Source organism: Elgaria multicarinata, chromosome 10 (assembly GCF_023053635.1).
Source record: "Elgaria multicarinata webbii isolate HBS135686 ecotype San Diego chromosome 10, rElgMul1.1.pri, whole genome shotgun sequence".
Lineage (NCBI taxonomy): Eukaryota > Metazoa > Chordata > Lepidosauria > Squamata > Anguidae > Elgaria > Elgaria multicarinata.
Genome location: NC_086180.1, coordinates 19,890,319 through 20,034,497, shown reverse-complemented (window position 1 = coordinate 20,034,497; position 144,179 = coordinate 19,890,319). Strand labels below are relative to the sequence as shown.

The window sequence follows — 144,179 nt, the reverse complement described above, 5'->3', positions numbered from 1 at the left end:
ATCTTGTGGTAGGCCAGGGATGGGCAACATTTTTTGGCCCTTGGGGACACTTGGCACTTTGAGAAATTGTCCTAGGTACCGCTACAAAATGTCTACCATGGAAGGCATGGCTAGTCATAAAAAAACAAGTACCTTGCCTCAAAGACTGACTAACCTGTACACTATAGTTGACATCTGGGGGCTTCCTCTGAGGGCAGTTTGAAGGGTGGCAATAAGGGAGAAAACCTTTTTGGTGGCACCCCAACTAGATTATGGAACTCTCCCCCCTGCCCATGTGAGATCTGCCAAAATCTTCATTTTGGTGCCAGGTAAAGTTATTCCTCTACTTCCAGGCATTTGGCAGCGTACAACATGGAATTTTGGTTTCTTATCAGGTCCATGTTGTATTATTGTCAATAGTTTTTAACTTATTTCAAATTATGAATCTTAAAAGCTTTGTCTTGTGCCTTATCATGCTGTAAACCACCCAGAGAGCCTTGGCTATTGGACAGTTTAGAAATGTAATAAATGAAATTAAAGTCCTTTGAACCCATGATTTTCAGTGTCCACAGAAACTGTTTTTACAGAAGGTAATCTCTTTTTCCTTCTCTCTCTCTGACCCTTTCTACACCTAAGGATTATCCCAGGAAAATGGAGGCATCGTCCCTGCCTGCTCCCAGGATCCCCTGTGTGTTATTTGGATGCACAGGGATGGTCCCATGACAATCCCAGGAAAAACGGTAGGTGTAGAAACGGCCTCTGACTCCCCAGAGGATTGAGCCTGGGAGCTTCTGCCTGCAAAACATGAGGCATTTCCATTGATTTGTGGTCCCTTTCTAATATTTCTTTCAGTATTTCAGCAAGTGAAGGAACTATGTCTGATTCATACATTGTCTAGGTGATATGACGTACTTCCATATCCTGGATCTCCTTGGCCTGCAGTGCTACCTAAGCAATTAGGGTGACCAACATAATTTGCTTTCAGATACCTTACCCCTGGAAGTTGGAGCCAGAGAATATGAAGGTTTTGTGGCTGGCATATTAACAAGTGAACAAATTAAAAGATAAGATTTAATCTATCTATCTATCTATCTATCTATCTATCTATCTATCCACCTATCTTCAGAAATGCACCATTGTGCTCAACTGGCTTACTCCCTGGTAAGTGGGTGCAGGATCGCAACCTCAGCGAGAGGATTATTTGGACCCCATTTGTATTTTAAAAAAAACCTTCTTATGTAGCAACTCCATCGAGCTTGGGAGAGTAATGTAACTGGGTGGGGAAGATGACTTCTGGCAAATTTCAAACGGATGTAATCTCACCATTCAAGAACAAGAATCTGAGTTAAAAGAAATCCTTTCATGGGGAAAACATGTTCAGATGATATCTTTATTTGGCTATGATGAAGCTTAGAGAAAATCTAACTTCAGCGAGTGCATTGGGTATTGATGAACAGCTCATCTGGAGCATCATATTTGCTCTTCCTTACAAAGAAAGTGAAAAGTTACTGTTCCTTTCACACTATGAGTTCAGGAACAAAAGGTGTCTGTGTGTGTGTGTGTGTGTGTGTGTGTGTGTGTGTGTGTGTGAGAGAGAGAGAGAGAGAGAGAGAGAGAGAGAGAGAGAGAGAGAAAGTTGGGATTTGTAGCCCTGCAGGATCTTGACTGACATAGGCTGCTGTTCTTCTCTGACCTGAAAGCACAGTGTCAAGAAACATTCTGTGGAGAAAAATGTTGCGATTCTAAGATGTGAAGAAGAACTGACCCGCAGGTCTCTGCTTTGCATTTCCTACCTGTACTGAGGCATTTCCCCCCTCAAGGCAATTTTATAAACAAAAGAGATTATTCTATTGAAATTTATTTCCCATGCTGTCTCCCCGGGATAATGGTAAGCCTTGCAAGAGCATGGCACACCCACTTGAAAAAAAATAGACTGTAGCAAAGTGCGAATCGACCTCTTCAAAATCCCATTAATGCTCAGTCCTGCAGCTCCACTCCCAGTTTCAGCGGGGAATGGGGGTTGACGTCTGGACTGTAGCATGGTGGAATATGGTTAAAAAAAACAAAAAACACCTTTCCCTGCCTGATGTGGTTCTGATTCAGACAACCTCTCCCCCCTACACTGCCGCCTTTGGTGGCTACCATGTAACAAGAACATAAAAAGGGGGGACCAAATATGTTAAATGTGATCACACATTTAATGTAATATATTGACCCAGTTCAGACAACATGCTAAGCCACGGTGGTTAAGCATTTTTGAGATAACATTATGGCTTAGCGTGTCATGTGAACCATGACTTAATGGGTTGTGTGAACCAGTCCTAACCATAGTTAGCAGCCAAACCATGGCTTAGCATGTTGTCTGAACAGGACCATACTTTGGCTCTAAATACCATCTGGAAATAAAGGCTTTTGTAGCAGCCTTAAGGTATTCCCAGGATTCAGGCCCTTAGGAGAGGGAGAGACAGCCCAAAGTCCAAAGATACCTTCTGCACTAAATAAAATTAAAATGTATTAAAAGCCAGTTCCTGGATCCTGAAACAATGTCTCCCCAATGTCTCAGATCTTTCTCTGTCTTGCTACCCAGGATCACCTAGCTCAGGGAGTGAGCTAGATGAGCTACAACTCCCATCATCCTTCACCATTGGCTATACTAGCCAAGGCTAATGGAAGCTGTAGGCCAAAATATCTGGAAGGCCACAAGTTGTCGAACTATGATCTAGCTACTTAGGGTGGCCAGATCTATATGAAGGTCTCTCAACTAGATGAAAGGCTGTTCACTCCAAAACTGCTTCACTGTAAGCAGTTAGCACCTGGATCACAGACTGAAGAGGCACACAGAAGTCATCTGGCCATTGTCTAGGTGAGATTATGGCCCTTTTCAGACAACATGCGAAAGGTGAAGCATTTTGAGCTAACTGTTTTGGCTGAGTGTGTCTTATGAATGGTGTTTTTCCTAACCATGGTGGCTACATAACCATGGTTTAACCATGCTCACCAACCACTTGCTGCAAAAAGATTTCCTAACCATGGCTTACCGTGTTGTCTGAACAGCGCCACCCTATATTTCTATTGAAATTATAGCAACCATGTCTAAACTTGCACTGATATATAAAAAGGAGCACATCACATTTTATGCAAATCGATATTCTCTTCTTTTGGGGGTGATATGTTAAATGGCCATGCTATTTAGTACGGAGATTCCAGGGATGAATGTAAAACATGGGCTTTACCACTCGGCCTTCTGGGTTGTTTCGTACAGCTGCTTGGGGTGGGGTGGAGGAGATGAATCTCCAGAAGCTAAAAACTTGTATGGAGAATGGTTCCTTCACCTTCATCAAATCGTCTTGCCTAAAGAATACAAACACAGCCAAGGCTTTATTATTATTATTATTATTATTATTATTATTATTATTATTATTATTTCCTTACTTCAACCTTTTTGCTACTTCTCTTTCTGTGCAGGTTTTTCAAAGCTGGGAAAAACAAAACAAATCAAAACATCACCCAAGCTAAAGAATCCAATGCTTTCCCTCCTGACACGTAATGCATTTATTGATCTCTACAGGAATCCTGATGGGAAGCAAATGAAATATGCAAATAGAGCCACCCAGAGCATAATAGTGCAAGGCATTTTCAGGGGAGGGGAGGCCATTGGGTCATCAGTACTTGGTTTTACCTTTTCGAGCTAGCTGTCTCCATTCAGCAGGGGGCTTCTGGCTATAATTGTTTCATGAATTATCCTCGGCTTTAATAACTTTGCTTTTTAAGCAGCTTTTCTCTAAAAAATTTCATTCCACCCATGTTCAAGCAAGGATGAGTGAGAAATTGGTTTTAGTTCATTTTTGACCAGAATTTACCCAGTTTGCACCCTCTGGACCCAAACGCACACCCAAATGCAATCTGAGGTTGAGGTCCGTACATGTCTGCCCTCGCGAGGCACTTCGCGAACCAAAAGAAAGTCTTCAGAATAACGTGTATGTTTGAAAAACGTATCCAAACCCACTTTGCTCAATGGGAGAAAAATGCATGCGTTTCAATAATGCATGCAATTAATGTGTACATTTGGAAAAGGCACATGAAAATACACACACATTTTCGTGCAAAATGGGGGATAGCAAATCTGATTCAGACATGACTCGGAGTGAACTGCCAAACGAAATTCGGAGAACGTCAGCAAGCTTGAGTTTTGGTGATTCACGAATCCCCATGTTCAAGCCATTCCTCCTCTTGGCATTAGCATCTATGTTTTGTTTTTTATTTGTAGAATATCCTCCTGTTTTGAGATAGCATGCCATTGACAAACAATAACATCAAAAGGTAACATGGTTTTCCAGTTAAGGATATAAGAACATAAGAAGTGCCCGGATGCTGGATCAGACCAAGGCACTCTGTTCATATAGTGGCCAAACAGCTGTTGACCCACAAGCAGGATATGAGTGCATCAGCACCCTCCTGCCCATGTACCCCAGCAACTGGTGTATACAGGCTTGCTGCCTCAGATACAGGAGGTAGCACATAACCATCAGGATTATTAGCCATTGCTCACCTTCTCCTCCAGGAATTTATCCACCCACCCCCCTTTTAAAGCCATCCAAATTGGTGGCCATCACTACATCTTGTGGTAGACCTTCATTCTTCACACTCAACTGATTTCCAAGCTTAGCAGAGTGGGAAGAATATGTGGATCCTTCGGGATGGCTTTGTGTGCCTTCTCCATGGAGGGAGCCTTCTGTGATGGGTCATGATATATGCTGGGGTGATGTGATCATTTGAGTTTGGCAAACTTCATAATCAAGCTGGTCAGTCTGGTTTGGGCTCCCAAATGTCAATGCATGCACAAGCTAATTTTACATAAGGTGGACCTTCCAGTGACAAAGAAGAAGGTTAGTTAGGGGCTGGAAAAGAAGGACAGGGACAATCCAATCCAATCAGCTTCAAATAATGCCTCCCTGGTCCACATCCTGTCAATCATATGCACACTGCCCGCTGGAATTTTGACACATGTACTGAACAATATTTAGTATACCCAATAGGAGTTTAGATCATCTGGAATTTTGCAGTTCTGCTTAGGATGGCTATTGATACTGGCTTTAGGGGGACATGCCATTTATGCTCCAGGACACAGCACATTTTATTTCACACACACACACACACACACATACACACACACACACACACCCCTCCCGAGGAAAGAGAAGGACCCAAACCGTAATAAGGTCATATTGTGTTGTAATTGTTCCACTCCCTTTGGTTTGCCATAATGCTCTGCAGCTTTTGTTTCTAAGTTTGTCCCTTTGACTACTTTTGTAGACGCAAGAGCACTTTGATCAGTTCTGTTGGATTAGCTTAAAGGCGCCTGCCATGTGCGTCTCTCCAAATGTGTGCTCGTGAACACTTCCCATAGACAGGCACAAGATGCATCCTCCTCCCCGTCAGAGTATTCTTTCCTTTTCATCATCAAGGGCCATCCGTCGGAGCTGTGTTTAGATGTTTAGAGCGTCTGGTGCTTGAATGGCTTTCTGTTTTAATGAGGATGCCTTGGCTGACTCTTTATCCAAATCTGAAACACTGCTGTGAATGGCCAATTAGCTGAGGTTGTCGAGGTCAACAGCTCCTCTCGTGCCATCGCAGCAATCCAGTTGTCGTAGTAGGGCGCCAAAATGCTGTTGAATGCTTCAGCATCAAATGTATTGCCAGGCAAGACGAGCGTAATTTAGTGCTGTTTATAGAGGCTGCATTTATGATCAAAGTAAGCAGGAACATTGGCCATTCCATTTTTCCTCTTTAACACACATATTCTTTACACTGACACACATATTTGACATATACACAAGAACAATTTCCTTGTTGCATCAATATCCTCATTTCCCGTTCCAATCTAGTGTGTGCTCTCTTATGCAGAGAAGGCGTATGTAATTAGTAGTCATGTAATTGTTTTAAGGCTGAGGCTCTTTCTGTGTGACAACACATTATCTCTGGGTAAACATCGATGACCACTTCCCACTATAGATGACCCCAACCTTTTTTGCACTTGTGGGCACATTGGGGAATTTCAGAAACTGCTGTGGACATCAGCGCAAAATGGCACCTATGGAGTATGTGGCTAATCGCATAATGGCTGCCTTTGGGACAAGGCTAGTCAAAACAGGTGGTGGTGAGGAGAGAAATAGTGAGGTTAGAGGCTTGTGGGGGGGAGGGGAGAAACATTGAGGCAAAGGGGGGAGACAAGAAGGCTAAAGGTTGGAAATGGAGAGAAACAGCAAGAAAAAAGGGTGAGTGGGAGAGGAAGAGGCTATGTAGGGAGAGAAAGAAGAAGGCTAGGGATGGAAGTGAGAGAAATAGGAAAGGGTGGAGAGTGTGGAGAGAAATAGCAAGGCTAGAGGCTTGGAGGAGAGAGAGAGAGAGAGAGAGAGAGAGAGAGAGAGAGAGAGAGAGAGAGAGAGAGAGAGAGAGAGAGAGATCAAAGAAGAAAGGTCTGTGTAGACAGAAGAAGATTGGGGGGGCGGGGCAAGGAAGCAACTTTTTCCTTCTCTTCCTGCCTGCTGAACAGCTGATATTGATGCTCAAATAAGCATGAATACACTCTTTGTGATATTGATGCTCAAATAAGCATGAATACACCCTTTGTGATATTGATGCTCAAGTAAGCATTAATACACATGGAAGCAGGGGGCAATCTTGATGTAATGTATGATTGCATCAAACATCTTTAAGTGCTTTACTGGTTTGTTCTCAGACATTGGTAAAGCACCTTGCAGAAAGCTTGCAGGTGGGGGAAAATAAAGAGACAGGACAAGTATGTATGGTATCAAATTTGGGCCACATTTAATGAAGGTCTGCAAAGGGAAACTGGGTGGACCCTAAACTACACCAGAAACTAGCTAGGTGTTATTTTGGCTGAAACATTCTCTGCCTACTGAATTGCATCTGTAAAATCACCACCCCCAGGCCTAAACTTTTTGGGTGAGGTGAGTCGGCCTCATAGGTTACCCTTGTCCCCTCACTGGGGCTGCAAAACCCTCAGTGGAAGGCCTCAGGCATCACCTGTCACCAAACAACAGTGCCACAGAATGACCACCATCCCTTTCCTCTAAGTGTGCCCGCCCCTACCAGCCTGAGCCAAATGTGACCAAATTAACCTGAATCAAAATATATTACAATTCTGGAGACACTCTCTCTCCAGTTACAGTGTGAAGTAGGCAAAAAAACACCCATCTGTCCAGGCCCACCCACTTCTCCCGATGCACATTTTGAACCGCCGTCACAGGGCACACGTTCTCCCGCAGCTGCTCTCCTTTACTCGTGGGAAACGTACGTCGTGTGTGCCCTGTGAGTGACACTCGTGGAAGTGGGAAACCTTGCAATTATCCCTCCTCCATTGTGAAAGGGCTGTAGGTGTAGATTAGGCCTATGTGCACTTAGAATCATAGAATCATAGAACAGTAGAGTTGGAAGGGGCCTAAAAGGCCATTGAGTCCAACCCCCTGCTCAATGCAGGAATCCACCCTACAGCATACTTGACAGATGGTTGTCCAGCTGCCTCTTGAAGGCCTCTAGTGTGGGAGCGCCCACAACCTCCCAAGGTAACTGGTTCCATTGTCATACTGCTCTAACTGTCAGGAAGTTTTTCCTGACATCCAGCCGGAATCTGACTTCCTTTAACTTGAGCCCATTATTCCGTGTCCTGCACTCTGGGATGATCAAGAAGAGATCCTGGCCCTCCTCTGTATGACAACCTTTTAAGTATTTGAAGAGTGCTATCATGTCTCCCCTCAATCTTCTCTTCTCCAGGCTAAACATGCCCAGTCCTTTCAGTCTCTCCTCATAGGGTTTTGTTTCCAGACCCCTGATCATCCTGGTTGCCCTCCTCTGAACACCCTCCAGCTTGTCTGCGTCCTTCTTGAAGTGTCGTGCCCAGAACTGGAGACAATACTCTAGATGAGGCCTAACCAGGGCCGAATAAAGAGGAACCAGTACATCACATGATTTGGAAGCTAAACTTCTATTAATGCAGCCCAAAATAGCATTTGCCTTTCTTGCAGCCATATCGCACAGTTGGCTCATATTCAGCTTGTGATCTACAACAATTCCAAGATCCTTCTCGTCTGTAGCACTGCTGGGCCAAGCATCCCCCATCTTGTAACTGCATTTGGTATACTTCTCAGTATTCCATACAATATGCAGGCCTTCCTTCACCCCTAACACCTCATCCAACATTTTGGCAGACACCATGCTCCGTTTCTAAATAAAAATGGCTGAACAGTGTTTTCTAGAAGTCTGTAGTCTTAGATTTTAACTCAGGGGGGCTTCCTTCAGTTGATAACCAAGACCATCCTGCTATATCCATTGCAGGTTTTGTAAAATATCCCTAAAGAAAAATAGGAGTATTTCTTTACCATTGATCTTTGCAGAGAGCATGGCAGCTGTGTTTTTCTTCTTTCCGATGAAACAGCATTTTCAAAATGAAAATGGTTCTGCCAGGATAACTTTTACAGAAGCAATTTCAGTGGGTGGCCCACAGTGGTAAATTTCTTTATTTCTCAAAAAATGCCTGAAGCTTCACCTTAGACCTCTTTTTGTAGTCTTAGAAGACATTTATAGTGGCTTTTAATAGTGTCTTATCTGGCTTTTGATAGTGTCATATCTCAGTTAATCTAATTCTTGTTTTATTTGTTGGTGCTCACTTGTGACCTTGGAAAAGATACAAGGTGGTAGGGATGTATAGATTTTGTATGTTTTGTAGATTGTTAGGTGCCCCTCATTCCATCATCTGCTCATTGACAGAATCAGATTTTGTCCAATTTACTGAATTTGCACAAATTTGCATTTGTGCAAATTCACACGTGCACAAATTCCCCCCCCATGCACAAATCCTCCCCATCTGCATTTTCATGCTTAAGCCTATGAAGGAAATGTCTATTTTTTGGCCAGTGTTTTTTTTATAGTACTTTTTTTTCCATGAGTACATTTGCAGAATACTCTAAAAAGTGTTTTTTTTAAGGTCTGCAATTCTGCAGAATTTGTGCAACTTGGGAATAGCCAGTCTGCTACAGGAACTGTGGGATTGGAGCCATAGACATCCGAACTCATTTGTTTCTCTGACATCCCTACAGGGAGGTTAGAAAGGGGAGGTGTCCCTGGGCAGGGACAGGGCAGAGGAAAGGATGTGGACCTGCTGGATCCATTAGCCTCTCTGCTGCTACCCTCACCCCCCACCTGGGTAAGCTACATGGGCTCGGAGACCCATCTAGCTCTAAATAACAAAACAGAATAATTTGGGGCTATAAAGGCCTCCGTTGCTTTTCCTACACCACCTGACTCTTGCCAACAGGGTTGTGGGTAGACCGGGTACCCAAGATCGGAGCCCTCTCGTCTATTGAGCATGAATCAACTTAATTTAAACTTTAACTTTGATGTTTTAAATTTGTATTTAAAATATGTATTAATTTCTGTATTGCTGCTCCATTTTATCCTGCTTGTGATTTTATATTGCATTTTATACTATGCATTTATACTGTTTGTTTTATATTTTGAATGGTTTTTTATGGTTTTCATTTTTGTAAACCACCCAATGAGCTTCGGCTATTGGGTGGTATAAAAATGCAATAAATTAATAAATAAATTTACTCTAAATAAATGGATTTTTAAAAAGATGCTTCTGCTTACTGGAGATCACTACTTCATAAGACAACATTATTTGCAATAAGGGATCCTCAGTGCTATATGTTCAGTTTAGGATGCATCAGAATGGTTCATCAGTATCTTGTGTCTAATGTATGGTGTGACAGGCTAGGATGTAAGTGGCTCTTTGCTGTTCATTGACATGATGAATTGCAGATAGACATTTTGCACAGTGCACTTATTTAGTAACCTTGAAGTCAGGCATTACATTCATCACTTGGGTGAACGCTGGCTAGACCTCCGCACCAGATTGTCTTTAGTACCTGTCATTATTCCAGCTGATATGAGAGTTTTCTCCTCTTTGATGGGCCAGTTCACCTCTTACTGTTTTCTTCTTTCTTCTTTTCTTCAAAATATTAGGATTACTGTTATTAAATGTAGCTGGACAGCCATCTGTCACATATGCTTTAAGGTGGATTCCTGCATTGAGCAGGGGGTTGGACTCGATAGCCTTATAGGCCCCTTCCAACTCTACTATTCCTTCATTCTATGATTCCATGGGCATGACTAGACAAGGGGAGTTGAGGGGGATGATCTCACAATTTTATGATCGTGAGATCGTCTCCCTCGTCTACATGTGGCTGCGCCAGCATGGCCGCCATTTTGGATTTTTGTTTTTAAAGAAAAAGGAGTGCATGAGTGCTTGAACAGAACCATGATTTTTTTAAAAAAAAAACAAACCTCATGCTCCCCCCACCCCACCCCCAATGGTTACTCGCGAGGAGCCGGGAGGAAATTGTGATGGCAGGCCACACATCCCACCATCTTGGGAGCATCTGAGAAAAAAGCAGGATGGAAGGGTAGGGCAATATCCCGGGGAAAGGGAGGAATCATCTTTCCCTGCTCCTGGGATGCCCTGTGCATCATGTGGATGCACAGGGACGATCCCAGGGCGATCCCCAGAATATCGGCCTATCTAGCCATGCCCCATGATTCTTGATTTGCTATCAAATTTTCACCTAATTTTGAGGAGAATCTAGACTGTCCTGTTCAAGCAAAACATCCATAAAAAAACATGGATGAGAATTCAGACTTTTGAAAGGATTGGCATCCTTCCTTGGTGAATGTTTGCACATCGGGGCAGTTTCCAACAGGGTCATTCCACAAACTCAGTGGACCTCTAATTAATCTTCTAGTTCCACAAGCACTTGCACATTGTGTTAGAGGAATGTGTGCTAACAAAGCATATGGCCCATATCTGAAATTAGTTGGGCAAGCAGAACTTTTGTTGGCTTCTCCTCTTGCCCATAGTTTGGAACCTAGTTTCTGCTAGTGCAAAGCCATTTGCACTAGTGGAATGACATGATTAGACACTGCCCCTAGAGTTTCATGAAGCTTCTGCCCATTAAACATGAAAAGTTGGCAACTCATCACATTTAAGTAGAAAATTGATATGAATATCAAGGGAAGTTGAAAGAATTTCAATAAGGTTAGTGAAATCACAGGGTGAAAAAGATCATATATCTAAATAATATCAGGCCAGACTTCAGGTCAAGGAATTAATCTGAGATGAATAGATGATACCAGGGAGCCATGAACACCAAGAGGACATCCAGTTGGAAGAAGACAATTTTGATGTCCAAAATCTGGGATAAAGGCCATCTTCTCAAAAGACAATTTAGGTTGATCTGAGCATTGTCTACGAGTGTACAACCCTGTGGAACCATGTGTTTTTGGTTGGATAGAATCAGCTGCTTCAGTATGCATGTTTACCTACTAGTTTCTCTCCAAATGGGTTTTATTGTCCCATTCTCCAAGAGAGCACATACTTTGCAAGCAGGAGGTCCCAGGTTCAACCTCAGGTTCATTGACTGGCAGTTCATCCTACGCCAGTCAATGTAGACAATTTTGAACAAGATGGGCTAATGGTCTGATACGGTAGAAGGCAGTTTTCTATGTTCCTAGTAGGGTGGCTGGGTGTCCTACTTTACAGAGGATAGTCCTCTATTTTGGAGAGATGGCAGAGGACAGTCCTCTATTTGAAGGTGTCTTCTAAAGTCTAAGAACCATAAAGAGGGAGAGCAGTATGGCCTTATTTATTTATTTATTTAAAACATTTATATCCTGCCCTGTATCATTAAGATCTCAGAGCAGTGTACAAATAAAAACATACAGTATAAAACAAAAATATGCGGAATTAAAAACAAATTAAACCATGAAATTAAACAAATACATAATTTAAAAGCAATAAAAGCAATTAAAACAGTTAACACAATGTGCCAGTGAGTTTAACCATCAAAGGCTTTGTTTAGAAGCCATGGTACAAAGAAGTATGGGATATAGCTATTAATGATAAATTGACTTGTAATATTAAGTGGAGAAGAGGTATAGCTAAAACAAATGATTTTGAAGGAATTTGGAAACAGTTCCTAATATTTGTGTTTTCTAAGGGAAGTGGGAAACCGCCAGCAGAAGAAAATATGAGATTTTGGAATCAGGAATGAGATCCCGAGGTGGGGGGTGCACTTATATGTTAAGTTTGATTATGTTAATATATGATATTCTGTAATCAACATTTATTCAACATGTATGTAGTATGTTGTTGTTGTTGTTGTTTTATTGTAATGATGTATGTTTAAGTAATGTGGAAAAGCAATAAAAAAAAATTTTAAAAAATAGAAGCCATGTTTTTACTTGGCGTCGAAATGAAATCAATGTTGGTGCCAATTGGGCCGCCAAGGGGAGGGCATTCCACAGTCAGGGTGCCACCACAGAGAAAGCCCACTCCCTTGGAGTTAGCACCCAGACAGCAGACTGAGCAGGCACACAGGTCATAGAATCATAGAATAGCAGAGTTGGAAGGGGCCTACAATGACATCGAGTCCAACCCCCTGCTCAATGCAGGAATCCACCCTAAAGCATCCTTGACAGATGGTTATCCAGCTACCTCTTGAAGGCCTCTAGTGTGGGAGAGCCCACAACCTCCCTAGGTAACTGATTCCATTGTCATACTGCTCTAACAGTCAGGAAGTTTTTCCTGATGTCCAGCTGGAATCTGGCTTCCTGTAACTTGAGCCCGTTATTCCGTGTCCTGCACTCTGGGAGGATCGAGAAGGGCAGGATCTCCACTACTGCTTTAAAATGGTTTATAACAGTAGTGACAACTGTTGGGGCCCCGGACACACTCCATAGACATATTGTATTTCTATTTTAATTACAGTTACTGGGTCTGTTCAGACAACATGCTAAGCCATGGTTAGGCTGCTAACCCTTTTGCAGCAAATAGTTAGTGAGTGTGTTTAAACCGTGGTTATGTAGCCACCATGGTTAGGAATGCTTCACACAACACACTAAGCTGTGGTCCACATGACACACTAAGCCATAATGTTGATCTCAAAATGCTTAATTACCGGGACTTAGTATGTCTTCTGAACAGGGTCATTATTTCTACCTATACATGTAAGTTTACAAATGTAAATGTTGTGAAAATTGGTGGAAAAAAATTTTCTCTCTCCCTTTTTTGGTGATGCACAGGTGACCAACCTAATTCCTAGCTACCTATAGCACTTCACATAGCAAATCTGTGTAAATTGACTGTACATGGGGGAGGGGGAGCAAGATCACAGCAGCTGCCACCAAACACCCCTGCATTCAGTCTAATGTATGAACAGAACTTCAGCTCGCATAAGTTGAATATACTACTATTAACAGCGTCACATGTTGTACTACCAATAGTGTCACAATGTCTTCAGGTTAAGACTAGTAAACAAAATGTATTATTTGTAATATAATAAATACACAAGAGGAGTCCTGTTGGATCAGACCAAAGGCCTATCTATTCCAACTTCCCTGTTTCCCACGGTGGCCATCCGGATGCTTCTGAGAAGCCCCCAAAGAGGACATGAGGACAATATCACCTTCCCATGCATGTTCCCCAGCATCTGGCATTGAGAGGCATACTGGCTGCCTCTGATACTGGAGGTAACAGTGGCCATTGACAGCCTTATCCAGATTTCCCCACTAAAGTTAATGTAACATTAGGGTATTGAAAGTGCAAGCCATCCCCACCCAATGAGTCAGACACCCCACATTGTTCTTCAGTGTCATTGTCCCAAGTATCGCTAATCTGCCTGGTTTGCTCCTAACTGGCTTCCTGATGCATGCATCCAGACTGAAATAGATATACTTGAGTGGCGGCGAAAGCTTTTCCGTTTTACACACATCCCCGTCCTATGTATTAATCTCCATGTTGGAGGAAGTAACGATGTGAGGCGGCCCTTCATTTCCTATTACGGGTGATCTCCTAAGCCTCCCATCCCTTTCAAAGGCTCCGCTTTCTAATGAATACGTTCTACATTCAAAATGATGAATGGTTTCAATTAAAAACAATCTTTGAGAAAATGTTGCTGTTGTATAGCAAACGAACATACAGTGTTATTCATTTATTCTCGCAGGCCATTGGAGCTAATGTGTCAGTTTTGTAAATTAAATGTTTGTGTGAATTGTGGGAGGGGGTGAAGGGGGGAAGAGAGAGAGAGAGAGAGAGAGAGAGAGAGAGAGAGAGAGAGAGAGAGAGGAACCTTATAAGCCTGGGAGCCATGAAGCCTAAAGGAAAGCAAGCTGCACATTCTCTTTCTGCTAACAATTAAACAGAACTCAGAAGCTCAGGGAAGCAACAGAATGAAAGGCCGTCTCTTCTCACGTGCCTGAGAGAAAATTGCATTGATATTTATAGAAGAAAAGATCTACCTGAGCTTAAGGCTTTATAATTGTTGGAGGTGTCATTTATAAAAGCCAGTCAGTCCCATAAATGCTGCGATGTCGAGGGAGCTGCGTGATCTCAAAAACTGCGAAAGGAAAACCCCACTGTTTCTCTCTCTCTCCTGCGAAGTTGTGAAGCCTTGGAAAAGAGGGCAGCTGTCACTGGCTGGAGCCTCTAATTGGAAATTTCACTCCTTTCTCCCTCATCTGAGGTGATTTTCCCACTGTGGACTTGCTGCCGCTGAACCACATGCACATACCATCAGCCCCGTATGTTGCCGGTTGCAAACAGAGAGCTTAATGCACAGGCTGGAGTACATTTGCCAAGGCCGTGGCAACTTGTCAGCTCTTTGGGGCAATGTGCATGATCCCACTTTCTCCCTGGATTGCAGTATTGAATGTTTCCCCAGCCGGTAATGCTTCCAGTCACATTTTGGTTTTAAATTCACCCGTCCCAGAAAAAGTGAATAGTCCGTCTTTCTGTATTTGCCCCATGTCATGTTTTAATGTTCTTTCGCATTGATCCGGCCTCTAATATGCTTTCTCAAGATCATCATATGCTGAATGTCAACAATGGATATCAAATGTCAATTCCAAAGTAGCAAGTGCAGGCTGTCAAATGTCAAGTATTGGCTAGGTCAAATATTGGATGCCAAATGTCAGATATCAAATATTGAAAATTCAAATGTTTGGCAAACAGACCGCGCTGGAATCTACAATAACAACCTCTAGCGAAGAGCGAGGCTAATTTGTTTCAGTGTTATAGAAATTGCACGAAAAGTTTATGGGGAGTGGAAATTGGTCACAGACACAGACTCTGAAAGTGCTTTTACACAGTTACATTCCCATATGATGTGCTGTACCAACTGGAGACATGTAAAAGCCATTAATGCATACTAGCCCTTGCACCAATATAACAACATCAAATCAATGGGACTATAGTCATTTAAATGGTCACAAAATTGCCCTATATGTGGCATTTCCCCCTTTATGGCTTTGCCTTTATGGCTTTGTCAGACAACCCTTTCTCCAGCTGAACATGTCAATACGGCCTGATGGATGGGCCAGCGATATTTTTCTTTCTTCCTTGTGTGAAAGAAGTCCAAGTAAATTTACGAATATGTTTACACCCGACTTGATGTTTAACTCCTAATTTCATTCCCATGGTAACTTCAGAAATGTTAATGTGCTTCTGCAGTCTCGCTGCACACACAGTTCAATTAGGGACTGAACAACACCTCTTTTCCCTGGTTTACCACGATGCATCCTGTACACTGACAACACACACACGCACACACACACATGCAGAAAACAACACGATTTTGGTTAACTCATGATTCTTTGCATTATTTTTATTTCATGCACTGAAGTGTTCCTGTCTGCACCTAAAATCAACACCTGGCATTACATGTTTAGGCTTTTTTGTTGTTGTTATTTAAATTTTTTATTGCTTTTCCACATAATTAAACATACATCATTACAGAAAACAACAGCAACAACAACATACTACATACATGTTGAGTAAATGTTGAATACATATATATTGAGTAAATATTAACTATAGCATATCATATCATAACAAATCATAATCATTCTTAACATATAAGTGCACCCCCCACCCGGGATCTATTCCTGCTTCCAAAATCTCAGACTTTCTTCTGCTGGCGGTTTCCCACTTCCCTTCGAAAACACAAATATTAGGAACTGTTTCCAAATTCCTTCAAACTCATTTATTTTAGTTATACCTCTCCCCCATTTAATATTACAAGTCAACTTATCATTAATAGCTATATCCCATACTTCTTTGTACCATTCTTCAATAGAATACTCCCCTTGAATCTTCCAGTTCCTAGCTACCATCAATCGTGCTGCAGTCATCAAACTCGATATCAATTCTTTAATTTCTTTTCCACATTCTAAATCTTCAAATAGTGACAGTAATGCAATTTTTGGTGTTTGTTCTATTTTCATTCCCACTATTTCTTCAATTTCCAAAAACACCATCTTCCATAATCTTTGTACATATTTGCATTCCCACCACACATGTTTAGGCTTTTAACAGCTATACCATGCTCATATCTTTTCACAAGATAACATCTTTCCACTTCCATGCTTGAATAACCTGCATCCTCAAAATTGCTAATGCTAATGAGTTCTGCCAGTTTTGTGTTTTTTGTGGGGGGTTTTAAATGTATTTCAGCAAGGGGGGACCCCTTATTGCTCTCCATTCGCTAGAACCAATAGTCCTGGGGTCTCCATGGATCCTTCTCTTGGCTATTGCCTGGACCAAAGCTAGAAGTATCTGAACAAGTCTCAGAGAAACTGATAGCTTGCTGAGGGATAAGGGGTATCATACTAGGCCCTGGGAGAGCAATTCTGCCCCTTCTTGCTTCACACTTTGCCTGGCTCTTTTCACAAAGAGGACCAGCACACAGACTTAGCACACCCAGGGCTCTTCTACATGTCATACTGAGGGCGCTTCTATGCGCCCCCAGTGCGACCCCAAAGCGATCGTGTACTTGCCTGTTCGAAGAGACGAGGAAGAGGCGTCCTTGCCGCTGCCGCCGCCGCCACCCACCTCCCTCCTCGCCGGCCTGGTCGGAGAGCTCGGTGGAAGAAGGCGGGGTGGAGAGCGCTCTCCACCCCACCTTCTTCGTCCGAGCTCTCCGACCCCGGCCGGTGAGGAGGGAGGTGGGTGGCGGCGGCGGCAAGGATGCCTCTTCCTCGTCTCTTCGAACAGGCAAGTACACGATCGCTTTGGGGTCGCACTGGGGGCGCATAGAAGCACCCTCAGTACGACGTGTGGAAGAGCCCCCACTTACACATCACCAAAAAAGAGGACAAAAGAAGACACCAGTTTGCATGAGATCTGCCTATGTAAAATCATGCGTAGAGGTGCAAATGTAGAAACAAGAAATACAATTTAAAATGAAAGACAATACATCTCACCATAGTGGAGAAGACTTTCTTGGGGACCTGTGAGCCTGCTCAGTCTGCTGTCCAGCTCATGCTAACTGTTGAGAGCAACTTCAAGGCCATCCTGCTCTCCCTCCTTATGGTTCTTAGTCTTTAAACCAGACCTGGGGCATGGCTAGATGGGGCAATATCCAGGAAATCACCCCAGCATCGCCCCTGTGCATCCACATGATGCACAGGGGATCCTGGGAACAGGGCGGGATGATCCCTCTCTTGCCCCGGGATATTGCCCTACCCTTTAGTTGCATTTAGACGTGTGGCCCGCCGTCGCGGTTTTGTCCCAGCTCCTGGTGAGTAACCATGAAGAGCCAGGACTTGGGCACGTGGCATGGAGCTCTTCAGGAGCTCCGTGCCCATCGGATGGGTGGGGTGGGGGGAGCAGGAGTTTTTGTTTTTGTTTTTTTAAAAAAAACCTCACTTGTTTTATGGAGCAGTCCTGCGCTCTTTCTCAATTAAAAAAATCAACAAAACGGTGGGTGCAACCTCCTCCGTCCTCTTGGGACATCATGTGCCGTGTGTAGATGGAGGGGGTGGATCTTGTGAGCATAATACCATGAGACCCTCCCCCCTCCCTCCTGGAAAGCCAGGAGGTCCACACATGCCCTTGGACTGGGCAGCCCTTCAAACAGTGAATACCTTTAAGTAGAGGTATGCCAGCAATCCAAAGCAGAGGACTGCACTCTACAAAGTTGGATACCTGACCACCCTACACAGACTCCTGGTAGAAATCCTGGGCAGTTCTGACAGCTGTTAACTGAGCTGGGATGTGGAAAAGGCATATGTTGGAATCCACCTGAAATGTTGTCTTGCCTTTTTGGAACTTCAGTTACCATTGGGCTTCATTTGGGTGTGACAGGAATAGGTTTGCTATTTGGATGGTGGCTGGGAAGTCATTCATAGGTTGTGTGTGTGTGACTGCTTTACTCACTCAGCTACATGCTGGGTAAAATGCCAGCAGATGGGAGGACACTGAAGACAGGAACAATAAGATTGAACCCAGAAGTGCCCCAGCAGCAAGAGAAAAGCTGTAAAATACTAGCAATCTAGGGAGCCATACTTCATGTTGATATTAATTCTGGTCACTGTGGGTCCCAAGTATTTTAATGTCAGCCAGTACTTTAGGGTTAATATTAAGCCTGGGGAGAGAGAGAGAGAGAGAGAGAGAGAGAGAGAGAGAGAGAGAGAGAGAGAGAGAGAGAGAGAGAGAGAGAGAGAGAGAGAGAGATGAAAACCAGTGGGGACAGTGAGTAGGAAACAGAGTCATTTGCATAAACTGACTCTGGAGATTGATTGGTCTTTAATTCATAGATAATAGGGAAGTCTTTAACCTGTAGAAATATATCCATGAATCATGTAGTAGCTGCTACATACAGACTGCCAAGGGTAGGTATTTAGGTGACAGGCTTTGCAACTGGGAACATATTTTAGAGTTGGGTGAGACACTGCTCCGGAAAGCATTGGTCATCATATTAGAATTCTTTGAGTGTCCATCAAAATTCCTGCAAACATTTTTATCACCTCAGACTCCACCTACTCACCCCTGGGAATTTTTTTCTAAAGAATGAAAACTACCCCGGTGAATAAGAGCAGCAAATTCAGGCATCTGGCTCCTACTCTTGATATAATTCCTGGCAGGATTCCATAGCTTTTGGGTGGGCTTGGAAGCCAAGCCACAGTTTGTGGCTAGCTGGACCTGCCCCTCTAATTTTCTCTAGACCCAGCCCATCTCCTGTCACTGACATTCTCACAAGTCATACACACACATCTTGGCTCTATATCCAGACACACTGATAATGGGCCATATGTGAGTGCCTAAGTATACAGAAAAGTCTCCATGTGAGAGGGGATCTTGGACAAATGAGGAGCTTTACGTTCATACACCTCTCTGAATATAGCCCCCTTCAGATAGCCATGGAATAAACTGGTGTTGGGGCTGGCAACCTGACTACACAACGCCTTCATATGTTCTTTCAACATGTGAGGGGGTTTGGATGAACTCCCCTCATGTCAAGAATAATTTTTGGTCCCTCATTCATGGCAATAGAAATAAATGATGTATGGTTATTGAGACACCAATGATTAAGAGATGTGAGCCATTGATCTTGTTGTGGATCTGCCACAAAAGGTTGGTGGCACAGTCCTCAATGTGCTCAAAATGATTACTGAAGAAAGTGGCTTTTTTGCCATCACCCACAAGCAAAACCTGTCTTGTCTTATAACTTCAAGCCCCAGGCAATTAAGCATGTTGCATAAAAGGCAATTAGGAATCCAAAGACTGAAATAAATAATAAAGTAACTGGTACCAGGAGGGAAAATATGGTGTGAGTTCACAATGAATGTTAGATAATCATCAAAATGTAATTGGCAAAACACTTTGGATAATATCCAAAGAGAAAATGCTGAATTATAACTCATCACTAAACATAAAAACGATCATGTGAGAAACAGAAAGACATCAAATTGTATTGTTCAGGGTCAGAGTGAACTTAATGTTTTCGCTTATCAATTAATGAACAAAACTATTGTGTAAGGCATAAACATTAAGTCTGGTATATAGATGTCTAGAAAAATATATGCACTTAGGCTTAATTAGTAAACTTTGAGTAAGAAATTGCTTTGCCAAAGGCATATATCAAAATTAATTGTATCTAACTTGAAAAATGTATGGTTATGTTTTTGTACGTTATCATGAAGGATTCTTTCAGAAGTCAAGATTGTGGACCTGGATTTATTAAATGGCAATTAGTATCGACATATTGGCAGTGAAGCAATATTTTTAGAAACTAAATGTGGTCTGATTTGAGGGTCAGATAGCTGCTTTGACATTGAAGCTTCTTGCCTGTGATACTGCTAGACTCCATAGAGATGGACTCAGCAGTGCTGTCTTTTGCTTAGTTGCTTTTAAATACTTAGTTGCTTTTAAATACTCTACTACTTGTATTTTAATTGAGGATTTATATTTATATTTATAGTCAATAAAAGAAATAAATGGATTCAAAGATTCTTATAATGTAATATATTAGCATAGGTTAGTAATAAAGCTGTAGTGATGTACGGATTTCATAAAATCTGTTCTGTCTGCATTTTGTGGATTGTCAGGTGCCTTTCATTCTATCGTCCACTCATTGGTGGAATCAGGTTTCTTCCCATTTCCCAAATTTGTGCAAATTTCCACTTCTAAAAATGTGCAGAACGCCCCCAAAAGCGCAGATCGCCTCCCCAAATGTGCAGTGTCATGCTTTAGCCTATTGGGGAAATGTGCATTTTGGACTGTTTTTTCATTATTATTTCTGTATTTTTTCTATGACTAAATTTGCGTAAAATTCAGGAAAGTTAAAAAAAAACAACCACTAGTGCGCAACTTCACGGTATCTGTGTGTCTCAAGGAAAGCTAGTCTGCTGCAGAATCCGCAGTCTGGATTCTTAGAAATCCAAACTCATTTGATTCCATTGCAGATTCCATTGCAACGCACCAAACAATCTTAGCTGTTCACGTTGTTTAGCAATGTTCTTCTTATCTGGCTTATGGAGTAAGCAGGCAGCCAAAGGCTGCCAGAGAATTGTACTCTAAGCAGATAACTCAAACAAGGTAAAGCCATAAGAATATTCAGGGTTTTTTTGAACAATAAAGGATATACAAGATGGCTCAATGAAGACCAAATATATAGTAGAACACAGACATACACACTCATGCACGCAATCACAAAATACAAAGCAACAACAGCTAGCAAAACCAGCATAAAACATCAGCAACAATGCTCAGCTTAATATTGTTACAATCCTTTGATTTACCCCCAAAGCCTCAAACTCAGCAATGAGGATCCCAAATGAACCTCCCTGAGAACCAAATTTCACAGTTCCACTTGCCTGCCTTTGTGTGTCTTGACTTTTTAGTTGGTTAGCCGGAGGGCAAGGCCTGCCTCTCTGATGATGATGATGATGATGATGGTTATGGGAGACAGTATTTGTCTGAAAAATGGGATAAAAATATAGTCGAGTGAATGAATAAACAAATGAATGCACACTCTGCTTCAAGCATCACTTTGGAACTAGCAAGCCGGAAGCAGAGGAGTGTGGCGTTCCGGGACATTTGCTGTCTGCCATTCCCAGACACAATAATGACACTGAAGTAGACCCTGCTTATTTTGCCTGTTGTTCCATTTCAGAGGCATTCTAACGGTTTGCTCAGTCACCCATTCATAGTTAACCAAGCAAGGAATGAGAGGGAAATCACAAAACATTAATATAGGTATTGCATTTACTTTTTGGTACTGCTATTTTGATTTGAGGACCAGAGTTCAGTGGAAGAGTGCACACCTTCAATGCAGAAGGTCCTACATTCTATCCCAGGTATTGACACTTAAAATGGTCTCATGTTGCAGATCTGAGATCCTGGATAGCTAGACCTAGTCATACTGGGCTAAGTGGACCCATCGAATAATGCTAAAAGGAAAATGCTAAGGTCCATCTTAGTATAATACCTTTATTAAGCCCAGTTTTCACTGCATGCATTTAGAGCATTCTCCTATGCATGTTTAGAGAGAGAAAAGTCCTACAACTCACATCAATCCCCACCCATCCATCAAAATGCTGGGAGTTGTAGGTCTCTTTTCTCACTAAATATGCTTTATGCTTGGGTTTGTTCCCTTAATAACTTAAGCTGTCTTCAGCTGCAAAAATGCCCAGGGATGGGCAAACTCCCCCACATCCTGTTCTTACTCTGCTCGCTGGACTCCTGCCATTTGACCCGGGGCATACATGCAACGGGTGCTGCCAGGAGGTCTGCAGGCACCCGGCAAGACCTCATGTTCTTTCTTTCTTTTTTCTTTTCTTTTTTCCCCACAAAATCGCAGCTGGGAATACATACAGAAATCAGGATCTGCATAAATTTGCAGCCATAAATAATGCAATTTGTGAAAAAATTGCTGGCAAAAAGGACCATTTATGCCTACAATTTCCCACAAGCCATGCTATTTACAGCTGTGATTTTGCATAAATCTGAATTCTGTAAATATCCCCAGCTGCAATTTTGCACAAATCTCGATTTCCGTAAATATTCCCAGCCATGATTTTGCGCAAATTCCAATTTGCTCAAATAATTAAAAAAAGGTAAACCATGAACTTGCCTGACTCGGTGCACATCGAACCGAGCCAACTCAGGAATCCACAAGCTGACATCCAGGGGGAAGAGGTGGCTCCACCCCCAAACTGGATTTCTTCAACATCCCTAGCTGTACTATCAGTACATACAAAACTTAGGTTCCAAGGTTCTGATGCACTCTGCTAACACACCATGAAATGAACCAAGGATAGGAATGTGCTGATGAAAAAGTGGCCAGTTCTCAATGGCTGCCCCGGAGTTCCCTGGGGACAAAATAGTCAATCCGACATGAGGGTGGACAAAACCCACCTCTCACATTGTGGTCATTGGGAATGGAATAGGTTTAGGTTGACCTGCTGACTGGGGCATGCTGGGAATTGAAGACTTTTTTCCCTGTCTAAACATGCATAGGATTGCAACTGTAGACACCCGGTTAAGACCTTCCTCTTCCAACAGGCTTTTAATTTTTAATTGGTTGCTCTGATTATTAACTAGACAGCTGGTTCTTTAATGATTTAAAACATGTTTAATGCTCTAACATTTTAATCTTTTCGTTATCTTATTGTTCTTTATGATTGTAAATGGCCCCAGGGGCATTTGTCAGTTGGGAGGTATATAAATTTAATAAGCAAACAAACTCAATGATCACAAAACAATGTGCAACCTTTTAAGAGAGCTTTGGCTATTGGGCGGTATATAAATGTAATAAATAAATAAATTCTGCAGAAATCAGGGCAGATAGTAAACAAAGCAAAAGAACAGGAAGAAAAAGTGGCTGATGTTCAAGCCATGAGGTCTTGAGGAATCTGGAGACATTCAAATTAGGCTCCACAAGATGCTGAGACAATATTACCTAGCGGATGGAGGGAATGTATCCTCAAAGAATACAGCCCTAGCTTCAGTTGTTATAAGATCATTTTCTGACAATGTAGGACCCTGCTGTTGAATAGCTAAACATGGTATATTCCAGGTCACACAAAAAGCAAAAAAGTAGCTGTGTAATGGATAAAGGAGTCTCATATGTAAGTATATTTCATCTTATATGTTGAGAGGCGAGAGAAGATCATTAAACAAAACAAAAAAAACCACACTGATTTACTTATATTTGGCTTGCCAACTATTTTCACTTGCCAACTTTAGAATAGTGGGGCAATGGGAAATCTCAGGTATTCTGGCTTTAAATCTGTGGACAGCTGTCATCTAAATTCAGGATGCAGCTTTTGCCACACTGTTGCAAAACTTTTCTTTTGAGACACATGCATAAGTGTGCCAAAAGTGGAGTATTGAGCCAAGCAGTTATTCGCATAACTGGCTGCCCAAATGCCTATGGTTGGGAACACTATGAAACAAACAAATAAAATAAAAATAAACATTTAAAGGAGCCTTTTTGATACATAAAATTTTATATTAAAAATACAGAATACAGCTGGAGGCATTCATTATATTTATCACAGCTTTGCACAAATAATGCCCAATTTCATCAATAAAGTCCAACTTTCAGTAAACATAGCAGCATTACAACGTCTAGTATTGTTTAGCTTAGAAAAAAGATGAGTAAGGGGAAACATGATTGAGGAGTACAGAATTATACATGGTGTGGAAAAGTGGAATCTGGGGGTCATCCCATGAACCTCATTGGTGGGAGATTCCGGACAGATAAAAGGAAATACTTCCACATACAGCGCATAGTTAAACTATGAAATTCCCTTCTACAATATGTGGTGATGGCCACTGTGGTGTTACCCACATTTCTATTCCCTTAGGTTTTTGGACTGAGTGGGTGTGGCTGGTGATGCTGTGGAAAGTGGGGAGGAGTATATATATGCCAGAGAAGTCCGCCTGGCGCCTACTCTGTACTCCTTTTGTCGCCAGCTGAAGACCTTTTTATTCACTCAGTATTTTAACACTTAATTTTAACTTAAATTTAAATTTTACTGTTTTAGCTCTGTATTTTAACCTTATATCAATTTTGCTGCATGGTTTTATCCTGGTTGTGCTTTTGTATTTGTGTTTTTAACCTGTTGGTTGTTTTATGATGGTTTTAATTTTTGTGAACCGCCCAGAGAGCTTCGGCTATTGGGCGGTATAAAAAAAATGTAATAATAAATAAATAAATATGGGGAAACTGAGTGGTCTGTGGTGTGTTTGGTTGGTGATTGGGTTTGGAGGGTAGATGTGTTTAGCTGAGTGATTTCTTGTCAGGAGTAGTGTGAGGAGTGAGTGAAAATAAGATCATAGGGACTAAGGATTGTTATTATTAGATTTGTTACTACCAGTATTCTTAAGAATAGGCAGGAGTTGAATAGAATTTGAAGGAACTAAGAACTGTAAACAACAATAAACATTTTCTTTATTTTGCAACCATAAAACCACGTGTCAGTTTGGCTGTGTCTCCTGCTCTATTAGTTCTTAAATAAACACATTACATTAAACCTTCAGCCTGCTATATTCACAGAAAAGCCTTTTTCCAAATCTCCTTACCTTTTCCCTCTGCTATAAGGGAAAGGTTCTTCTTACCCCTTCCTCAGGTATTTAAGTGGTGGTGCTTAGCCTGAGGGAGGTGTGCGTGTCAAAGCCTTGTATGTGAGGTGGTGGCATCACAGCCACCAATTTGGATGGCTTTAAAAGGATGGACGAATTCATGGAGGATAAGGCTATAGATTAGATGGCTACTAGTCCTGATGGCTCTATGCTAACTGTAGTATCAGAGGCAGTATGCCTATGTACACAGATGCTCAGAACACGACCTAGTGGGTGTGACTGCATTCATGTCCTACTTGTGGGCTTTTCACAGGCAGCCTGTTAGCCACTGTGTGTACAAAATGCTGGACTAGATAGACCCTTGGTCTCATCCAGCATGGTTCTTCTTATGTTCTAATTTCATATCCCTCTGTAATTCCATAAAGCTGCTAACAACTACAGCATCATCCCAATTTGCCTTTATATCAAGTTTGTGGGATTTCCCAGAGGTATCAAGCTGGCTACTTGGAAGCATTACGTTTGGTTGGATCCAGCAGGGTTTCTGGAAATATTCTTCTGGCTGGATTATACTGAATTTTCTTGTCATGAGATTGTGCAGTTTTCAACTTGATGTTTTATGCCATGCATTTATTTATTTATTTAGAATTTATTTCTCTGCCTTTCTTGTAGCCTGCCCATCAACCTTTCCGCAGTTGGCTCTGTAGCTCTTCTACATTTGGATGCCCACTAATGACTGGAAGTGTCCCTTTTGCTCTGCTGAAAGGCAAGTATTTTGTCCCAAATTACCTTCTGCTGGATCAAACCTCTATAGGTCATTGCCAGCCACAAAGGCCCCATCCCTGTGTCTTACTCCTGCTGCAAGGTTAAAAGAGAGGATGTGTATAGTGACTTCCCATTATGACCCACAGTGTGATACCATTAAATGGCCTCCTTGCTGTATAGGCTTAATTGGCCAATATATGACTATTTCTATTGACTCATTGTATTATAAGAATAGACCACACAGTATTTGAAATGCATATAAAGTATTAAATCCAAGCAATTTTCATCTGCTGCTATTGTTCATCCCTTGCCTTTCCCACTCTACCTCAAATTATTATTCCATGTGAATTTCCTACATAATTAAGTGGTTTGGTTGTGGTTTCAAAGCACTGTAAAAATGACAAAGGACACACCCCAAAAAAACCATCCTAAAATTGGGTTACATTCAGCATTGTTTGCTTAGCCATTAGCTGAGGCCAGCAGATGTCAGCCTAAATTGAAAAATTGAGAAAAGGGGGGAGGAGAGAGAGAGAGAGAGAGAGACGGAGGGAGAGACAGATTCTGTATCCTAATGTGAGCATCTCAAGAGCCAGATGGGAGTTCTATACAGAGTGGGAGAGGTAGCCAAGAATGGTTAAAATTCAGTGTCGGAACTCACTTGGTGACACTGTATATGCTGATCACATTTTGGGGTGTGCGGGAGAGGGAGGGGATTACAGGACTTAATTGTATCATAGATCAATGATACTTTAATTTATGAGGATTGATTTTGTTAATTCAAGCAGTTCAAAAGGCACTGTTAAAGCTTCAGTTCGTTTAATTGACGCTGGCTTCTGCTTCGCTCAGGCTACTGGAAGACAAATGACTGTACGCAGAGAACACCTTTCAATTTTTCCTCTGTTTGTTTTAACACATGTCTCTTACTGTGATTCATATTCAGATGAAAAGTGTTGATGGTAGGGGAAGCATATTACACCTGTGCTTCAGCATCAGTACTGGTCCCCTATGTCTCCTGGGCATAATTCCAGGTACTTATTTGAACCTATCGAGTTCTGAATAGCTTTGGTTCTGCTTACCTTAGGCTATGTCCAGATGGCATCTTCTCTCAGTGGTGGTAGCACTAAAACAGAAATGACAGGAAGGTATCTCTACAATTACAATAGCAGGCTAACATCATTGATTTGGACTGTCCTCTTCATCCAGCACCAATCCTTGTGTGGCTTGTAGGTGTGTTGATTCAGTACAACTGGTAGATCCAGCCCCTCCATCTTGAAGCACTGTTCAGGACTGTCTCCTCCTGTAGGTCCTCCTGCAGTTGCCCAGAACTGCTCATGGCACCCTGAAAGTGGAGTGGTACGTTTTGAGGGGCAGACGCTCATCATGGCAGTTCCCATGGCCACATCCCTAAGAAGAGTCCAACAATGCAGGCAGCTGCGTAGATCCATATCAACAATCCAGTTTTAGCAGTTTTCATTCCCACCAGAAGCTGGTCTTTTGTAAAGCTATTGGGTCTTAATTGTCCATCCAAGACCAAGGCACCCAAAATACTTTTCATTGCAACAGCAATAGTTCAAAACAATATATTGTTGCTGTGAAAAACCATCTATGTCTGCTGTTTTAGAATGGGTCTATTGGGAAAAACACTGTTTATTTAAATTGTTTTTAGCTGTTTACGTTGCTTTAATTTTTCTATGTTAAAAATTTAAGACTAGTTTTATTATGTTGTCGTTTGTATCTTTATGAATTGTTGTAAATTGCCCAGAGGGCTTTGGCTATGGGATGGTATAGAATGAGATGATGATGATGATATGAGGATTTTAGCTGAACCCAGATGGAAGCTCCACTGTGGTACCCTTTTAATACTTCCCTTTATTTATTTGTTTATATTACATTTATATCCCGCCTTTTTTCCTCCAAGGAACCCAAGGCAGCGTACATAATCCTCCTCCTCTCCATTTTATCCTCACAACAACAACAACAACAACCCTGTGAGGTCAGTTTGGCTGAGAGTCTGTGATTGGCCCAACGTCACCCAGTGGGTTTCCATGGCCGAGTGGGGACTAGAACCCGGATCTCCCGACTCCCAGTCCAACACCTTAGCCACTACACCACATGCTTCAAGGCCATATGAAAGAGTCCAGAGTAGGAATGTCAGAGAAATCCATTCTGGGGATAGAGTTCGACAAGTCTTTCTAGCTTTGCCTCCACCCACCCCCGGACTACTTTCTGGTTCCCACTGCAGTTCCCAACTTGGTCTACAGCAATTTGGGCCAGACTGTAGATTTTTCCAGGCGTTTTACACACCCAGCCACACACCCTCACCCCTGCAGGTTCTTCAATTTGCTCAAATCTCTGAAAAATTTGCTCAAATTCAGCCATCATTTACACAAACTGATCAGAAATTTGCACAAATTGAAGAACCCACAGGGGAAAACAATGTCTCCACAAAAGTTCCAGGAGTTTGGGGAAAAGCCTGCAGCTTGGCTCGCCAACACAATGTGAATTGCACAGGCCCCCACTGGATTCTAGTATTATGAGAGAAAACTGTCTCCACATTCTCCACACCATGCATAATTTTGTATACCTCTGTCATGTCTCCTCTTAGTCTCCTTTTTTCCAAGCTACACAATCCCAGCTGTTGCAACCTTCCCTTATAGGTGAGATGCTCCAGCCCCTTGATCATTATATTTAGGGGATAATGAAGTGCTGATTATCTGTTCTGGGCTTTTATATTGGGGCAAGATAGGAATCTGAACATAGAATTTTATTTATTAATTTAAAGGATTTTTGCAGCTCTTTTTAGGGCTATGCCCTCCTGAAATGCTGTACATTGCATTTACATTTCTGAGTTTGCCTTCACAAGGGACCCTTAAATTTTCTTTTGTGTCTTTTGCATTTGCATGATGAAGCCACATCTGTTTAACACTATGCAAACATATTCAAATGTTACTGTTTGGGAGCTCTTAAAGATACCATCCTCCCACTTTCTGGTTTGCTAGAGGCCTGACCTGAAGAGGAAAGCCTAGCTTTGGTGGTATTCTATAGCAAATGTGCCAACCCTTGATCAATAATTACATATAAAGAGAAACATGTGCTTATACACCAGATTGAAGTAATCCATTTTGAGGAAATAATAATGTGGCTGCTTTTTTGGCACCATGTGCCACAAGTTGACATTTTCACAAATACAATTTCAAGAGTACTTAAGCAAACTTACAGCACAATCCTATTCATGCCTACTAAAAAGTAGGTCCTTAGCTAGATGAGGGATTATCCTGGGCTGATACCTGGGATCTCCCCTATGCATCCAGATGATGCACAGGGGAACTTGGGCTCAGGCAGGGATCAACCCTCCCTTGCCCCGGGATAATGGGCACCACTTTTGGCCTGATTTTTCCCACGGTCTCACACTTAGCCGGGAGAAGCCGCGCACGGGGCACAAGGTGGGGCATCGGGGGCAGGGTGGGAGGATGGGGGCAGGGTGGGGGAGCGAGGAGAATGATTTTTTTAAAAAAATACTTACCTGAGCGCACTAGTGTTCATGCGCATCTGGCCCCTTTAAAAAAAATTTAAAATGGCAGACGCAATGGGTCTTTCCTTTAGCCCTTTGCGCCTCGTGTGTAGACAAGGGCGAGATCCTGCGATACTTGCATCATGGGCTCTCCCCTTGTCAGGCACAGATTTTAAGGTAGGTATAGCTAAGGCCTAGGTCTCATTGAATTCAGTGGAACTTACTCCCAGGTAAGTTTGTATAGGTTAGCAGCCTTAGGGAGCAATCCTATGCTTCCCCCATGAGTCAACTTCTGGGGGGACATAGGATTGTTCAGTTTCTGGGCTCCAAGGTCAGGAACTGAGCTCCAACCTCAGATCCCAGAAATCACGCTTCCTGGCCCTTCCCCTTCTCCTTCCACCTCGTGACCAGCATGGTTCTGGTTATGACTCTGTGCTCAGAAAAGGAGCATGGAGATGGAGAAGGGGGGAATTTTTGGAGATGGTGACGGGAGGAGACCAGGGCAGTGGCCATCTGACATTTCCTATGGCTGCCCCAGCCTCCTTCCTTCCTCTTTGAACCAGTGCTGCTATAGGGGCAAATTCACCCATCTAGCAAAAATACAGAGCAGCTGGAGAGTGAAGGCAAAGATCACCTCCACATTCCATCCGCCCTACACTGAACATTTGGCAGCCTCCGAGTTTGGAGACTGCTGGCTATCTTCATAAGGTTGTGCCTTTAAAGGTCTCTAGGTTGCATCCTTGACATACATGTATCTAACATCTCCAAGATGTAAAAGACATTGCTAACCAGGTGGACAATGCCTATTTACATCCAAGCCTGCTTAGAATTTATTTATTTATTATTTATTTATTACATTTCTATACCACCCAATAGCCGGAGCTCTCTGGGTGGTTCACAAAAATTGAATTGAGTATGGAATTGAGTATGGTATTCAGTTACTCCTTTATATTGATGACTTTACACTTCTTTATATAATATCTTCAATGTACATGTTCTGGCACAGCCTGGAGGCTGCTATGAAAACAGCATTCTCTGCCCTATTTGCAGATGACAAAGCTGGAAGGAGAATTTCTTCAAATGTTCTCGAGGGTGTAGGGAGTTCTCCAACAGTTTGGGGTGGAGTAAGGAAATTCTCAGTTAACCATCTTCTGGAAAATTTCAGCTCAGCAGGATTGATGGAATAATGTTGTAGAAATGGACTATCTGTTTTTAAAAAAAACCATGTAAAAATGCAAGTAAAACAAAAACACATTTAAAAAGAAAAAAGAAAGAAAGGCTGTGTGCCAATCAATGTAACCCAGCTTAGCACATCGTCAGATAAATTTACCAACACCTTCATACTTTAGAATTCCATAAGCCTACGATTGTTGGAAATTCAGTGTTAACAATTGAAAATGTACTGGAAACACTCATTGGCTCACAAAGTTATACATCTGAAATGAGACAGAGACAGGATATTAGGGCAGGATCTACACTATTGCTTTAAAGTGCTTTATAACCGTTTTGACAACAGTTGGGGCCCAGATAACAGTAAATGGAGTGTGTCCTGGACCCCAACAGTTGTAAAAAAAACCTGTTATAAGGCACTTTAAAGCAGTAGTGTAGATCCAGCCTAGGAGAAAAGGACTATTGGATTCATTCACTGAGGCATACAATATACACATCAGGTTCAGCTGTAGTCTTTTAGGAAGTTTTTAGAGGGTGCTAAGTCGTTGCCAGTTAAGAAGCCAGCTTTCTTTATGTTTCCTGTTTTCCTGCTGCATTCCATATTCTTCTCCCATTTCTCATCTGGTTTGAGACGAACTGCCAAATAAATGCTTTTCCTCTGTCACTTCCTGTTTTTCATGTGCAATTCCGTTGACTTTGCAATACTCAGCAGAGCACAGTGCATTTCCTTCTCATTTGTTGGCACTCTCCTCCTACATCTGTTTTCCGCTCTTTCTTTCTTGTTTGGTGTAGACTTTTTGTTAGTAATGTGTTGGCACCCCGAAAATGAGAAACATAAAACAGGTAAGGAAGTATCTTATATAAAATGTATTGCATCAATTTCCACCTCCTTCTTTTTTTAAAAAAAAGTATGTGTACAATAAAAGTTATTGTCTATCTGTAGTGTGTCTCTGATGAACTATTTGAACTGTGACCGCTTCTGCACAGAAATTCGTATGTATTTTTGTGTATATTTTTTTCGAATGTACACATTTTTGTATGCATCCACCCATTGACTAAGTCATGTTTGTGTACATTTTAGAAATGCACGCAGGTGGATTTTTTTTCTTTGCAGTTTTAAAATGTGTGCATGTTTCAAATGTGTGCACATTTTCAAATGCGTGCTCATATTCTTTTTTCCTTGTTTCATGGAACCCAGGCCTTAGTTAGACCTAAGGATTATCCCAGGCAAATGGAGGGGTTGTCCCAGCCTGCTCCCAGTATCCCCTGTGTGTCATTTGGATGTACAGGGATGATCCTGGGATATAGGCCTGGTCTAGTCATGGCCTCAATTGCAAGATTACCAGCCACCAATTGACTTTGGGTCTGCATCCAGTTCTGGGAAGTAACTAAGAAAGCCTGACATTAGACCTTGAAACTACCAAAAGCCTCCTTGAAACCTGAGGTTGAAGAGTGGGAAGAATTCTACACAATCCATTGCCAGGAATCAAGCCCTACATCTCAGGTGATTAGATGGAACAGGAAGTAGAGTCAAAGTGAGGATGTGAGCTCAACCAGTAGCCAGAAACTTGAATTTGTTAACAAGCAACCAGTGCTGGACTGATTGAGGGAGGGATGTACAGACACTGAAAAGCACTGAATGGCCCAATGCATTAAAACAGTGTGCTGTATTCAACTTAGCAGTTGATCCATGGGATTTCCCACATCCCTTGAATTAACTTACAAAGGCCTGCCAACATATTTGCTGTGTGGGTTCCAGCAAGTGTTCCAGGAGGTGCAATCATTTTCCTTCCTTTTACAGCTACTGTATGTTCAAATGGCTTCTTGAAATTATTCACCCTATTTGTAGACAGAAAAATGAAAAATTCACTAAATTTTCCCAGGAGGAGGACAAATTCTCCAACAGTTTCTTATCACTAGCTGTGGCAACAACAGCACTTCATCCTATTGTCTTGAGTTGCTGTTGATGATGGTGTTTCTAGATGAGGCATATACCATACCATCACCTTTCTTCATTCACAAGTGTTGTCTTCAACTTGTAAACCTCCTGTCTGACAGTTCCTCCATCTTCCTCCCCCCTTCCACTTTTTACTGCAGAAAACCCATTAAGGAGAAAAAGATGGAATAACTGCACAATATATTCTGATTGCTAGCCATAGGAACCCTCTATTTGGAAGCATCCTGAGATGGCAGCCTGCCCACCATCTTGCATCCTCCACAATGCCCTGGAATGATCATATTTTGGGGCCATTATGGGAGTGGGAGCGGAAATGGTGGCCAACACAAAATAATAGTAATAATGGTGGTGAATATTTTGAGAAGCTTCTACAAAGTAATCTTCTTTTGCTGGGGCAGGAAGGATGAGAAGATAGAAAAATCTCAGGAAAGTGTCTTCTGAGAAATTTCGACGTTGAGTTTCCCCCAAAATGTCAATTGCTGTCATCGAAATAATATGGGCAACGCTGCTCCCATTCATTTCAATGAGAGTTACAAAGAAGACATCCTGATCGATAAAGAGCAGGAGATGGCAGAACAGCCCATGCCAAAGGCATGTATGGGGCAGGAAATACATTTATGAAGGTTTTTCAAGGAATACTCAATATGTTATTTTACCCATCCATATGTTGATGGCGTTATTGTTGTTGTTTTTATCAGCTTAGGTTGATATACCAACTACGCCCTTATCTGGACAGAGATAGCCTAGCTACAGTTACCCATGCTCTGATAACCTCTCATTTGGATTACTGCAATGCGTTTATACGTGGGGCTGCCTTTGAAAACGGTCCGGAAGCTTCAGCTGGTACAAAACAGAGCAGCCCATTTACTAACAGGGACTGGCTGGCAAGATCACATTATGCCAGTCCTTTTACGACTTCATTGGCTGCCAGTCCAGGTCCGGGCCTGATTCAAAGTGCTGGTATTGACATTTAAAGCCCTAAACGGTTTGGGGCCAGGTTATTTGAAGGAACGCCTCCTCCCATATGTATCTGCCCGGACCTTAAGATCATCTACAGGGGCCCTTCTCCGTGAGCCCCTGCCAAAGGAAGTGAGGCAGGTGGCTAGTAGGAGGAGGGCCTTCTCTGCTGTGGCACCCCGGCTATGGAATGAGCTACCCAGAGTGGTCTGCCTGGCACCTACACTGTACTCTTTTCATCGCCAGCTGAAGACCTTTTTATTTACTCAGTATTTTAAAACTTAATTTTAACTTAAATTTAAATTTCACTGTTTTAACTCTGTATTTTAATCTTATATCAATTTTGCTGCGTGGTTTTATCCTGGTTGTGCTTTTTATACTGTATTTTGTATTTGTGCTTTTAACCTGTTGGTTGTTTTATTATGGTTTTAATTTTTGTGAACCGCCCAGAGAGCTTCGGCTATTGGGCGGTATAAAAATGTAATAAATAAATAAATAAAAAAGGTCTATTCTTTTTCAGTTTTTTCTCCTTCACACCCACACACACCACCCACTGCCCTCCCCCATAGCTGTAATGTTTCAGTTTACATCCTTTGGCTTTGATGGTGCTGTGCATCCGCCTGTTATAAAGCACAGTTCATGAATCTCTGGGGAAGAGTCTGTCAGTTTCGTCTAGTTGGTGATCATTTACAATGGTTGGCAGGCAGCATGTAACTGATCACACTGCAAACAGAAAGCAGAGAGCTGGTGTAGTGCAGTCGAGGGGGCTCAAAGCATGAGCCAGAAAGCCCTTGGTTCCAATTTCACCTCGACTGTGAACCCACGGAATTCAGGTGTCCAGGTGTCCTACTTTACAGAGGACAGTCCTCTATTTTGGAAAGCTGGCAGGTATCCTCTAGTTAATTGGTTGACCAGTCGAAGTCTAGTTGAAAGGCAAAGAACCCTTATCTATGCCAGCTCTGGCACTGGCAAATTAATTCCTTCCCATTGAAACCAATGGGAAGGCATTAGGTGATCCCCACCTGCCTTCGCATCTCCTCTCTGCACCAGGTAGAGTGATCCATCTGCCTTCAAATCTACCACTCTGCTCTGTGAGCCACTTAAATGCAAGGAAGTCTGCTCAGATAAATCTGGTAGTTAGTTGATGAAAGGAGGAGAGTTTATGTGAGAACTGGTAGAGAGGCATGAATGGATTGGGCAGCCACACCTTCAGACAGAAATGATGCATCCAATGGAATCATATACACATCTACTCTGAGGAAAGTCCCACTAAGTTCTATAGGGCTTGTTCTCATGTAAATGTATACAGGATTGCAAGCTGGGAATTATAGGACCTTTTCTGTCTAAACATGCATACGATTGCCACTTCAGTCTCTTATTGCATATCTAAACTTTATTGTTTGAGGCTGTTGTTTATTGAGTTATTTTATTATTTATTTATTTATTTATTTATTACACTTATATACTGCCCCCATAGCCAGGGCTCTCTGGACGGTTTACAGAAATTCTAAAATTAAGATAAAAATGAGTATACAAAATTTAAAATTCTAAAACACAGAACATACACACATAAAGCATTAAAAACAGTTAAAAAAACCTAAACATGTGGGTAATTAAGATGTGCTGCCATATGCCTGGGCAAAGAGGAAAGTCTTAACCTGGCGCCAGAAAGATAGCAGCGTTGGTGCCAGGCGAGCCTCGTCAGGGAGATCGTTCCATAGTCTGGGGGCCACCACCGAAAAGGCCCTGTCCCTTGTTGCCACACTCCGAGCCTCTCTTGGAGTAAGCACCTGGAGGAGTGTATTGAAGAATACAACCTCTGTCAGACTGGAGTGGCAAACTATTGTGATAGTTGTGTTTCTGAAACGGATGTATAGTTTTTGTAAAATTCATTCCATCTGTGTTTCATGGATTGTCAGTTGCTTTTTCATTTTGTTGTCTGATAGTTCACAGAATCAGATTTTTTCCAGTTTCCAGAATTTGTGCAAATGCACGTGGAGGTTCTAGAAATTGCATATGTCCCAGAACCTCCATGTAACTACACAGTATTCTGTGGTAGCTTAGCCTTGAATAGACAAGACCCATTCACTTTACATAGGACCTGTTCTTCATGGAGATAAATCTGTCAGAACTGGTTTGTTAATACAGATCAATACAGCTACCTACATTTTGGACTCTGGAGATGTGATTATCAGGACTGTCATGATGAGTGCCTGCATTTCAAAATTTGCAGCTGCATCACTGGATTTGCTCCAATCGACCCTTGATTTCATAAAAGGGAGAGAAAGACACCAAATGATCTCCCTGACACCCTTGGCTTGAACAGCACAAAGGGCCTTAGTCTAGGTGTCTATAAGTGCTGCAGAAAATAATGGATTTTCTACAGTACTTTTAGTGCAATATCAAGGCCTATGGAAGACACTGCTCTTGCAATCAATACTGTCACCGTCAGTAGACAGGCCCAACAATGTCGAGGCTGGCTGCATGCTGTTATCAGCATACATGAGCTCATGATAGGAATGCAAGTCTGCAAAAGGGCAGCCATCACGCTGGGGGGAGATCAAAACCCAGACAGAAAATTTCTCATTAAGGTTGTTAGTTGAGAAGCAGCTTTATATCTGGGCTGTCATTGTCAGCACTTCCCCCCCCTCCCCAATGATCTTAACTGGAAGAGCAGCAAATTAGGTGTCTTTTCCATTCTCTCTCTTCCCCCCCCCCCACGTGATTTTTCTGATTTTGTGGGGGGGGGCATTGATTTACTCCAAGTCATCAGCATCTTCCACCCTGGTAGCTTTGTACTTTTTGTGTGTATCTGCATCTGCCCATATTTTATAGGTTAGGTAATAATGAGGTACAATTTCATGTATTTCTAAATGGGTCAGGTAACATCTAAAGCATTAAGGCAAAAAAACCATGTTCCTATTAATGGGGAATGCTATTTAACCTTGTTGTAGTGCAATTTGCATATTCATAATCTATTATTTCTTCTTACATTGTTGCGCTCATGTAGAAACACAAGAAAAACAAGGGAACAGGGTGAATTAATACTCTGAAAGACAGAATGGAACAACTATAAGGTGGATCCACAGTTGGCTACGGAATCAGAATCAAAGAATGCTTATCAATGGTATCTTCTCAAACTGGGGAGAGGGAATGAGCAGGGCACTGCAGGGCTTAGTCCTGGGCCCAGTGTTCTTCAACATTTTTATTAATGATTTGGATGAGGAGGTGCAGGGAATGCTGATCAAATTTGCAGACAACACAAAATTGGGTGGGATAGCTAATACCTTGGAAGACAGGAAAAAATGCTAAAAGTGATCTTGATAGGCTGGAGCACTGGGCTGAAAACAACAGAATGAAATTTAATAGGGATAAATGCCAAGTTCTACACCTAGGAAAACGAAACCAAATGTACAGTTACTTGGCTCAGCAATACTATAAGTGAGAGGGATCTTGGAATTGTTGTAGATCGCAAGCTGAATATCATCCACAGTGTGATGTGGCTGCAAAAAAAGCAAATGCTATTTTCCACTGCAATGATAGAAGTGTAGCTTCCAACTTGTGCAAGGTACTGGTTTCCTTCTATTCAGCACTGGTTAGGCCTCATCTTGAGTACAAGGATGATCAGGGGTCTGGAAACAAAGCCTTATGAGGAGAGACTGAAAGAACTGGGCATGTTTAGCCTGGAGAAGAGAAGATTGAGGGGAGACATGATAGCACTCTTCAAGTACTTGAAAAGTTGTCAGGAGGGCCAGGATTTCTTCTCGATCATCCCAAAATGCAGGACATGGAATAATGGGCTCAAGTTACAGGAAGCCAGTTTCCGGCTGGACATCACAAACAATGTCCTGTCCCTTAGAGCAGTACGGCAATGCAGCCAATTACCATCTGTCAGGTATGCTTGCTTGCTTATTTATTTATTTATTTATTTATTTATTTATTTATTACATTTCTATACCGCCCAATAGCCAGAGCTCTCTGGGCGGTTCACAAAAATTATGCTTTAGGGTGGATTCCTACATTGAACTGGGGTTGGACTTGATAGCCTTATAGACCCCTTCCAACTCTAGTATTCTATGATTCTACTATTCCATAATTAAGGCAGGCCTATGCAACCCATGATCCAAGAAGCCAAACATGTATTGCATCTAGTCAGTTGTTTGACACACACATCTGGTATCAATCTACTCCCTTGGTTTCCCCAGATGGTCACACCCACTTCCCTTGGCCCCACCCCTTTCTCCCAACTGCCAATCATTCTGAGGTTTCCTGGCATTTGTGCTCCCCCCATTCTAAAGGTTTTTAGATATGACTTGTGGGCCTTATAATCAACACCCCTGCTATAAAGCAATGGAAATCAGATTGCTCAAAGTAATGAGGTTTACAACTGTGCCTGGCTTGCCTGGACATGGTGAGGCGATTGCGGGGGAGGGGAGAGAGATGAGCGGAGGCTCACTATATGCTGCCTTCGTTTGGTGCCACAGATGTGGGGAGGGGACTGCAGACCTTACTTAAGAAGCATTTCCACTCCCCAGCCCTCTCTTCATCCTTTGTAGATCCCCCCCTTGCAGACAGTGTGGGTTCGCCATTTGCCCCTAGGATGGCCAAGTAGGAATTTTTTGCTCTCAATCATTTTTTGGGGGAGGGTTTTTTTTTTGCCTACTTCACACTGTAAGACAGCAGGGGAGTATTAACTAGGCTAATTGGTTGAATTTTGTCATATTTTGACTGGGGCAGGCATGTAAGCATCAGGAGCAAGGATAAGGTTGGTGAGCATTCTTAGGCACCAATGTGTTGATTAGTAATACCTGAGGCCCTGAGATGGGAGTCCTGCAGCACCAGATGACAGGATAAGGGTTACCTCTTAGGCCAACCTTACTCACTCACTCAAAGTTTTGCAACCTGAGGAGGAGTGACATTGGAAGACAGAAAGGGCAATAGATACATATCAACGGTCAGGATATGAATGGATCGCCCGATCCCAATTATGGTAAAGACATTGGCCAAGATAGGATGCCCACCTAGGCCTCCATCTTCCTTTGCAGGTATTCATAAATAAATGTGGCCCTATTTTAAATCCAACTTCTTGTCTCATCTCATTATTTCACCTTCCATCCGCAAATTACTAATAGGGCTGTGCTCCGCTTCGCTTCAGAGCGTAGAAGCAATATTGAGGCGGCCTGATTCGCCTCCAACAAAGGCAGAGATGAAGTGGGTTGGGGGGGCTGTGGATTGAGGTGAAGCAGCTCGAGACCAAGTGGATCCTTTACCTCGATCCAGAGCTCCGAGAAAAAGGTAAGTGGGGGCTTACCTGGCGCTGCTGCAATCCATGTGGTGACAGCGGCAGAGCCAGTTAAGGGGGCAGGGGGGAAGGGTGTTACCTGAGTCTATCACGTTACAGCAGAGGATTCACCTGAGCCCAAGGACTCAAACCGGAATACCAGGCTGCAACCGCAGCCTGCCCTTCTGCTTTGAGCCTTGGCCTCAGGTGAAGCCGCTGCCGCAATGCGACGGACGCAGTTAAGGGGGAGGAGGGAGGGGGCCTTACCTGGCAGCAGTGGTGCCACCGCAGTCTGTGCGGTGGAGCCAAGTAAGGGGGCAGGGGGGAAGGGTCTTACCTGAGTCCGTCGCATTCCGGCAGCAACTTCAACTGAGCCCGAGGACTCAAACCAGGCCTGGTCTTCCAGTTTGAATCCTCAGGCTCAGTTGAAGTAGCCACTGGACCACGACGGACACAGGTAACGGGGGAGGAGGGAGGGGGCCTTACCTGCCACTGTGGAGCTCCAATTCGGATCCGGAGCTCCGCAGCAGAGTGGACCATAGGCAGATCAATGCGGGGCAGAGCAGACCCTATCCGCAATTTGCAGATCGGGTGCAGAGCGGATCGGGGGTCCATGCACAGCCCTAATTACTAACAGTTAAGTGGTCTGGTAATATATAAAAATACTGCATTTGCTTTGGGATGCTTTGTTCCTAAGCCAATATTTCTGGCAGAAATTTGTTCAGTTCACATTTTAGTGCAGACTTATCCAATTCACAATTCCTGAATTAAAATGTGAAACAAAATGTGGTTCTACTTCAATATTCATGCTTTTCAGAATTTTGTGATGCAGATCTCTGGGCAAAAATGCATATATTAGTAAAAGGTGCACATCAAAATGCATTCTCTTAGGGAGAATTGTTTGCAAAAAATGTGTGTACATTAGGCAAAATTTCATACAGAAATGTATATAATAGGAGCAAGGCTTTAAAAAAATGTGAACTAATGCAGTAATGAACTCAAGGTTGGAAAACTGAGAAACTGACAGATTCGTCCATCCCTGTACTTATGTTCAGAAATTCAACTGGTGGAGTTTTGCATATCAGGGCTTCTCCCTGCAATCACTGGCTAAATTCCAGACCTGTCATATAGCCCTGCCAGTAGAAAAGGTTACATCCTTAATTTTAAGAAAGATAGAATGACAGAAATGTGAACTCCAAAAAATACATTTCGACCAACCAATTAATTACAAAGCCAATTACCTTTGTTCAATAAGCAGAAAAATAGAGAAGTGATGCTTTACCCACAGTGCATTGGGATTTTCTCTCAACAAATGTATATCCAGCAACAGGAAACGATATTTTTCTTGCTTGTGCTAAAGCATAGGGTGTCAAAAATGCTTGTTTCTTTTTCTACAAAGGAAGTTAACATTTTATCCCTTTATATCTTCTTTTTCCCTGATAAAAGCATTGCATGTCTCTTCAGCCATCCATGTCTTGTCAGGGGGTGGAGGGGATTGGGAATCCAGTTTTTAAAAGAAATGTGGAGGTGATGCATTCAAGGAAAATTTCCTTTACTATTTCAGCGTTTTTATTCAATGCTCAGCACAAGGATATATTTTTTTCACTTGTTTATCTATTCTTTTCTTTCTGTTCCTCTTAGCTTCTCATGTTGACATCCTAATGCCACCTTTTGCTTTATTCATGTCATCTCTATTATGTTATTATTATATACCTTTTAATCTTAAAGATGTAATATCATAAAAACTGTTCTGTAAGAATGGGCACAATCTGGATTTGGAAGAAGACCTATAAGGCATTTGCTTTTAAACGTTGTTTTGATTTGGGTAAGTACACCTAGAGGGGCTCTACACTAGTATATGAAACATTGTTTTTACAGTCATTGAACATTTTGTTTTTGAACGAAAATGTTGCAGCTTTAAAAAATATATATTTACTTTTCTCTTTCCATGGGAATGCATTCCTTTGGGCCACACTAAGAAAAGAAATCTGTTTGTTCTTTTTCCCCGTCTGCCAATTTCCCCTCCCACTTCCTCTTCTCTCCAAGAATTCTCCACTTACAAACGATCCAGCCAGCCGCCTCCCAAAAGTGAAACTAAAAGTGTCTGCAAAAAAGAGGCTTGAAAGAAAAAAAAACGGCTCCAATTTTGGGCGCGGAAATTACATAAACATGCCCCCCCAGGAATGTGATTGGCTAATTAAGAACTACAGGAAACCCATTTAATACGATGAAATGGGCCACATCATACTAAATAGAACGATTTTTTTCAGAGAAGTTCAAAATAAAAACCGGAGAACGACCAACAATAAAACATCACAAACTGAACGTCATGTGGTGAAATACTACCAAACGCACACTTAAAAACGGTAAGACACGTTCTAACTTGACTAGTGTAGATCCCCTCCTAGACAGCATTGTAAAACATATTATAAAACATTCCAAAGTCCAAACAAGTGTCAGTAAAGAGACCCCCCAATATGGGTGTTCTTTCAGAAATGACATATGATACAGTGGGGTCAGATTTTTCCCTCTTCTTTGGATGTAAATGATGTCCTGGTTCACATGAGCATATTCATCACTTTTCAATATCAAGTGATGAGTTCTATGCATCTATCAGTCATCACACATTAGGCTACTTCCAGGTGAGCTTCTTGGAGACATCTTCCTGGCCTCTTATTAAAAATGAGGTATTGGACAAGATGCCCCCTTATTATCCAGCAGAGCTGTTCTTATGTCCTTCCTTAACATCATAGATAAAGTTTATGTATCAGCGGATATAACCTCAGACACAATGACTTTCAGTGGAAGCCATTCGCACCATCAGTTGGCTTGAGTGAGCCAACCCTGTTGCATAACATAAATAAACAGGTGTCCACAGAGAGAAGGCAGAAAGGATCAGCTGTACACAGGAAATTTGCAAAAGAAAGACAACTTCACATGCCTATATTTGTAGGTGAAAAGATAAATGATTTAAAAAATCCATATGGAATACAGATGGAGGAAAAAGAGCCAGTTTGTGGGAACAACAACACATAAACACATGCTAAGTCTCCAAGAGCTTTGTCAGCCCTGGCTGCTACTGAAGAAGACATCCAAGTTCACAGGTGGAGGAGGAAACACTTCTTGACTTCTGGAGATCACAGCTTAATAATAAAATATCCTTAATAAGTGCTCCATGTTCAGAAAGTTAAGGATACAGCCAGCTTGATGCGGTCCCACAATCAGAAAAATGATTTCAAAAGTTAATCAAAGTCCAGAACTGAACACTTTGGACAATGTTCACAAGGCATTCATACTGGAATGAGGCTAGCTGGGGAATGCTGGGAGTTATAGGATTTATTTCTGTCTAAACATACATAGAATTGCACCCTAAGTTGTTTAACTCGAATTTAACAGGGTGCGTTGCATTTGTTTTCTAAATGTATTGTTGGCTCCCCTTACACTTTCAGAAGGGTAAGGCTCTGTATGATATCTGCATGTTTTCTTAGGATAATAGACTTGTGTTATCCCTTTTGGATAACCTGGATTAATTTGAACGTCATTTTCTTTGGTGGAGGAGGAGGCCAATCAGAGATAATCAGGATCTGCAGCAGTTAATGGGCCTCTGATTTTCAATGTGAAATGTGTAACTGTATGTTGCGAAGGTGTATGAGGCCTTGTCTACACATGCGGCAGAATGAGATTGTAGAGTCCTGAGATTGTGGAGTGAATGTCAGGCGACAGGTTGGGATGCTTGAATGTGATTCTACTTAAAACAGCAACAACCCCCACACCCTGAAAGCAGAAAATTAGCACAGCATGGAAAAGCGAGTGTGCTAGTTTTCTAATGGCAGGGAGTTTGTTTGTTTGTTTTTACATGGAGAAGCTTTCGCAAAAGGTATTTTCCACCCGTGAGGTACAGTCCATTCCACCACCTTGGTATTCTACAGCCTCATTCTGCTGCAGGTGTACGCCATGCATGATTTTGGGGAGTTCTTGAAATGACTCTACTGAATGCCTTCTCTGCAGTTTTGTGAAGGTAGATTTCATGTAATTGCCTCAGTCTCCACAGCCTTTTTTTTTTTTACAGAGCAATAACTTCACCACCACGCATATCCTGAGGGATGACTCCTTCCCTCCGACAACAAAATAGGCCATTGAGGAGGTGTACTAATAACCATCTGGCCATGCTTAAGCACCTCAGCTATAATACCATCATTTCCAAGTAACTGCCACTTGCCAAGGAACCTCTGTCTTGGCTAATCTCTTGCACGGTAGCTCCTTATTGAGCTTCTCCGTGACAGGCAGTTCTGGCAGTGCATCGGATGCTAAAATAGAATTGTGAGGTGATCAGTTACTACGGAAATGGCTGCCAATCAAGTGGCTACAATGTGTTTCAAAGGTACATCATGTTAATTGGAGTTAATTTGTCCTAGTTGCATATTCCTTATTATGCACACCGAATGTTCTTAATTCCAGCAAAATAAACCCAGTTGCGTGCCATATTGGACACGAATTTAGCCCTCTATCCTGAGGCTTAATAGGTGTTGTTGCTTTGGGGTGGTAGATAAGCAGGCAATAACATTCTCCCTAGCAGTAATAATCATAAACAACCTTCCCTCACATTCATGTCCTTCTACATGATAAAAAAAAAGAGATAAGAACTACAGTAATGGGTCACTGAACTCTTTTTTCCCCCCCCTTGCAAGGCAATTTGCAGAGGTCAGATTGTTTAGATACTGCAGAGAGTGATTCTCTCTCTCTCTAGCCGTCTATCAATTTTGTCATGGGAGTTTTTAATTGCTCTCTCTCTCTCTCTCCTGGCTTTTCCTCCCGATAACAAGCTGGAAGGCGGTGGCCCGACAAAGGTTTCTCCTCCATCCTGTTGGGGTTTCTACTGGAGACAAATTGTGCCTTCACTATGGCTAACCTTTTCTGGGGGAAAAATGCTCCATGTCTGACAGGATGCTGAGGGTTCCTGGACCAGCGTTGCCCCTTTGACTTCAAAATAGAGAAGTCTACACCTCATGTGTGCTTACTTAGGTCAACTGAACATTAACCCTGGTCCTTCTCAGGCCCATCTTCACATAAACAGTTCTTGCAGCTTAACAGCTCTTTAATGTGTATTAATTCCATTCTCACTGAAGGTGGACATACAAGGCCATGCACTGAAGTGGATAGGTGTGGGACAAATCCTGAGTTTGTGATAGCCTGTAATCAGTCCAATTTATCTCCTTAACAAGATGGAAAAGAGGTTGAGAGCTGCTAGAAAAAGAAGTACAGGCCCTAGCTCAGCTGTGGATTCTTCTGAAGAGTAGCTTCTTTGTCTCCAGTTTTAGCTTTCTCTGCACTATGAGAGTAGCATGTAGAATAGCTCATATTAAATCATGATCATGTGCAATTTCATCAGAAAAAAATCTCTCTCAGCTTTAGTTAACCAGCTAGAAAAAGAGAATAATAGTGATACATGATCATGTGATTGTCCTGAAGACCATTAAGAGGAAGGGTCCAATCCATCTTCCATTACCAGGCCCAATTCAATTGCTTCCTCCCATGTCACATGAAACATCGTCTTTTGTCAGTACTTCTAGGGATGTATGAGAAATTTGTTTCAATTTATTTTTGATTAGGATTTACCCAGTTCAAAGTTTCCGGATCAAACACACACTCAGATGCAACCTGTGATCAGAGTCCATACGTTTCCAAATTTGCAATGTGATTTGCGGACGGACACACACACACACACACACACACACACACACCCAAAATGTGTTTAACTGCATGTGTACATTTGAAAAATGTGCATGAAAAAATGCATACTTTAAAAAAATACACACAAATACACTTAATCAATGGGAAAAGAATGTGTACTTTTCAGTTATGCATGGAAATATGCATGGATTTCCATGTGGGGGGGGGGGGAATCAAGTTTGCAACCTGATACGGACTTGAAATGGAACAAACTTGAGAGATGGAATTTGGAGAACTTCAGCAAGGTGAGTTTTTGCTGATTTGCCCATCCCTACTTTTGACATCAACACCCTCCATATATTGTTGCATGGAGTGCCCACATGGTCCATGGGACCAACTTAAGGTGGAACTTCAGGCTAGAGCTGTGTGCAAATTGTGTCTTGAAATTCTCCATTGTATTTGTTGGCAGAAAAATTGGGAGGAACATTTCACCAAATTTCTGCAGGGGGAGGAGATATTTTCCCAATAGTCTATGAAGGGTGGTGCTCACCATTAGCAGTGGCAGTGGTGCAGCGTCTTTCTATAGTTTTGTGGTTGCTCTTTGCTGCTGCTGTGTTAGCCGCCTGGCTGCCATTTTGAATTCTCCACAATGCACTCGACCAAGCACCATTGTAGAGTATTTGTTGGGGGATTTTGTTGTCTGCCACAAAAAAAATGGTGGGGAATATTCAGAGAAAATTCCATAAAGTGGCCTTTTCTCCTAGGGGTTGAAAAGAAGAACAAATCATAGAAATTTTCTTAGGGAAATGTCTTTTGAGAAATGTTTCCTCAGTTCTACTTCAACCATTACTGAAGCAAAGGGTCTATGTATGTGTTGCAAAATTAAGGTTTAATCCAAGCTCCAGTTAGTTGCTTCTAAACATTTTAAAGCTTACTAAATTCCCATAAAATGATAGAGATGTCTTTGTACAATTTAAAAAAGAAGAAGCAAAGTTGCTTTATATTCACCTGCTTTTATCAATAGCAAGGATGTTAATGTTACACACTGATTAACAGTCAGGGATAGTTCCTGTTAACAATCGGCCGAAGACAGGGAAAGCATGGAACTGACATAACTAAGATAAGGTAATATCACTGGAGAATTCACTCTCCTAAGTGTTGTACACCCTTAAAAAGGGGTTAATCAGGCCTCAGAAGTTGCTAGGTAACTGGGTGATACATTTATAGTATGATCAGTCAATGAGAGTTTGATTTTTACATTACAAGCTCATCAGGCCAGGAACCGCATCTTTATCTTTGTCTTGTAAAATGCAAAGTACCCTGTCAGCACATAATTAACAATGCTAATATAACTTGCTTCTTTATTTCCCTGTTAGAGCTTTGTGGTGTATGAAAAGATCCAAAGCTTGAGGAAATGGTAGCGTTCCTAGATCTATATTTAGATCATGTTTTCTTTTGCAATGTTTCCTTGAAAGCATGCAGAACTGAGTTTCTCACAGCAATCCAGCAATTCAAAGGTCTGTTCACATGGTCACCTTTTACTACATTTGTCTTTGGGGTATACACTCACGTGAGAATAGGTGAACCAGCATTCTTTGGATACAACCAGCAACAATGCCAATCATTGAACTATCTGGAAATGATCTGCCAGCTGAATTCAATGGGTTTACATTAAGTAGGACTAACATTGGATGAAACCCTCTGAATATAGCAACGGATTAACAATTTATGCACGACAGATCCGAGAATAGCCATGCCTTGCTTCCCTAGATATTACATAACGATCATGGGCTATTGTTATCCTATGATTTTATGTTGTAAACTGGTAATTTTGTAAGTATTAAAAGGCAGTATAGAAACCCCAAAGAAACAAATAAATCTTCTCAAATTGCCTTCACACTACACAATAGCAAACCAGTCACTGCTTTGAATGCAAATCTGATAAGCCTTTTAACAGGTCAGTCAGAGCTTATGGGGAATAAGATGAGCTATATAGCAAGGTTTCATATATCCCTATTTCTTATACCAGCATTCCCCAACCTGATGCCAGATATTTTGGACTACAATCCCCACCATTATTGACCACTGGCTATCTCAAGCTGTGGCTCATGGGACTTGAAATTCAAAACATCCAGAGGCACTGAATTGAGGAAGGGTGACATTGGCAAGGTGTGGTGAAATGTTGAGAAATGGTGGAAATGACTAAAAGGGAAGAAGACAAGTTTAGTGAGCAGCCAATGTAGATTGAACCAATGGAGAAAGCCCGAGCAATGATCTCCATGTTCAAATCAATACTGAAATTGACTGGTTATCAAACTTTGCTGGACGTTCCAAGTGCCTGCAATTACTTTCCAAGACAAAGAACATCCCATATAGCATGGGATGACCCCAGAAAGGTCTGGAATTACTTTCTCCAAAACCCCAAGAAATGCACCCATCATAGGCCAGATCAACCCCCCACCCATAGTAGGCCTGGGGCCAGGTTTTGCAACACTTCCCCAATGCAAACTTGCACTTCTCCTTCATTTCTTTTCAGGAATTTTTTTTAGCCTTTGCAAAGCCAACAGCACATTCCAATCAGAATACCTTTTCCCCAAATTCTGGCTGACCACTTCCCGTCTCCTCGCTTTGGAAAGCAGGCTGAACTAAAGGGTATAGCTAGAATATAGCTAGAGTGACCAGATACAAAAGAGGGCAGAGCTCCTGCAGCTATAACTGTTGTGACGAAGAGGGAATTTCACTAGGTGCTGCATGCAAACAAATGATACCTGCTTAAATTTCCCTTTCAATACAACTGTTAAGAGATACAGGAGCCCTGTCCTCTTTTCCATATGGTCACCCTAAGGTTACACCGATTGGATGGAACATGTTGTGCTCCACCAAGCCAAAGAGAACTATCCACCATGGGTGTTCTATCAGGTACATGATAGAACATTTCTCTAGTCCTAAGAAAGGAGGGCATGGGGTGGGGATAGAAGGTTTATCAAGCTGTCTCCAGCTTGGTAGATCACATGAATGATGCAGGGCTGGATCTTAGAAAGAGAGAGGGAGCTGGCCGGGGACAGTGGGGGGCTTCAGTGGAAGCCTCTTCTGCTTGCAGACATAGAAGGGAAGCCAGGTGCTGCCTGCAACCATTGCCCTCACCTAGGCCAATCATTTCCACCATTGTCTTGGAACTGTGGAACTCTGCCTGGAGACCACAGAGAATGAACACTCTTTACAGGCACATAGTATTGGTGGGTGTATCCTTATGCCTAATTCCATTTACACTGGAGAACACAAAAACACTCCTCGGTTAGGATGCTTCCATGATCCTAGTGCTATCATTCAGAAGGCATTGTGCATCAATTCCGTCTTCTTCTTTTTTCTTCATGGCTTTTCAGCAGCAAAGGAAAAGATGGAAGAAGCCATGGGAAAACGATTGAAAGGTAACAACATTTGGACCCCCTATTCAAATCCTGTGAATGAGGCAATGTGATGGCGCTATAAAAGCCTTGTCTGGAAGCACTCGTACCCTTGCTTCCCCATTTCCCCCTCTACCCCTCTAGTGGCTGGCTGTTGAAATTCAGATTGTAAACTTGTCAGGGCAGAGACTTGATTTGTAGAGGCACACAGCACTGACAGTGCTATCTAATCAAGCAATTAACCTTCTCCACAGAACTGGGCTATAAAATGGATCGTATGAATCATTTTTAAGCATTGGGCTCTTTGCTATGCACTATGATCAACGTAACCTCAAAGAAGCGTCCAATGAATGTTGTAGACATAGGCGAAATAACAACAAAAATGAACCATAAGAAGGGATGCTTGGTGAATTTGCACAGCGCTGAATTATTCTGTATGGAATGACCAGCAGATTGCACTTTTTCCACATGTTTATGTGCCACTTTGAATCCTCAATTTTCTGATCTCCACAGTCAAATTGTATTCGCCGCTAACAATGAAGCAACAATAAATGCAATTATTTGTGCATATGTATATGTTCATGGGCTAGATATGAAAAGGAAGTATGTTTAAAGGGCTTAGGTTGGACCAGCAGCAATTGGGTTATAACCATGCAGAAAGCAGGCACCCTCGCTGGCCAGCTGGGAAGGAAGAACAATGGGAAATGGGTGAAGAAAATTATTCAAGGAGTTAAAAACTGATACTAAAAAAGGAGGTCAGAGGGGGAAAGTTACGGAAGCAAAGGGTAACTCACACTGGGTGAAGGGAACAGACCAGGATGCATGACAGGTGAAAATATGCACATATCAAGATGTGTTAATTAGGGATGTCAGAGAAACCTGCAATGGAATCAAATGAATCTGATCCACAGTTTCTACAGCAGACCAGTTTTTACTAAGTCACCCAGATTCTGTGGACTTGCAGACTGCTCCCCCCCAGCTTTCCAGAATTTTATGCAAATGTAGTCATGCAAAAATCATAAAATAAAAACAAAACAAAAACCAGCCAAAAATGTCAATTTCCCTAATAGGCCAAAGCATGAAAATGTGCATTTTTCGGTGGGGGGGATTTGTGCATTTTCGCAAATGCAAATTTGTGAAAATACAGGAAATTGTGGGGTGAATTCTGATTCTGTCCATGAGTAGACAATGGAACAAAAGGCACCTGACAATCCGCGAAATACAAGTGGAATGGATTTTACAAAATACGAACATTCCTAGTGTTAATTATGGTACATGGTTTGCATAAATCCTGTATAATTAATTACCCTATTTCTTCGATTCTAAGATGCACTTTTTTCCCCATATAAACATCTCTAAAAATGGGGTGTGTCTTAGAATCGCAGGTGTGTCTTAGGGTTTTGTTTTTTTCTGTTTGTGGTACTGAAATTAGTGTGCGTCTTACAATCGATGGCATCTCACAATCGAAGAAATACGGTATATGCAATATAATGTGGATTGTTACAAACTTGCCATTTATCAGGTTTCTAAGTTTGTAACAATCCACATTATAGAAGCGGAAGATAATTTAACTTGTAAACTGTGGAAGACAAGAGAGAATGGAAAAACAGAGATCCATCTGCCCTTACCCATAAGGAACTTGTTATTTTCATATTTATTTATTTATTTATTTATTTATTACATTTTTATACCGCCCAATAGCCGAAGCTCTCTGGGCAGTTCACAAAGATTAAAACCATAATAAAACAACCAACAGGTTGTATACATTCCATCCAAGACTCCAAATCTCCAGTAACTTCGCTTTTGTATTGTGAATGGTTCTACTTATTGCAAGTAGTTCCACTCATTTCACAAAAGCAAAGTTAAGAAACGGTGAATGGTGTAAATCATTGAGTGGTCAGGGTCAGCCATTCCTTTTTTAAAAATTGCACTATCAGGGACTTGTCAATACGGTGTGCAACTGGTACTGTTTAGCTAGCAAGAAGGGAGGCCCTGCAGCTTTGCAAGTTCGTGTGTTAAAAGGCGAAGTGCTGGTGAGCGCATTCAAGGATGGCTTGCTTCGCATAACTGAGGAAATAATAGTGCAAAGCGCCACAATAAATTGGAAAGGCTTGTCAAAGCCAACGCAGATAAAAATGTTGCCATGGTAATTGGACTTTCCAAATATACAGGGGAGGCCGCTTGCTCTATGCCAGGCATGGGACTTGGATACCTTTTTGAGCTTTGGGTAGAGATAAGCGCTCTAACGTGGATTATCGGGGAAAGCATAAAATGAAATGTGCCGCAGGAGATGCTATTTGCACTTATTCTTAAAGAAGCTAGCAATGGAGGGGGGGGAGGAGAGAAAAGATCCATGGGAACCCAGCATGATTGATTTCACTCTCTTCTGCATAATGGTTAGCCTTACTGATTTTATCGATCTGCAGTCAGTTTCAGTGGCAAATGCTTCCTTAGATTAAGCAGCCGATAGCCGAACGGCCCCTTCCCACACCCACCTTAATGCAAATGAAAGGTGTTGGTTTGTGTGTATCTATGGACTGCCGCATCACAACTTGTGGGATTTAGACTTGTAGCCTAGAGACCATCTAGCTTAAATACTGGAAGACCTGATCCAGGGGTGGCCCAAGACCTGAGGTGAAGGACAAGATGGTGGCCCTTCCCATTCCACGTGCAAAAGCCAGTTGAATCTTAGTTCAACAGGAACAATGTGACAGCATCTTCCACTGCAGCTGAAGGTGGCAGGCTCACTTTGCGGGCGAGGGCAGGCTGCACCACACAGGTCTCCTCCAGTCCCTTGTTGCTGTCTCCCCAAACCTGCCGCCTGAGGTGACTGATTCACTTTGCCTAATGGTAGAGCCAGCCCTGATCAGGTCATTACTTCTCTGGTTCATTCCACCTGGCCTGGGAGGGTGGGGCTCTGCTTGACCAATTGACTAACTGCAGCTACAAAGGTTGTTGCCTCTGCTGTTAACTTTACTGCTGTTTTCTCTACTTTCTCTGTTTGACCTTAGTATGAATTATTATTTGATTGTTTAATTTTACTATATATTTATTCAGGTCAGTTTTTGTTTATATTTGACTATTACAATCTTATTACAACTTGTAACTGTTAAATAACTATTTGGAAATGTTGCTTATTTTTATTGTGTAGATTCCCCCATCCACAACATGGATAACAGTTACTCTGGATATCTATAGCTGTTTCGTTTCTTCATCAGATCACTCGTAACATATTGATATTACACCACTGAGTTCTTCCCATTTTAAGGAAGTTTGTCACCCAGTGGATGTTCAAGACCAGCTGCCTACAATTAAAGAGTTAAGAGTGATCTGATGAAGAAATGAAACTGCTATAAATATCTGGAGTAACTGTTACCTTACACTGTTGTGTACATCACTTGGACTGTTTGGTATTCATTATTGTACCTATATGTTTACAGTAATTATTCTGTGTGTCATAAACAGTTGTCATTTAGCACAATAGTTTTTTCATGGATCATTGGTACCTTTTCATTCTTTTGTTTTGATTGTGACCTCTCCCTTTTCTATATTGAGTGGAAATCTTCTCTTTTTTCTCGGTTTTTGATTCCCCCATTCACACGATGTTGCTGTAAGCGGCTTTGAGCATGATTTTAACATGGGAACATGGCATACAATGAAACTGATGATGGTGGCGGCGCTGATGATGATAATGACCAGAGGGTGGTGCACTGGCACAGTAGTTTGAACTGATGACACAGTTTTAAGACACAACTCCATGGTTGGATACATGACCATAAGGAAATCTGAAAACACGTAGAGGGTGTGTTTAGCAGGGGCAGACTGAGAAGAGAACTGGAGACTGCTGCTAAAGGTCTTCTAGTCTCCACAGAGATAGGATTCCCTATGAACTTCATCTAGTGCAACAGTCCATTTTAATGGGATTGAAAATTATAAGTGACCCAGCAGGATGGATTTGCCTCACGGTTAGGAATATAGAATGTTCAATTAGTTCCTTCTGATGTTTGGGCAAGGGATTATGAGAGGAGAAAAGAAGTTACTCCTTCCAGCACCTCTTCTGTATGATGAACGGAATGTATATCAAAAGAAAATTCCAATTGAGATAAGTTTCGGATACATGAAAATAACAACACAAATGTCACATATCTATTAAAGAACACCCAGACATTGTCCTGGTTATTTTCCTCCTACTTTTTATTAGTGACATTTTGCCTTGTAACAGAATCACTCTCAGCTGGTAGGAACCATTTCAAACCATACCGAACAATAGCCTTCCTCGGGCATTAGGGCTCTGAGTAGAAACCGCATGCAAGTAGGGAACAGAGCTGTGGCAGCTAACCCTGATCCAAACCACCACATCTCATGTTGTCCCCATCCACTGACATGACACAGCTATCTGCAAAAGGGGAGCAGGACATGTTCCATATGGTCAGGAATCCTGATCATGTGGCTCTAGACCATGCAGCCTTGTCCCCTGCTCATGCATTCTTTCCATCTGTAACCCAAATGCCTGAATAGGGCTACTGCAGTTAGAAAAAACTATAACTGTTGATTATAATAGGGTGAAGACAGGCGTAATACTCCAAGAGAGGGCACAGCAATCTCCTTACCTGCTGTATGAACCAAGACGTTAAGAAAATAATAATAGTGATAATAATAATCGCAAACATGTTGAAAATGGTTGCAAAGGTACACTTGGGATGAAGACTAGGTCTGTTGGTCACATCGTGGGCCCTTGCCATAAGGCATCCATCACACTGAGCTTTTCTTCGGTTGCAGCTGGACCATACTGAAAAGCTGCATTCACTGCTATGAAAAAGTGCACATGTGTTTTGAGGCCAGCTCTTAAGACATCACTTTGGCTTAACCCATACAATATCATATCTATAAAGACGCATCCGTTCCATGATTAAACTTAACCAACAAGCCTCAAGGGAATGATAACAGGGGAAATTTGCATATGTGTGCATTAATTTTTTAAAAAAGCAAATTGGGTGCACCCTTGGTATGTATATCTTACTCTAGATTTGCTCCACATCCCCCACGCCCACCTGGTAGGTCAGAGGTCTGCTCTGGAGAAATGATTTTTTTTTAATTAATTTTTTGTAACAGGACAAAATACAACAAGAGAGCCTATCAGAATCCGAGTCGTTTAGAAGAAAACAATTAGCACCTCTGCAGATAGAAACCTGGCTTGAAGGATTTAGTAGGAAGGGCAGGAAGGGCAAAGAAAGTCATATTTAAAGAGAGAGATGCAGTCTCCAGTGGGTCATTTGAATTTCAGCTGCAGAGCAATTTCCACGCCATTTAGCCCTATCCATTGCAGGCATAAAGAGGACTAAACAGGTTATTAAACTGACAAAGTCATACAAGGGGTGGGAAGGGATTTAGCCATGTGGGCAAGACGTTTGATAAAATTCAATGATACGCTAGGATAGGTTAGTGACAAATCGGGGATTTTAAGTATCTACAGAAAGATACGGTACACCAGTGGAGGAAGGAGCTGGAATATATACATTCAGGGATTATAATGTGCTGAAGATTAGTTTTATAAACAGAAGACAGGATTTTTTAAAGATGGAGTGAGTTGAACTTAGTCTCAGTGGTGCTGGGGGTGTACAATACTGCCCCTGCCCCCACCTTTTTGGTTGACATTTTAGGCATCACAGATTCCATATCAGACAACAATGAATGTGGTCCTTCAGGAAGTGAAGGGGATGAAAGCATTAATGCCTTAACTGGTGCTATTAATTGTCGAATTTGCTAACCACAGATTAAATGTATGGATTTTAAATCAAAGCTCTCCCCCGTGAATGGTGAGCTGGGCTGATGACAAGCAGCTCTTATACTTCTCTTGATTTAAGCAATGCATTAAAGATAATTTTGTCTCAACAATTAATGTTTTTTAAAAGCAAGAGAAATTCCCATCCTTCAGTATCCTCAAAGTGTTGCCCTTGCTTTAGCAGTTCGATTAATTTATTAATCTGTTAAATGCACGCCGGCCAATTTATTAAACAGCTCTAGGAAATGCACCATTATGGAGAAGTTTCACCTCCTGGAATTGCAATGTTTAAATGGAGACCTTTCATAGTTGTTGTTTTTAAAGTACACTTTACATACCTGATTAATTGCAAAGTGGAGTAAGTGCAAATAAGAATTCAGGGTTTTAATATATGGTACTGAATGTAAGCCAATCAAGTGTGCACATATATATCTTGTATAAAGAAGGACTTTGCACATAGCTTCAGCTAAGGACTGAATTTAACCCAATTTGGCAAATAAAGAACCAAATTTAATAAAATGTGGCCAATTTGGGTATAGGATCCAAACCTTCCAAGGTCCCAAAAAGCTGGGAGAAATCCCATGCTGCTGAAGAGCATATGTGAATATTCCAGTCACAAAGGTCAGGTTTATCACATGTGTCTTTCCCACTCCTGTGGCACCTTTTGTCCCAGCAACTGCCTCCAAAGTAGCATACAGTTAGATGACTGTCAGGGGTTGGTAGAAGGTAAAATTGACTGATAGATCTCTGAGTGGTTTGCAGTAGAATGACATGTGCTTCTGACTGCCAAATGTTATCAGTCGCAGGTGGAGCAAAAATCACAACAAAGTTTTCAACCCCCTAAATTAAGCTGCTGAGAATGTGGAGAGAGACCTTTTTCTACCTCTCTCATAATAGTAGAACCCAGGGCCACCCCATGAAGCTGATTGGTGGGAGATTCAGGACAGATAAAAAGAAGTACTTCTTCACACAGCACATAGTTAAACTGTGGAATTCACTACCGCAAAATGTAGTGATGGCCACCAATTTCGATGGCTTTAAAAGGGGGTTAGACTAATACCTGGAGAAGAAGGCCATCAATATTCCTCATAGCTATCTGCTCCTTCTAGTATCGGAGGCAGTATGCCTATGTACACCAGTTGCTGGGGAACATGGGTAAGAGAGGGCTGTTACACTCATGTCCTATTTCTGGGTTTCCCATGGGCAGCTGGTTAACCACTGTGTGAACAGAATGACAAACTAGATGGACCCTTGGTCTGATCCAGCAGGGCACTTTTTATGCTCTTAAATGAAGAAATAGCTGGATAAGACTGTGAACATACTAAAAACATTCATATAATGAGGTGCCTGATAAAAGCGGGAGAGCTTTTACAAAGTCTTCCATTGAGCCAATACAAGCTAAGATGGGATCGTTGGCACTCTTGGAAATTTGAAATCCAGAGAATGATCTAATGGGATTAGAGTTGCCACCTATTTCCTGGTAGGGCTCCTCTGTTTTTAACTACATGACAAGCAGAAATGCAACCATTAAGTTTTCTGCAGCATAGACATACAGGGATGGGAAACGTTTTTCTAGTTTAATTTCTGTCTCTCATGTTGCTGTAAAAAGCACAGGAGTCCTACCCAAAATAAAAGTGGTGACCCTAATTGAGATTCACTTTATTGGGTAGAATAAGTGTCAAAGCAAAGGGAAAGAACAACTGTGCTTCCTTTGCCCTTTATAGCTTTGTGTGCAACTGATTTATGTACGGTATAATATGTAGCCAGTAAATGTAGTTACGGGTGGATATTTGGCTGGGATGGAGCCTGTTGCCAGCCTGAGCCAAACTTCTTGTCCATAGTTCAATTCCAGTAAGGCATCTCCCTTAACCATTCGCTCCACATATTTGTTCTCACTGGCATTTTCAGACCGGAAAGCTAGCTTGTCTATTCCATCGACCACTAGGTAGCCTGAGATGATCGGGCTGTTTGATTCAATGGTGTATTCAAAGACGTAAACACCAAGATAAGGCACACGGAACCTTCCATTCGCTGGGACATAGGAGGATCCATAGTTGACATCAAGATTGTTAAATCGAATAGGACCAGGAGAATTCATCCCGTAAGTGTGTGAAGCAAAAAAGGCCACCATTGGTGCATACCTGTAAGACCCTTTTGAAAAATCTGCAAAGGGGAAAAAAAAACATTGTAAGGATACATATATTTGCTAAACACCCTTTGGGGAGAACTAGATATCATGGCAGACATGGCTCTGCTAGTGAAAATGGCAGGCAGTGGTCTCTAATTCCTTAATTCTTCCCTGTAACAACCAATAATGCTTGAAAACAAAGAGATAGTAGACTTCAAAGTTGTACAGAGGTTGATTAGTTAGCCCAACATGTATCAAAGTCTTAAGAATCTTCCTCAGGGCCAAATTTAGATGTGATGCAGTTCATGCAATTAGCAATTCCATGAATCACATCGTAGGCATGTGCAAACCAGCAAAATTCAAGCTCACCAAAATCTCTGGATTCTATCTTGAAGCTCATTCCGACTCAAATCTGTATCAGATTGCGAGCTTTATTATTTTTTTCACATGAAAAATCCATGTGTATTTTCCCAGATATACGCAGCTATTATGTGCTCCTTTGAAATGTATGCATTCTCCTCCCATTGATGAAAGCATACTTGTGCACATTTTTTCAAAAGAAAGCATTTTTCAAAAGTAATTGCGAACTGAGTAAATCTCTGATCAAAACAAAGAAACAAACACACCTGAAACCAATTCCTCATGCATTCCTAGCCTAATCCACACTGGAACCTTGCCAGTGGGGAGAATCATAGAATCATAGAATAGCAGAGTTGGAAGGGGCCTACAAGGCCATCGAGTCCAACCCCCTGCTCAATGCAAGGGACTTTAGCTCTTTGCTGTAATGTGGATCAGCCCTCCCTCCCACAACGGCTATTTACATTGAAAGGAAAGCTCCCATTTGCACCAATGGAAGCTTTCCTTCTCATGTAACTAGCAAGTATGGGAGCTGCTAATCTGGATTGGGACTGTAGTAAGGAGCAAAGGGTTTAAACCTGCCTACTCCCCTGCCAAGGTGCATAAGTGTGTGCAGCAGATTTCATTAGGGTGCACACTCAGGGAATTTTTTAAAAAGCTGAACATTTATTGAATAAGTCATAAAGAACATTATTTTTATTCATTTATTTATTAAACACTGTAGGCACTGATGCCCTACTCAGTGTTTGGCTTACTTGACCACAGGAGGGCCCAGCATTGGTGGGGCTTTATGGTGACACTGGCTGGAGAGGGGGCTTACCAGGCAATATTAGCCTTTGGGGTCCCTCCTCCTGGACTCTTTGAAGTATGGCTTCTGGCAGAGAGGCTCCCAGCAGGGTGATTTCTTTTTGCTCCTACTGCCAGGGGGAGGGGTTTGTCAGCGGAGCACTTACTGCATCTCAATCCTCCTCTGAATCCCTACTCAATGCCCCCCTCAATTTGGTGCTTACTGCTCGAGATATTAGGGTGTGCTGGGCACACCTGGCACACCCATTGTGCACGCCTATGCCAGGGTTCCCGTCCATATTGCCCCTATGCTACCTCCTTTCCCTCCACCCCAAAACACCCCAAACCTGTGATGTAATTGCTAATTTCCCAAATGGCATCATATCTAGCTTGGGCCACAAGTAAAGACTCTTAGGACACAAACATATGCATGTTTAGACAGAGAAAACTCCTTTAACTCCCAGCATTCCCCATCTAGCATGCTAAACATGTCTAAACATTTGTGGGATTGCACCTTTAAGAATACTTACCTGACATCTTCATTAAATCTTTCTTGAGTTTTGACAAACTTTGTGTGAAATATTTCATAAGGAGGACAAATGAGAGTTCAGGAGAAACTTAAGACAGTTCAGGAGAAATTCTGTGAGCTAGACACACAAACGATAGAGGCCTCTGAGATTGTGTGTGTGTGTGTGTCCATCCATGCTACACCCTGCCAGATGCTTACCGGCAGGGCAGGAGGGAGCAATGGAGGCCATTCCATCCTCCTTTAAAGCAATTTTGTTAGACAAGCCTCCGATCCCATCTAATGTGCCCTGACTGCCAGGAATAGAGATGGGGACCATGAGAGACCGTTCTCTCCCACTCCAAGGTTGGAGTCCCAACCTTGGGAAGGGAACCATTGCAGAGCTGTCCACAGGTGGAGAGATCCACAGTCAGATCTTCTTCTCCAGGGTCAGAGCTCTGCCTCTGGCCGTGGAGGCAGACACCCACTGCATTCTATGGTCCTTCATAGACAAGGGGGTAGGATTGCTCTCTTTTGCTGTTTTACCCTTGAGGAAGAGTTGTAAGATTTGAAGTTCAAATGCATCAGGCTAAGAAATCATTCTCTCCTTCCATTTTTTTCCATTTTTAATCTGGTGGCCTCCGATCATTCTTTCCCCGTGTTGTGATCTTGTGCTGAGTTCTCCCCTGTCTGCCCATCCCCACAAGCCAACAATGCAAAGCAAGCGTGGAGAAATTTGCATAATGCTGCCATGTCACAGAGAGAGTTTAACAAGAGGAGAGTAGGAAGAGCTATACATAGGGCTGCTATTTTCGGCATTCACCCCATGTCTGCCATAACACCCAGATCTCCCTTTTGTCGTCTTCTCCTCATGCGGAATTGCCGACATAAATGGGATCAACTCTGTATAGCAGACACAAGGGTAGTTGTAAACTCTCCCCCCAGGCCTCCTGTCAAATTTTCAAGAAGCTAAAGAAGAAAAGCAGAATGAATTCTTAAGTACTGTATAGAAAGCAATTTTCTCCACAATTAGCGTCAAATGTACCAACAAGGAGGGGGGGGGGACTTCTTTTTTTTTTAAAAAAAAAAAATCAGGATCAGAAAAGAAATTTCAGTCCCAACTGCGCTGCATGATTAGGAAGAAAAGCTTTCATAACTCCCTCCAATGTCTGTGTCGTACATTTCTACAAATGTAACATATTTGCATGTGTTGTGCAGCCTAAAATTTGCTTGCAAGTTCCCAGCAAATATTGAAGAGATCTGGAAGCTTAAGAGTAATAGAAATAATAATAATGAATGTAGGAAATATAAACAGTCTTTGTTTCTTTTCCTTGCCCATAGCATATGAACCAATGGCTCCACCGCTGTAAAAATTATTGGGAAGCAACCAGGTAGTGGCAGAAGAGCATAAAACACACATTTTGTGTTATCCGGAATGCAAATCTTTGTTTATACATTTTTTTATGGCAAGGGTCTCAGGGACTGTTATTGCTGAAATTGAAATTCTCAGCAGAACAGGGTCTGTGTGAATGCAACAGCCAGTGTGGTGTAGTGGCTAAAGTGTTGGACTGGGAGTCGGAAGACCCGGGTTCTAGTCCCCACTCGGCCATGGAAACCCACTGGGTGACTTTGGGCCAATCACAGACTCTCAGCCCAACCTACCTCACAGGGTTGTTGTTGTGAGGATAAAATGGTGGAGGAGGACTATGAGTTCCTTGGAGGAAAAGAGGTGAGATATAAATGCAATAATAAATAAATAAATAAAATAAATAAAAGAGCTGAAATCCAGATACAAATACCTCCCAGATTTTTATGAACATTGCAGCTTACTTAAGGGACTTTTCGTGAATGACATTGCAGCTGTACAGCCCATATTTTTAGAATATGTTTAAAACTGCATGGTGTGAATATGGCCTGTATCATACAGAATGTGTATCTCAGAGACCCAATGGCAGAACACTGCATCTGCTGGAAGCTGTTGAAGTCCCCAATTAATGTCCCCCCTACCCCATAAAGATCCCTGCTCTAGGCTCCCCTTTAAATAATCATTTTCACTGTTTGTCTGGGTCTTGAAGGAGGCTCACCACATGTGAATCACCCCCAAAGAGGACAAAATAAGACACAGTTTTGCATAGAATCTACATAAGTTAATTTATATGCATGGATGCAAAAACTTGAAATAACTCTTAGGGTTTAAATAGAAATACAGTACATCTTACCATAGTGTTAGGGTGACCATATGAAAAGGAGGACAGGGCTTCTGTATCTTTAAAAGTTGTAGAGAAAAGGGATTTTCAGCAGGTGTCATTGGTATACATGCAGCACCTGATGAAATTCCCTCTTCATCACAATAGTTAAAGCTGCAGGAGCCCTCCTCTCTTTTGTATCTGGTTAAGAGGGCAGCGCTCCTGCAGCTTTAACTGTTATGATGAAGACGAAATTTCACCAGGTGCTACATACATTCAAATGACACTTGCTGAACTTCCCTTTTCTATACAACTTTAAAGATACAGGAGCCCTGTCCTCCTTTTCATATGGTTATCCTACTCTAGACAGAGGATGGTCTTTTGGCAGCCTTTCAGATAGAGAACTGTCCTCTGTAAAAGAGGATACATGGCCACCCTATGAGCTCCATTTTAATTTCCCCAAGTGATTCTACATCAGAGGCATTGTGGCTCTGTTAACAGAGTGGCTCCAATGGATAGGATGACCGTATGAAAAGGTAGACAGGGCTCATATATCTTTCCTGTATAGAAAAGGGAATTTCAGCAGGTGTCATTGGTATGCGTGCAGCATCTGGTGAAATGCCCTCTTCATCACAACAGTTAAAGCTGTAGGAGCCCTGCCCTCTTTTTGTATCTGGTCACTCTAGTATAGCTCCTGCAGTTTTAGCAGTTGTGATGAAGAGGGAATTTCACCAGGTGCTGCATGCATACAAATGATACCTGCTGAAATACCCTTTTCAATACAACTGTTAAAGATACAGGAGCCCTGCCCTCCTTTCCATATAGTCTGGATGCCATTGGAGTGCTGCAGCCACCTACTGCTTCTGTTGCAACGCAAACCTACCAGGGAGGCACACTGATGAAGTTGGGAGCTAGGGATGGGTGAATGAACAATGTTTGAGATCGCCAGGATTCTCCAGACATCATCTTCCTGCTCATCTCATGCTCAATTCCCGTTTGCGTTTGCCATCGCTGCTTGCTTTGCTCCAATGGGGGATTTGCACATAGGACGCAATGATCAAACAGGGGATTGCTATGAATTCCCTTCATAGAGTGAAGCAGGGCTGATTCAATCTAACTGGAGAAATCTGCACAACTTCGGAAACACGTGCAAATCAAACTGGGAATCAGGAACGAGACAGACAGGAGGACGTGTTTGACAATCATGCAATCATTTTCAGCAGACCTGTGCTCTAGATCGCATTCAGGGCTTCAAATGGGGGCATGCTCCCATTTGAACAAAGTTCTCAAAGTTCTCCTAGAGGGAGCCCATGTGAGACACTTCACTTGGGGCCTGCTCATCCTAGAACTGGCCCTTCTACTCATCAGACAGCTGGGTGCATCTCCCTTTGTTGCTGAGTTCTTTGGGAAACTGCTATATGTTCTTGAGAAGAGTCAAGCAAGATGGCTGAATGATTAATCAACTAAACAATCCCTCCCAAGACTTGAAGCATAAGAAAACCACAGCGATACCACCTCCATTTTCAAGGTCCTACTGCAGGGATGGCTTCTAGTGCCAATTATTTTAAATGTATGTGTTAATGATTCTAAGAGACTGCAGCAAAAATGGTGAAGAATCCTGTTGAACCTTAAAGCCAAAGGCCACACTCCAGCCCCTCTGTGCATAGAGACACTGTGCATGGTGGACAGGAAATCAATGATGGAGGGGTGGCCGATGGGAAAAGTGGAGAATGGTGCTGGCCAGCCCAGGTAATTCCCCCTTCTCTCAGCCCCTTCTCATCTATCATTCTGCTTACTGGATCAGAAAAAAAGCCTATGGGGGCAGGGGAATCTACAGTGGCAGATATTGGACAGTGACCGATAGAAAATGAGGAGGACAGCAGAGTCCAAACTCTATGAGGATGTGTTGCACAACCAAAAGCAAGTATTTCCCAAAATCTCTAAGGACATGAAGATCCTGTTAATATAGCCCTTAGCTAGACGACGGGTTAGCCTGGGTTGATACCCGGGATCGCCCCTGTGCATCCAGATGACGCACAGGGGATCCCAGGCTCAGGCAGGGGTCACCCCTCCCTTTCCCCGGGGTAACGGGCACCACTTTTGGCACGGTATTTTCCGCGGCCTCGGGCTGAGCCTGAGACCATGAGCGTGTAGACCGTTCCGCTGCTTTCCCTGGCAACCGCAATTACACGCGAGTAGCCGGGGAAAGCAGCGGACAGGGCGCAGCCCTCCTCAGGAGCACTGCGGCCATCAGGGCTAGGGTGAGGGGAGTGGGGAAAGCCATTATTTTTTAAAAAAACCCCACTTACCTGAGCGCACGAGCATTCGTGCTCATGGCCCCTTTAAGACGGAAAAATGCCGGACGCGACGGGGTCCTTTCTTGACCTCGTCATGCCTGAGGTATAGACTACGTTGAGAGCCTGCTATAAGTTGCATCGCGGGCTCTCCCCTCCTCACCACTAGATTATCAGGTAGGTCTAGCAAAGGCCAGAGACTTCCCCCCTCATTTCAGCAGATGAAAGAAGATCCATAAAGGAAAGCTTCCATCTCCATTGCACTAAATGGGCCTAAGACATGGTCCTTGTGTCCTGAGACAGGATCTCACGTGTATTTATATTCATTGGATCTCAAGTGTATTTATACACAGCCTGGTTGGAGGAACTTTACCAGGAGTAAACAAAAATCAATCCAGGGACGAATGCAGCATATGTCTACCCTGCTGATTTTTAGACGTTCTACCTTAAAGGAACCTTTTCCACATTGATTCATGTGCCTAGAATAGGGGTCTCCTACCTTTCTGGGCACATTTTGGAATTTGAGAAAGTGCTGTGGGTACCACAACAAAATGACTGCTATATGGAGGATGTGGCCTGTCCCACAATGTCTGCTTTGGGGCTGCACCTTCCATGTTGTAAAAAAAATGTGCAAATTTGGGAAATTGAAAAAAAAATTCCAATTCTGCCAATGAGAGGATAACAAGAAGGAAGTCACCTGACAATCCATGAAACGTAGACAGAACAATTTTACAAAATTTGCCTAATTCAGGGACCTTTGTTCAGCGGATGGAGCCTGTGCATCGTGTAGACTCATAGGCACAATTCACATCTTTGTCTGAACATGGGAAGGTCAGGAGCAGGGATTACAGGCACAATCTTGATTCCTCTTCTCTATGGGCATGTCTAGACAATGGCTTATCCTGGGGATCACATTGGGATCATCCCTGTGTGTCCACATGATGCACAGGGGATCCCGGGGGCAGGGAGGGATGATCCCTCCATTTCCCCTGGATAACTGGGACAGCTTTTAGCCTGATTTTTCCTGTGGTCTCAGGATCATCTCAAGACCATGGGAGGTGTGGGCAACCATCCCGGTTTCATCACGGCTCCTCATGAGTAAACACGAGGAGCCAGGAACCAGGCATGGAGCTCTTCAGGCACTCTGTGCCCATCAGGGGCGGGGAGGGGAATAGGGTCAGGGCTTCTTCTTTTTTTAAACTTATTTTTGTGCTGGAGCGCAGGTGCGCTCCAGGTCCTGTATTTTTATTTTTTTTAAAATGGTGTGCGTAACATCCCCCTTCTTCCCTGCATGTGGACTGAGGAGGAGGATCTTGCGATCAGCATATCGCGAGATCCTCCCCATCGCCTCCCCTGGTGTAGACATGCCCTATGTGTTTAGTTTAGTGAACATGTGAAAAGGGTTTCTATCATGCACACGATCCTCAGATTCGAATTTCGATGACATGGAAAGTGCCGCCTTTGTTGCACATGCAATTGACCGATAATGCAATTTCACAGCTTTTGGAACAAAAATTGCCACTTTGCTCTGGCCTATTTATGATCGTACTGCTTGGCTAACGACCAGCTTGTTCAATCCACCGCAGGCCTGCTTGTTATTATTATTTTTTATCGATAGGCCTGTGAAAGAAATCTTTGCAAGGTGGGGTGCATTGAAACAGAGGATTGTGGACTCTTGTCTGGAACTGGATGCTTTAAAAAAACCCTCTGCCACTAAGGAGCCTTTATTCAGAAAAACTAGGGGAACGAATGTGTTCTCTTTCGCTTGATCTCTGGCCTGCAGCTAGAGAGGCAGGTGGAGGAGTTGCGAGATTTTACATATACTTGCCTACAGCCGGAGCCTGTTCGTCCACCATCTTTGTGCTGCAGTTGGCTCCTCCAAAGGGATAGCGGCAAGCGCAGACAAAGTTCTTCCTTTCATTGACACAGGTCCCTCCATTTTGGCACGGGGAGCTGCTGCATCTCAGATAATCATCTGGATTGAAGGAGAACAACAACATGAATTGCCACAGTAATTATGCACCGAAGCAAGGAGTCTTCAACAACTCTTTGGAAACATTTTTTTTCTTCTAAAATCCAAATCAGGTATTTTAGTCTCCAGCTATCCGCAGATGTATTTGCATCTAAAGCTAAGATGGACACATCGGTTTATTTCCAGCCCACATCGGTTTCGCAGGTATTCAGTGATAAGTCTCTTCTGTCCAATTTCTGCATCAGTCTGCAATCTTTTTTTTTGGGGGGGGGGGGTGTTAAAAAAAAAGAATATACAAAGAAACACTTTTGTTTTGTATGCAATCTCCTCTAACGTACACATTTCTGTTTGCAACATCAGGCAATATACACATTTCTGTATGCCACTTCTCTAATATGCACATTTTAAAAAACTCCTAACACACACATTTTTTCATAGACACTTTTTGAGCAGAGAACTGCATCTCAAAATTTGGAGAAGTGATCCATATATTAGTCTGGGTCCAGGAAGTGTGATTTAGATGGGTTCACTTAAAAATACGGACCAAATTAAATTCTTATGGGAAGAAATATAGCCATAGACATTATGCATAGAAATTTGCATAGACATTATGCTGTATTCCAGGGTGGTGTATTTTTGTTTCCAAAATGTTATTTGCCTCTGGGGAATTTAGTCAGATACTGTTTGCTGGTCCTGTTGGGATCAGGTCTCGAATGACTAATCACTCATCATTTCTGCCAATCTAAGGGAAGCACTCAGCCTGGTCCTGTGTGCCTGCTGCAAAGGCTGTCAAACTGTATTTCATTCGTGATTAAAATACCACCTAGTGCTTTACAGTCCTGCTCCCATTTTACAGATGGAAAATTGTTTTTGGATGACTTGCCCTAGTCCAGGGCAGAGCTGGAATTTGAACCCAGTTATCTTGTAATTAAAGAGTAGGTACATGACCCTCTCAATCACACCCATAATGTAGTGTATGATGTGCCTGCACCATGTGGATGTCTGAATGTACAGCAGTGTGAATTGCACAATTCTCCCATTTCCAAAAAGAGAGACCATCAGCACATTTAGGTTTCTGTGTACTATTGTACTACGAGTGTGGTACAAGTAGATCTGCCAGCTACTCTAATTGTTGTATCCCAAGACATTTCTGGCAGGAGAACCCTGAAACTGGTGGAGCAAAAGAGGCAGAGAATGCAGTCCCTGGTCCAAGTAGTCATCAGGATCAGGGGCAGTGATAGGATGCTGATAACCCTCCTGATAAGCGATGCCCCACTCAAGGAGGCTAATGCACTGGGAGAACCAAAGTACCTAGACTGGTTCCATGGCATCGCTACAGGCCCACCAAGATCAGCCCCAGGACTCCGCCCCAGAAACAAAGACAGCAATGCAGTGCCTGTTTGGTGGCATGGCAAATATCCTTAAGCCCCACTCATGAAGAGAAAGCAAGCTCTGGATCAGGGCCGTAATGGCCAGTCAGGAATGGGTGGGTCAACAACATCCCTTAGAAAACTACTCAGATGGAGCCTAGTCCTTGCTGAAGCAACATCTCTCTAAACATGCATCCCTGCTAAGTGGACCTTCCTGATCCTTAAAGCATATTTCTGCTCCTGGTAAGGCAGGGATGTACTTTCATAGTTGCGATGACAGGAATGGGACATTACCCCAGAAACAGGACCTTTGGCTAAGTATCTGAATCAGACCCAAAACTCTACTGCAGGTTGATGTTTACTCTCGGCCAATATTTTTTTTTGGGGGGGGGAGGTATTTTGAATTAGTGACATAATTAAAACCAATTATGCTAATGCACAATTACGCTAATATACATAAAACTGGGATGGTTCATCCCACAAAACTTACGTATATTGTGTATGAAAACCATGCATTACAATGAGTCCTATTAACTGTTAGGTTTATATCCCATCCTTCCTCCAAAGAGCTCAGGAAAGCCGACATGGCTCCCCACCTGACATTTTCCTGTGAGGGAGATTAGCCTAAGAGAGTGACTGGAGCACGTTCACCCAGTGAGTATCAGGGGTGAGTGGGGATTTGAATCAGGGCCTCCCAGGACCTAACCTAGCAGTCTGACCACTGCACCATAGAGGGTGGCCAGTTGTGCTTCACCGAAAAAAGAAGGGAGAAGAGGACACCAATTTGCATAAAATGTGAGTACGATCAGTTATATGAACACAGGCAAATTCAGAAATATTTATTCTGATTTAAAGATAAATACAACCCATCGTACCATGGTGGGCAAAGGTTTGTGTTACTGCTGGCCAGATGCTAAGTGGATGGGTTACTTTGAGCCTTCTGCTCTTTCTTCTTCTGGTTTTGGACCTGTTAAAAAGTAGACGTGGACTGGACAGCCCTTCAAGTGAGGGATGCCTTCAAACAGAGGACTGTCCTCTGACTATGGATAGATGGGCTCACCTGTGACCAGCTTAATTGGATATACCCCCAAAATCACTGCTGCTGCCCACACCCAGTGCTACACCAGCTTCTTCGCAGCCCAGCAAGCACCCAACAAAGCACCAGGCTGCCCACCCTTATCCAGAGACTCTGTTGTGTGCAACAATGGCAGCTCCAGGAATTGTGCATTTCCCAAGCTGTGTAAATGGCAGCTGCTAAGGCCCCATTTATGCAACTTGGGAAATACACAATTTCCGGAGCTGCCATTGTTGCAAATAATGGAGCCTCCAGACGAGGGTGGGAGGCTGCTGGACAGTTGCTGAGCTGCAGGCCACTCAAAGAGCAGACCCGTGAACGCACCACGGCCCAGTGAACTGGGTTCGGAGGGCAGATATGTGGAAGTCCACCAGACTCCCGGACCCAGTCAGGCACCTGCAACATCCCTACCTCTGACAGTCTTCAAAGCAGAGGACTTTGCTTTGCCATGTAGGCCATATAGCTACCCTACCACCATACTGACTCTCAGAGAACTGAAACTCACTTCCTGTTTGCGATTTCCAAGTCAACATTTCTCTTGGCTCATAGTGTGAGGGTTTAAAAAATAATGTGCTGAAATATTGGGGTTTATTTATTTATTTATTTATTTATTATACTTATATACCGCTCCCATAGCCAGGGCTCTCTGGGCGGTTTACAGAAATTCTAAAATTGAGATAAAAACAAGAATACAAAATTTAAAACTCTAAAACACAGTACATACACACATAGAGCATTAAACTGATGCTCCAACTTTCCTTATTTACCAGAGACAATCTGACTCTGGAAACTGGTAAATCGTTGTCGCTAACTTTACCTTTGGGAGAGATTTTGGGGTTGCCCTTTAAAAACGTTAGTGTAAATTGCTAGAGATTTGTTCAAGATTCAACTTCATCTCCAGGATCTCCAGGAGTGGGGTTGGGATGCACCACACCAACAACCATGTGAGTGCATGAGCACTAAGGCACAGCACTGCAGCAATACTGGTGAGAATCAGTTGATTAAATATTTTAGGACAATTATGGCTTCCCCCCTCCCTTCACAGCATGTCTAGTTTAACTTAAGGGGGGGGGAATACCTTCTTGGCTTTTAAAACTCTTCCCCACACTTCCCCCCCTTTTCTCTTGTGTCTTTCACACTGAAAGTCTATATCATTTTTTAATCTTTGTACACCACTTAGGGTGGTATCCAACACTGCCGCTGCTGAAGCAGGAACATAACGGGAAAGTAGCACTCGCTAGCATAACCAGAAATGACATGAAACTACCAGTTCCAAAATAGGACAACTCCAGAAGGGGTAGTTTGGGGTAGCATCTTGGGTGGAGCTAGCAAGTGGTACTTTCTTGTTGTGCCAATGGTTGTTCCTGTGAATGTAACGTGTTTAGAGCTGGCATTGGATACTGCCCCAAAAAAGTTTAGGATACACACAGACATACACACAAACAGGCAAACAAACAAAACCTACAACTCCTACCTGCAGCCTGGACTGATACAGGCACAATATGATCATTCGATTCAATTGCATGTATAAATCAGGCTTAAGTGCCAGATGCAATTGGATGCCTCCCCTCCCCCCACCCCACCGCCTTGAACTGTCCTCTGCAAATCACTGTTCTCTATCATCTAGGGATTAAACAAATTGAATTACCAGTGACCATTCAACGCACTCAGCTCCTAAGACTCCGAAGCGGTGACAATGGGGGCACGCGTGTTCTCGCGACGAGATTGCCAGGCGAGTCTTGAAAGAAATGCCTGGAACGCTCAAGAGGTAAGTAGGTAGGTACGGGTGATGAAAAGGGTGTTTCAGAATGAGTGCTGATTGCCGGCAGATGTGTGGAATTGCCTCTTTTCACAGGCACTTCACCGGCGCGCTGAGCTATCTTTTAATTTCCAGCCCAGTCATTTCAGATGCCACCGCGTTCCGTCACAGCACTTCGCTGGTGATGAATCGGAGTTGGACGGGCTGAATGCAAAGCTTTGTGCGCTTTGTGCAATGTGCCCCCCCTTCTTCCCTCCCCCCTACACACCCGAGCTTAGACAGATGAGGTTTATGGTCTGCAACATGCCAAAGAGTTTCCGAAGTTGGCTTAAGTAATTATTTTCTCATCTCCTCTACCTCCGCCAACGCCATCTCTCACAACAATAAGGCCCAGGATAAAGGAGTGTATGAGTGCACTTCAAATGTCAGCAACAGAAGAAGAAACGCTGCCTTATGTGGCTTTACATTTATGATTTGCCTTGCCTTAGAGACAAATGAAACAAAACAAAAACTCCAGACTCTACTCTAGACTGTGGCCTCGTTCTCCCCGAAGAGGTAGACTTATGCCTGAATTGTGTGGCTTCAGATTGCAGGTCAGACTCATATAATTGAATGACCCTGATACAAACAAACAAACAAAATTCCCTCTGCCTGCAAGACTACCATGACAGGTAGAAGCAAAGGTGGTCAGGAAGACACTCGTGCCAATGAGGTGAACATGAGGGAGGCCTCTTCCAGCATCTTTCTTATACTGGTGAGTCCTTAATGTATGAACTTCCCTCTTCAAAGGTACCACGAGGCAAGTTCTCTTGCAAACAGAGTTGCCACCAAAATTTAGCCTAATGGGAATTTTTAAGCAAATAGGCAAAAACATGTAAAGAATTTTGAGGAAAGCAGGGGTATATATTACTCAAGGAAGACTGGAGTTGTGTTAGAAGCCCTTTTTACACCATTGGTTTTGGGAGGGATCATCCCAGGATCATCCCTGTGTGTCCAAATGATGCACAGCAGATCCCAGGATCAGGGAGGGATGTTCCATCCATTTTCCTGGGATAACTGAGACTTCAGTTATCCCAGTTTTACATGCGGTCCTGGGATGATCGGGAGGACTGTGTGTGGTGTGGGTGCCCGTCCTGGCTTCTTCCCTCTTCCCCACAAGTAGTGGGGGTCATCAGAGGGAAGGAGCTGGGATGGGGGGGGAGTCCAGGACCCTCAGGAGTGAGGTGGGGAGTGGGGTCAGGGATCATTTTTTTCTTTCTTATCTTTTAATTTTCGCTGGAGCGCACTGGCCCTTTAAAAAAAATGGCAGCCACGACAGGCGCAATGCCCGTGATATCACGTGGCCCATTTAAACTGAGGGTGACCATCCCGGAAGAAGTCCAGGCAATCCCTAGCTCAGGAGTTGGCAACACAGCACCTGCAGGTTGTGCAGCCCATGGAAACAGTGCCTACCAAGTCTCCCATGTGCGACTTCCATCCCACCCATGTTCCCCAGCCCCACACCATGATGCTCCTGCCCCAGTTGCCTACCACACCTCTGCAGTACCAAAACCCAACAGGGAAGCAAGAAGTCAGAAGATCAGATCTCTGAGGTCTTCAGCAGTGCCAGGTGAAGACCTCCTTCTTGACCCAGTATTTTGACAGTTTATCATCCTAGTCTTTTAACTTTGCTGTTTTAAACTGTATTAATAAAACCGTATAATTCTCTGCCTTGCTGCTCAGTTTTATTTTGGGATAGGGTTTGGCACCTGCGATATTTCTCAGAGTTCTGACTGGCACTGACTGATACCTGGAATGGATTCACAGCCCCACTGAAATCAGAGCCACCAACCTCTACTGGGCAGGAGGGGAAATGGAATGGAGTCTCCCAGGGGAGGACTTATCTGGCTGGAACAATGGACAGGAGCACTCCACACAGCAACATTTTGTAGTGGGTCCCACTTGTTGCTTTCCTCCCATAAAAATGCACCATGCAAACGTTAGTCATTTTTACTCTTAATGACATTTACATTCTGCCTTTCTTCCATAAGGAAACATAAGGCATTGTATATGGGTAGGGTGACCGTATGAGAAAGAGGACAGGGCTCCTGCATCTTTAACAGTTGTATGGAAAAGGGAATTTCAGCAGGTGTCATTCTCGTGCATGCATCACCTGGTGAAGAGCTCAGGAGCCCTGTCCACTTTTGTATCTGGTCACTCTAGTATAGCTCCTGCAGGTTTAACTGTTGTGATGAAGGGAGAATTTCACCCGGTGCTGCATGCCTACAAATGTTCTATCCAACTGTTAAAGATATAGGAGCCCTGTCCTCCTTTCCATAAGGTCACTCTATATGTGGGGTTCCCAGCCAGCCCCCCCCTTAAAGGCACTGACCCTGTCCCAGACCTACAAGATTGTTGCGTCATGCGCCTGCCCTTGGGGCCGCTGACGTGCCACGTACCAGCTCAGTGTTTTGCAAATAAAAGTCCTCTGTCTCAACACTCTTGAGTGGGAGCCAAAGTAATAATGATGGAGGATATTTCGGTCTGTTTGTGCTTCAGAGATGGCCAAACCACTGGGTATTTTTGTCCATCACCTAAAGCAGCGGTTCTCAACCTGTGGGTCGGGACCCCTTTGGGGGTCGAACGACCCTTTCACAGGGGTCGCCTAAGACCATTGGAAAACACGTATTTCCGATGGTCTTAGGAAACTGTATTGACTGAACTATGTCATGTATCATCTTTTGTATTATTAAAGCTATTGTTATGTTTTATTTTCATTAGCAAACCATCCCATGAGAATGGATCGTGTAGAGAAGAACGAAAATAATTTTATGGTTGGGGGTCACCACAACATGAGGAACTGTATTAAAGGGTCACGGCATTAGGAAGGTTGAGAACCACTGACCTAAAGGGACCTGAGAAGTGAATGAGTGGAGAGGACATATTCCGTTCTCTTCCCCTACTAACAAGAGGTCAGTTTTGGGATCCCTGACCGCACTGTGACCATAAGGAGCTGTTGCTGTAGCCACATTCATTACTATAAAGACAGAGAACGACAGTCTCCAGTGCTTTCCCTCTGTTCTAAATTACAAACAACAACAAAAAACCCTTTCATCTGTCTCCTGACCTATTGTACCGAATATACAAAGTTGAAGCATGACAAGTCAAAGTGAATTAGGATAACGATCTATCTCTCACAATTAAAATGCAAAGTGCAAAAGATGTTTAAAGAGGCACTTTGGCACCAGACAGCAAAACAAGACGAAAGCCTTGGTGTCTGAGATACCCCCCGTGTCAGAATTTATGTTTAAAGCTGAACAATATTCCATGCACCTCACTTCCCTCAGGAAGGTTTCCAATAGGGAGTTTCAGGTCTTGGCTAAAGTGGTGGGGCCTAAAAGCTTGGGGTGATGTCTGTCTGAGCAAGGGGGAGAGCCTGGGGGGATTTGGGAGAGGGAGGAACTCAAGCCTTCACATTGTTTTCCAGTGTAGAATTATTATCCTTTCCTCAATGCTTTCAAATAGATTCCCTATGTCTGCAATTGTGTCCATCTCTGAGTCACTTTCTCCCAGGAAAAAAAAAGTTACTAAGGCTGGAAGAATATCTGGGGCAATGGGGCTGGGGGAGTCAGTTCTGGCTGCCTCCATATTTTTAATTTTTATTTTATTTCTTTTATTTATTACATTTATATCACACCTTTTTTCCTCCAAGGAACCCAAGGCTGCATACATAATCCTCCTCCCCTCCATGTTATCCTCACAACAACAACCCTGTGAGGTAGGTTGGGCTAAGAGCCTGTGACTGGCCCAAAGTCAGCCAGTGGGTTTCCATGACTGAGTGGGGACTAGAACCCAGATCTCCCGACTCCCAGTCCAACACCTTAGCCACTACACCACACTGGCCCATGGGCACCCCCATGCCCCCCCCTTTAGTACATCTACCTTCTCACCATCCTTTTCCACAGCTGCTATTGCTCCTCCTCTTCCTCTTCCCCACTTACTTGCTTGACAGATAGTAGGGTGGCTACTCATGAATTGCCAAAAAAGAGGACAGGCATCACCAAAACAAGAGGATGAAAGAGGACACCTGAATTGCATAAAATATGCATCCACTAATTTATATGTATAGATGCAAATTTAGAAATAATCACTATACTTTGAATAGAAATACCATACATCTGACCATAGTGGGCAAGACTGTTGCCAGGTGACCTGTATGCGTGCCTGCTCCATCAGCTGTTGATGGGCAGCTTCATGGTCCAGTTCTTTTTTCTGATGGTTCTTTATCTTTAAATTGTGATGGTCACCAATTTGGATGGCTTTAAAGGTGGGGTGGATAAATTCCTGGAGAAGGTTATCAATGGCTACTAGCCCTGATGGCTATGTGCTACCTCTAGTATCTGAGGCAGTAAGCCTGTGTGCACCAGTTGCTGAGCAACATGGGTGGGAGGGTGCTGTTGCACTATGTCCTGCTTTGTTGGTCCCTGGTCAACAGCTGGCCGGCCACTGTGTGAACAGAGTGCTAGTCTAGATGGACCCTCAGTCTGATCCAGCATGGCATTTCTGATGTTGTTATGTTCTTAACTTGGACCTGGATTGGACAGTCCTTCAGATAGAGGACTCCTTCAAATAGAAGTCAGCCCTTCCAAAGGAGGAACATCCTCTGTAAAAGTGGCCACATGGCCACAATGGACCCTAAGAGCTACCATTGTTGCATTTCAGTCACACAAAAGCCAGGCAATCACTAAACAGCCAATGGTTGGGGGAAATGAGGTGGGGCACAGTGAACCCCAGCGGGCCAGATATGGACCTCAAGCAGGCTGACCATCCACCCCTGAGTTAAAGGATCTCAGGTACAACGTGATGTGAAAGACCCCTGCTTGAGATCCCAGAAAGCTACTGGCAGGCAGAGTAGGGTCTTCTGGGTTAAACAAATGGACTGATGGTTTGCAGTAGTTTTGTATGTTCAACCCACTGCCTCTTCCCAACTACCTGGGAATCTTTCTCCCTTTTTTTGCCACATTTATCCTGACTTCAACACTGTCCATTGCAAAGGAGCCGCTTCGACTCAAATACAGTCACTTCCCATGGAAAGATAGAATTTAGGCTGCAAACGAGGCCAGCGCACATCATCCGTACAGCTGCTGACTTTGACTGTTTCACTGCTGCACCGAAGATGCTTCCAGGGGTTTAAGGGAGAATGGCTAAGCAGCCAGATATGAAATAAAGTGGAAACGTTATTGAAGCCCAAATCCACTTTAAACTTCTTGCGTGCTTGATTATCAGATGAACTGCAAGCACTTGACTTTAGGCATGCCTTGAGCGTGTGCACCGAGGTGGAAGGAATGGAAATAAAGGAAAAGACGGCGGGAGACATAAAAGAAGGAAAATGCCTTTGCTGTTCACCAATTTACCTTATTGTGCACAAAACAATGTAGCTTTGTCAAAGCTGTTCCTTTGGAAAGATCGTTTAAAGTAGGAACTCGGATTGCTGGCTCAGTATAAAAGCTAGTGTCAGTTTGGTCTGGATTGGCAAGGTTTCCAAGTACTGGGCTCCTCGTGCAAAGCACACCCAATCACCCACCATTAACTTAAGGATCTGAATGCTAATGCCCCATTCTTACTCCCCTTAACATTTCACCCTTAGGCCCTCTCTACACCATATATGTGCAGCAGGAGGGAGGGGTAGGATCTCACAATATTCTGATCACGAGATCCTCCCCTTAGTACAAACACACGCGCAACATCCCAGGAAGAAGGAGGGTTGTCGTGCCCGCCATTTTATTATTATTTTTAAACAGAAGATGAGTGCACGTGCACTCCAACTAAAGGTTTTTTTTTTTAAAAAAAAAAATGATCCCAATCCCCCCTACACCCCCGATGGGCACAGAGTGCCTCTTTCCTGCCTCCTTGCTTTTACTCGTGAGGAAGCAGGATTAAGCCGGGACGGGCGCCCACACATCTCCCACGGTCTCGGGATGATCCTGAGACCGTGGGAAGGATCAGGTTTTCCCAGGGATTATCCCCGCTTGCCTCTGGGAGTCCTTTTGGACACACAGGGATTCGGCCATGACCAGCCTGGATTATCGGGCTGGTGTAGGAATGGCCTTATCTTAACACTTTGACTAGATTCCCCATATCCCAATGGAAGAGTCTTCTGTTCAGGCACAGTGAATTAACTGTGCACTGCCTGTTTAACCTCAAGCCACCTTCCTGACTCTCCATTCCTTATGCTCTCTCCACCTTGGAGAAATCCTCCTGAAGGCTTGTATTAAGAGTTTTGCTAGGGAGCTGTAGAAAGTCCTGTAATACTCGCTAAGTTACCAATACCCGTATGGAGCCTGGGGCCGTGTCTACACCAGCCCGATAGTCCGGGCTGGTAACGGTCAAGTCCTTGTGCATCTATATAACACACAGGGACTCCCAGGATCAGGGGGAGATGGGCACAGGTATTCCCAGGGATAAAGAAACCCTGGGAAAACCCGATTCTTCCCGTGGTCTCGGTACCATCCCGAGAACGTGGAAGGTGTGGGCACCTGTCCCGCCTGGCACCAGAAATGGGTTGGTGCCAAGCAGCTCTGTGCCCATCAGGGGAGGGGGTGGAAGCAATTTTGCCACCTCTGGGATGGCAGAGAGAGGGCTTGGGGGGCAGTTCTGGGTGTTGTTATTTTTTTGTTTTTTGTGTTTAAACTACTCACGTTTTTTGAAGGAGCAGGGCCTTGCTCTTGCATGACTGGCCCCGCTGCTTAAAAAAAAATGCCCCCCATGCAGTCCCTGGACATGGGGCAGGCATGTGGACCCAGGCGGAGGCTCTCAGAAGTAGGAAATCCTGAGATCCTCCCCCCTCCCTCCCGTAAGGCCGGGAGGTATAGAAAGGGCCTGAATTCTGTAGTTACCATTTAACAGACAACACAGGATCAGGGCCTGCTACCAGGGATTTTTTTTAACTGGAAGTTTCTGGGGATTTGAACCTAGGATTTTCTGCACATAGAGTTATCCATTCCTCTAGTCAACTATGACCCCTCCCTGGAAGATCTAAATTAACTTCAAGTTGGTTTCACTCTATTAGATTAGCTTAAAACGTTCATTTGTTTTGTTTTGTTTGCTCTAGACACCACTAATCTCTGCTCAAATACAGAGCTAAGCAATCAACCCCATCATGCCCAAGGGAATCTTTAAGGTCTCAGGGACCAGGACAATCCTAAAAATGCTCCCTAGCTTGGGGAAAATGAAACTGTGTAGCCCTAGAACTGAAGTTCTGGAAAGTGTCCCCATTTCATGCAGCTAAAAAAGATTTAAAAAATTGCATGTGCAAAAACTTTTATTGCAGGCTCTGCTAGCTATCTGCCTAGTCTGTTTCTTGACCTCTTTGGCTTACAGCAAGTCAAAAGAGATTCAAAATGCCTCCCCCAAGCCTCGGTGTTCAGTTCAAATGACAGCATGGGTGTCCAGGGCATGGACCGAAAATAGATTTAAGTTCAATTTATTTTTAAGTTAAACCTATTTTAAACTCAACATGCAGAATCTCATTTTCCGTTCCGAACTGTAGAAAAAGCGTTGGAAGAAAATGACATTAAGAGTCTTATCACATTCAAGCATTACGAGCCTGGAAAATGCGCATTCCGAACCAGGTAATCACAAGTTTCAGACAACATCACTTAGTAACAGGAATATTAAAGATGAATTACCTGCTTCTGAAGTGGTGTCTGTGTTTCTTTGACTTCGTCCAGCCTGGATTGCAGTAGTGCTCGCTGGCAGCTTTTTCGCCGGTGGTATTTTTTTGGGAACTGCAGGTGTTGCCTTTAAACGTTTGGTAATATTGCTTACTGCATCTGTGAGGGACTTGTCCACGTACCAGGTTAGATTGGAAAGGATCGTTCCTGCTTTGATCTCCAGCATGGACTCGGTGAGTTCTTGCAAACCTTTCTGAAACAGCACGGTGTCTGGATGAACAGGTTTCATCACCCCATTGACATTCATGCTGTGAATGCTTCCAGAGAGATCCTCACACAACTTCCGTGCTTCATAAGCAGTCCTGTTCAAGACAGGAATGACCACAGAGACACGTATGGATTTGGCTTCAAGTGCCCTGATCCTCGAATTCAAGGTCTGAAGCCGAACAGAGACCACTTTATCCTGTTCTTCTACAGCAGCTTTGACGTTTCTAACTGAGACACAGTTGTTTGCTAAAAACTTGTTTATTTTTGTCTCCACAGCCTGCAGACGGACTTCATGGTCTTTGCGTTCCCGGGTAGGACCCAACTGTTTCTCATCCAGGTGACCTGTCTCTCCTTGATACCCTTGAAGGTTGAATGAGGATGTGTTTAAATTTTGGTGAACCCTACTGAGATGAGGTATGATGTCTTCACCAGATGAAGGCTCTGAAGGAGAACGAATACTTTTTGAAGCAAGGCTGATTTTCTGGTTCTCATTTATTAGTAACTGAAGGGATTCATTCATCTGTTCGAACTGAGGTATTAAGGTCAGTACACTTTCCATCTTCTTGATACCGCTGCAGCAAGCATCTGTGTCATTTTTCAAGGCATTCAGAGTTTCTTTCAGCACGTAGTTATCCTGGATCGAATCTATGGCACTGTTGATCACCATCATGGTCTTGTTCATGCCATCCTCCATTAAAATGAAGCATTCATTAAATCGCCTCTCAGAGATTTCATCGTGGGTCTGAGCTTCATTTTTAAGCTCCTTCTGGGTTTTGTCAAGTTCTTCAATGGTGGAACTGAGTCCTGTCACGACACTGGTTAAATTTTCCAACCTCTTGCTGACAGCTTCCATTTCCATCTGCTGCTCATATTCTGATGTAAGGCTGAAGGGAACTCCTTGCTCAATCAGTGGTTGGAGGATCTCCATGTCATAACAAAGGTCATTAATTTGTTCATTCATTTTGTCCATCTTATCATCCAAAGGAAACACCAGGTTTTCTACTGTTTGGTTTAAAGAATGCATGTTCTCTCCCACACCCTTCAGTTGTGTTTGGAAGTCCTTCCTGCATTTGGACAACATGCGATCACATTCTGTTTGTAGGCTGTCTCTCTGGATCTCTACTTCTACTGTGAGGTTACTGATTTTGCTGTCTTGAACTCTGAGGTCATCGTAGAGCTGCAGAACCATCAGACTCTGTGTTTTCACTTTCTCATGCAGCCCAATCATATAATCTGTAATATTATCACTCAGTGATTTACCTGCTGTGGGGATGTTTTGGTCTGAGTTCTGTTCAGCTGATAACAGCTGTTCATGTACCTCTTTCATTTGGCTCAGAGTCTTGTTCAGTGACTCATAGTAAATGTTGCTCTTTGAACTTTGATGCTGCAAGGCAACTTCCATAGATCTCTGCTTTTCCTCCAGGTCTTTGATTGGCTTGTCGCATGTAAAGCTTATTTCCTCTTCAATATGCAGGATCTGGCTCCTTAGTTCAACAATTTCTACCCTCGTAGGCCTGCTCTCTAGCTCCATGGCACATTTTTGCTGAGAACCATTCAAACTTTTGACCAATTGTTTGGTGTTCTCGAGCTCTTCAGACAGACCAGACACAATCTTGAAAATCTGGGCCACCGTCTCTTGCATCTCACTTTGGAAGACTTTAGACTGCTCTTTTACAATCTCTTTGACTAGCTCAGTAATGCTTTTGGACTTGAGACCTAGAGGGGGAAAGGACACAAATGCCTTCATGAATAAAGAGCAAGCTAAAAGGAAGAAGAAGCAAAAATCCAATATTTAAGCACACTTTTTTGCCCTTTTATCTAGACCCCATTCATCTGGCTCTGCTTTGGGGGAGGAAGGGAAAGATATTTTTTGCAATTACATTCTCTCCCCCACTTATGTTATAGATTATTACCTTGGCTGACTCTCAAGAGGGTTCTGTGTTTGAATAGCATTTTACTAGTCTCTCTCATCCTTTTAATCAGTTTTGCTGTCCTGGGGGGGGGGAGCCATAATGTGCTGCTCCCCGCAATTATAGACAACTATGACAAGGTGAAAGGTACCCATGGTTTCTAGCATTGGAGACCAAAGGTTGAAAGGACCTATCACTCTACCAGATACAGAGCTAGCTTACCGGGGAATTGTGACTGTCAGGAGACAGCAACGGCACTGAAAACATTGTAATTCTCAGTCATCTAATTAGCAGAAGCAGCACACCCTGAATAATTATTATTTCCAGGTGAAAAGGCAGAAATAGTCTGCTCCACCTCCTCAAGGTAGTATAAGTGAGTATATGTTTTAAAGTGTATGTGCTGGGAGGTGGGGACAGCAGGAGGAAGGAAGCAACAGAATACTGCAGTGGCTTGAAGGCATTGGGTTAGATCCAGACTTAGTATTTGTTAGAGTAGTCCCATTAAAATCAATGCAACAGAAGTTGGTTCCTGACTGTTAGAGCAGTACGACAATGGAACCAGTTACCTAGGGAGGTTGTGGGCTCTCCCACACTAGAGGCATTCAAGAGGCAGCTGGACAACCTTCTGTCAGGTATGCTTTAAGGTAGATTCCTGCATTGAGCAGGGGGTTATTGTTGTTGTTACTATTATTATTATTTGCATTTATATCCTGCCTTTTTCCTCCAAGGAACCCAAGGCGGCGTACATAATCCTCCTCCTCTCCATTTTATCCTCACAAAAACAACCCTGTGAGATAGGTTGGTCTGAAAGTCTGTGACTGACCCAAATTCACCCAGTGGGTTTCTATGTCTGAGTGGGAACTAGGCCGGATCTACACTACTGCTTTAAAGTGCTTTATAACAGTTATAAAGTGCTTTAACTGCTTTAAAGCGCTATAAAACTGTTATAAAGCACTTTAAAACAATAGTGTAGATCCAGCCCATAACCCAGATCTCCCGACTCCCAGTCAAACACTCTAGCCACTACACCACACTGGCTCACACTAGGGTTGGACTCAATGGCCTTGTTGGCCCTTTCCAACTCTACTGTTCTATGATTCTATGAGTGGCACCCTAGAGAGGAGACACTGGCTGCTTTCAGACAACACAATAGTCAATGGGAGTTAATAGTCAACTCCAGGGTTAATTATAGAGGGGGTACTCCCCACACAACATGTTCCTTTACAAGTGTGGAGTGGTTGGGGCTGGCACTGAGTGTACTAACAGTCACTGTCCCTCTCCCAACCCTCCCTCCTCCCTCAGCCCTCTCAGTGCTATCCTAGCAGCCTCAGCGAGTTGTGCCAGGTGTAGCAGAGCAGTCAGCGTGGTTTTGCCCACTCTTGCCCAGGAACTCTGTAGCCAGCTGAGATAGTCAACTCAACCCTGCAAAATAGTCCACTGAGCCTGACAGACAATGCGCTAACCAACGGTTGTGTAAATAGTCAACTCTGCAGAGCGTTGGTTATCTCCATTGGTTATTTTGAGGAAATAGTCAACTGTGGGGTGGTTTTTGCCTGACAGACAACACAATAACCAACTGTTGACTACTTAAACCACTGTTGGCTATTGTGTTGTCCGAACTGAGCCAGTGGGTTGTCTGCTTCTGCCAGTGCAGTTGAAGGCACCTAAATCTGGATACAACCCAGCACATAATATATTGCCATGCATTTTATTGTTTTACTCTGTACAGCACCATGTACATTGATGGCGCTATATAAATAAATAAATAAATAAATAAATAAATAATAATAATCCTGGTTCTCCACAAGTAGGAATGTTAACTGCCACCCCTTTATTGGTCAACATCATCAAGTATTAGGAAGCCATGTTTAAAAGGCTTTGTGGATGGACCACTATTCCCACACAGAGCTTACTCAAAGTGCCCCAGAATTCCCATGTTTGAATGTGTTCCTGACTGGAACTTTGGGCTGAAATAGGTGGCATGACTATAGCCATCTTGAGTATTTCTGACTATGAGTGACAGCTGTACTGATCATATGCAGAATAGATCAGTTCAAACTAACAGTGATGAGTTTCTTTGATTATTTGTGGTTTTTTTACTTCCTGTGTGAAAATCTTCTTCTGTTCCTACAGCATGACAGAGGCCTTAGCTAGACCTAGTAGTCTAGCGGGACGGAGGGGTGAAGGTCTCACGGTTTTTTAATCGTGAGATCTCCCCCTCTGTTCACACACAACACGTGATGACCTCAGAGGGAGAGACATCGCACCCATCATTTTTATTTTTATTTTTAAAGAGACTGGAGTGTAAGAGCGCTGACGCGCAAAACATAAATAGTTTTTTAAAAATAATTCTTTTCCTCGCTCTCCCACCACACCCCCAATGGACGCAGAGCTCCTGAGGAGCTCTGCGCCCCATGCGCGGCTCCCGGCTCCTCACAAGGAACCTCAAGGAGCCGGGACAAACCATGGCACGCAACCACACATTCCGTGGTCGCGGGCTCAGCCCGAGACTGCAGAAAATATGGGCCTAAAGTGTAGGGAGAGATCCCAAGGCAAAGGAGGGATCATATCTCCCTGATCCCGGGATCTCCTGTGCGTCATGTGGACACGCAGGGCTGATCCTGCGGATCGCCCCAGGATTTCGCCCTATCTAGCTAAAGCCAGAGAATTAGAGTGCGCAATGAAGAGTTACGTTTAGATCAGGGATGTGGAACCTTCATCTTGTGGGCTGATTCTGGTCTGCAGAGTTTCACCATCTGGCCCACAGGCTTGGCTTGGAAATAACAGTGGACATTCCCTTGCATTCTGCTCTTCCTTCCAATCTGAGATTGGAGATTACAGTGGGAATGCAGATGATGAGTGGCCATTGCCCAGTGCAGGGCTGGCTGAGTGCCTTTCTCCATGGTGAGAGAGACATGGAAAAAAAGAAAAATGGCTTGGGGTGGGGCAATGACAGCAGTGGGCGTGGTTACACCGACTGACAACATCTAGCCTACAGATGGAGCACAATTCGGGGGGGCCACCTCAAACTGGTTTGACACCCTTAGTTTTGATGAATTAGCTTTGATTAAGAAGGAACAGACGTGATTTCAATCTGTTTAGTTGCATCTTTAATATTGATGATTATGGATTAAAGTGACTATACATGAACTGCAGTTTATAGTGTTCTATCATGTGGGGAGGAAGATCTAAAACAATGTAAGTATCCATATATATAAATGCAAACACATGCACTTCAAAAGATTATGTTAAATAGCAATTGAGATCTTAAGCAGGTATAATTAGGATAACACTATGAGAAAAGCCACAAACTTTCATCTAACCTTAGAGAGATACAGAGAATGGGGAGAAAGAGGAAATTTCACTGCTTAGAATACAAGGAAGGATTTGTGACAGAAATTGCATGTGGCCACCTAATGTCAGAACAAAGGCTTTTCTTTTGGAGGTCAATTAAAGAATTCCCTCATCTCGTGCCAAATCCTAAATCAGTGCTAATTGGCTAAGGAAACTCAAACAATCACTAATTGTTTAATAGAGTAAAGGCCACCCTGAACTAAATTGAAATAATCTCTTTAGAAGATTATATGTCTGAAGGGGTCCATGTACAGAAAGTCTATGAAAACTTAAAGAAAAGAAGAATGACATTAAAAGTCATAACTTGGTACTTGCTTACTTATAACAAAGAATGCAGCACTCAAACAGTCTAGTAACACCTTTGGCATTTATTCCAAAGCATCAACCTAAATACAAATCCAGCCAATATTTTAGCAGGCTAGAGCAACTAAGGATAGAAAGAAAATCATTAAACATCTAATAAAACATTTCAAATGGACGTTTTAAAGGACGAGTGGGAAATATGTGGCCCTCCAGCTGGAGTGCAAGTTCCATCATCCTTCACTATTGGTCTATGCTGGGGGAGTTGCAGTCCAACATCATCTGGAGGGCCACACATTCCCCACCCTTGTTTTACAATATTTGAAATGCTTCAGACATATTACCTCAGTAATTCTTACATTGGCCCGTAAAAGTAGGACAGTGGTCTTGCCCCCATCTTACAGATAGCAGGCTGAGGCTGAGAGAAAGTGGTTTTCCTAGTACTGCCTTCTACTGGAGTTGTAGCTGAGATTAAGGATGTACCAGAATCTTGCTCACACTTTTAGTGACAATTAGTGAACTATTTCTCCAAATAGCAGGAAATAACTCAAGCTTATTTCTGAGTCAATATGAATTAATCAAATAATAACTGAGCCTTCTTTCTTTCTTTCTCTGGCCCGATCTACACCAAGCAGGATATTACACTTTAAAAACATTATGAAAATGGTATACGTAATGTGTCCTGGGCCTGAACAGTTGGAATAACTATTATAAACCATTATAAGCAGTAGTGTAGATCCTGCCTCTGTCTGTCTATCCTTCTGTCTTTCTGTCTGACTGACTAACAGGGAGAACACAGTGATGGCAAACTCTGCCAAGGGTAAACAGGGACAGGTGAGAAATATCTCCCCACTCCAGCATCTGGCATGTTGCATAAATAGCCCCTGAAAAGTTGCATCAAGGACTTCTAATATAGTTTTGAAGGCTGCATGGGTGGGGTAGGAAGGGGGTTCTTCTCTTGCTCTGATTTAAGATCCAAGCTGGGGGGGAAATCAAGAACTGCAATGCTCACTTTGTATCTGAGGGGGGCACCATGAGCCCCCCCTGACTTGTATTTCTGAGCACGAAAATGCAATTATCCATGACAATTCTACTCAATACAATACACCACCTCTCTCTGTCAACTGGTGTGTTCTCCAGGTTACAGGTGCAGCTTCCGGGATGCCTATAGAACCTCTATTTGCCTTGAAATGGTTTTCGTCTTTATTCACTATCCTGGTGTCAGAAGATGAGCAGCCAGATTCTGTAGCATGTTATTCTGGTGACGTGGACAGATGTTCACTTTTAGCGGCCCATCAGCCTCTGTGGTTGTCAACTATTACTACCTCATCTTTAAAAGACTCTGAAATCTTGCCCAAACCCCCCCAATATTTTTGCAGAAATGTAACTGGACAGCATGCTCCTGAGACAGGATTCCTCATATTCTTGTTCAGGGACCTTCCATCCAGTAGGCCTGAACAACAAGTAACAATAAAATTTCAAGATACAAAGCCTGCTATGGTGTGTGTGTGTGTCTGTGTTTCCAAATGCTAGATGAGATCCCAGGATTGCATCTTTTGGGAAGTCCTGGGTAGGATCTACACTACTGCTTTAAAGCGCTTTATTGCAGTTTTGACAACTGTTGGGGCCCAGGACACACTGCATATAGAGTTTTCAAAATGTTTTCAAAGTCCTTTAAAGCACTTTAAAGCAGTAGTGTAGATCCCCATCAGGATTCCTGAGGGGAAAAGTGCCTTTCATCTTATAAATGTATCTATCTATATATGTGGGATTGCTGCCCTGAAAAATATATGTTTGAAATCCCAATTGAATTTTGAATACTCATGCATGTCTTTCAGCTCGAAAAAGCAGCTAGCCAAAATGATATCAGATTTTTAGGAAATAAAACAGAGAGAAAAATGAAGACTCAGCTTTCCTACTGCAACTGGTGAAATAGCCCAGTAAACTCTTCTGTTGCTTAGATGAAGAGGCTGACAGTGGTTCAGTTGGAGGGAGATACAGGAGGAGGGAGATGTGTGGCAAAGATGACATTTCATAAAATATGCACAACGATGACTTGGCTGACCACTCTTTCATTTATAATGCATTGTGGTTCATGAATGTTTTCCATAGTTTGTTTTGTTTTACACATAAAAAAATTAAGGAAAGCAAAACAGTTGACACCTCTCTCTGAATTTCCATGATCAAGGATATGAAACCTTGAAGAGTATTTCCTATTTAAATACTATTAGTAAGTTCTTAAAATTAAATTCATAATGAGTAATGCATTGTTAAATGTTATTGTATTTATTCAACAAGTTTCTTTAAAAAAGACTCAAGGCATCTGATCACATGGGGTTACAACCTATTATGGTCTGCTTTTCTTGAAACCTATGCATAACTCTCTCTCTCTCTCCCTCTCTTTTTTTAAATGAATGGTATATCTGATGGGGGAAAATGATGATATTCCTAGATATGTAATGTGGGTTTTTTCCATGTTTTTTTTTTGTTCTGTTTTGTTAATATTCACAATAAAAAATAAAAGAAAAAACAACCAAAAAAGAGTTGAATATACTCCTAAACTGTCAGGGTCATCCCTTCTGTTTGCAAAAACCAAACAAGTGCAAGAATCGGGTCAAGCTTACATGGCCTTTTCATTCAGTGGCTACCCCGCCGGCCTTGCTGCTCAGCTCTGTGTCTTCATTGAGTTTAATGGAGGCATGTCAAAGCTAGACATCCACTCCCTGCCCTCCGCCAAGGTTGCAGAAGGTACTTGCCCTCCCTCCCAGCTATTCTCTAGTTGCCTTTTAATGGAGGGCGGGGAAGGAAGACGGATGAGGACAGTTCAGAGGTCCTATTAGGCTATGCAAAGGTCATCATTGAAAACAGAGTGGAAGGTTGCATGATACAAATGCAGAAGACATGAGAGATCCAGTGGGAGAATGGACAGCATAAATCTAATGTAGACCGAAAAGAGGAGGACAGGAAGAAGAAGGGCAGCGTTTAGCATCATGAGCAAAGTAAGACATTGAGGCCTCATTGTACGTGCTCAGTTTAGGCCTGTTTTCAAAGCTGTTGGAGCCATGACGTACATGTTAGTAGATCCTATATAGGGCAGATGATTAGAAGACGGGGGAGAGTGCTCAGGCACACAGAGCTGGAAAGAGTGCAGAAAAGAGCAACTAAAATGATCAAGGGGCTGGAGCATCTCCCCTATGCGGGAAGGTTGCAACATCCTGATAGCTATGTGCTTCATCCAGCATCAGAGACAGTATGCCTATTGTACACCAGTTGCTGGGGAACATAGGCAGGAGGGTGCTGTTGCAGTCATGTTCTGCTTGTGGCTTTCCTATGGGCAGCTGGTTGGCCACTGTATGAATAGAAGGCTTGACTAGATGGACCCTTGGTCTGAGCCAGCATGGCACTTCTTATGTTCTTACACATCATCATCAACAACATCATCAACATCACCATCCATTTCTATACTGCCCAATAGCAGAAGCTCTCTGGCCAATTCACAACAATGTAGAATGCATAAGAGGGCAGAAAGAAAATTTAAAGGGCAAGATGTAAATGTAATAGGATAGATTCTAAAGCCAAAGATAAGGATGTGTCAGTCCCTGTCATTTCAATGGGGAAAAGCAAATCACATATATTGAAGCTTCTCCTATTGAAATCAATGAGGTTTAAAAGGGCTACGCTGGGTGGATCATGCCTTCAGAGAGCAACACTTTGGTCCCTGGGAGGATGTCCCAGGGGTGATAAGATACTGTGGATCTCCAACAACAAGATGGAAGGCAGAGATCTGACTTCGGAGGAGGGCATCTGACTGTGCCTCTCCACCCCTAGCCCCTCCATATCCCTTCCAGTAATTGATAATCAAAACATCATCCCCACAGTGGCTGAGCCTCTCCGCTCAGACTAATTGGGAGGATGCTCATGGGTCAGTCTGCACCTCTCCTTTCACCTTCATAGGAATGGGAGAAACAGGGATGTTCAAGCTTGCTGAAATTCTCCGAACTTCACTTTGAAGTTCGGTTTTGCTCCCTTCTGCTGTTGTTTGCAATCTGTTTTTTGGGTTGTCCAAATAGGGAAAGTGTGCCTTTCTCTGTGCATTTTTCAAAAATGTGCACTTTACCCCTATTGACTAAAGTGTGAAAATGCATATTTTCCTAATGCGATTGCAAGTTCAGGAATGTGCAAACATTCCCCCTCCCAAAAAAGCACTCCTATTTGTATTCGGAGTTGAGAACGGGGCATGTTTGGATGCTTTGCAAATTGGAATGAAATTCTTGAGCATCCCTGCTTCCGTTTACCTTTCTCACGGTTTTATTTTGCGGCAGTGCTGGAGAAGTTTCCTAGAGGCTGAATAGAGGAGAAAAATCTAAAGGAATCCCTGGGCTGAGGTGAAAAGATGGAGAAAGAAGGATACAGATAAGTGGAAATAACATTCCTTTGGGGAATAAGGGAGATGGGTAGGAAGAGATGTTCAGGGTGGGAACCAGCCTTGTTTTTGATGGAAGACTTCTTTGTCATGCTGTCGAAGCAATAAAGAGGAAACAGCATCCAGGCACCCTAGAGATCAAGAAGTACTTTTTTGTCCCTATGAAGCCGCTCCAATATGAGGCAGAAGGAGCAGGTCAATGGAAAGACATAATGCTTCTTCAGCAGCCCATCTCAACTCACGGCATGCCTTGATGCGCATGCAGTTTGCACCTCTGGAAAGGTCAGGTCTAGTCTAGTCCCCAGGCTTATAATGAAAAGCTAATAAAAGAGGCTAATAGTAGCACTTCCATAAGGCAACATGGACAGAAGGATAACCCAATTTGTAAATAACTCACATAAATCAAAGAGAAAGCCAGTAGACAGGGAGTGGATTGGAGGTTAGCCTTGGACAAGGCTGATGTAACATGGGAAGAAAATCCAATTTAGAAGGTCTACAAAACAAGATGCCGCCTTCAAAGGGCCAGTTTTATAAATGCAGGAGGGAGAGGGAGAGGGAGAGGGAGAGGGAGAGGGAGAGGGAGAGGGAGAGGGAGAGGGAGAGAGAGATCATATACAGGGAAACAATACAGCCGTGCTTGGGTCTAATGAATGGGCTGGGAACAATGGATGCTGGAGCACTGCTAAAGTTTGGCGGGTGTGGAATGCATCAGTGCTTGGATGGCAGACCATTTGGAGCACCATCTAAATCTCATTAAGACTTCATCAGGAAAGCATGGCAGTTAAAAATAAATATGATGCACTCTCGCTCTCTCTAGGTGCCGTCCTATTCACTATGTTCTGCTTCTTCATACTGGTCATTTTGCTAAGTTAGGGAGATACAGGCTTCAGGTAACCTATAATAATAAAAGAGGATGTGTGTCTGCCCATCCATCCACCTGTCTGCCAGCACCAGTGTGCCAAGATTGTGAAACCAAGCCCTAAACTACACCAAGCAGGATATTGCACTATGAAAGCAGTATATAAAAGGCAGGAGCCACACCAAGCAGGATATAGTGGTATGAAAATGGTATATGGTACGTGTCAATGGGCCTCAACAGTTGTCACCACATTTCAATACCGCTATAAAGCTGTAGTGTGGCTCCTGCCTTTTACATACCGCTTTCATAGTGCAACATCCTGCTTGGTGTAGATTAGGCTCTAGAGACCTGGAACTTGGTGTGCATCCTAAGGGAACTCTAGGGGTTTGCAGTTCAAATGCATTAATCAATTTAAATTATTTTTCATGTGCCCATGTGATTGAAGCCTGAAGTAACATCTTCAGCCACTATGCTAACCAGCACATAGCTTTGAAGACCATGCAGTTGGAAACCAGGGGAGAATAGCAGACCGAGGGACACAGTTATATGGCTGTTCCTTCCCCCCTGCTATGGGAATGTCCCCTCAGGGAAATGGAGTAGACAGACACCACATTCAGGAAGCTAGAGGGGTCTACAATGGCAGGGGCTATGCCTAGGGATTCCAGACGCCCTGGTTTTACAATGACCCTGTTCAGACAACACACTAAGCCATGGTGGTTAAACATTTTGAGCTAAACATGATGGCTTAGCATGTCGTGTGAACCATGACTGTGTCGTGAACCATTCCTAAGCATAGTAGCTACATAACCATGGTTTAAACATGCAAAAGAGTTAGCAGCCATGGCTTAGCGTGTTGCTTCAACAACCCCCAATATGTCCAACTCTCATAACAGCATAAGGCTTTGCTTATAATCCAAGTGTCTAGGTTTCAAACTAAGGGCGATTCCAACCTGTGTGAAGCTGGGGTCTAATAGAAAATAAGTACAAAATAAGAGGTGGTACACCACAGTACCAATGGAGTTTTTCAGTTTTTCACTTCCTCGTGGGGTTTCCCTGCTTTTCCTGCACCTATTTCCAGTCTGTGTCAGTTCCTCATGTGGCTGTTCTTAAAATGGTTCTGCCTTGTTTCTGCCTTTTTGTGATTCTATTAACTGCCTGAAAATAATTATTTAAATTTGTATTTAAGCATGTATTTTATACTAAAATACACGTTTTTAAAGAGTTTTGGTACATTGCTGAGCTGAAAGCTTCATTTGCAAAATTTGGACAATGGCAAATCCAAAGGATATTTACATTCCTATCAGTCTGGGAGATGAACATCACACCAGTTCACAACCAAATTCACAAAGATCCAATATTGCAAGTATCCCTAATTTATATATCTACATGGATCTTGGCTCAAGAGGTGGTTCACATCCTATATATCACCCATTAAAAATACAGCAGCAGTACAATCTTATAATGTCTACTCAGAAGGAAGTCCCACTAATTTAAGGGCACAATCCTGTGCACATTTAGTCAGAAAAAAGGAGTGCTGAGCCAAATCCTGCCCCCTATTTTGGGGAATGTTTTCTCTTTCTATAAAAGAGGCATGGTTTTTTCTGCCTCTTTCTCAGGGAGGGGAAGGATTTCAGAGAATTTTTTTCCTTGGGGAGGAGGACAGCATTTCCACATATGAAACTCACTACCACAGGATGTAGCGATGGCCACCAGTTTGGATGGCTTTAAAAAGGGGGTGGATAAATTCCTGGAGGCGAAGGCTATCAATGGCTACTAGCCCAGATAGTTGTGTGCTATTTCCAGTAGTTTAGGCAGTAAGCCTATGTGCACCAATTGCTGGGGAACACGGGTGGGAGGGTGCTGTTGCACCATGTCCTACCTTGTTCATCCCAGGCCGATGGCTGGTTGGCCACTGTGTGAACAGAGTGCTGGACTAGATGGACCCTTGGTCTGATCCAGCAGGGCTCTTCTTGCGTTCTTAAGGAATTCATCACATAGAGTCAGAACAACTGGTTGGCCACTGTGTGAACAGAGGGCTGGACTAGATGGGCCCTTGGTCTGATCCAGCATCAGGGCCCTTCTTATGTTCTTATGTTCAAGTTCTTCCTGCATGCCTTGTTGTAAAGTAAAATAGTCCCTTTTTGCAGCTGACACGCCACCAAATTTTGGCGGCAGGGCTGGTGGTGAGGCAGCAGGGACCACAAAAAGGGTAGGGCCATGTGTTGCCCAGCCCTATTTTATACTAATGTTAATCGCTTTTGCTGTTTGCATTTTGGTTTATGCTGTTGCTAGTTTTATGCTGCTTTTCATTTACTGCTTTTTGTGGTTTTAATATTTCACTATGAACTGCCCCCCAAACGTTTCTTAATGGGTGGTATACAAATAACAGGCATAGCAGTAATGTCGATGGATAGATGGAGTGAACATAGATCCCATGACTTAGAGCCTTTGTACATGTTACACGCAACACGCGGAGCCAACTTGCGGCAGCCCCATTACCCTGCCTTCTACTGCTACAAGATGCCATGAGGCCCACCATGCGCCTCTCCCAAATTTGTGGGGAAACGTTCCCCACCAGCAGTAGCATGGAAAATACGCACGCAGTCCTGAAAAGTGGGAGATAACGTTTATGTAAAAGAGGTATCAGAATATGTGGTATCTGCTCTCATTTCGTGTTGTACTACTATAATCTCTGGTCAATTTGGTTTTGCAGGGTTTTATTTATTTATTTACAAAAAAAACTGCACTGCCTGTTTATCAAGAATGGGAGGAGCATCCACAGTTTGATCATACTGCCTTTGACAATTGGGGTAGGGTGAGGGGATCACCGTCTCATCTTTCTTCTTTTTAAAAAACAAAATTAACAAAATAACGCAAAATATACTTCCCCTGCAGAATGTGGAAGAATAGAAAAGGGCAGTCTAAGTCCATTTCTGTTGGGGGGGGGTTGCTCTCTTTTTCCTTCCCTCGCTCTTTCCCTGGCACTTTTAACTGGGTGAGTGATTGCATTAATTAATTTCTTTTACCTTTTAGAAAAGCCTGGAACTCCCTGCCCTTATCTTCATTGATTTTGCCTTCCAGAGAGGAGAGCGTCTTGCTCACATCACTCATGACGACCGAAATGTTGTCAACCTTCTTCTGTAGCAAAGTCAGTTTCATCTCCTGGCTGCTAATCTGTTCATTCATTTTTTGTGCAACTGCTAGGTAAGGTGGGGGGAGAATAAAACAAAAGAAGAAGAAAGTCATTAAATTAATCACAAAGGAGAAAACAGAAAGCACTGAAACAAAAATTCAACCACCAATTGCCCAAACTGGAGTGAGAAGTTTCTGCAGCCATTAATAAGAATAGACCATTTGGATTTCCATCATGTATCTGGAGTTATGAGTGACACTCATACAAGCATAGCAGCAAATAATTGCCAAATAATCCATATTCATTACAGAGTCGTTATAATTCCAGGAGAGTAGATTGAATAGTTAACAGAAATTTAATGAGCATAAGTGGAATCTTCTTCTAGTTAGTTGGTGTCCTGTGGAGGATTCAGTTCTACTGTTTAAATAAATGCATTATGCTCCTACAGAGTGATCCCAAAAATTGGTTTGGCTGCCACTGTGCAAACAGTCTTTGCACTGCAAAAATTAAGCCAGAAGCTTAACCCACTCCTGAAAAATGTCATTAGCTGGGTTGAAAACTGTTTTTCCTTTGCTAAAGATTTCTTGGATGTTTTGTGTGAACAGGAACTTCTCAATTGATGGCCCAAAGCAGAACAGTAAATGGCACCCTCCCCCCTGACCCCGACCCAAATCCACCCACCTAAATCAAGGTGCATAGTATTCCAAAGCAGCCAAGTAACTTTGGTGCATGAGGAAGCAAGTCCACAAGCACCTCTCCCCATTCCTGGCAATAAATATACTGCCTCGTCTTTGCCTAGTGGTAGGGCCGGCCCTACCTCTGTTTGCACAATGGCAGCTTATCTTAAGTAAAATAAGTGTTTAGACTGACCAGGAACACTGATGGGAACATGGCGACAGTGAGTTCCATATGTCTACCAACAGGGCTGCCAAGCCACAACCAGGTAGGGCGTCCAGTAAGACATTGCATACACACACACACACACACACACACACACACACACACACACACAAAGAGAGAGGACATGTACTGCTATCCCCATCCCCCAAAAGAAGGCAAAAGAGGGTGCAGCGCTGCACAAAAGTGGCCTATGCTAATTGATATGCGTAGATAGAAATTGAGAAATAATTATTATATTTTGAATAGAAATACAGTACATGTCACCATAGTGTGGAAATACCAGCATTATCGTGCTTGCGAGCAACAGCTGTTTGGAATACCTTCCATGGGCTTCCTTTGAATATTTGGACTCATATCGTATATTGTGGGGAGTGACATCTGATTTCATTTAATTTTTGAAACTTTTAAGTCAGCCCCAAGAGAAAATAGCCCACAGTACTAATTAGCTTGGCAAATTGGCCATTGAGGAAGACCAAGGCTCGACACACGTCTGGCCAAATGGATCAATTTTACTGAGCATTTCCGGTCTAGCATTTTGATTGTCTTGTTGTATTATTGTACTTGTGAAATGCTCTGTGTATGTTATTTTTAACATTATATTTTAGTATATAAAATTGCATTTTTTACCTGTTTCCTTAACTTCCTTGTTTTCATTCAACCATAGTGTGAAAGCCTGTGACCAGTAACCTGTGTGCCTTGCTGATTCTACTGTCCAGGGCTAGATCTACCCTACTGCTTTATAGTGCACTGATAACTGTTGGGGTACATTACACATTCCATATGTGTGTCATTCGTAGTGTAATTTCCTGCTTTTTATTCCACATTGTCCAAAATACCGCAACGAATGCCATTCTGTCTTACGAGGTATAAACGTGCAAGAGAGAGATAGCATTACCATGATGGAAACGTAGTGATTTGACACAAGGTGTCGATCCAGCTCAGGTGCTGTTGATGACCAACTTCAAGGCCCAGCTCTCCCATCTGTGGGTTGTTTAGCTTTAAACTGGTCTTGGATTAACAGCCCTTCAAATAAAGTATGTCTTCAAATAGAGGACTGTCCTATGACAGACCTTCGAGTAGAGGCCTGCCTGTGGCGTTACACCCCACAAGTCAATTCCAAGTGTATGTCTGCAGTTTGTAAGTCTGTGGTTTGTAGAATGTTGGCCTGAGTGGGCGGAGTTAGAAGGTCTTGGGAGGGGGGAGGAGTGATATATATAAGGGAATGACTGAGGGGATTGAGAGGTTCTTGTTCTTGTTCTTTTCAGGAAACCTTTTCAGGGAGACTTGTTAGGGACTCTTAGAGTCTGTAGTGCTCTCTGTGTTTATGGTACTTAAATTCTGGGAAATTTGAGAGTCAGTGTAGTGAGTGGTGTCTTTAGGGTGTGGTGTGCACATAGTGGAAGCATATTAATCAATACCGATAATAAAGAAAGTTCAAGAGTGATTGTGTGAGAAAAAGGAAAGCATGAATGTGAGAGTGACAGGATTGTATGGAAGGTTTCAAAAAGGTTTTTAAATGTTGTTATTTGAAACAAAGCTTATGAACTTTTAAAAATAAATTCTGATTGTTTGTTTTAAAACTATCACAAAAATCCCACGTGTCTGTTTGACGTTTATCATCTTAAGTTTACACATTCAGCACCCACTCTGACAATCATTCACCTAAACAGATATAACTCACAGCGCATTATTATATATATTAAAACCCATTCTCCATTTTAAACCACTTTCTCCACATAGTTTGGAGGAAGGTGGGCTTTATCCCTTGCCTCAGGCGTACCAAGTGGTGGTGCTTGGTGTGAGCAGGGAGTAGCCTCGGCCGGGTCTGTTGTTCAGAGCCTGTGTCGCCCCATAATAAGTGGTGGCAGACATGAGGTCTGGTGTTCAGAGCCTGTGTCATGGCACTGCCCTCTGTAAAGAGGACACCTGGGCCACCAGCCGCTCATCCTTTAACTCTCCCAAAGCGGGGAGAGGCAGCTGCCCGTTTTATCTCTGAACTTTTCATGGGCCCCTTCCCCTTACCTGCTGCAAGGAACAGGGCTCCAGCTATGCAGCACAGCAGGTGAGGGAACAGGTGAGTGACAGGAACAGAAGAGGAGCAGACAGGGGGTGATATTACCACTGGAGGCTGGTGGCTCCATGTTTGGTGGAGCAGTGAATCCTTTCTAGCGCTCAGTGAAAACCAGCCAGAACTCTAAAGGCGTTATCCACGGTGCTGAACCTTTCAGGGGTGGGGTTCAGCACCTTGGATAGCTCCTTTAGAGTTAAGGCTGGTTCTGACTAAAACCCAGAATGGATTCACATCCCTACCAAAATCAGAGCTACCAGCTTCCAGTTGACATGAGTCCTTGTCTCCTGCTACATTGAGAGACTGAAAGGAATGCAGCCAATCTTTGCTTAGTTTGTAAGGTGGCAAAGGTGTGATTACCGCTCTGTCATTACCTCCGGGCCACTGAATGGCTGTAGCAGCTAATAAAATCAGGCATGAATAACAATTTAACATACGCCATTCCAGCGCTGGAGGTCATTGCGTCTAGTAACATTGTCCCCGAACATTATTTTTCCTTCCGACGCAATGGTGCCCATGTAAGCCCATTCTCTATCGATATCCTGTTCCCCCAATACACACCCATACACACACACACCTTTCTGAGCAGGCCCCACAAAGGAAACAAGATTGCAAGAGATGACGATGTTTCTTCCCCTCGCTTTTGGTGGCCGGGGGGATTTCTTTTGTTCTGGTTTTAATAAATAGTGTTGACAATGATTGTGTTAGGAACTGTAGTAATTACAACCGCTGACCTGGGTCGCTGATGTCCGGCTGCAGTTGGTTTCCCAGGGTTCCCTCATTGACAGCTGCATTGCTCTCGGCCTGGTTGCTGTGTATAAGCAATTGATCCTTTTGGGCTAAAGAAAGAAAGAAAAGAATGGAGAATGAAACATTCAGCATGACTGATTCATCTAGTACATGGCAATATCATTGCTGGTGTTCTTCCTTGGCCTCCACCGCTTACTCAGCTAAATTCTAATCATTTGTGCTGATTCCTGAGTTAGCTGCTTTGCCCATCTGGACCACATGCTATGCCACCATATTGGTAGGGGATAGTGAATGGCTTTAATTCTTACCAGAGAGGATTATAAGTGTCTCCTCCAGGTTGCAATTGATTGCGATTTGCGGAAGCTTTGGGCTAATGCAAGGTTCACCCTCCCTTATCATTAAGAACACTTGGAGAGCTGCAAGATTAATGCTGAAGTAGAGGCTTAAAGAAGGGCACTGAGCAAGGCCGGCATAATAATTACATCGTGCCCATCGCTCAGCTCCGGCGATCACGGGCGATGGCAATCCAGGTAATGGGTTCGTATTAGGGATGCTGCAGAAGTCTACGAGGTTTCGATCTGGATTTCAACTTTGCCCTTTCATAAAGCTCAGAGGATTTTCGAGCTTCTGGTTGAAAATACGCAGCACATTTGGAAAACTTTGCTGAGACCGGGGGACTGAGAGAAGGATAGGATTTCACTGATGCCCAGCCTTAACATGGCCTCATCTTTGGGTTGTCTGTTAAACCTTCACTATTGAAGGGGCATTAGTAAATCCCTGGTGAGAAGGCTATCAATGGCTAATAGTCCTGACGGCTATGTGCTACCTTCAGTATCAGAGGTAGCAAGCCTATACACACCATTTGCTGGGGAATATGGGCCGGGGGGTGCTGTTGCACTTATGTCCTGCTTGTGAGTTTCCCATGAGCAACTGGTTGGCCCCTGTATGAACAGAGTGCTGGACTAGATGGACCCTTAGTCTGATCCAGCATGGCTCTTATGTTCTCAGAATGCTGGACTAGAGAGGCCATTGGTTTGATCAAGCACAGTTCTTCTTAGGGTGCGTGGGTGGGTGGATGTGAATGAGTGTGTCTACAGTGCAGTCCTCAAGCTTAAGATGGTGTGGCAAGAGTTTGTGGCAATATCGGATTAGTGACAGGAAATGTAACCCTCACACTTCCTTATAATATCAATGGCTGCTGCTGTGCATGCTTGTGTGACAGTGTCTAGGCCTGAAGCCTACACTTCCAAAAGCACTTCTATCCACCAGGGACCCTTGCTTGAGTAAGGCTGAGAAAAGGAGGACAGGAAGCAGGGAGGCCTGGCCGAGGCGGGGGTGGGTGGGGGAGGTAAGTGTAATGAAGGCCATCAGACTTCATCAACCTCCCAGTGAGATTGTCAAGAGTATGATGGGGTCCAATTCAGAATAAAAATCAAGCAAAAGCGATATATTTTCTCCCATTTATCCAGCAATCTTAAAAAATCATTTTTACTTTGAATTGGGCCAGGGGGAGTTTGCTCATCACTAATAATATCACACTGTACTCTAGATAAGAATGAGGAATAATTAAATCTATATTGAGAGGTTACCCAAGGGGCACGCAAGAGAACCATATCATTTTTAATAACGAAGGAACAAAATTGCACTCCAGATGCTTGAGAATACTCTGAAATGATCTTTTAAAAGAGGCACTTCCCAGTAAGTGTGAGGGGCAGGAATTCTATAGTAAATTACCACCATTTGTAGTGTGTTTTCTGCTTCAAAGAAATGGATTCCTTCCATTTGTTTGTGCATGCGGTACTACTGCACTCACAAAACATCTCACTACAAAGAGGGTGACGACAAAAAGCTTCCATACGTTATACATCTATACTGCTAGTTGGGCATTCAAAGTGCTTCTTATATAATGCAACAGTAATCCTAAGAGCAACTCTGTGAGTAGATCAGTAGCCATTACTGCGTAATGCAGTGAGAAGGAGGCAGCTTTGGGTCTGAGGGTCAACTCATGACAATAGTGCCCTTTGATAGGCCTCCTCCTACAAAACTGGAAGCCCCCATGAGCACTGATGGACCTCCAATGTGTGCCGGGCAGGTAGCTTGGAGTTGCAATTTAAATCTTTTACAAGGTTCTGGAGCAGGGATGAGAAATTAGGACAGGGGGCAAAATCCGCCCTCTGGTGGTCCCAATCTGACCCTCAGAAGTTCCCCAGAATTCCATACCCCTTACCCTGTTGGGAATATTGTAAATTCATCTGCAAGTTACTGGAAGGGGGCAGTGATGCTGTTAGTTAATGCATGGGAATTTAGATCACAGCTAACCTTAGGATCTCTATAGCCTACAGTGTGGTTTCCTGTGGCTTCTTCTTTTTGCTTCTCCCCTTCCTTCCCCCCCCTCTCTCTCTCTGATTTCCACCATTGCCGAAAGCACATGTGTTTGCTCTCTCACTCCTGCCAGTCTATTGGAACACAAAATGGACTGAACAGATTCTTTTGAAACTCTAAGCTGGAGCTGCATTGTATATGCAAGAAGATTTGTGAGTAAAACTGTTTTCTTCACTTAAGAAGGGCGTGGCCTCCTTTATATCCTGTGTGCATGAGGGACTGATAAACGCTCATTCTGTTTTGCCTTTTTGTGTTTTTCTCTGCTAATTGCCTTTCTAGCAGGAGGCATCAATACTAAATAATCCCATTGTGCCCCTTGGCTCCATCCCCATCCCTGATATCAATCCTTTGGTGGTTCCAATGCTTTTGTGCTTCCTTCCCCCCACCCCAGTTCTAAAAGGTTGAAATGCCTCCCCCAAGACTTAGTTCCTGGCAGTAAGAGCATTTAGATAAAATATGCTGGCATTTTTTGATACGTTGGTCCAGCCACGCCCACTGCTGAAAGGTGGCCCCCGAGAGCTTCTCTGAAATGAAAGGACACCTCAGGCTAAATGAGGTTCTGCACCCCTGCTCTGGAGTGACCCCAGTGCAGTCTTGCTCAGGGAGATAGTGAGAAGTTAAAGCCACCTGACATTCATCGTAGCACCAGAAAAGGGGAACGAAGGGTAGGTGTCTCCAGTGGGTCCTGCTATGATGCAGGATCTGATGATGGCCCTAGTTAAGTGATCAATGGCTACTAGTCATGACTATATATTGCCTCCAGTATCAAAGGCAGTAAACCTCTGTATACCAGTTGCTGGGGGACACAAGTGAGGTGTTTATGCTGTTGCACTCATATCCTATTTGTGGCTGCTGTGTGAACAGGATGCTGGGCCAGAACTACACTACTGCTTTATAGTGGTATTGAAGTGCACTGATCACTGTTGGGGCACAATCCACATTTCCATATACCGCTTTCATAGTGATATATCCTGCTTTTTATTCCGCATTTGTAATGATTTGACACAAGGTGTAGATCTGGCCCCAGACTAGATGGGCCTTTGGTCTGATGCAGCATAATATTTCTTATGTTCTTATGCTTGCCTAAGGCCATCCAACCCATGTATGGCTGAAGTGGCATTGAATAAGGATTTTTTTCTCCGGCCTCAAAGCTTGCATCCTTAGGCTTAGAGAAACTATCTGAGGCCTCTTGGGGAACATTTCAAAGCATCAAGAGTAGAACAAGAAAATACTTTCTGATTTTGCATTATAGTAACAAAGGATGGAGGAGGCTTGACATAAATCAATACAACAGCTAGGTCCATAATTTTCCAGGGACAAGGGGACAGATCAGTCCAGCTTTTTTTTTTCCTCTCGCATATACATAGGTTCTGATGGACCCCATCATTGGACCCGGACCAAATTGGACCCTGGCCACAAAATGGCTCCTTGGATCCCATGGACTCCTTACTAAGGTCACCTGTATGTTCTTCCTGTCTGCAGCCCTAGGTCAGATGGTCAATTGCCCCTTGCTCATGCCCATTTGGCCATCTGTGACTCTTCGACCATGAGCCGGTCTTGCAATTTTGCATGCCCACCTTTGGACCCACACTGAAGAGATTTTGACTGTCACCAAGCCGTGCAGATCCCCCTCAGCAAAGATTGCAGCTTGCTCACAAATTGTGAGCATCATCTTTCACAGCTCATGGACAAGGAGGGGAGATCTTTCATGGTTTTTTTTATTATTATTCATAAAATTATAGATTGATTTGCATTACTGTGCAACCACATATTCTCTCGGGGCTACTTGGGAATGATTGAGTGGGAGAGGAAGAGTAAAGGTATTTTTCTCAAGTGGCACCCCCCAACTGTTCCCTGCTCTTGGAGGACAGCCTGTCCTGCACCCCTAAACTAGCCTGCTACCTACAAATGTAATGGATGACGTTGCCCCATTGCCAGTGTGGAGGTAAGATTCAACTGCCCATTCTGTACATGGAATAGAGGGGTAGGGGCACCATTTTGTCCTTTACAAATTCTCTTGGGCCAGACCTTCCAGTAACTTGGCAGAAGGGCTCAAGCTGAAGTGAAAGTAACTTGGGTCAGGCCTTTGGTTCATGGAGCTCAGTATGATCTACAATGACTTGCAGTGGCTCTCAAGAACAAAAGAAGGGCCATGCTGGATCAGACCAAGGGTCTATCTAGTCCAGCATTCTGTTCACACAGTGGCCAACCAGATTCCCACTGGAAACCCACAAGCAGGACATGAGTAAAATAGCACACACACCGCCCCTGTTCCCCAACACTTGGTGTACAGGAATGCTGCCTCTGATATTGGTGGTAGCATATAGCAATCAAGACTAGTAGCCATTGAAAACTTTCCAGGTCTTCAGACCTACTTGGCGATATCAGTGACTGAACCTGGGATGGTTTGCACTCAGCGGCCGCCATACCCCACCCAAAAACATGCTGCATGTGATATTCCTGAACAAATTGATTGTCCAGATGCCGAGATATTGTTCTGTCAATTTCAGCAATCAAAGACATGTACATTTCAATCAAGCACAAGGAGTTAGAGTAATCAACTTTCTACTCCTGGTTTGGAACGCCTACCATGATGAATGCAGAGCAGACTGCACAGGTGCAAAGTCAGCACATAACTTTGTAATCTCTCTCCATTTTAATTACAAAAAGAGTAAGAATTTTAGGGTAAGGGGACTCATAGCATAATAAAATATCATAATAAAATGAATATTCTGCATGAGCGCAATTTGTATCATGAACCTGTTCATTTTAAACTTTTGACTGTATCACTAGCTTAAACTGTCATTCAAACTGACATGTTCTGCTTGCAGGAGAAGAGTCAGATCACTTGTTTTTCACAGAGAGAAAGTGAGCCCCATGAGTGGGATGGGGATGAGAAATGAGCCACCACGAGAAGAATGGATCAAGAGCTGAGTAGAGCCAAAGTTCTACCAACGGATACAGTCCAAGAGTCCTTCTTACCATGCCCTTTCTCTCTTAGAAACATTAGCCTGCACAACTTGTATGTAGGGATGGGCATATGTGTCAGTTTCACTTTCTCCCTCACTTGATTTTTTTTTAAAAAAAATCTCAAGTTCTTTCTCTCCCAGATATGAAGAACTTCATGAAGTTTGGCATAGACTTATCAAAAAAGAAAGAAAGAAAAGAAAAATCCTCACACATTGGCATCAGCCACATTAAATAGGTACACCTAGTCCCAGCATAAAAACATAAGAAGAGCCATGCTGGATCAGACCAAGGGTCCATCTAAATGAGCACTCGGCTCACACAGTGGCGAATACGCTGTCTGAGGCTCTACGGTGACCATATGAAAAGGAGGACAGGACTCCTGTATCTTTATCAGTTGTATTGAAAAGGGAATTTCAGCAGGTGCCATTTGCATATATGGAGAACCTCATGAAATTTCCTCTTCATCACAACAGTTAAAGCTGCAGGTGCCCTGCCCTCTTTTTAAATCTGGTCACTCTAGTATAGCTACTACAGCTTTAACTGTTGTGTTGAAGAGGGAATTTCACCAGGTTTTCCATATATACAAATGACATCTGCTGAAATTCTCTTTTCTATGCAACTGTTAAAGATACAGGAGCCCTGTCCTCCTTTTCATATGGTCACCCTAGTCTGAGGGAAACCCTGAAGTAGGACATGAACATGGACAAGATCATGAAGGCTAGTTGCATGCCATCTTTTAAATATAAGGAGCTTGTCAGGAGAAAAAAAAGTGGCAACCTTAATTCAGCACAAACATGGTCCTAATCTACACCAAGTAGGATATAGCACCATGAAATTGGTATGAAAGCGGTATATGGTATGTGTCAATGGGTTCCAACAGTTGTCAGTGTACTTCAATGCCGCTATAAAGCAGTAGTGTGGCTCCTGCCTTTTATATGCTGCTTTGATAGTACAATATCCTGCTTGGTGTAGATTAGGCCGCAGTTGAATACACAGGGATTCAAATCTAGACATTTTCAGAGCAAAAGCACTCAAAACTGTGGGCCTGGATAGACAAATAAGTCATTTTTCAGTTTTACCCACATTCCCTTTTTTAAAATCTCAAGATGATTTTGTCCCAAAGGTGAGGAACTTTGCAAATTTTAGTAAATTCTTATCAATCCGGCTATTGGGCAGCATAGAAATGTAACAAATAAATGAATAAATAAATAAAACGGAAGGGAAATGAGAACCTCACTCATCCCTACTTGTGGCAAACTTATAGGGATGGGTGAGATATGCATTGTGGCTCAGTAGGTCCCTGATAACCCCTCTCTTCCCCTCCCTTCTTTTCTGTAGTCTCAAGCAACAGCAAAGCCAAGAGGTTCCTGGGGACCTTGAGGAGCCATCATCCATGGTGGGTGGGCTGTGTTTAGCTTGGCAGCTTACAAGGTGTGCAGCAGGCCTGCTTTACATAGCAACACAAAAACGCCTGCATTAAAAAATATGTCTAGATACTTGAACCGAGTGAAGGGGTTTATGGGGGAGGGAGGGAGAGAGGAGAAGAGAGAAAAGGGGGGGGGGAAACCAGCCTGGATCTCAGCTATGACCTTAAACTGAATTTAAATGAAAAACCTTTCTTTAGATACAAAAGGATTAAGGAAAATAGTTCGACTCTCTATTTCCCCCCCCTCTTATCTTGGTTTCCACAGATCCACTGGGCTTGCTGCTATTTGCAGATAAATGCCTCGGGGGTCACAGGGTTGCCAAGAAGAAAGAAAGGAAGGAGCCGAGGTTTGTTGCCTGGTTGACATGATTTCTAACTCCTAATGCTACTTTGTGTAGAAAAGGCTCTCTAATAGCAGGACCTGGTTATAAAATCTAGTCTGCCTATAACCTGAAGGATCAAGCAGTACTGAATGGGATATATAAACCTCTGATGCAATCAATATTCGTGCTTTCCCCCATTCAAAGGTGGGCCTAGCTTTACCTTGCCCTGATTGAAGCCTGGATTTGCATTCTCCTAGGGCTCATCTACACCAAGCAGGTATTCCACCATGAAAGTGGTATGAAAGCAGTATATAAAAGGCAGGAGCCACACTGCTGCTTTATAGTGGCATTGAAGTGCACAGACAACCGTTGGGGCCCATGACACATACCATGTACTGCTTTCATACCACTTTCATAGTGTTATATCCTGCTTGGTGTAGTTGTGTCATTGGCCCCATTGCACTTCATTACCACTATAAAGCAGTAGTGTGGCTCCTGCTTTTTATATACCGTTTTCATAGTGGAATATCCTGCTTGGTGTAGATGAGCCCTTGGTCACCATCCTTTTCCCTAAGCCTTGCTTTGAATACCTGAAGCTGCCTTTTACCATCAGTCCTCATTGCATAGTGGTCAACATCAGGGGTCTTTTTAAGCCCAGCTGCGTTAGATGCTTTTAGCACTGGAGATGCTAGGAATTACATCTTGGGGCTCATCTACACCAAGCAGGATATTCCACTATGAAAGTGGCATGAAAGTGGTACATAAAAGGCAGGAGCCACATTCTACACAGTTGAAATGGCTCTCTGAAGGGTTCATTACTGGCAGGGGCCCTGTTCAGACAAAACGCTAAACCATGATGTTTAAGCATTTTGAACTAAACGTTATGGCTTAGAGTGTCATGTGAATTATTCCTAACCATGATGACCACATAAGCACACTCACTAACCACTTGCTGCAAAAGGGTTAGTGGCTAACCATGGCTCAGTGTGTTGTCTGAACAGACCCAAAGGGTTCTGGCTGCCTTATCCACCTGAGGATTGGAGCACAAGTACCCCAATGCCAGGCTGCAAAGAAGCTTGCTCAGACAAAAATAGTTTCCATCAGGAAGCCATGGATTATTGTGTTGCCTGAACAGGCCCAGTGACAACTTTAAGATCAAATATGCTGGTGTTTGGGAATTTTGGCCCAGCCCCTTTTGCCCCACAACGGGATTGAGGTCGCCAAGAGCTTCTCCAAAATGGAATCAGGCTCTGAGCTGAAAAAGGTTCAACAGTCCTGAACCTTTGTCACTTCTGACCAACTGGCCCTACTCAAAACACATCAGGAGCTGAGATGAACAAGAGGTTGTACTGAAAGAGGCCACAAATAAATCTGACACACCATAATTATTGAAAGCAACGATTAGGTGCTCCGTGCAGGCATGTGAGATCTAGCTGTCCTTAAAGCTTATCATAGTGGCAGCCCAGGCAACAATATAAGCTGAACGCTCTGCTCACATTTTCAATGGCTGCTGTTATCTTCAGAGGGCCGTAGCTGTCATCAGGAGTTAAATACCTGCATTCATCCCAATTAATTATATAGGAGTTATCAGGTGGCAGCGTGATGATATAATCTATGATGGGAGGAATCAGTTACTTTCCTGTGATAAAGGACCACCTGATGGATGTCCATTTCTTCTTTCACTTACCATTCTTTTGTTCCCAAATATATTTGCTGCTGGTGTGATGGCATCCCCTCTGCCCTCCCAGACAGTCAATCAGACGCAGCACCTTCCATTAAATGAACTAGCTGGTTTGCTTCGAGATATGCTTAGATTTCATAATTCCCAGCCTTCTTTTCAGCTTCAACCATCTTATATTACTTTCTGAATCTAACACTTGCCCTTTAAATGTGGGCCATTTCACACAATGTCCAAAGACACATACTGTATGGGTTTCCTGGTGAACACCTTTCCTCAATGAGTATACCACCATAAACTAGTATTTGCGCCCGTTGTATTTTTCCAGCATACACTTTGGGGAAGGACCATAGCACAGTGGTAGGACATGTTTGCATGCAGAAGGTCCCAGATTCAATCTCAAGCACCTCTATTAAAAACTATCAGGTTGTAGGTGATAGGAAAACTCCCTGTTTGAGGCCCTTTCTACACCATACCAGTGTAGAGGGAAGGAGGGGGAGGATCTCGTGATATCCTGATTGCAAGATCCTCCCTTTAGCCCACATGCAAGCGTGACATCCCAGGAGGAAGGAGGGTGTCGCACCCGCCATTTATTTTATTTTATTAAATAACATGAGTGCATGTGCGCTCCAACTAAATGTAAGGTTGTTTTTAAAAAGAAGCCCCGACCCCACTCCCCACACCCCGATTCCTCCCAGTCTGGTTCCTTCCCTCTACTCACGGGGAGGAGGGAAAAAGCTGGGACTGGCAGCCAGAACTCCTGCAGTTTCAGGACAATCCCAAGACCATGGGAAGAATCAGGTTTTCCCAGGGAGTACTTATCCCTGAGAAAACCCATTCTCATCCCTCCTTCCTCCCAGAATGTACAGGGACTCAGCTATGACCAGCCTGGATTTTCGGGCTGGTGTAGAAATAGCCTGAGACTCTGGAGAGACCCTGTCAGATTAGGAGCACTGAACCTCTTTCAGCTCAAAGGCCTAATTCAATTTCAGCGAAGCCCTTGGGGGACCAAATTCAGATGGTGGGTGGGGACAAAGGAAAGGAAATGGGGCTAAAATACTAAAAGATGCCAGAAAAGGCATTTCAACTTTTTAGATGGTGGAGTGGGGGACTGGGCAAAAGCCAGGAAACTACCCAGCCATCAGTTATCAGGACAAAGGGGGCACTATGCAGGGGAACCATGCAGGGACAAATTGGGATCAGAACCAGGCTGGATTTGGACAGAAGCCCACTCCCTGGGCTACATGGACAAATAGTCTGAGCTGGTATAAGGCAGCTTCCTCTGATCCACTTGCAAAGCCTTGGCTGCATATCTGCTTTCTCCGCTGTGGAATGAGCTCCCCAGAGAGGTCCGCCTGGTGCCTACACTGTACTCCTTTCATCACCAGCTGAAGACCTTTTCATTCTCTCCGTATTTTAACACTTAATTTTAACTTAAATTTTAATTTTACTGTTCTAACTCTGTATTTTAATCTTATATCAATTTTGCTGCATGGTTTTATCCTGGTTGTGCTTTTTATACTGTATTTTGTATTTGTGCTTTTAACTTGTTGGTTGTTTTATTATGGTTTTAATTTTTGTGAACCGCCCAGAGAGCTTCGGCTATTGGGCGGTATAAAAATGTAATAAATAAATAAATAAATAAATCTGAAAAGAAGAACATGGGTGAATTTTCTGGTCAACGCCATGCTTTAAAATGGAAAGTGTAGGTAAGGGTGAGACAAATGGCTCTTCCGTTCTTTTCTGGCCAGCATTAGATGCTCTGAAGATTGATGACAAACCATGTGGAGAGCCACATCGTGGTAGTGAAAGCAGGGAGGGAGAAGTGGCAGGGAGCTTTGGCAGCACCAGACGTCTGGTACCAGCCCTGCAGAGAAGCTCTCAGGGGACGTTTCTGGGGGCCGAAGGCAAATTGGGGCAGGACTGTAGGCAATGGGGCAAGGTCAAAATAGGAGAGGCATTTCAACCTTTAAAAATGGGGGGGCATGCAAAAACTGGGAAACCACCAAATGTTTGGCAATCAGAGGAAAGGGGGATGGCTAGGCGAAGGGGACATGGCTATCTGGGGACCCTCAGAGGGCCGGATTGGGATGCCAGGTGGGCCGCCCCTGCAGTAGATCAGCAAAGGCCTCCAACTTCCCATGGTTTAACGGTGGCATTTTTTACGCTTAAATGTAGAGTTGCATTTGTAGATGCAAGTCACCCCAGGTTATGGCTCATGGCATACAGTAGGTATAGGCTCTGCCCTCCTGAGCTACCATTTTGCCTCTGGCTCCGGCTGGTGGATCTTGAGGTTCCAGTAGAACCAAAGGCACAACAGAGGACACCAGCTAGAAGCCTGCCCTCCTGTTGTGCATAATGTAGTTTTCTTTGACTGCGTATGCGCACGCATCCAAATGTCATGTGTGCGAGTTCAGAGTAGGGGGCCGACTAGGGCCCCCACTGCAACTTGCAGTCCGATGGCCCATCATGGCCCTGGCATGGTCAATCGAGCAGAGCATTCTGCTTCTGGTACTTCAAGCTCCAGCTGCTGTGAGCCCAGAGCTGCAGAATGCATCTCCCAGATTTGGGAAAAGCACCTATAGCCTAGCCTGGCCCCCTGATAGCCTTCTGGTTCAAAATTTGCAGAGGCTGTGATCCCGTCACAGTTAAGCATGTCTAGGTCCCATTGATTTCAAGGATGTGCTTGACTCTCTCATTGAAATCAATGGGTTCTAAAAGTCTTCAACTTTGGCTGGATCATGAGCCAAAAATATGTTCCAGAAAGCCAATGGTTTCTCTCTCCTTTTCTTTCTGTGCCTTTTATTTTAATGCATCAGTAACCGATAATGGAGAGTGAACGCAAAAATAGGCAAATAGTCTTTTCAGTTCATTGAGTTCTTACAGTGGTGTAATAAATGTCCACTGAAATCAGAATATGTGCTAAAGTATGAATCCTTCCTCTTTGTCTGCTGCTCTATGCTGCAGTTGTCCTCTCTTTATTGTGAACATTATACAGCCATCTACTGGGAAAAGTTTATAATTGTAGAGCCTTTTTATCATTATTTCAACAAACAAACGAAAAAACATTACAATGGAGAATACTTTTCCTTACACAAACAAAAACAGGACCTATAGAAAAGAAAGTTGAGTGGATTCTCAGAATCAATTATGTAAACCAAGCCAAACTGCCTATACTAACAAAAGTTTCACACTTCCCACCTACAGTAATTATAGTGTTGAGTTTTTCGCAATATGTTGGCCAAAATTAAAATGCTTCTCATTTCCATTAGCTTTGTGCCCTTTTCCAGGCTAATTTTTGCCAACAGGTTGCAAAAGCACAGACACTGGAATCATGGGGAAAGGATGAAACCTTTGTCAATATATCCAGTTTTGTTTGGTTTACGCAGTTCTGGGAATCCGCTCAGAATGGACCTATGAATGTGCAATCCCTTCCCCACCCCACCCCAAATTTTGCTGGTCTTGTCCAAATTCCTTTCTCCTTCCTATTACTCTGTTTGAATGATTCTCCTGCCAGGAATGTCTAAATTTGCTTCTCTGGACCTAGCTTGATGGAAATTTGTTGCTACTGGAAATCTCTGTGTGTGTACTGTGCACTGCATAGCAAAGTTTAAAATGGAGGTGTGCTGTGCCACTGCACTATTATTAATCACTAGCTATGATCCTGCCAGATGTGAGTGTATCATTTCAATGAGAGACAGCGTGCTTAACGTTCTCCTGTTACAATGGATAGAACTGAACTTTGGCTAGTTCACACGCCCTTTCTCTTTTATACCAGTTAATTCAAAGCACTTGGGATTCATATTAATTCAAACTGGTTCTACTTGGGATTTTGTTGTGATTGTGAGACATCTGGGTGTTACATGTATGGAAGCATTTTGAACTTTCAGCCTCATTAGGGAAGCTGAGAGCATCACCTAGAGTCTTGGAGCATGTCTACACCAGCCCTATATCCCAGGGTAGTCCCTGGATCATCCCTGTGTGTCCAAATGATACACAGGGGATCCCAGGGGCAACCCAGGACGACCAAGGAACCCTGGAAAATCTGACTTTTCTGTGGTCCCGGGACCATCCTGCAGAGCACAGGCCATGTGGCCACTGCTCCCGGGTCCTCCCGTCATCCCTGCGTGTAGTGGGGACCATAAAATGGGCACGGAGCTGTGCGGGGGCAGTCCATGCCCATCGGGAGTGAAGAGTGGGTTCGGGGTTTGTTTGTTACCTTTTTTGCAGAAGAGCACAATTGTGCTCCTTCTCCCTCTTTCGGAAAAAAAAATGGTGGCCACAACATCCTTCCGGGACATCGTGCAGCTGTCAGGATGCTGGGGGAGGATCGCAGAAGCTGGTAAGTCTGCAATCTTCCCCCCTCCCACCCTCTACACCCTATGGTGTAGACATGCCCTTGGTCTAGTGTGTTGGCTGACAAGTGAGTTATGAGCCAATCTAAAGTGGCTTCTACTAGTGGCACAACCTTACCCAACTTGGTACTAGTTAGAGGTTTTGGATTACAACTCCAAACATCCCCCCAGCCAGGAAGACTGCCTTATATATTCATTTTTTATCTTTCTTTCTCTAGGAGGGGAATAAAGGTAGAAAGGCATATTGATCTCAGGCACAATATGCTGAGAAGTTCTTCCAACAAGCCACCTTTAAATTACCGTTCTTCTGTTCTCTTGTGGTCTTCATTCCTTTCACTGGGCATATTCAGTAGAACGATGGCTTTAAACTATTAGAACTCCAAGAGAACCATCTCAAGATCATTTATTCCTACACAATTAGCTGGCTTGTTACTACTTATCCATCACAGATATAATTCCTGCATTGACTGTTATGTCGCAGAACCTGGAGAGCCCTTCTGTGCATGGAAGGACTCCTTCTGTTTGTGGAAGGGGGCTTGATCAAGCAGAATTTCTACAAATGGAATTGGGTGGGTTGTTCTCCAATTCTCCCATCTCCCTGCAGTGCAGAAAAGAGCAACTAAAATGATCAAGGGGCTGGAGCATCTTCGCTATGAGGGAAGGTTACAGCAGCTGGGACTGTTTAGCTTAGAAAAAAGGAGCTAAGGGGAGACATGATAGAGGTGTCCAAAATCATAGATGGTGTGAAGAATGTGGATAGGGAGACAGTTTTCTCTCTCTCTCTCTCTCAAAATATTAGAATGCAGGGTCATCCCATGAAGCTGATTGGTGAGAGATTCAGGGTAGATAAAAGGAAGTACTTCTTCATACAGTGCATAGTGAAACTATGGAATTTGCTACCACAAAATGTAGTGATTGATGGCCACCAATTTGGATGGCTTTAAAAGGGGGTGGTGGATAGATTCCTGGACGAGAAGGCTACCAATGGCTACTAGCCCTGATGGCTATAAACTACTTCCAGTATTGGGTCAGTAGGCCTATATACACCAGTTGCTAGGCAACATAGGCAGTATGGTACTATTGCACCTGTGTCCTGCTTGTGGCTTCCTGGTCAACAGCTGTTTGGCCACTGTGTGAACAGAGTGCTGGACTAGAGGGACCCTTGGTCTTGATCCATGATGGTTCCTTTTATGTTCTTATCCCTACGCCACCTCCCACACAGTTCCCCAACCCTTCAGAGCAGATTCTGGGCAAGGTAGAGGGCTGAAGGAGGAAGGGAGAGCCCAAACTCAAGAGTGTCCTGTTCTGTGAGCTCATGGAATTCTGGCTCCAACCTCATGTGTGTGTCCTTCATTCTATAGCAGTTGTCAGCTTCCTTCACATGTTTCACTTTTATTTGTCTGCTTTAATATTTTTATAGTAAAACAATGAGAGAAATAATGATAAACCTTGAAAATGTTTTAGATCTATGTTGGTTGGAATTTTAGATGTAAAAGCTTGGTGAATGAACAGACCCTATTAGAGTTCAATCCAAACCATCTTCCTCCTTTCAATCATGGATAAGAGTGACTCTTGTTTCCACTGGGATTCCAGCGCTGCAAGTATTAAGACTTCCCTCTCTTGGATGTGAACAGCCAGTGACTTCTCTACATTTCTGCACATAAATTTTTAATCACAGCTCTTCCCTACCGCCGGTGATTGAGTTCCCTACCGCAGCTAATGGCATTTCTTGTAATATTCATCCATTTAAAATATGTATGTGGATGCCATATCTTATTTTTCAAGGGGAGCATGTATAAGGCCACGAGCAAGTAATAGCAGTCATATGCCTGTTAAACTACGGCACGTTTGCCATATGTTTGATCACCGGGGCAATCGTAAAATACGAGACTCCTTGTCTCAAATAGGCGATGTTTTACATGAGGTCGGTACAATAGTCTGTGTGGCATTTTGCCATCTGCCTCAATCTTAATCCAAATGAAACTCAGGATATAAATTTCCTCTGACTTCAATGGGAATGGGATTGAGCATCTAAATGTCTGCCCTCTGGCTGGAATATATTGAGAGACGACGTACCTTAAAAAGTCAGGCGGGTCAAACTGCTATAGGTGAATTAATTTTTAAACAAGAGGCATTCAGGAGGCCATGATTTAATATCCCTGAGTAATTACTTTATGAAATGATTCTTTGAACTGGGCAGGTTTCTCTACCAGGGCTGAATCAACTAGGAGACTAACTATGCTGAAGATTAGGACACCAGCCAAATTAGGTCCCCCTTGCTGTGGCTGATTTATTAGAGGATATTTATCAGGATCAGCCAGGATTTTAATCCAGAACCCCCCTGCTTTGTACACTGGTGTCCTTTGTGCTGAGTCACTTGAGGCTGCAGAGCAGAAGACAAACAGGGAAGTATTTCAGGCATGGTTTACCCCTCCCTATACCCTTTTCAGCAGCAGAACCCATATATCTTGTAACAGATTGTTGCACCTTTAATTCCAAAACAATGTCAGACCAAGCTTAATAATAATAATAATAATAATAATAATAATAATAATAATAACAACAACAACAACAACAACAACAACAATAATAACCCAACCGGCTCTCCCAACCCATGCATCCAAGCTGCTGCTTCAAGTCACTTGGCCATGAAGTGAACTGGCCCAAATGACACAATATACTCCACTCCCTGTGTCTGGACTGTAGCAAAAACTATACCTCCAATGGACAGATCAAAACAGATTGCATGGACTTCTTTCTTCGGTTCTTAGCCAATCTATTGACTTGAATTGTTCCAACTCACCAAAGGGAGGCACCCTGGTTGGAACTCTAGAGAAAAGGCCACCATGATACTACAGAACTGCAGCCACTTTCTCAATCATCATTGCCATGGAGGCTCCTGCAACCAGAATGTGGCCAATCACATAAAGGACTTCAGTAAGGACGAGAAAGAATTTTGTTTCAGTTTGGGTTTTTAATTAGGGCTCCCATCCCTTTGTTCATCCCCGAACCGGCGAGCTGCTGCCCCCCAACCATGGGACTTACCTGAAGGCTCTGCTCAAGCCAGCAAGTTACCCATCCTCCAGGAGAGCTGCTCTGACCTGCCATAGATCTACTTTTGTAAACTACGACGGCTGGAAAACAGTGGGTGGGCAGGCATCAGCAGCTGGCCACTGGACCAAATCAGCCCAAAGCACTTAAGCTGCTTTGGGCTGAGGCAGTCCAATCCAGGCCTGAACCAGATTTGGATCGAGGCAAGCCGAATCAGCAAGCTTCGACTCGGATTCCAGGTTCAGGACTGAGGCAGTGCACAGCTCTAGTTTTTTATCAGTATTTACCAATATTCACAAATCTCTTCATATTTGGGATGGGAAGAACTTGAGATTTATTCATTTGGGAGGCACCAAAACTGACAGATTCATCTATTCAGGGCCAGGGCTTTGAGTGCTACACTCTAAAAAAAATCTGGGTTTCCATCTTTGTGTATTCAACCACATTAGTGCTGACTTAGGGTTGTCACCTCTTTTTTCTGACAGACGTCTCATCCTTAACTGTTATATGGTATATGGGGACAGGAGCAGGCAAAAGTAACATCGGGTCCTGCTCCTCTTGGACTCTTCCCCCACCCCCACAGGGCAAACTGCCATCTTGGCCCTGTGGGGAAGAAGAAAGACCGAGGGGACAGGAGCAGGCAGAAGTAACATCGGGGCCTGCTCCTCTTGGACTCTTCCCCCACCCCCACAGGGCAAACCACCATCTTGGCCCTGTGGGGAAGAAGAAGGACCGAGGGGACAGGAGCAGGCAAAAGTAACATCGGGGCCTGCTCCTCTTGGACTCTTCCCCCACCCCCACAGGGCAAACCACCATCTTGGCCCTGTGGGGAAGAAGAAAGACCGAGGGGACAGGAGCAGGCAGAAGTAACATCGGGGCCTGCTCCTCTTGGACTCTTCCCCCACCCCCACAGGACAAACTGCCATCTTGGCCCTGTGGGGAAGAAGAAAGACCGAGGGGACAGGAGCAGGCAAAAGTAACATCGGGGCCTGCTCCTCTTGGACTCTTCCCCCACCCCCACAGGGCAAACCACCATCTTGGCCCTGTGGGGAAGAAGAAAGACCGAGGGGACAGGAGCAGGCAGAAGTAACATCGGGGCCTGCTCCTCTTGGACTCTTCCCCCCCCCCACAGGGCAAACTGCCATCTTGGCCCTGTGGGGAAGAAGAAGGACCGAGGGGACAGGAGCAGGCAAAAGTAACATCGGGGCCTGCTCCTCTTGGACTCTTCCCCCACCCCCACAGGGCAAACCACCATCTTGGCCCTGTGGGGAAGAAGAAAGACCGAGGGGACAGGAGCAGGCAGAAGTAACATCGGGGCCTGCTCCTCTTGGACTCTTCCCCCACCCCCACAGGACAAACTGCCATCTTGGCCCTGTGGGGAAGAAGAAGGACCGAGGGGACAGGAGCAGGCAGAAGTAACATCGGGGCCTGCTCCTGCTGGACTCTCTCTCTCTCTCTCTCTCTCTCTCTCTCTCTGTCCTCCCTCCCTCCCTCCTGGACTCCTTTTCCTTGTGTGTCATGTCTTTATTAGACTGTAAGCCTGAGGGCAGGGACTGTCTTTTTTGCTAAGTGTAAGCCACTCTGAGAGCCTTTTTTGGCTGAGGAGCGGGGTATAAGTATGATAAATAAATAAATAAATAAATAAATAATATGGTAGGCAGGTACAACATGGTCCTCTTCATGTACTGATTGAATGTGATATTCCTTTAACTCTGTGTCAAGCAGTTATGTCTTTTTTTCCCTCCATTTTTACTCTAGAGTAGGCAAAAGGGCTCCAGCCTAAATCTTAAAGCCCCCATAACCGACACATTAGGGACCTGATCCAGATTGGGTGTGGGGGACTGTGCCTACTGAGTAAAACTTTTTAAAATAGACTTAAAGGAATGTCTGTTCTGGCCTTCTAGTAGAGAACGAAGTAGATCCTGCAAGCCCAGTGGAGGCTGGTGGCTTCAATGTCAGTGGGGCGGTAAATCCGCTCCAGGTTTCATTCAGAACCAGAAAGAACTCTAAAGGAGCTATCCAAGGTACTTCTTTAGAGCTCTGACTGGTTGTGACTGAAACCTGCAGTGGAGTCACTGCCCCAATGATATTGGAGCCACTGGTCTCCTCTGCCCAAGCCTAAACTTTGCCTAGTTCTGATCTAGAAGGACCTCCATTTTTAACAGCTGATGATGGCTTTGTCTCCCATGCCAACATTTGGTAACTAGGTTGGATTGTTCATCCAGGAGGGTTAAACACTTCCGATATGCACCATACCTTTGGGCTGGCACGTTCCTCCACTGTATCCAGGACAGCACTTCCACTCCAGTGATGTCACAATCATATGTTTGATCCTGTAAGCTTGCTGAGTCCTTGACTGGGAGCTGCAAGGTGATTTGGAAAGCAAATGTTAGCGGGGGTCTGTCTCAGATGAATGGACATGATACAGGACGATACATCAGTAATAGGCCACAGAGGGATTATTTTTGAAGTCTATTGATTGCATCCTGTGCAAGACCACAAGTGAATGGGTTTTTTTTACAGAAGGGCCTCATGTCAAAGCAAGGGGAAATAAAGACTTCAGGAACACTGCTGAAATTAATGGTGGGGGCAGGTGGAAGGATTTAATTTATTTATCCATCCATCCATTATCTATCTATTTATTTGTTTAAAATACTTATTAGTTGCCCTCCTGCGAAAGCTCTCAGAGTGGCTTACAATCTTAGATATTGAAAGCAAAAAAATTTCATAACAAATAACAGGACATACCAGGGCAAGGAAATAAAATCCTAGTATAAGAAAGCACTGAATGTTCATCAAGTGTTCTACAAGATCTGAGCAAATAGCAAGGTTCCGCGCTGGTGGCTCAGGAGAAAACAAAGATGGCACCAGGCAACCTCACCAGGGAGAGAATTCCAGAGGCAGGGGGCCACAATAGAAAAGGCCCTAATGCCTGTCACCTCCCGCATCATTTCACAAAGTGGAAGCTGACCTTAGTCCCTGGGCAGGTTTGTGTGAGAGAGAAAAGGCAGCCCTTCAAGTCCCTGGAACCTTTTCCTTTTTGAGCTGAATGTATCTTTGATGATGACCTGAATGGGATTATATCCCTTCGTTTATGAAGTACAGGCAGCAGAATGGAGGTGCTTCCAAGAGAAATAAGGAGCCCATGAGAAGCACCACAGGAAAGGGTGAGCTTTCATTCCTTATCATGGAAAGATCTCATTAAAAAAGAAAGGAGAGAAAAATACTAACTTAAATTAAAACGCAAATCACATAAGAAGTCATCTTATTTGGAGCCTTTACCACCAAGGTGTCTGTTTGAATTTTCATTTCCTTCATGGGCAGTGTGTATGCATACGGGAGTGCAGTGGGTGAAGGGCAAACTAGGTAAATAATCATTTTTAAGTGGCTAAAATTGTGCCTTCAGTTTCAGCATGACTATGAATAAGCAGCCGCACAAATGTGTGTCATTAAGAGCATGAAATGTGGTTCCAAAATATTCATGTCTACTCAAAGCCTCTGCACAAGTGAGTCCCCAGAAACCTTCCCCAAGTTGTTAGAATGACATATAATTAATGTGGAGATTTCCACAACTAAACTGCTTTCTAGGATTTGTTCATACTTGCGGCTTATTTCTATCAACGATGGCCGTTTCTACACCAGCCTGAAAATGCGGGCTGGTCACAGCCGAGTCCCTGTGCATCCAAATGACACACAGGGACTCCCAGGGGCAAGGGGGGATGAGCACGGGTTTTCCCAGGGATAAGTACTCCCTGGGAAAATCCAAATCTCCCCATGGTCTCAGGATCAACCTGATACCACGAGGGGTGTGGCCGCCTGTCCTGGCTTCTTCCTTCCTCCCCATGAGTAGCGAGGATCAGTAGAAAGAAGGATCCTGGCCAGGAGGAATTAGGGCTGAGGGGAGAGGGGTCAGGGCTTTTTTTTAAACTCACTTTTCGTAAGAATACACATGCGCTCTGCTCCTTAAAAAAAAACAATTTTAAAATGGCAGGCGCGACACCTTCCTTCGTCCCGGGATGTTGGGCTTGCAGGTGGGCTAAAGGGAGGATCTTGCAATCAGGATATCACGAGATCCTCCCCCTCCCTCCCTCTACACTGGGCTGGTGTAGAAATGGCCCATGTCTGCTCAAGATGGCTGTGGATATCAGCGTCAACATACAACAGCACATGCGTGTCCAGCCTGAAGGCACACACTGAATGTCCTGCAGCTACGGTACTAACAAGTTACCCCAGCACTGGCTTAGAGCCATTGACAGGGTTTTATAGCCAGCCCAGGAGAGTCTTTCTGGGAGCTTCACCTCCTCAAGTGATGCATCTGATGTTTGTTTTTGTTTTTTCAAAGGGCCAGCATCCTTTCCTGCAGCTGATGGCTTTTTCTAGGTGGTGAGTCTGGGGAGGAGCAAGGAACTAGTTTGGAAAGGCTCCAATCTTCAGAGTCACAGGGCAGCAGCTCCTCCTGGAGATCGAGAGGACAGAGTGCCAGACGGCCACGCTTGTGATGGTCTGGGAACGGGTTCTGACTCCTCCATGATGCATACAGCTACTGCCTCTATGGCATTTACATTAAGGATTGGAACCCCCTCCCCAAAGCAAGAAATCCAAGATGAGACCATGACAAGCCCCTTATAATGATCCTTCACAGATGACGTTTTTCCTACATTGAGATAATCTTGGTGCAAGAAATAACACCATGCATTCAGCGTTTATTTTGATGCTAATACTCATGTTCAGAACCCCCTGGCTGCCATCTGCTATTGAGTAAGCAAAAATATGTGAAGTGTGAAATGACATTGTTAAAGTCATTTACCAGCTCAGTATTTCAGAGCTTTTCCTTTATTATCATTTAAAATCCGTTTACATATATTCAGTTCTGTAAGAATAAATAAACTGTTTGGATCGCCACGGATTGCAAATTTATTGAGCTGAGCTCTTTAAGTTAAAAATCTGAGCTAAAACTCACACTGCAGCCTGACTTGATTCGTAGGAGAAAAGGGGATGGGAAGCAAATCCAGGCACCTTTAAGAAACCAAATGGCTCTGGAATTTTCTTCTTCTTCTTAATCTTGTTTGGAGGATCTCTCAGAGTGAGCAAGAGAGACTCGAAAATTGAAAAGGGATTGAGCTTTATGAGAGGAGATGGACTAGATTTTAAATTGCTCCTGTTATACCTCTATCAGTTCTTACAGGTATGCAAACCTGCCACCTAGTGGGAAAAGGTAAACTGAAATGAACAGGTTTGGAAGGTCCTAAGACTTCCATAGGTTCAGGAGAGCAGGTGACTGTGCTCATCCCAGAAAATATGGGGACTTCTCACCTGACCCCAGGAGTTTTATCATTTGAATGGTCCGGAGGCAGAGATAAACAACCAGGTGTTGTCGTTTTTCTCTCCCAGGCTCACGTAGAAGAAAGAAAATCCTGACCTGATCTTCCTCACCTTTGAAATTTTAGTGATCCAACAGCCTTCCCTAGCCTGGAGTTCTCCAGATGTGTTGAAAAAGAACACCCTTCATTCTAGCCTCACTGTGGATGATGGGGAGTGTAGTCCAGCACATCTTAAGGGAGCCCAATTGCCCATGGGTAGGGAAGGGGAAATCAGTCTATTTCCGGTCTGTGTTACTTTTGCATCTATCCCAGTTCTGTGTTTAATCTGAGAATATGTTTTTTTAAAAAAAAAAAAAAAATCTGCATGAAAATTCTTATTTAAATATGTATTTATGAATGTATTTTTAAATGTATTTTCTCTCAAAATACACATTTATAAATACATTTTAGAAAAGAATTACATATACAAGCTGAGAACAAAATCCGGGAAGTACAAAACCCAGTAGATAGATAAGCTCCAATCCCCACAGTATCCCCTCCAGTATTCAAGGCAGTTGCTGGGGAACATGGGTGGGATGTTGCTGTTGCACTATGTCCTGCTTTGTTGGTCCCTGGCCTATAGCTGGTTGGCTACTGTGGGCCCAGAGTGCTGGACCAGATGGACCCTTGGTCTGATCCAGCATGGTACTTCTTATGTTCTGAATCACAGAATTGTGTAGTTGGAAGGGACCCCAAGGAACATCTATTCCTCTGCAATGTGCAGAAAAACCAATTAAACCATCCATGAGAGGTGTCTGTCCAGCCTCTTTTTAAAAACCTCCAGGGATCCATAATCAATTTGCAACAGAATTTGCAAAATTTAGATTCTTCAAGCATCTCTCAACATGACTGACTGACGGGCACTTAGGATGCCATAAGCAGCCCAGGCAACAGGAGTTCCAGCACTTCTGCACTGTAATAGGTGAACTTCCCTCTCTTCGATTTAGGCTCCATTCCAATGTTTACAAGCTTTCTTAGAGGAACCTCAGCCAAAGTTTGTCTGTTTGATTAGTGTGCTGGTCTTGAATTAGAAGAAATCAATGAAATTTGGCGGGGCTGAAAACACATTAATGATGCTTGGATGCAGAATCTCTTTTTATTTGTTAGCCAGCCATACCATAGGCTAGCTTCATAAAATCATAGGCCAAGTTCCTGAACTCTATTTTGTTTTTAAGCAGCCTACTAATGTGAGAGGGAATGGTACAGACCCGTCTTCGGTCGTCTGATACAAAGAATGCATTTGGTGCCAAGAACAAGGAGTGAACCGAAGAATGCTCTTGGTACATACTAGAACATTTCAAGAGAATGGTGAGATCTTCCTTTGTTTTATACCTGGTTTGAGCAGTTGCTGGGGAGGGTTGAATAACTCTAAGGAGTAATCAATCATTTGACCTAGCCTAGGGGTATACATCTATTCTATATTATATAAAACACTTAGGTATGTTTCTATAAAGGCTTCAGCTGATACAGGTTGCTAAGCAACAGTAACAACGTGTAACATCAGCTGACACAGGCCAGACTCCTTGCCAGACTCCTCCGGGCTTTCCAAAGTAATCCTACCCCCTTTTCTGCTTCTTCACTCCCCCCCCCACGAAGGGGGCAGCGCCACGGTCCGGAGCATGAGCAAGGCACAGCTGGGGCCCTTGGTGGCCGGGAGGGAGGCCGCTCACCTGCTGCGAGCCCCGGCCCCGACCTAATCTTATGCAAGCTGGGCGGGCAGCCCAAGGCTGACAGGAACCCTGGGGAGAGGGGGACACTTGCTCCCCCTCCCCCCGACCTCCCTGCCGCCCCCGGGTCTGCCAGACGGTGTTGTATCAGCAGCCTCCAAGCAGCCCCTGCCCCCGCGATGATATTTAATTAATAAACTTTAATATATGCTACAATGGCGTATGTTACGCCGGGTACTGCTAGTTTTAGATGAATTGCATTAGGCCTCTGTATTCTTCATTACAGCTATGAGGGTAAAAAAAAACATCCAGAAGAGCTCCCACAGTAAGGAAGACTTCTGGATGGACTAACTGGGTGTAACCCTGTTCAAACAACATGCTATGCCACAGTGGTTAAGCATGTTGAGCTAGGGTGGCCATATGGAAAGGAGGACAGGGCTCCTGTATCTTCAACAGTTGTATTGAAAAGGGAATTTCAGCAGGAGTTATTTGTATATATGGAGAACCTGGTGAAATTTCCTCTTCATCACAACAGTTAAAGCTGCAGGTCCCCTGCCCTCTTTTAAATCTGGTCACTCTAGTATAGCTCCTGCACTTCAACTGTTGTGATGAAGAGGGAATTTCACCAGCTTCTCCATATATACAGATGACACCTGCTGAAATTCCCTTTTCTATGCAACTGTTAAAGATATGGGAGCCTTGTCCTCTTTTTCATATGGTCACCCTAACTAAACCAAAGTGAGTTCGTGTATTTGTTGGCAATGCCTCCTCCATCCCAAATCTTTCCTGCTCCTTCTGGGATTCCATTGTCTGCTCTGAGCAACAGCTGAGGGAGGAGGTACAATGTGGGGTAAGGGACTGGATCAGGAGCAATGATAGCACCACAGTCAGCACTTGCAAGTGGTACCGTAAGCTCAGAACTTGGAATTGAGTTCAGGACCATAGAGAGGGTCTCTGCAGCTAACGTACCAACAAGTTACCCCAGCACTAATCAAGAGCAACTTATAGGGATTAATAGTCAAGTCAAAAGAGTCTTTCTGAGAGCTCCACCCTATCAGGCACTGTATCTGGCTGAGAATAGGACAACAGCCTTTTTCTCTACATGTTGGCTTCCCCTGGAGATTGAAGGTTGGAGAAGAGAGAAGGCATTTGGGGATTGCTCCTCAGGGTCTCCCTGATCAATAGCCTTGTGAGTCAGGGTGTCCTTGGGGATTGCATGGACAGGAAATGATATCCGAGGCAGTGAGACCCAGCTCAGAAGAACCAGAGGACTGGTTCTAGTGTCCTCTCAGAATCACTGTCTCTGGAGGCTCCAGTGTTTGGGGTTTCCCAGTCTTGGGCCATGACATTACAAAAGTAACAACTCAAGGTAATGGTGTAGATTTATAAGGCAGCTGAGCATTGTGAGCTGGGCAAATTTGACCTCTGAACCAAGTGATTATGCACTTCAGTGACATCACTATCATTAGCAACAAGAGGACACCATGGCCTAGCTATGGCCCAAAAGCTGCCACTACTCTTGCTTGCTCCTAGTGGGTCATGTTTCTTGTTGTTGACCCTCCACCCCACAAATACATACCCCTTTAGCCATGGGGATGGGTTTCTGCATAGTTACTGTAATGCTCGCTACAGTGAGACTATAGCCACAGCTAGACCTAAGGTTTCTCCTGGGATCATCCAGGGTTCGCCCCTGCCTGAGCACTGGATCCCCTGTGTGTCACCTAGATGAACAGGTTTGACCCCTGGACGATCCAGGGATAAGCCTTAAGTCTAGCTATGGCCTATGTCATGCTTTGGACTAGACTGGTGGCATGCTTGCCAGAAATGTTAGCCAATAGCTTTGTGGGAAAGAGCCATTGCTCAGTGGTTGCATATCCTTTGCATGAAAAGGACCCAGGTTCAGTCCCCAGCATTTCCATGTAGGGCTGGGAAAGGTTCCTGCCTGAAATTCTGCAACACCATTGGCACAAAGAATAGACAACACTGGGTTAGATAGACAATTGGTCTTACTCAAAATAGGGCAACTCTCTATGTTCCACAACTTCCTTAAAAGCTCACAGAAACCTTCCAACCTTCCAGCACCTCCATCAGTAGCACCATGTAACTTTGTCTTCCTTTACTCCCATCCTTGGAATGGAGTAATTCACAGTGTCTGCTAGTTCCTCTGGGTTCAACTTTTGAGTTGTGAAATGGAAGACAGTGGGAGAATTCCGGGAGGTTTCCACAGTTTCTCATTAATTTAACTGGTCATCATTAAAGAGCACCTATGTGATCTCAGCCACATCACATACCTTGATCCACAGGGTCCTGTAATCCAACTGCATGGTTTGGGCCGGCCCGATGAGTAGCTCTCTATACTGTCAACCACTATGGTGGGCTGGAGTCTTGTGTGAACGTAGGCACACCAGTTCCTGTGTTAATAGGAAGGAGAAAGGATTAAGTGAAGATTTGTTCTTCTTTGTCTATCAAAGATTGCATACAACTGATACAATAAATGAGCAGATTTATGGAAATCTGGGGAAACCCTAAGCAGAGAGAAGCAAAATTCTAGTTTTTAGTTTCTGAATATGCCATAGGTTTCTCATACTATCCTGGGCAGCTTACTAGTCCTTGCTGTGTTATTTTCTGACCAACAAAATAGCCTAACCAAGGAATTACCTAACCAAGGTAACCAAGGAAGAGAGATCCACAGATTTCCCAGTAATTCCACCCTGATGCAGCCATTTGTTCTCCTGCTCTTGCCAAGACATGATGGGCAGGAGCAGACCTGAGAGAGCCTGGACAGCCAGGTGCACACTGGAACAGCACATGGATGGCCCTGCTGGTATATACAGATGGCAGGAGTTAGATGTGCATAAGTGGAAGCCCATCCAAATCTATAATCTGCTTTTATCCCAGGAATGCAAGAATATTGCTGTGCTCACGCTTCGTGAAAATGTTGCTGTCGAACTACTGAAGAATGAATTCCTGTTTAATTTCTTTGATGTTGTTTCTCCCCCACTCCACCCCATCCTCTCTCCCTCTCTCTCTCTCTCTCTCTCTCTCTCTCTGCATGGGCTCCAGGGGATTTACAGCAAGACTATCATTCTTTTTAATTGGTACATGTATATTAAAAAAATCAATATTTCTTTATGAAAGTAGGTTTATGTCCTTTTTCAGCAATAAACTTATAGACCTGATTGGATATTAGTCTCTTTTGCCATACAGTGGTATAAGGAAGAAGTGATGCAAGTCTTCAACCAAAATAAAGATGTGTTATAATAATCAAATTGTTGTTATTGTTGTTGTTGTTGGGCTTGTATTTCAGAGACAGATTTAACATTGGAGCAAGTATACTAAACAACACACACACACACACACACACACACACACACACACACACACACATCTATCCCTTGGAAGTAAAAGGAAAAAAGTGTATAGCAAAAGAACATAAGAAACTCCAGCTGGGTCAGACTAGGAAAGGGTAAATGACGTTCCATCCCACGTCAGTTTCCCATGTGTTCAACCATCACTCCATGCCATTCTCTTTCTGTATGGATTTGCAATTAAAAAACAACAACACACAAACACTTGCATATAAATACGTATATGGGACCTTTGAATCTCCTTGCCCAAATCCAGAGATCCCTCCAAGCCGGCCCAAATGCTATTTAGGCAGCACACATGTGTCCCATCCCCCCAATCACCATTTTATCCACAAAACAAGCATGTGAGAAGTGGAGGGTGATGGCTCCAATGTCAGTGGGGCAGTGAATCCGCTTCGGGTTTCAGTCAGAACTCTAAAGGCACTATCCAAGGTGCTTTTCCTTGAATAGCTCCTTTAGAGTTCTGGCTGGTTCTGACTGAAACCTGGAGCGGATTCCCTGCCCCATTGATGTCGGAGCCACCAGCCACTGCTGCCTGTGAATTACGTTAGGTTGAGACCGTGGACTTTTGGTTCATGGACAAACTAGGGTTCGTGTCTCTCCTAATTTTTATTTTGTTACTCTCTCTCTCTCTCTCTCTCTCTCTCTCTCTCTCTCTCTCTCTCTCTCTCTCTATATATATAATGTAAACTGGGAGGCTGGCGTGCTGGTCCATCTTTATTTGGGTTCAAAAAAGGGTTTTAGAGCTCAGCCCCCACCTCTGCCTTGCGCTTCATTATTTGGCCAAGTTACTTTTCTTTTTGTCACTCCTGTTTACCTTCTGGGAAATTAGGGTTTTGTGACTGGCCATGGCAGCCATTTTATAAATGGGCAACTTCCCCCATGGCAGCCATTTTGCGAGAGTGCTCACAACACAATCCCACATGTGCCCACAAGTCTATAAAGGCTGGGGATCTCCAGGCTGAGGTATACTGATTGGTTAGTCTATGATGACCCTTGAAGAATTACGAGTGAGTTGCGATGTAGAATCCATGCCTCCTCAGTCCAATTCCAATGTTCCTCCATCTGCTGCACCACACCTGGGAAAGACAGGGCATGCAACCCCAGAAATCTCTCTTGCAGCCTCTGATCGTTCTGTGTGCTCTGTGCAAACATGGGACGGGTGGCTCGCCTGTGATGGTGGTGGGCCCTTTGGGTTGGCCAGACCACTATACATATGCCACAGTTGGCAACGCAGACCCTCATCAGTAACATGCTGACGCTAATGTGCTTTGGAGCAGCAGTCTTGGGGCTCTGGCAAATGCCTTGACCTCCTCTTCCTCCTCCAGAGCCAACCCTGATGGTTCATAATAATGATAATGTTCAGGCACCAGCAACGCACTGAAGGGGGGACCCATAACCTTTATTATTATTATTTACCCAGGAGCATCCTTCCAATAGTAGAAACAGGATGAACGGATCAGTCATTAACAAAAGAAGATTAGTAGGCCTGGCGACGGTGAGCATCCAAGGCAGTGTCGTCTGTTGGCTTAAGGGGTTGGCTCAACTCCGGTGCATATGGTGCAGTTGGCAGCACAGACTCTAACTGGTTAGACGCTGATGTGTTTCAGAGCAGCCGTTCCCGGCATGCCTCCCTCCATCTTCTCTGGATCATCCTGGCTGATCCTGGCGAGGTGCCCCCTCTTGGTTCATTTCCCTATCAGCACGCCAGTCATGGGATGATTTATTAATATGAAATGAGAGTGTCGTTTGCCAGTTTTCTTTGGCCAAGCGCAAATGCACTGGATGGGGCTAAGTTCTCTTGTGCACCTGGGAGGCAGGAAAGCGTCATTATCTTCAACTCGCAGGTTGTTGTCGCTTTGCAATGGAGGGGGAGGATTCAAACCCTGCAGCCCAAGTCTGGCCAACAGCATATAAGCAAAAGGAGATGCCGTCCTAGCAAGTGCAGCAAGCAAAGAATCCTAATTTGAAAGATATTATGCCACCATGTTTCCCAAGTATTGCCTTTATGGAAGTCAGATAAAATTCCAATCAAGTACAGAAGCCTGTATTTTTTCTATGACACCTCCCTCCATTATATATACTATATAACTTATATTCCTAATATCTCACTGGATGATGAGCTCCTTGTTCAATTCTGCTCTAGTCATCTCACAAGCAGGGGCATAGACTTCTCAATTTTTCAGGGGGGGCATGGGGCTAAACTTGGAAAACAGGAGCTAGGCTTATTTGTATAATTTTGTATATATTTCTGTTTCTAGAAACCATCCATCATCAACTATGGATCCTGGAGTGTTTAAAACTACATATTAAAATAAGAAGTACTGTATTTCTTCGATTCTAAGACACACCTTTTTCCCCATATAAACATCTCTAAAAATGAGGTGCGTCTCAGAATCACGGGTGTGTTTATTATTTCTTAGAATCAAAGCTTTTTTTATGTTGGTGGTACTGAAATTAGTGTGCATCTTACAATCAATGTCATCTTAGAATCGAAGAAGTACGGTACTCAACAGAAATATTACTTTTTAATTATAATATTAGGAAAGTTTACATACTACCCCACCATCCATAGTCCTATACAATATACCAGTATTCTTCAAGCTTTACCCCCATGACCCATTGCAATACTATCACATACCCTCAAGACCCTATTCCTGTGCTTAGTCTGAAAATGGACCCTCGGGCTGATCCAGTATGGCCCTTCTTATGTTCTTATGAAGCTGCCCTTTGGCCAATTTGCACTATGGCATTTAACGCGCCCGAAAATTTAGTAAGTATAACATTTCCAGGCACGTGTGAATAAGTGGTGGGAAAAGCTTCACCACCAGCTTAATTCCTGTGTATTCAAGGAACCGGAGAAGGAGCAGTGGATCAAACAATGGGGATCCTTGTTTGATCCCCTGAACAAGGTGGATCAAACAAAGTGCTTGATTGCTGGAGATGGCTTATACTTTTCATGTTACCAAACTCAACCAGCAGATGGCAACCCTTCCCAACACAAGAGTCTTCTCATTCTTTTGATACGCTTGCAAGGAGTTGGGTATAGGATAGTGGTATCTTTCTACAGCACTATACTCCTTTTGAGTAGTCCATTCCCACAGCCAGGAGATGCACACAAACTAGTAGTGGGAGAACACTGTTTAATGGCTTGAAACAGAAAATGGACAGATTTCCTGAATGGGGGCAAGTTCAGAACCACATGTTTTGTGAACATGGGCAAATCTGCAAAATCCCAGGTCCGATAATCATTGCAACTGTGCAACAAATCTAACGGCATGTTACACACAGTCCTAAATGGATAAATATTAGTGGGATGGGGTGGCTGAGCCATCTGTCTGAACAGCAGCAAAAATATTTATTTATTTATTTATTTATTACATTTTTATACCGCCCAATAGCCGAAGCCCTCTGGGCGGTTCACAAAAATTAAAACCATAATAAAACAACCAACATGTTAAAAGCACAATTACAAAATACAGTATAAAAAGATGGGCGGAAGGCATAGATTTTAATGGAAAGGGGAGAGGGTTCCTTAGCATCCCCCCCCCCCATTTATGGAATGAGCTCCCTAAGGAAGCTTGCCTGGTGACAACACTGTTTTCTTTCAAACAGCAGGCCAAAAAGGGAGGGGAACTTTTTTTAAAAAAAAATCTCAGATTTCAGGCACCTTAAAGACTTGTTTTATCTGCCAACGGTTTTCTTATGTGTGTGCTATTTTTTAAATTGACATGATATTTTAAATAGATAAATCGCTCTGGAACTTATTTGATTGAAGGCTGTGGAAGTTGGTGGTTCCTACTTTGGTGGGGCTGTCTATCCATTCTGGGTTTCATCAGAACCAGACAGAACTCTAAAGGGGCTATCCAAGGTGCTGAACCTATTTTGGGGATAGGGTTCAGCATCTTGGATAGCTCCTTTTGAATTCTGTCTGGTTCTGACTCAAAACCAGAGCGGATTTACAACCCCACCAAAATTGGAGCCACCAGCCTCCACTGGATGAAACTAGAGCAGTATTAAAATATTTAAGATAAATGTTGCAGGAGAAAAGCGTGGTGGTGGTGGGTAGTTGCTCAGGAAAAACAAATGGTTAAGCACCCGGCACCCATCCAAAGTGTAACAGTGCTTTGCATCTGAACTCATTTTGGGGTTAAGGTTTGCCACGTTGGTCAGCGCCTTTAGAGTCCTGATTGGTTCTAACAAACCCAGAGTGGATTCACAGCCCCACTGACATCGGAGCCCCCAGCCTCCGCTGGACCCATGTTCATAGACACAAATCTCTTCCCAGAATCTAGTTCAGCTCAGAGACCCTGGAAATCCAACCCTTCTCGAAAATGTATTTTGTGTATCCAAAGCCTTAATGACATTGATAATGTTAAGACAAGCTCATTAAGCCACAGTTGCAAAACAAAATATTCATTTAAGTGTTGGAGGAGGGGGAGGGATGAAAATCTAGTAAAGTTATAGTTGTGACACATATAGACAAAATACCCCCTAAAAGATAATATATGTGCTGGTTTTCAACCCCCATATCCTAATGTCATGTATCCAAATGATCCCTGCTCACAACATAGTGCAGGGAGATAGTTGCCTGGTTGCCTAGACAACATGGGGGGGAGGATTCAGTCCCTTCCCCTGAAGGCAACTCCTGTCCTCATGGATAATGATGGTACATAGCCAGTTCTAATTGGCTACATAGCTGCATGACACCATCTCATTCCATGAATTGTGAAAGGTTAGAACGGCATTCCCCAAACTGCTGTTCTCCAAATCCCATCGTTCCCAGCCACAAGAAGAAACAAAATGGAGCAGTAGAGAGATGGGTCATCGTGGCTGCAATATTTGCAAACAACCACAGGAGAAGCAAATGTAAAAAGTATGCTTGTCATTGGGTTTTTCAAGGAGTATTAAACCACTCATCACCCTCAATTTTTTCAGAGTGATACCTTGGCTCAGCCCATGACCAACCCTACCATAACACAAAGTGGAGCAGTTGCCTCAGGTAGCAAATGCTAGAGACAGCAGCAACAGTCCACTGGACGAATGCTCTTGAGTTCCCCAGGTTGGAGGGCAGAGCAGTGCATGACACATGGCCTGTCGTGAACCCCCTGAATGAGCCTGCTGATGGAGGATGCCATCTGATCAACTCCCAGTCCAGTCAGCTTCTGCCTGTGGAATGGAAACCGAGGTAAAGCTCCTGAAAGTACACCACACACTTAGGAAAGCTTGCCTGAAGCTTACTATAACATCAGCTGAAGGCCTTTTTATTTTCCTGCCTTTTTTATGCTACTCTTTTTGAAATTTACTGCAAAAGGCCTGGCAAGGTCTAGGACAAATCTGGTCCAAGGGATGATGCCAGCCCAAGTCACAGCCTGGCTCACCTGCTGCCTGTCTTCTGTGGGGTAACTCTAATGCAATAGTTAGGTAGGGTGACCATATGAAAAGGAGGACAGGGCTCCTCCTGTATCTGCTCTTGATTAGTGCTGGGGTAACTTGTTGGTACGTTAGCTGCAGAGATCCTCTCTATGGTCCTGAACTCAATTCCGAGATCTGAGCTTACGGTACCACTTGCAAGTGCTGACTGTGGTGCTATCATTGCTCCTGATCCAATCCCTTACCCCACATTGTATCTCCTCCCTCAGGTGTTGCTCAGAGCAGATGATGGAATCCCAGAAGGAGCAGGAAAGATTTGGGGTGGAGGAGGCATTGCCAACAAATACACAAACTCACTTTGGTTTAGTTAAGGTGACCATATGAAAAAGAGGACAAGGCTCCCATATCTTTAACAGTTGCATAGAAAAGGGAATTTCAGCAGGTGTAATCTGTATATATGGAGAAGCTGGTGAAATTCCCTCTTCATCACAACAGTTAAGTGCAGGAGCTATACTAGAGTGACCAGATTTAAAAGAGGGCAGGGGACCTGCAGCTTTAACTGTTGTGATGAAGAGGGAATTTCACCAGGTTCTCCATATATGCAAATGAGACCTGCTGAAATTATTATTATTATTATTATTATTATTATTATTATTATTTATTTATTTATTTATTTATTTATTTATTTATAGCACCATCAATGTACATGGTGCTGTACAGAGTAAAACAGTAAATAGCAAGACTCTGCCGCATAGGCTTACATTCTAATAAAATCATAATGAAACAATAAGGAGGGGAAGAGAATGCAAACAGGCACAGGGTAGGGTAAGCAGGCACAGGGTAGGGTAAAACTAACAGTATAAAGTCTGCACAACATCAAGTTTTAAAAGCTTTAGGAAAAAGAAAAGTTTTTAGTTGAGCTTTAAAAGCTGCGATTGAACTTGTAGTTCTCAAATGTTCTGGAAGAGCGTTCCAGGCGTAAGGGGCAGCAGAAGAATACAACTGTTAAAGATACAGGAGCCCTGTCCTCCTTTTCATATGGTCACCCTGAGTTAGGTATATATATATTTCTAGCTAGCTGAAGGAGTGTTGATTCTAAAAAGAGGAAGGAAGTGGAGGGAAACATGAGCATGGGTGCTAGGCAACCAGTGATGCACTGAGAAGAAACCCACAAAAGTTCCTGCACTAAGCATTGTGCTACAAAATCAGAGTTTTGAACTGGGTGAAGAGCCTCCACAGGTACAGAAGGCTCTCCTCTTCAGCACGCCGCCCTCCGCGAGTTCAGTGCAATGAAAGTGATGATGGAGGGTGTGAGGCATGTGTTTAGTCTAAACAGAATCAGAATGTCTGAATAGGGCTGAGGCATTGTGGGGCTGTTTGAGTGTGACCAGTGGAAGCTGGAGGCTCTGATGTCAGTGGGGCTATGAATCTGCTCTAGGTTTCACTCAGAACCAGCCAGAACTCCAAAGAAGCTATCCAAGACACTGAACCTATTTTAGGGATTGGGTTCAGAACCTTGGATAGCTCCTTTAGAGATCTTACTGGTTCTAACTGAAACCCAGTCCCATTGATATCAGAGCTACCAGCCTCCACTGAGTGTGACAGATACAGTTTTCTGAGGAAAGAACTAAGGAAAGGTGGTCTCCTGGGAGAGATTGTTGGGCATTGAGGAGCAGCCCACTGACCTAAATTCAGTCCTAGGTTGGTCCACTTAGCCAACATTAACAATGAACCCTGAATGCTCCAGAAGTATATATATAAATCTAGGTCACTTTATCATTGTGGTTCTTGAACTGTATGGTACTGAGGAGCATTGTTTTGTTTTGCTTGCCCTGAGAGGACCACCACACTTTTATAACTTATGGCTGCTATATGTGAGTGGACATTTCAAAAAGTATTAGATTAAAACTCTCAGATGCTGAGATATTTTCCTCAGGTGTGTGATTTTTTTAAAAAAACAAATCTGTGGGCTTCCATGGAGAAGAACTATCTGTGCGTTTCTTTGAAGTTTTTCCTCTTGCCACAAGCACTGCTGAAGTATCAACCCCACTTTTTAGTTTTAAAATTTAAATTAAAAAAATGGACTACATCTTCCGAACGTGATGGAATAAATCTTTGGCTTGCCAACACTTTCCTGTTATTTAAGTTGTAGCACAACCTGAAAGTGGTGCTGGGACCATTGGCATTTTTCTGGGCCAATGTTTAAGAATGGCCACTGTTTCACCATGGAAACATTTTCACAGAGCATGATCAATTTAAGCTACAGTGGGCTGTGGCACATGCCCAGCCATGTGGGCAGCCATTTTGAACATTCAATGCCTGGCCATGGCTTGGTGTGTTGTGCAAACCCCAGAGACCATGGGTTATATGACAGTTAAACAACCCTCATATAACCCACTGTCTCTTGTTGGTTTACGCAAGAGTCGTTTAACCATCATATAACCCACAGTTCACAGGTTTGCACAACATGACAGGCCACAGCCAGGCATTGAATATAGAAATCTCTCCCGGAACACACTGGTACATGCCACAGCTAACTGTGGCTTAAACAACCCTTGGTGGGCTGTTTTGATAGTGTGAACCAGGTCACAGTGTGAAGTTCACTAAGCCCACTGCTAGCAATGCCAAATGTTCTACAAATGACAATCCCAGTATGTCGCAGCTTCACAGAGCAAAACAGAAAACTTTACATTAAAACTTGATCTAGCCATAGTGCATCCAGGATAGATTACAGTAATACACTGTATGTGGGGTTGCCCTTGAAGGTGATTTGAAAACTGCAACTGGTACAGGTTGTGTCAGCTAGACACATCTAGGCATTCAGATCATATTATTACTATTCAGTATTATTTACAATGGGTTGCTTGTTAGTTTCCTGGCCCCATTCAAGATGTAGCTTTAAGGCCCTAAGCAGTCTGGGACTGTGTTATTTGAAGGATCACCTACACCTGAATGAACCTGCCCAAGCATTAAGATCAGTGTTAAAGGCCCTACTCTCTGGCCCACCAGTAAGAGCCATTAGGCTGGTGTGGGCACCAGAGACAGAGCTTTCTCAGTAGTAGCCCCACAGCTGTGGAACTCTCTCCCCAGGGAAATACGTTATGGCCTTGTCAATGTTGACTTCTAAAAAAAAAAGAAATCGCTGAAGACACATTTGCTCCAGTCTGTATTTGGTGCTTAAAAACCCTTAGCTGCTGATGCTGTGTGTGTGTTATTGTCTAATTGTAATTTGTATGTTCATGTTTTTGTGATATTGTGAGCCACCTTGTGAGGGCAGTGTGCCCTGAAAACCAGGTTTAAAATATTTTAAATAACTAAATAAATAGTAAATATCTGTGGTCATCTACACCTTCAGGAAATAAATTAGAATGTTTTAAAGAGATAAGTTTGCTATTACTTTTTTTTTAACAATACAAATAAAGCAACGTTCATACAAAAACTAAGAAGGGAGAATTACAACTGAGAAGGGGGTATGGAGGAGATGTGTTAAGATGTTTTGACTTTTATAGACTAGAAAGACAAATATGCTGCATTGCTGACTACAATGCATATGTCTCAAGAAAAGCTGAAGAATTATTCCCGAATTGATCTTCTTTGTGCTCATGTCAATACATTGCCGGTTCAAAGAGGGGCAGGCAGTGCAAATCATTAATCCATTGTTGGATGGAAGATTATGACTTCTCCTTCAAGCATTCAAGCATCGTGCATTTAGTTGACCCTAACAAATGCATGACCATAGTCCATGGCCTACAGATAAATTCCAAATAGCAGGGGTTTAATTCAACAAAGCATACATTTCTTGCAAATGTAGTGATATTTCCAAGACTAACAATGCAACCCCATATATGTCAACTTAGAAGTAAGTTCTACTTGAATTTAATAAAGGTTATTCCTAGTATGTGGGCATAGTGTTGCAGCCTACATTAATAATTGCCAAGATCTTACCCCAAAAGGGACTTAGAACTAGGGCTGATATAAGTGTTTAGTCCATCCGAGCATTTAGGAATTTCACAAGCTGGGGGAAACCCTCTCAAAGAGGGGATGGATGCTTGGTTTGGGAGGGGAGAGAATGTTTGGGTGGGCCGGACTCCTTAATCCATTCACAGTTAATATGCCTTTCTTCCATTTGTTTTCCTTTTTAAAAACTTTCTTACTGTCCAGAAGACATTCCAAGGGGCTAGGTAGCACAGTTGTTGCACAGTTGTAAAATGGGACTAGAATTAAGGTGGACACTTGTGAATTGCCCACCTTAAAAGGAGAGGAAACGCATCACCAGAAAAGAGGGCCAAAGAGGATGCTAATTTGTATAAACATTGCATATGCTAATTTATATTTATAGGTGTACATTTTGGAAATGATTTGTATAATTTAAGTAGAAATACAGTACATCTCGATCTGAGTGCCTTGCTCACCTAGTCATATTGATGAGCAAACTTAGGGCCTAGCAATTCCTTCTGATGGTTCTTCATCTTTATACCAGACCTAGACTGGACAATCCTTCAGATAGAAGTCACCTTCAGGATAGAGGACAATCCTCTGGCAGCCCTTTAAACAGAGGACTACCCCTCTGTAAAAGAGGACACATGGCCATCCTAACTGGGCACCAATGAATGGGGAGGGTGAGCTTTCATCCGATCCTACTTATAGCTGGGAAGTTCCACATCATGTTGATAAAGGACCCAGTTTCTTCTCCATGTTGCCAATACTTTGACAATGAACACATTGATTTGTGGCACCCAATGAAAGCAACTCTGTGGCATCCATTAAAAACAACATGTAGCTTCAGAATGACCTTTATCTTTAACGTTTTGCCTTGACAACCATATCTGTTTATTCCGTACATGTGAAAAACCAAGTGTATGAGGCAAATCAGGAGAGCAAGGCCAAAAAATGAGCTATAGCGAAAGACAGCAGGTAGGGCTCGCTTCATATGAACTCATGCCAAGACTGTGCTATTCTACTCCAGAACAGGTTGTACTAGGTGACTAATAGGGGGAAAATAATATTTGTTTTCTTCAGGATTTGAGGCCCTGACACTTTGTACTACATCATTGCAAACACTTGCTCTTCTGTCATCATTCGTTTCCTTTGTCACAGAGATCTGCTATCATTTTTGGACTGCGAATCATTTGACGCTTGCATTCCAGGTTGCTGCTGCTTTTCTTTCTGTCTTTCTGCCCTTATGACTCATTGTGTGACATTGTTTCCTCATTCTGAATATACAACAGTTCAACTACCACATTCCACTATTGCTTTTTGGAGCTAGGATCTTCAATGCAGTGCCCGCAGATGCTTTTCTCAGTGGCTGCCAAGTTTCTTGTCTCCCCTGATTTTTATTTTATTTTTTAAGATTTTTTTTAAAAAATTAAAAAATATTTTTTAACTGGGAAGCTGGCATGCCGCAAAGCAAAGTGCTGCTTTCCAGCGCCATCTTTATTTGGAGACAAAAGAACATTTGTGTGTTTCGGAGCTCAGACTCCACCTCTGCCTTGTGGTTAGGTTCTTGGGCAAAGTCCGTTTCTTTTAGTCTAATCAGTTTGTCTACTGTGAAATGAGTTTTTGTGGCTAGCTATGCCCACCATGGTAGCCATTTGTTGATGGGAGAAACCCCTCCCCCATGACAGCCATTTTGAGACTTCTGAGTGCACTCAAAAATCCCAAATGTGCCCGCTGACCCAAAAAGGTTAGGGATCTTTGGCCATTTGTAGAGTCCTGACTCCTAAGGTGGGGCAGAGTTGCTCCCCAAAACAAGATTCTTGGCGTATTTCTTCTCTTAAGGTTTGCTTGGAGATGCCTGCCTCCTTGTCTTCTTTCCCCCTGCTTCCATCACCTCTGGATGAGAAAGAGGGTAACTGGAGAGCTATGGCAGTTGAGTTGTTGACAGCAGGTTCTCATCACTGGGGCCAGCCACAAGAATAGGGCTATGAACAGCTACTAGGTCTCAAATCAATGTGGTTTTAGTTTAAGTGCTTCAGCTAGTTTTATTCCTGGCTAACACTTACATTTGGCATTTATAGTACTTGAAAGGTTGTCAGACAGAGGAGAGCCAGGATCTCTTCTCGATCATCCTAGGGTGCAGGACATGGAATATCGGGCTCAAGTTACAGTAAGCCAGATTCTGGCTGGACATCAGGAAAAGCATTCTGACTGTTAGAGCAGTATGACAATGGAACCAATTGCCTAGGGAGGTGGTGGGCTCTCCCACACTAGAGGCACTCAAGATAAAGCTGGACAGCCATCTTTCTGGTATGCTTTAAGGTGGACTCCTGCATTGAGAAGGTGGTTGGACGAGATGGCTTTTTAGTAGGGATGTGCTCCGCTCCGATTAGGAGCGTAGAAGCAGTAGCGGATTGGCCTGCTCCGCCTTACCCAGAGGCGGAGTAGGAGCGGACCGCGGACCCCCTAGAAGCAAGGCGAAGAGAAGCGACCATTTTTCGGAGCTCCGAGTTCAGTCGGAGCGCTCCGGTCGCCATCTTGAAAACATTTCGCCATAGGATTGCATTGCGGCAAATAATCGCGCATAACTACGTTGTTTTTGAAGCTATCGTTCTGGAAATTCTTGTGCACAGAGAGTCGTGGATGGGGGTCATTTTGAGACCACTCTCACCTCTCTGCGTGCTGTGGTTCACGTGCAATATTTTTTTAAAAATCGGGTCAACCGCGCGGCTCAAACTGCGTTTCGGCTTTTCGCCCATAGGATTGCATTGAGGGAAAGAATCGGGGATAACTGGGGGGGGGGTTTAAGCTATCGTTCTGAAAATTCTTGTGCACAGAGAGTCGTGGATGGGGGTCATTTTGAGACCACTCTCAACTTTCTGCGTGCTGTGGTTCACGTGCAATATTTTTTTAAAAATCGGGGTTTGGGTTTTTTTTATTTATTTTTTTATTTTTTTGGAAGCGATGACAGGCACATTCAACTCCCAATCCTGATGAGAATTGATCTCCTCAGAAAGCATCCTCCTCCAATCCCAGCGTTGGAGGGGGGACTAAGGCAGACCCACCCTGAGAACTTTCTGTTTTGTGTCTCTTTGTGGGTTGGCGTTCGTGGAGGGAACACTTAGTTAGTTAGTGCTCCTGCTTTGGACTTTGGAGATAGATTAGGATAGGTTTAGTTTGGCGCGTGTGTGTGTTTGTTTGCTTCTTTCTGACTTGTAGCTTCGTTTGCCCTGTGTTTTCCCCTTACTTTGATTTAATATAAACTTTATTTTTGAATTTTGGAGTGTGTGGTTGGGTTGGTTGCCCCCCCCTTCCCTGTATTAAAGCCTGACTGTTCTGCTTTTGTGAAAGCTTTCTTTTGAAAGCATACACACACTTTTTGTCCCATTTCCCTACATTTATATTCTTAAACATATTTTATTATATTCTTTCACATAGTCCATTAGTATATATTCTCATACATATTATATTAGTATTCATATTTTGTTCTTCTTATAGTAGTGGTTGGTTCTTTTTCCCCCTCCCCTCTCTTAAATCCTGATTGTGTTTCCTTCTATCTTCTATATACCAAATATACCAAAAAAATTGGATTCTCTTTTTCTTCTCTGTGTAACTTCGACGGAGTGGGCTGCTTTTGTCAAGTTCAACAGGCAGCCACAGATTGAGCATTTTGGGGAAAGCATACGCACACCATTTCCCTATTCTTAAACATATTATTATTATATTCTTTGACATAGTCTTAGTAGTCTATTAGTATACATTCTCATACATATTAGTAGTAGTATTCATATTTTGTTCTTCTTATAGTAGTGGTTGTCCCATTTCTTGTCCCATTTCCCTACATTTATTAGTAATATTCTAAAACATATTATTATATTCTTGTAGATATTCTTAGTAGTATATATATATATATATATATATATATATATATATATTAGTATATTCTCATACATATTAGTAGTAGTATATTTTATTGTTCTTGTCCCATTTCCCTACATTTAAACATATTATATTCTTCTTATACATATTCTTAGTAGTACCTTATACATAGTATTAGTAGTATTAATATTTTGTTAGTCATCATGAAAAGAGGAAGCAGGCGTGCTGAAAGCAGCAAGGCTCAGTCTGCCAGCAGTAAGCAGGCTTCCTCTCCTCCTGTGAAACTCAAACGGGCAACTCCTTGGCTGACTGCTCCAAAACAGAAGCAGGACAAGCAGCAGGCAGAGCCACTCTCTTCTGCAACTTGTGCCCGGCGTTCTCTTTTTGAGGGTGGGAATGGGAAAAGTGCCCGTTTGCAAGAGGCACGTGGCAGCAGTGCCATTAGAGGAGGAGGAGTATCCCCAACTCCTTCATTCTCCTTTCAGCCCACGAGCCCGCTGATGGACCTAGACGAGGTCCTCAGCACAGTGGAGGGGGGGGAGGAGGAGGAGGCGGTGGGCCTCCAGGATGTGGGGGCTGAGGAGGAGCAGCAGCAGGCCGAGGCTCTCTCCCCAGTCTCATCCCACACCCCTGTTTCTGTGGCAACACCAGAGAGCTCAGGCGGGCAATTGGTGGTGTCACCACGGAAACGAAAGACAAGCATCGTGTGGGACCACTTTGAGTTGGGAGCGGATCCCCGCTTTGCTGTCTGTCGCCACTGCAAACTCAGCCTAAGCAGGGGTTCATCGACAGGGCATTATGGAACCAGCAGCATGAAGATGCATCTTCATAGGCAGCACCAGGCGATCTTGCTGGGGAAAGAGGCGGGCAAGGCGACTGGTTCCAGGGGAAAGCCGAAGGCTGCTGCTGGCACTGCCACTCTAAGCTCTCCATCTCCCATCCCCACAAGGGTTAGGCAGGCAACCCTGCAGGACATGGGGTGGGGGAAGTATTGACCCACAAGATGGCGTTTTCCAATGCCCACCCAGGGTGCTACTGTGTTGGGGCATCTGCCGGGACTGACTCCTCCCCAATACTAGATCTATGACATGTCACTCTGCCTGCCCCTCTGCTAGCCTGTCCTCCTCGGTGACCGACTCGCTGGGATGGTTTGCGTTTGCAATGCGTGACTAACTGCAATGCTGGCTTAGAAACCAGCCATCACTTCCTTGTGCCCCCAGAAATGCCCGCAGCCTGCCTGCCTGCCTGCCTGCCTGCCCGCCTCCCCCGGGGTGCTGCTGTGGTGGGGCATCTGCCAGGACTGACTCCTCGCCTACTCTGCCTGCCTCTCTGCCCGCCTGGTGCCTGGTTTGCTCCCAATCGTCCTCCTCTGTGCCCCTCAAGGCGTAACTGCTGGCTTAGAAAGAAACAACCAGCCATCTTTGCCTCACTTTGCGCCCACTTATGGGTTGGTTTGCTATGCGTTAGTGCTCAAGCCATCCTTGCGGCACTACAATGCATGCTGCCTGCCTGCTTTCCCTCCCTTCTCCCCTTCCCGCCTTGCAGCGATGGTGTATGTGTCTTGCTTTGACTAAGGGGAGAAGTCCTTCCTGCGCTCACTTAGACTTTATCAAATTCAATAATCCCTTTTTCAAATGTGCCAGAAGATTTAGGGTTATCTCGTGGCATGTTGGGATTGCCTTGGAACTGGCCCCATTGAGCTGTCTGCAATTGCAACTTTAAATCCCTGACATACTGGAGTGTTCAAATTTCAAAAGTTCCCCTAACATCAGGGGATGATGGGATTGCCTTGAAACTTGGTGTCCATGGGGACACATGGGTAAGCTGTCATGGGACCAAAGGATAGGTTTCTAACGTGCAAATTGACGTAGTTGTAGAATGGGACTTGATTTGGGGTGAGTTAAAAAGTTTAAGCCGCGCCAAAAATCAGGGGATGATGGGATTTGCTTGCAACTTGGCGTGCATGTGGACACATGGATAAGCTCTCATGGTGCCGAGTTTGAGGTTTCTAACATGCAAATTGACGGAGCTATCCCAAGGGGTGTGAATGGGGTGCCCGATTTTCATAAATTCCCCAAAAGTCAGGGGATGATGGGATTGCCTTGCAACTTGGCGTCCATGTGGACACGTGGATAAGCTATCATGGTGCCGACTTTGGGGTTTCAAACATGCAAATTGACGTAGTTGTAGAATGGGACAATTTGGGGTGAGTTAAGCCATGCCAAAAATCAGGGGATGATGGGATTTGCTTGCAACTTGGCGTGCATGTGGACACATGGATAAGCTCTCATGGTGCCGAGTTTGAGGTTTCTAACATGCAAATTGACGGAGCTATCCCAAGGGGTGTGAATGGGGTGCCCGATTTTCATAAATTCCCCCAAAATCAGGGGATGATGGGATTGCCTTGAAACTTGGCGTGCATGTGGACACGTGGATAAGCTATCATGGTGCTGAGTTTGAGGTTTCTAACGTGCAAATTGACGGAGCTATCTAAAGGGGTGTGAATTAGGGTTATGGGAGGTGCGTTAGAGGGTAGAGCCGCGCCAAAAATCAGGGGATGATGGGATTTGCTTGCAACTTGGCGTGCATGTGGACACATGGATAAGCTGCCCTGGTGCCGAGTTTGAGGTTTCTAACATGCAAATTGACGGAGCTATCCCAAGGGGTGTGAATGGGGTGCCCGATTTTCAAAAATTCGCCAAAAATCAGGGGATGATGGGATTGCCTTGAAACTTGGCGTGTGTGTGTATACGCCCATGAGGTGTCATGGTGCCAAACGTGAGGTTTCTAACTTCAACGGAAAAAAAGTTGTTTACTTTTTTAGCTTTCAATGCAACCCTATGGGGGGGCAAAAACGGAGCTCCGGATCCGGATCCGGAGCTCCGAGCGGAGCGGAGCGGAAGTGGGCGGAGCGGGGGCGGGGCGGAGCGACCCGCTCCGAAAAATGGCGGATCTGCAAGTGAAGCGGAGCGGGGGGTCCGTGCACACCCCTACTTTTTAGGACCCTTCCAACTCTACTATTCTATTTTTCTATGATTCTCAACAGGGCATTTCCAGAGTTCAAAATGCTTTCCACACAATATCAGAGAAATCCTTACAGCAGCCCTGTAATATAGGTGAGTACTATCATGTCCACATTGCAGATAGGGAGACTAAAGCACTAGTGGAACAGCTGAAATGATTGGGCAAACAGTACAGATGTGTGAATTGTTTTACTGCTAAATTTAACATGGGAGTAAACTACTACTGTTTACAGAGATAAGTGTGGGCCCATGATGTGTGTTTAAGGGTTCCACCTTGCACTGAATCAGTGACTTGTCCTGAGCTGAAATGGACCCTTACATTGCCACCCAGTTTTTAGGCTGTGAAGTTGGGGAAGGGAGAAATGGAGGGGAACAATCAGCAGTGAAGCATAAGATGAACATCCTGGCAGTGATTGCTCTTCTGGCTGCTGCTTGGAACCAATATTTTACCAAGAACACACACACTCATATGTGACTCCCGAGTGTCAGGAGGAAGCATTACCCGCACTCTGAACAGGCTTCAGATCTCAATCACATGATAGTGCCTTGAAGCCAAATAAGAGGCAGAGTGGTGTTTCCTTCCTGCCCTAACTCTGGTGTCTTGGAGATGGGTGTGAGGGTGGGGGGTGGGGAAGTGTCTTAGATAAAAGAAATAGCATCTGTAGCAGGGAGCAGTAACAAGCCCCCTTTCTCCCTTTAGCCCAGCCCCAAAGCTACTTGGGAAGGTGACTCTGAGGCCCTCTTCAGTTTGCCAACTGATCCCACCCAACAGAAAACTATATCTCAGTTGGCTGCTACCTGAACTCATTTATGAATAGCTGCAGCTGCCAGCAAGAGTCAAGAGGGAGGGAACCGCTAGTGGATGCTGGTGGCTCCGATTTCAATGGGGTTGTGAATCCATTTTGGGTTTCATCAGAACCAGCTAGAACTCTAAAGATGCTATCCAAGTTGTCAAACCAGGACTGTGAATCTATTCTTCATCAGAACCAGCCTGAACTCTAAAGGAGCTATCAAAGGCTCTGAACTCATTCAAGGTTCAGCACCTTGGGCAGCTCCTTTAGCAGTCTGGCTGGTTTTGACTGAAACCCAGAATGGATTCACAACCTCATCGAAATCGGAGCAACAAGCCTTTACTGGGAATCATCCACTACTATCTCCAGGAGAGATTAAAACAAAGAAAGACCTTGTATTGGCTAGGGTGACCATGTGTCCTGTCCTGTAGAGGGGGGACCTGGGTTTGTAGGATTGCCAAAGGGTTGTTCTCTATTTTGAAGGTGTCCTCTATTTGAAGGCTTGTCCCATCTAAGTCCAGTATAAAGATAAAGAACCATTAGAAGAAAGAGCTAGATCGTGAAGATGACCATCAACAGCACCTAGACAGCAGACCAAACAAGGCACACTCAGTCACAGTCTTCCACACTATGATGAGATGTATTGTATTTCTATTTAAATTACAATTATTTCCAGTGCTCTCATTTTCCAACAGGTGGCAACGTAAGAAGCTACTTCTCAGAATATAAAGCTGCTCCTGGCTGAATTTCCTTTCTTACTTGCTATGTATATTATGGGGCTTTTCTGTGCATTCTTTTTTGGGTGTGTTAATTAAATTCCCATCTGTGAGGTGTCCTCTATGCAAATCGAACTAGACATGGCAGGTGCTTCTTGCACGAGGTGCAGTCAAGAGGTTTACGCAACATCCCTGAGCCAATTGGTTTGGAACGACAGCCCAGTCCTTGCTAGCATCAGGTCACACTTGAGCAAGTGGGTGTAACATGGTGCACAGGAAATTCATAAGACTTGCAGCTTGTACAGCAAGTGAAACAAATCACAGAAATGCACAGTACGATGAGGAAATGATTCGTGCAATCAGTGGAACATAAAGACATAGGACCCTTATTTCAAATACAAATGCTCTGTGTGTTTTCATGTAGAAAAGCAGCACCCTGGAACATGACAGGAATACTGCAGCCAGTCTTTCTTTCAAAGGCACAAATGAGGGAGACATTTCCCCCCCCCCCGTGCAATAATAATCTCACAGTAGCTTCTTTACCTTGACAGTAAAAGGAGTCCTGAGAGACAAATTAGATTCTATTGCGCTGTTTCCTACACTGTTCAACACAAGCTCATGATGTTCCGATGATACCCAATAATCTTCTCAGCATGAGGGAGTTTTGGAAAACCTGTACTTAGATTTGGTTGTTGGGGTTTTGTTTTTGGTATTTCGGGGGGGGGGGGCTTGTAAGCCACTGTGTATGTTTTGAGCAATTAACATCTTTATTTAAAGCTCAGACTTTACAGCTGCAGGTTAAATAATAATTCCTGTTTTCTGCATGCTGAGGAGGACAGGGTGGTGGATGCAAAAGAGGAGGTTAATGGTTATGTTACCTGGACCAGTTCTCACAAAACTGCCTTGAGGTCAACTCTATGGTTCTTACTCCTGAGTAGGCATGTCTAGGTTTCCTGACCAGAACAATGTTGGCTTCCCATTGCCACACCAACATTGACCACAAACTTCTCCAAAAACTATTTGTAATATTTTCTCTTCACTTACGATGTTTAATATGATCTTAGGGGAAAGCAAAGTGTGTTGTACTGTAATTGCACAGTTTAAGGGTGCCGTGCTATTGTATTTGCGCAGAAATAACAAACGTTAAAAATATTTTAAAAAATCACTGCAGGGGGTAGGAGATCATGGGGGTGGGGCGGATGATTTCACCAGGACAGTAGCGGAACAAGTAAAAAGATACATGAGCTGAAATAGTGCAAGAATGCACAGATGTGAAAGTGCCCAAACTCACTAAGGAAATGGAGGGGGAAACTGTGGACTCAAAGGAGAGGGGGGAAAGTAGGTGTGATGAAGCTCGTGGTCACATAGAAGAGGGCAAGGCTTTTCCCCTGCTGCCATAGGGGGAAAATAGGCTTGAGTTACAGGTGGGTCCATTTCAGTTGGATATTAGGACAAACATCTTGATGGAAAGAGCAGTCCAACAGTGGAAGCAATGGCCTTGAGGGGTGGAGGGCTCTACTCTACTGGAGATCTTCAAGTAGAGGCTAGACAGACATATACTGGGGATGCTCTGACTCTGGAGAAGCAGGCAGTTGAGCTAAATAATTTGCAAGGATCCCGCCATGATTCTGTGATTTGATTATTCTATCCACCAGACTTGCTTAATTATTATTATTATTATTATTATCATCATCATCAATAGAGGTTAAGAAGATGCAATGTCCATAACATCTCCCCTGGATTTGGTATGCCTCCCCTTCTTAATATTCTTCCTTTTAAATGACTTCAGTTTCCATGTGGAGCTACCACTAGTCTGATCCATCAAACATAAGAATATAAGAAGAGCCCTGCTGGATCAGACCAAGGGTCCATCTAATGCAGCGTTCTGTTCACACAGTGGCCAACCAGCTGTCCAAATTGGTGGCCAACATCACATCTTGGTATAGTGAATTCCATAGTTCAACTATGCACTGTGTACTTCCTTTTATCTGTCCTGAATCTCCCACCAATCAGCGTCATAGAATGACCCCAGTTTCTATTATTATGAGAGACGGCAGGTGAAAATGCACACCTTCACATAGAAGTATATTCCAAACAATTTGTTTATGCTGCTTTATGGAACATTTTAATATGTATTTTATGCATTGGAGTTATCTCTAGGATTATTTTTTTTTAAAAAAACAGTCCTCTAAAACTCAATCTAGTTCATAGCGTTAAATTTATCTTTGTAAGATAATGCTACCCAAATGCTGTTATTTCAGCACAGAAAAAAGCAAAAGGGGATACACAGAGAATTTCAATGCCCTTATAATTTGAACAACTTGTCCTTGCATACACCATCTGAACAAATAGCTTAATTCTGTCACATAGGCGTTATTCATATTATTCAGGCAAATGCATTCCAAAAAATAAAAATAAAAAGCTGGATTGTTTAGAACGTATTGTATACATGTTGGGGCCGGGCGGGCTGTGTGCCCAATCCTATGAATGTTCACTCTGAAGTGAGTCCCACTGAGCTTAATAAGACTAGACAGTGCAGTGCAATGGTTAGAGCAAAGGGTGACTTGTTTTGGCTCAAGTGCTGGATTTCCACCCAGAAAACCCCTCAGGGGCCACATAGCAACACTGGCAGTGGGCAAGGCAAAGCCAAAAGTGGCCACCTCACTTTCTCTCACACACCAGCCATTCACATGCACACACCATACATACACACAAAAAACCCATTCATATCTCTCTCTCACACACACACACACACACACACACAAACACACACACACACACCATGCACATACACACCATTCGTACTACACACCCTTTTTAAAGACCTCCACTCATGTAGATCAGCAGGTCCACATAGATCACCTGAGTGGGGTTGGGAGGCTTCTTCCCCATAGCAATTCTCTGGGTGAATAATAATAATAATAATAATAATAATAATAATAACAACAACAACAACAACAACAACAACAACAACAACAACAACAACAACAATATCTGGATCGAGGCGGGGAACAACATTAAATACAAAAAATTCATTAAAATGCATAAAACTGATTAAAAAACATACAATATTAACAATCAGGGTCGTTTTAAACCTCCTAGATGGGGGGGGGGGGGGAATTGGGCCCTTTCCATGCCTCTGCTGTGGGCATAGATCAGCTGAGCAGCAGAACGGGACCGATTTTCATCCCCATCCTGGTGCAGTGGATGGTGAGTTTCACCCCTCTCCCCTCAGGCTGCTGCAACAGGGATCAAACTCATGCTGGAGGAGAAGGAGGCGGGAGAGAGCTGGTTGGAGAGTATGATGGCCCATTAGGCCTGTGGGCCAGAGGTCCCTCATCCATGGGTTAGAGCAGGGGTCCTCAATGCAGCATCCGTGGGCACCAGGGCACTCCCGTAGACCTCCAACAGCACCCATGAAATTCTCCCCTCCATGCCCCCTTCAAAAAAAAAAAAGTTAAGAAAAAAAGGTGCTGTTTCTCCCCACTCCTAGCTCTTACTTTTTCTTACTTTTTCTCTGTCCTCTGCCTTGCTGCCCACCCACCCCAGGCTCTAGCTTCACTATTTCTCCCCCCCCCTTTACAGTTTCTCCCCCTCCCAGCCTCTAGCCTTGCCTTTTCTTTTCTCTTTGCCTTGCGATTGCCCTCTCCCTCCCAGGCACTAGCCTCCCCATTTCTCTCACCCACCCCTCTTTGGCTCAGTTTTTACTAGCCAGCCCCCCCCCCCCCCCCCCGCCAGCAGCCGTTATGTGACTAGCTGCATCCTCCATGGCAGTCATTTTGTGGTGGTGCCCACAGTGGTTTCTCAAATTCCCATTTGTGCCCAAGGGTCCAAAATGGTTGGGGATCTCTGGGTTGGAGTGTCAATTTAGGACTTGGGAGTCTCCAGTTCAACTCCCCACTTGGCCATGGGTGACCTTCTCTTGGCCTCTTAGTTCATCCACGCCCCACTCCTGCGTGGCACACCTAGAACCCTGCTGGCCATCACAGAAGAGGGATAGGGCAGAAGACAACTTGGGAGCAGGGAGGAGGCAGGTAGAATCAGGGCTCTCCTGTGCCCAGTTGCATCGGGAGATGTAAAATCCCATGCTCTATACAAGATAGCCAGAGATAAAGCATACATTACTTTAAAGATGTATCTAGCAGCAACATCTTCTTCCTTTTTCAGTTTTTACTCTAAGTAAAAGGCTCCTGCCATACCATGGATGAAGGACAGGTGGCATTTGAACCTCTCCCACCACCCACTGCAGTCCCAATCCAGATTGAGTGGGGGTGGGGTGCCTGCAATACAGAGTGCCAAAAGTGATGTTTGCTATAAAGGAACACTATTTGGCAGTATGAAGAGAAGGCATTGGGATGAGAGTGGAGCAGTCCAGATTCGGGCCACAGTAGGGAGAAAGTTACTATGCCACACACACATACACTCAAACTAGGAATCTGATCCAGATTGGTCCCTGAACTTACTGTAGTGTGTGTGTGTGTGTTAAAGTGAAGTGAGGACTCTTCTTACATTCTTTGGATTCAGCAAGTAAGTTCTTGATATGCTCATGTCCTTAGGGTGAGTGCCTTGGCTTCCCACTGGTGACTATAGATGGCACATAACAATGGGAAAGTCCTGGCCATGTGTATAGTTAAGCTACAGTATTTGAGCCAAAGCTCTTGAATGATGGCTTGCCTTAAAAACAAGCTGTGCCTTTCATTTATTGCCAATAATATAACACCAACACTTGTCAACAACCTTGTTTTGCACTTCACATTAAACTGCTATACACTTCTTCCCCTGCGCTCAATTTCTATTTCTATTTCTCTATATATAAAATCACTCTGGCTAAAAACCTGCATGCAGGCAGCTTTATTTTTATGTTCATTTTGCTAAAGTCCCTGGGATTTAAACAGTCCTCATTATGTGCAGGATTGCAGCTGTGACTTCCATCCCAGTACCCTGGCTATTCAGTGTGGTCACCTTTCTCTATCTGTAACCTTGTAGGATGGGCTCAGTTTTCCCAAGAACTCTGGCCTTACTTAAAATCAGACATTTTGCATGGGATGCTATGAATTGTGTCAATGTCCTTAGGCATTTTGAGCAGATAAAAGAAGAGAAATAATTTGTTTCTGCTTACTTGCCCCTCGTAGTTTCAAAACTGGGTGTTTTGGAATCTGCATTCATCTTGCTGCTGCTATATCCTGATTGCCTGGAAGATCTGCTCACGGTCGCTCCTTTAGAAATGACATTTTGAAGAGGGCCCTTTCTCGGATGGATTTGTGCTGGAATCCCAGTGCTGTTAGACAAGGCTGGGGACTTCACGTTTGGAGAGCCACCATCACCATTGTTCTCTCTGTTAGGATTTGTAAGGGTTAAGGGTTTCTTCTGCTGTGCCATGGCTTGAGTTGGAAGTCCTTGAATCTCTTCTGCAGCTAGAGGAGTGCTGTGTTTTACCTTTTCCTCCTGGGTTGTGTTCAGTACAGTCATTGACACCTCTGAGGCAGGAGTTAGAGGTGTTCCCAACTCATTTCCGAGGCTCTCTATTTCAGTCAAAACCAAGCCGGGCTGATCGGTTTCCACTTTGCTATCCACAGGCGTTACCAACGGCATGTCGGTGGAGATGGCATCTGCATAGCTCCATCCTAAAGACAACAAAATCAGCATGGGGAATATCTCCCTCATCCTCTTGGTTCCAAAGAACTTCAGGGTGTCCCGCATATCGTCCTCGCCGGAGACTTGTTGTGCCTCTTCCCCTTCAAGCTGCTACTTTCACAATGAACCTGTCGAGAATGACGGGCTGGGGATTTTTTCATTTGCGGTGGGGAAAGGAAACAGGTTTTTAGTGTTTGAAGCTGGACCGTTTCCTGTTTCTATGAGCTCCTCGGCAACCCGTGACCTCTTGGAACTCTGGAGCGAGAGACCCTTGGGGCAAGGCTTATGGGGGTTGTCTGTGTGGAAGCCACAGGATGAGGGATAATGGCAGAACCATGTGAATATGGAAACATGCTGTCAGTGAAAATTGTTCAAGGGGAATGGGTGGGGAGTAAGAATTGCTGAGTAACTTCCTTTGACGTCGATCAGCAACAGAGAGCATGACAGACCCGTCAAATGGACCATCTGCATAATGTCACAGAATACTCCAAAGTGGTACATCTTAAGAACATAAGAAGAGCCATGCTGGATCAGACCAAGAGTCCATCTAGTCCAGCATTCTATTCACACAATGGCTAACCAAATGTTGACCAGGAACCTACAAGCAGAACACGAGAGCACCATCCCGTGTTCCCCAGCAACTGGTGTACGCAGGCTTACTACCTCTGCTACTGGAGGTGGCCCATAGCTATAATGACTAGTAGCCATTGATATCATCATCATCATCATCATTATCATCATCATCTTGCTTCTCTGTTTGCTGTTACCTGTATTTTAACTCTA

General features: G+C 43.7%; 1 protein-coding gene across 2 annotated transcripts; it reads right to left on the bottom strand.

Annotated features, from left to right (window-relative positions):
• Nucleotides 1-54,108: 54,108 nt before the first annotated feature.
• Nucleotides 54,109-143,676, bottom strand: MMRN1 (multimerin 1). 2 transcript variants are annotated; one of them, XM_063135329.1, is made up of 8 exons: nucleotides 142,882-143,676; nucleotides 118,968-119,087; nucleotides 111,906-112,012; nucleotides 93,449-93,553; nucleotides 89,640-89,813; nucleotides 75,516-77,483; nucleotides 63,501-63,647; nucleotides 54,109-55,579 (listed from the first exon to the last, which is right to left on the bottom strand). In XM_063135329.1, the coding sequence occupies exons 1-8, from the start codon at nucleotides 143,460-143,462 to the stop codon at nucleotides 55,158-55,160; spliced, it is 3,624 nt and encodes a 1,207-aa protein (XP_062991399.1). In that variant the 5' UTR covers nucleotides 143,463-143,676; the 3' UTR covers nucleotides 54,109-55,157. The 2 variants fall into 2 exon arrangements, with proteins under 2 accessions (XP_062991399.1, XP_062991400.1); XM_063135330.1 differs by having other exon boundaries at nucleotides 89,640-89,810.
• Between the last annotated feature and the right edge of the window lie 503 nt (nucleotides 143,677-144,179).

Coding starts and splice junctions, on each gene's coding strand:
- MMRN1 (XM_063135329.1), bottom strand. CDS start 143,462: ATGCGGGACACCCTGAAGTTCTTTGGAACCAAGAGGATGAGGGAGATA. Junction 119,088..142,881: donor TTTGAAACTACGAGGGGCAA/GTAAGCAGAAAC, acceptor CTATTAACACAG/GAACTGGTGTGCCTACGTTC. Junction 112,013..118,967: donor ACAGGACCCTGTGGATCAAG/GTATGTGATGTG, acceptor ATCACCTTGCAG/CTCCCAGTCAAGGACTCAGC.